Source organism: Microtus oregoni, unplaced genomic scaffold (genome assembly GCF_018167655.1).
Source record: "Microtus oregoni isolate MIOR12 unplaced genomic scaffold, Mior012 000031F_ref0000149, whole genome shotgun sequence".
Lineage (NCBI taxonomy): Eukaryota > Metazoa > Chordata > Mammalia > Rodentia > Cricetidae > Microtus > Microtus oregoni.
The window spans coordinates 3,839,466-3,983,644 of NW_024543090.1; the positions used below are offsets into that span (position 1 = coordinate 3,839,466).

The 144,179-nt window shown below is 45.4% G+C and overlaps 2 protein-coding genes across 2 annotated transcripts; one reads left to right on the forward strand and one right to left on the reverse strand.

The window, feature by feature from the left end:
- Nucleotides 1-44,087: 44,087 nt before the first annotated feature.
- Nucleotides 44,088-72,485, forward strand: Elf5 (E74 like ETS transcription factor 5). Its single transcript, XM_041679134.1, has 7 exons — nucleotides 44,088-44,180; nucleotides 50,228-50,352; nucleotides 59,693-59,926; nucleotides 62,261-62,311; nucleotides 68,967-69,029; nucleotides 70,556-70,751; nucleotides 71,202-72,485. The coding sequence occupies exons 2-7, from the start codon at nucleotides 50,232-50,234 to the stop codon at nucleotides 71,296-71,298; spliced, it is 762 nt and encodes a 253-aa protein (XP_041535068.1). The 5' UTR covers nucleotides 44,088-44,180; nucleotides 50,228-50,231; the 3' UTR covers nucleotides 71,299-72,485.
- A 5,642-nt stretch (nucleotides 72,486-78,127) lies between these two features.
- On the reverse strand, nucleotides 78,128-107,793 carry Cat (catalase). The gene is made up of 13 exons (XM_041678926.1): nucleotides 107,637-107,793; nucleotides 101,190-101,361; nucleotides 99,037-99,147; nucleotides 97,786-97,916; nucleotides 96,767-96,871; nucleotides 96,101-96,226; nucleotides 93,447-93,638; nucleotides 92,836-92,988; nucleotides 89,166-89,304; nucleotides 84,969-85,099; nucleotides 81,177-81,284; nucleotides 79,139-79,222; nucleotides 78,128-78,873 (listed from the first exon to the last, which is right to left on the reverse strand). Exons 1-13 carry the CDS (start codon nucleotides 107,700-107,702, stop codon nucleotides 78,808-78,810), a joined length of 1,584 nt encoding a protein of 527 aa, XP_041534860.1. The 5' UTR covers nucleotides 107,703-107,793; the 3' UTR covers nucleotides 78,128-78,807.
- Between the last annotated feature and the right edge of the window lie 36,386 nt (nucleotides 107,794-144,179).

A 144,179-nucleotide genomic window follows, 5' to 3' on the forward strand; every position in this document is an offset into this window, starting at 1 on the left:
TGAAAAGTTTTGTTTAAACAAAACAAGACATTAAGATGCTTGAGGATCACTGTACATCTGTAATAGCAAAGAAACAAATAAAAGGAGTGCTTGGTTGGAGAGTCGTGAAAATTTACTTGGGCCCTGTGTTTAAAAGTTGCATCTTGTCATGAATGGAGGATGACCCTCTGGATGAGAAGGTGTGGGGTGATATGGGTACTCATTTGTCATGTTTTATCCTGCCACAAGCTAACACTTGTGGACAGAGAGAAGGAGAGGGGGCATGGAAGGAAAAACCACCCATGTTCCGCCAGTCAGCTCACCCTACAATCAAAAGAGCCCATCATACAATGGAACTAAGACCAAACTAAGAGTGAGTCGGCTATGGAAAGATGTGTGTCAAAGCCTTCACCCCCATCAAAAATGTGTGCACCCTACAGCCCAGCAATCCCATTTTCTTGGGGGTTATCTTGAGATAATCACACAAGTAAACAAAAAATATCTACAAAGAAGTCTTGCAGAATTGTTTCAAGTAAAAATAACCAGAAATAATCTCCATGTCCTACCACAGGGTACAGATATGAGAAAAAGAAACTATGTTCTCACAGTGGAATATTATGTAACCATTAAATATTACTGGAGAACAATACTGAGATATCTGATTAAATGAAAAAGCAAGTTACTAACCAACAAAAGGGTAGAGTATGATCTTGTGTTGTTGCACACATACTATGTGTTTACATATATTATATTATAGTTTTTAAATATTATATATTATATAATTTATATTATATATTCTATGTGTTTACATATTGTCATACCACAGTATCTGTGGGACATTGGTCCCAAGCCCACTTACATAGCAACATTTATGGCTGCTCGAGTCTCTTATATAAAATAGCATATTTGCACACATCCTAGATTACCAACAATGCATAATATAATATAAATTTTATTTATATTTATATAATATAAATGCTATTAACACTTAATATAAATGTTAATTGAGTAGTTATAATATTGTATTGTTTACGGACTTATAACAAGGAAATTTTGCATGTATTTAGTATAGACTTTTCTTCTAATATTTTCTACTCATGATCAGTTAAATCCACAGAACCTTCGAGTAAAAAGCTGCCTATTGCGTAGTATTTAAACACATAGGTGGTATGTAAGTGTTGATGTGATTCCGCTATTCCAATATGGAACCCTAGCTGTTTGCTCTATATGTTCTACATTTTCTAGAAAATAATATACAGAGACTGCAGAAATGATTCAATAGTTTGTAGCATTTTCTGCAATCATGAGGAATGGATTTGGGATCTCATCGCCCACATAACAAGCCAGGCCTCCAAGGCCAGTTGCAACCCTAGCTCCAGAAGATCACTGGTGCTTGTCAGCTTCCAGCCTAGCCAAAAAAACAAGCCCCGGGTTCAAGGAAAGACCCTGCCTCAAAGGAAAAGAGGGGCGTGATAAAGAAAGACACTGGACACTCTCTCCTAGCCTCACACACACACACACGATCACTCCCCCCACCACCACCACACACACGATCACTCCCCCCACCACCACCACACACACATGAGTACAGGCACAAATAAATAAACACATAAATTTCTTAAAAAACAATTATCACTTTTGTGATTTTTTTTAAAGGTAATGATAAAAGTTTTGTGTGGTTTGACAAAAATAGAAGAAAAACATGTTTTAGACAGGACCCATGGGCCCTCCTCAGGGGACAACCCTTGTCAGCCCAGAGTGGCTGGGGATGAGTCAGCCTTCTTTGTAGCACACAGCCCTTTCAGCAGGACAGGAATGTGTTTTTTAAGGATTCAGGACTTTCATTTCTGGGAAGATGCTGATGTACTTCTTGTCCTCTGCCCCACCAAGAACCTCTAGACCCCACAGGCCCTGAACAGGAAGCAGTCACTAGAAGACTCCTGGAGAGCAGAGTAGAGAGGACAAGGACTGGGCCCCAGCAGGGCTGGTCCAGAGGTGGGGGCTGGGCCCTGCAGGGTTGGTCCAGAGGTGGGGGCTGGGCCCTGCAGGGCTGGTCCAGAGGTGGGGACTGGGCCCTGCAGGGCTGGTCCAGAGGTGGGGGCTGAGCCCCAGCAGGGCTGGCACAGGGTTTTGGCGTTCATTTCATATACTCCAGGCTAGTATGAAGATTGTTTTCAGGCTGAGAAGTACAAACGCACACAAGCAATGAGAATTGGCTCTCTCTGGCCCAGGATCAGGAAAGAGATTTGGTAGAAAGGAAAAAAATTAAACCACCACTGACTAACTCCAGGCAAACATCCCAGGGGAAAGAAAAAAAAAAAAAGCCTTTCTTCTCTTTCTTCTACAGCCACTCTACCAGGCTAGAGGAGGCTTCCAAACACCACCCTTGCCAGTTTGGCATCAGTGAGGACCAATCAACGAGCAGGTCCTTCAGTTTCCCTGAATGATAACAGTTCCACCCTCCCTCTCCCAACAGCATCAGGGTGCTGGTCACCCTCCATAGCAGAGATCAGAAGAGGCCTAGGGAAAGGCCGGGATGATGAGGCCACCTCCCTTTACATGTTACCGGTAGTCACAGGTACACCACCCTCCCAGCCAAGGCCATAGCATAGAAAGCCAAATGGGGAGTCAGCCCCTTTGCTTCTCCCCCAGACCCCACCCCCTCCAGGTGTCAGGAGGTACCAGTTAGAGAACTGGAACTCACATCCCAATCCTGGCGGTTGATAAGGCAACACCTGCCCCTTCCCCTTGTGAGGCCAGTGTCCAAATAAGCTAACTGACCCAGAGGGCTTAAAGAAGATCCAGAGTAAGTAGCCTGAACTGGCTGTCTCCTGTGACCAGATTGGTACCTGGCCTTATTGTCACCAGAGAGGTGTCTGTCACCCAGCAATGGATGAAGGGAGACGCAGACCCACAGCCAAACATTAGGTGGAGTTCAGGAATCCTGCAGAAAGCGGGGTGGGGGGTGGAGGGGAAGGAGTGTAGAAGCTGGGAGGGGGAGGGGTCAAAGACACCACAGGAAGATCAAACAGTCAACTCACCTGGGCTCATAGAGATTGCATGGACAACCAGGGAACCTGCAAGAGACAGTTGTGTAACTTGTCCTCTTATGGGACTTCTAACAGCAGGAACAGGGACTATCTCTGACCTTTTACTGTCTTTTGGGACCCTACTTCTCCTACTCGGTCACTTTGCCTTAATATTTAGGGAGGTGCTTAGTCTTACTGCATCTTGATAAGCCATGTTTTATTGATAGTCATGGGAGACCCACCTTGTCCTGGATGGAGATGGAGGATGCAGGGATTGGGGAGTGGGGGGGGGGGATTGGGGAGAGGGACTGAGAGGGGAGGATGCAAGGGAGATTGAGGCTGGGATATAAAATAAACAGATGAATTAAAAAATCCTTTGAAAAAAGAAGATACAGGGTGTCCTAACACAAGCAAGATGTGCAGTGTGTCAGTGTAAAATGACTAATCATGCCAAGAATCAAGGAAATTTAACTTCAGTGCCACAAATGTTACAATTATCTGCAGATTTTCAAAGCAGAGACACTAGAACACATTGGTATATATTTATGGATATACTTAAACAAGTGAAGAACAACAAAGTTTTAAGGAAATTCAATATCTCCACAAATTAGTAGAAAATACAAAGGAGATTCAAACGAAATTTTAGAAATAAAAAATACAATTGCCATTTTTTAAACTTAATAAATGAGCATAGGGAATGGAATCACTCATTGTGAAAACCTCCCAGCAGTGGAGAGAGAATGCCAGAGTCCTGACAGAGCCAGCAGTCAGATTAGCACTCCCTTCGGCCTCCATCAGAGAAGCTTCCTCAGGCAGCGAGCAGCCGCTAAGGCAGAAACTCACTTCTGGACAAAATGCTGAGACTGTTGAGTGCTCAGCCCTAACCAGGACATCTAGATCCTCCCCTCTAAGGTTCAGAGAGCACTGCAGAAGAGGAGACGGAACGAATGTAAGACCCAGGAGACGGAGGAGCACTGTGAAATAATGTCTTCTAGATGCAACATGACTGTTGCACACATGACCTCACATCAACAGTGGCTACCCACACAAGACCAGACCCACTGACATCCCATTATGAACGGGAAGAGTTCATACAGCCCCACTCCTACCTGAGGAGCAGTACATAGTTAAAGGTTGGTAAGGGAGAGGAATTCCTGGTCCTCGGTGGTAGAGCCACTAGTAAGTAACCTTGTTCAAGTAAATGTCTCCCCACCAGCCTCATGAAGACAGCACTAGCTAAATGCACGTGCGCACACACACTCACATACACAGGAAACAGACCTGAGGATCTGAGGAGACGGCTCAGTGGGCAAAGAGTTCTTGCTGGGAAAGCCAGAGGTTCTGATTTTAAACCTCCTGGACCTGCAGAATCCAGGCCTCCAGTAACACCGGAGTGTGGAGATGTGGAGACAGGCAATCCCGGAACTCTCTGTCCTGTCAACTGAAAGAACAGCTTCTAGCTCAGGAAGAGACTCTGGCTCAAAAATGAGCTGAAGAGTGGCTGAGGAAGATGCCCAGTGTCCCCATTTGGCCTCCACACGTGCAAACATGGACACACAGAACTCCCTAAATTCTTAAAACTTAATGAATGGCGACAACAGCTGAATAGAGAAAACAAGAGAGGAAGAAAAAAAAATGGCGAAGCTAGAAGTACAGAAATAACCCAGCCTGAATATCAGAGACACAATGGGCTGGATTATAAAAGGCAGCAGAAGGAGGTTGTTCCACTGTAAAGTGCTCACTGTGCAAACTCAAGAACCTGAGTCTGATCCCCAGACCCCATGTAACACCCTGGATATGATGGCATGTACTTACAATGCCTGCACTTGGTAAGCAGAAACAGGCAGGTCCTGAGGCCACTGGTCAGCCAGTTTAGTCTAATGTCAGAGCTCAGGTTCCATGAGAGAGCCCAACTTATACCAGTCTAACCTAATGTGAGTGCTTCAGGTCCCAAGGAGAGTCCCCATCTCAAAAATAAGGTGAACTGAACCTGGAAAACAACACTTGAGGTTGAACTATGGCCTCAACATGCATGTGCACACACAAGCACATGTGTACATATATGTACCTGTGTGTATGCTCACACAAATGCACTCACTCAAATCAATAGCACATGGAGGGCCTTACAACTATAACAAAAGAACCATCCATGGAATTGGGGTTCCAGAAGGAGAGGAGAAATAGCAAGAGCGTGAATAAGTATTTGAAGAAATAACAACAAAAAAGCTTCCCAGGGTCATGTAAACAGCCAAGTTCAAGATTTAAGAAGCTCTCATAGTTAGGGTTTCTGTTGTTGCAACAAAACATCATGGTGATACAAACTGGGGAGGAAAGGGTTTACTCAGTTTACACTTCCACGGCACTGTTCATCCTCAAAGGAATCATCACAGGAGCTCAAACAAGACAGGAACCTGGAGGCAGGAGCTGATGCAGAGGCCATGGAGGGGTGCTGCTTTCTGGCTTTCTCCCCCATAGATTGCTCAGCCTGCTTTCCTATAGGACCCAGGACCACCAGCTTAGAGACAACACCCACAATGGGCTGGGCCCTCCCCCATCAATCACTAATTAAGAAAATGTCCTACAGGCTTGCCTACAGCCTGATCGTATGGAAATATTTTCTTAATTGAGGTTCCCTCTTCTCAGAAGGCTTTAGCTTGTGTTAAATTGACATAAAACTAGTCAGCACAGAAGCTGAGCAAGATAAACCTGCAGAAATCAATTCCATGACAGAAGAATCTCTGTAAACTCGAGACAAGGATGTTGACCACACCTATCAAGCAGCAGCACCCCACCTGTGAGAGAAAAGCTATTCAGGCGGCAGAGGATTCCTCATGAGAAACTACAAAGTCAAAGGGAGTAGCATGAAGGCTGCTCAAACGCCGAGAGGAAACTATCATATCAGAACCCAGCCTTCAACAGGAACAGCCCTCAGGGATGGATACCACAGCAGGACACACTCACTGGAAAACTAAAAGCCTTCACCGGCAGACCCACCCTAAGAATGGGTAGAGTAAGGTTTGGGAGAAGCAATAAAATTGAAGATAAAAAGTCTTAGGACATAAACAAATTAAAAACAAAACTGTGAGAAAAACTGGTCATCTTTCCCACTTATCTTGAGGTTCCTAAATTACACTAGACAGTAGATACAAAATTATAGCACTTGTCACGTGACTCTAAATGTATTTAGAGGTTAATCTTAAAGAAATTTTACTGCAAATGAAGGAGGTATAAAAGAGAAGTAGGTTTCTATACTCCACTTGGACTAGTCATCATAAATATAAATAGACTGTGAAAAGTTAAGTATATATAAAATAAAATCTATGGCAACCATTAAAAGAGTTCTCAAACAGATTCAAATGGAACCGGATAAGCCAATGTTATTCTAAGCATATTCTGGTAGCTTACTGGAAGACAAATAAAATAAAGAACATTTAAAACTACAGAATAGGGTTGGGGTATGGCTCAGTTGATAGAGTACTTGCTTAGCAAACACAACACTCTGAGTTTGAGCTATAGTCATGCATAAGATAATGTATGGTAGTTTATGACCGGAAATTCAATACTTAATAAGTAGAGGCAGGAGGAATACAAGTTCAAGGTTGCCCTCAGTCACATAGCAGGTTCAAGACTATCCTGGGATACATGAGAACCTATATCAAAAATAAATAAATAAAATACAAAGATAAAATGACATGTTTAAGGCCTAACACACCATTGTTTACACTGCATATCAATGGTGTACATGCAGAGAGGAACAGAGACTCTCAGAGTAGATATAAGATTTAAGACCTATGACTCCACTATATGTCATTTTAGCACTAATATAATAATAGAATGATAGGCATAGATTATAAATACAAAAGAATGAGAAATATGTGCCACATACACTTTAGCCAAAAGAAAGCAGAGGATGATGTGAAGGCCTGATAAAGTATATTTCAGAACAAAGAAGCAGCTGCATGAAGAGCATGCACAATGGCCAAAGTATGACTCCACCAGGAAGATAGAGCAGCTTCGACCATCATGAGCCAAACAACTGAGTGTCAAGTACCAGAACTCAAAGCCGGTAGAACCTGGGAGAAGTAGGCAAATGTACATTTATGTGTACGGCAGCAAGTGTCAATAGCCTTCCCTTAACAGTTAACAGAACAACTGGAAGGAGTCTGAGTAAGACGATAGATACCAATATAACCTAGTCAGTATGTATAGGCTACTCTGCCCAGCCACAATCTTGATATTATGGAACAAATATCAAGATTGACTAGGTCAAGCAAAACTGAGAAGTCTCCAAGAGGCTCAGAAGTACACACATGACATTTTGCCCCTGCTCTGGTTCAGATGTGGTCTGCTCCTCCTGCTCTACCTCTACCTCCACCTCTGACTTCATGGGCAGGAAGCTTGGTCCTCAGAGTAGGTGGCCCTTTAAATAGTGGAGCCTAGTTTAAGGTGTCTTAGCCATTAAGGGTACTTCCTTCAAAAGATATCACTGTAGTTCTCATGGGACCCTGGTTATTTCTCTGGAGAGGGTCATTATTTAAAAGAATAGAATTGGTGGCCTCACTCTGACTTCCTGCCTTGGTGTGTGGATCCTCTCATGAGTGTTCCTGCCATGACTCTGTCTACTATGACGTCATACTGTCAATCAGAGAGGGGCCTGCATGACACTGAAGGCTTTATGTCTTCAAAACAGTGAGCTAGATAAACTTCTTTTCTTTAAGCCTCGGGCACTTCATTAAAACACTAGAAAACTGACCAAGGCAGTTCACTAAGAATAACATCCAGTCCTCATCTACTCTCTCAGAGATGTCACTGCCCCACTACTAGGCGTAGACACGACATTATGACTCTGCCTCCCAGATCCTCCCAGAATCCTGACATATGACATATGACTATGGAATCCCTCATAGTGTCAGTTCCTTCACGGACCCTCTTCAAAATCACCATATGCTTTGGGGAGGCCTCAGCTAAACAGCCTAAGTCTCTCTCACACCCCTCACTGATAAAGGGGCTAAGGATGTAAGGCCGTGTCTCCTATATTGAAAAATTGAGACTCAGAGTGTGGAAGCAACTCTCAAGGGAGCATCCTAAACAGCTAACCTTCTACCCACTAGAGAGCCTATACCAGCTCTCCACACACACAACTGACCCACGCTCTAACCTCCTAAACATTTTAGTGGGAAGCCTCAGCTATCCTTAAAAAACAGGCCTGGTTTTCTGTTAGAGAGCTGCGTGGAACCGCGCCTTAAAGATGGTGCTGGCTTCCGCCCTCCGCAATCCCGAAAGCGCGTGCGCTCAGTGAAAAACAACACCATATATGGCAGAGGCCGGACTCTTGCGATCATCACCTGATCACCTGATGATCGCAAGCCGCTTGCATATGCGTGGACCAATGGATGGTGCCCACGTAGCTATCCAGGGTTGGTTGCCCATGCCTACTTAAGGGCTGGGAGAGGCTTGCCTGGAGAGAGAGAGATATCTTCGATTGTCAGAAGTCCTGAATAAAACTGCAGTGAGAAGAGCTCCGGTGTCACGCGTCATCCTTGCGGGTCGAGGGTGGTCGTGACAGTTTTCCATCTTTCCCAGGGCACCACCCTAGCCTCACACGTGAGAACTCTGGAGTGGAATCAGTCACCAGTTAACGTGAACTCTGAGAGGTCCACATTATAGTACCCTCTGATCTTGCTGGAGTGAGTTCTTATCTTTAGGTCAGGTTGTTTTTCACTAGAAATGAATCAAAGTCGGGCACAGGACCAGCTATCTCCCAGGAGGAGCAGGTAAGGACAGGTGGAACACACACATACATGCCCTCACGTGACAGCTGTTCCCAGCAAGCGAGGATGGAAAGTATTTTCACAACAGCACAGGCTCCAGACTTGAGGAGCTTCAGACACACAGACATACCAACACACAAGTGGGCCAACACTAGGAGCTTCAGGATGAAGAAAGAGGGAAGGAAAACTGGGATGTCACGTGGGAAGGTGGCAGCCAGCTTCAATACCATGCTGACTTGGCTGGGATCCTAGCTCAGTCACTTCTCACTGTGAACCTTTGTGAGAGCTATTCTCTCCACATTCAGCTTGTTCGAACCGTGTGATGGGACAACAAAGCCAGAGTCAGAAGGGTTCTCCAGCCACCGGCTCCAGGATTTGAATGTGACTCTCAGAGTCAAAGTCTGAGGACACAGTATGAGAATTCACAGGTGGCTCACTGCAAAAGGAGACCCTTCCTTAAATGAGGACAGAAACACTGCCCTGGATTCTCAGCGGAGAGGAAGGGCGTTAGAACCCCAAGAATCCAGTTGGGCCAGCAGGTCAGAGTCAAATTTAACAAGGACAAAAGCCACAGTCATCTGAGGACGTAAAGTCAGTCTCATTTTAAAACCCAATCCACAGAGAACAAAAATAAAGGGGCAGGAGAATCATTCTCAGTGAGCCCTCTCTATGGGCTGCTCCACAGAGAAACTACCAGGTCGAGGGCATGACGACCATGGCACTAACTTCCCTCAGGATTGCCAGGTAACAGTGTAGTGCACAGCCGGGTTCTGCCGTAGCTAGCTATGTGACAGTAGGCAAGTTGCTTCACCGATCTGTGCCATAGTTACCTACCTGAGAAATGGGGAGAGTTTGAGCTTGACTGAATAGGACCATTGTAGGAATTATGTGATACTATCTCTGGAGTTCTTGCAACATTATTCAGAACACATGGGGCATAAGGACGCAGTGTTCACTGGGCATTAGCTACAATCACTGTTATTACAAATATTAACATTAGTGCCCTTCTCCTCCCAATATAGCTACCAAGGAAGCCAACTAAGGGACAGCTCTTTCTGATTATTGTGGGGTGCAAGGCATAAGGATGAAATCCTCAGGATGTGAAAAAAGTGAACTGAAACATAAAGGCCCCTGTATTCCTCAGGGTCACTAGGACACACGTGGTAACCTAAATCAGCACAGACAGATACAGTCTCGAAGGTCAGGGTCTACACTCATCCTTGATTTGTATTTTCATTTCCAACATGAACAATGAATCCTATATTTCAAATTTTTTCCCATGCACGTAAAAGATGCTCTCAATCCTAGCACATAATTGGCTCCTACAAACTATTGGGGTGGTGTCTTTCTCTTATGCTGCCTTCAAAACTTCAATATTGTAGTTCTGTGTGTTTCCAAAGTAACATATTTCTCCCCTAGTAAAAATAAGCACCTTTCCACTACTCCAGACTGAATTCTAAACAGCGTTCAATATGAGGTAACAGCTAATACAGTGTTGACCTCTCACTATGGGAAGCCTAAACCAGAGTCTGGCTCCTACCATGGCCATCTCTCTGGCCTTTCTTTCTTGGCTCTTCAGTTCTCTCATTTGTAAGGAACAACCATCTATAATATCTATTATTCTATTTTAGTTCTAAAGATTAAATTACAACAAAACCCAGCCTCAGTTTAGCGTGCAGCTTGCAGTGAATGGCCCACACATTGCAGTTGCTGTACCTTTGAAGGCTCACAGTGAACCTACATCCTAAGCATTTCAAGCCTGAAAGTGAAGCCCAGAGGAGTTACTCCACCAATTCGAAATCTTCCAGCAATACACACTGGAGCCTGCTGGAGAAGAAGCTTTGGCAGCCTCTTAGCGAGAGGAAGTCCAGCAAGCCTCAGCCCTGCCTGCAGCATTCCCTCCAAGGAGTGTGAGAAGTCTTAGGACTCTTAGGAAGCCCTACACACAATGAGGGGCCACTTATGCTGCAGGAGTCCGTACCCTGGTTCGCTTTCAGGTCCTGGACTGTGCCAGTTTCACAAGCAGATTGTTGGCAGTCCCTGTGGTCTCTGTTACTAGAGACTGAACGGCCAGTGAAAGGGACCCATTGTCTGGCCTCTAAATGAAGAATACCCCATTTAGAGAAAGAATTTGCCTGGTTTCTCACAGAGAAAAGACAGCAGCAGCGGAGAGAGAACAATGCTAACCATTCACCAGGTTTTTACTTAACATCAAAGCCCAATGACCAACCAGGTTAAGGGCCACACAGCACAGAGCAAGCCAAGGCCACACTGGTATGCAGAAAGAGACGCTTTGAAGGAAGAGCTGCAGTTCCAGCCCCAGCCCCGACCACAGTCCATCTCAGCCAATTTAACGTCGGGAGAAAATGAGAGCAGACAGGCTCAAGATTCTACCATCAGACTCAGTAGAACTCTGCCGGGTCCTCGGGTCTTCTGTAGCTAGCTGTCTCCCAAGATGCGCCTGCGCATGAATACAGACACCGGCGGTTTGGTTGCCAGGATTCTGATTTCATGGGAACAGCCCACAGTCCAGACACTGGGACCGTTTCAAAACTCATCAGGTGATTTTCGGTGCAGCCAAGGAAGAGAGGCCTGGAGCCCGGGGCAAGAACTGTTTTGTCCACAGCTGCATCCAGAACTGAGCGCTAAAACTGGCATATATTTGACACCGATAAATCCTGGAGTCCAGGAGTTTATGTACCGTTCCAAGAGATACCATTAGCTCCAACTTCCCCCGGGGCGACTGTTCGTCCTTTTATTAACGATTGAAACTGGGCAAAAGGGTCTCAAGGTTTTCGTTGTTGTTTTTAAGAGTTGTCTCCTTTAAACTCTTTTTCAAAAACCACCGAACCACGAGGCTTCTAAAATTCTTTCCAATTTAAAAGCACTGATTCCCAGATCATAAATCCCTTAAGGCTCTTTGAGAACCATGGCGTTTCTCTGATAGCTAATCAGGACCGGCAAGTTCTGGGAAGGGCCCTCTGAAGATTGCTCACAAGCCAACGGCTTTGCTCATACATTTAGCCTCTCCTTGGGTCGCAGGCTGAGGCCTCCGCTTAGCTATCCTTCGTGCTCCCAGATGCCACCCGTGGGCCTCTTTCCCTCTTCAGCTGCCCTCATTCGCTTTGCAAACCCAACTATTCCCTCCAAGTTCCTGTTGCTCTTTGCAAGCCAGTAGCTCCCAAGTCGGTTTGTCTAGTCTGCTCTGTAGTTGGCATCCATACTCTGCCTTCTAACTGCCTGCTGGATAGCTGCACCTCAACTTCCCTTAGGCACCTCAAATTCAAACTGCCCTAAAAATGAACTCACCACCTCTCCACACCCAAACCTGCTCCTCCTCCCTCCCCTCTTCCCTCCGCCCTTTCTGGGTGAGCAGCATCACAACCACCCTGTTGCCCAAGCTGGGAAGCTCCAGAAGCATCTTTGCCCTCTCCCTCGCCTCACGCCCCACCCTCCAGCAGCCGTGGGAGCAGCCTTGGTTTTGTCTTTCTCTTTTCCTATCTGGTTTCTCTACCAGGGAATCTAAAAATTAGGTCTAAAGATGTCACAGGGAAGCAAGTCTGTGTCCTTTAGTAAGACAATAAGATAGTTTACAAGGTGTCACACACATAGATCCACCCCTACCTCGTTATTCCCTGAACCTCCCTTCCATCTTCTTTCAGAGGACACTGGCAATGGAGCACATCCTATTTTGGACAGCTGACTCAATGCCTAAACATACAGGGTTTTTTTTTGCCTTTTGTGCCTTGGTATCCCACCTAAAATATTCTTCCTGTCTCTTTGTGGCTGCCATCTGCTTATTCTTCACATTCAGACACCCAAAGGCCTCACTCCTCATAGCACACGCTTGGCCACAGAGCTCCAGACACAGTGGATAGCATTTGTTAATGCTGGGCACTTTCCTAAGCATTTAGTATCTTGTCATTTACTGCCCCCCTAAAAGTTTGTATTTGGGTATCTTATCATCTTAAATAAGAACCTGGACCATATTTGTTAACTGAGGATTCTCCAAACAAAACCTTACCCCCAAACTGCTGTACCAAAAAGAGGATTCCGGTGGCTTGAGAGGTTGCGCAGTAGTTACATCTCTCCACACACACATTGGGGGTCTCACGAGTACCTCTAACTCCAGGTTCAGAGAATCGGACACCCTCTTCTGGCCTCTGCAGGCACTACACTCGTGTACACAAGCCTACACACTAACATACACACAAACACACACACACATATACATGATTAAAAATTTTACATTTTTGAAAAAAATAGAAACTGATGACGTAAGTTAGAGGAAACATTTTTTTTTTTTTTTGGTTTTTCGAGACAGGGTTTCTCTGTGGTTTTTGGAGCCTGTCCTGGAACCAGGCTGGTCTCGAACTCACAGAGATCTGCCTGCCTCTGCCTCCCGAGTGCTGGGATTAAAGGCATGCGCTACCATCGCCCAGCTGAGGAAACATTTCTTATGCTAGCCATTCTCCTTGTATAACCTTCAGGAGAAGTAGGGCTTCCTGGTACTGAAAAGAGAAGACATTACAAAGCAGTATCTAGATACATTTCCTTTATCATTTTGTTGCTGTTTGACTGGCAACAAGGTTTTCCTGCCCACTGCAGTTAGGAAAAGCCAGAACCATGTCCAACCCAGCAGATTTGGTGTAGCATCTTGGTGAACGAAGAGTGTCCTGTCTCTTCCAGATGGCTGAAGCTTATTCAGTGAAAATTTCAATGCCTTCTGTTCCTAGGGAGAGTTTGCACAGTGTCCTGTCACCTTCCAGAGACAGGGCTTTCCTCCGGTCCATCAGTATTAGACGGGGTGAGAATGGCCTTTGTTGACTGAAGTTGTTTTCCTTGCTCTAGCCAAAGTCACACTTGAGACCTCATCCTTTGCCTTATGACAGTTCCGTTCCCAGCACCATGAGAGGGTAGGGTGACATTTCTGCTACCAGGGTCCTCATTGCCACCACCTTCTCTCCCGCCTCATCTACTTGTTCTTTCAAATTAGCCATGGTTTAAACAGATGGAGGAACCTGCTAAATTGTACCTAAAGTTAAATGAATAAACTGGTCTGGTGTTGCAAGCCTATAATCCTAGCAACTTGGGAGGCTGAGGCAGGAAGATCAAACATAGAGACAATGTTTCAAAGTTCAAAAAACAAAAAACAAAAGCAGGAGATATTGTTCAATGGAAGATATTTTGCCTGGCATCCATGAAGCCTTAATAATGGGGGCAGGGAGGACTTTCTTCTTAATGAAATGACTATTCTTTATGTCATGGATGTTTGTGGTTCTTCTATAGGGCTCTCAGAAAGTCTCTTCATGTTTTCTTCATTTATTTAACATTTAATAACCTATTTTTATTTTCCAAAAAATCTGAGCTGACTGCTAAGACTAAACAGATAGAGAAAGAAGGTGCCATACTCAGGGTCCTGCAATTATAGATATAACTGAAAAGAAACAATGGCCCTCCTCTCACTTGATGACCCATGATGATGACGTCTACGGAGCACGCTGCTATGGTTTAACCCTTCGATGTCTCGCTAATGCCGTCTTCCTAACTTAATGGAAGAGATGCCTGCACTCACTCCTTCCCTGCCACACACTCCATCCCACTGTCTGGAACACGGAAGTGTCCTGGTTTCCCCTACACGTGTGAGGAGGGGATGAGTTAGAAGGGTTAAGTCCTGGGGAATGAACAGCTAAACCAGCAAACCAGCTGTTCGCGTTTTATCACAGCACTGGAAACATGACTAACGCACAAAGAATTCGACTCTGGCTTCAGGAGAAGTAATGGTCAGTGGGGGAAGTGGCATGGAAGCCAATTACCTAAGCATCTGTTAAAGAAGGTCCCTTGGCCCCATCACCATGACAAAGAAGGTAGACTGGAGAGTGCTGGCCAGGTGCAAAGGCAAGGTGACACAGGAACCCAGAGTATCTGCATCTTCTGAAAGGCGGCAGCATGTGTAGGTTTGTGAGAAAGAATGGAGATGGCAGCTGAATCCAAAAAGGAAGTTCAACACATAAATTACTGAAAACACTTATCTTAGTTTGCTTTCTATTGCTGAGATAAAACATCATGACCAAAGGCAACTTGGGGGAGGAAAAGACTTCCTCGGCTTACATATCCTGATCACCAACCACCATAAAGAGAAGTCAGGGCCAGAACTTAAGGCAGGAACCTGGAGGCAGAAACTGAAGCAGAGGCCATAGAGGAACACTGCTTAATGGCTTATTTCTCCTGGTTTGCTCGGCCTAATTTATATACACCCTAAGACCACCTGCAGAAGAATAGCATTACTCACAGTGGACTAGATCCTTCTCTATCCATCATCAATCAAGAAAATGCCCCCACGGGCTTTTTCTGGTAGGCCTGTCTGGTAGGGGTATTTTTAAATGGGATGGCAATGGGCTAGGGCCATAGCTCTTGGTAGTAGCGTGGATGTCTGACTTATTTGTTACTCTTTTCGTCGTCCTGACAAAATACACAGCAGAAGCAACTTAAGGACAGAAAGACTTGTTTCACCTCCAACTGTGTCTGTTAAGAGAATGAGGTCATAATAACAGGAACTTGAGGCAGCTGGTCACATGGGCTCCACAAAGAGAAAGCGGAGACAGGTGAGCCCTGGTGCCCAGCTCCCTTCCTCCTCTTCCTTCATTCTGGGACCCCAGACAGTAGAATCATGCCGCGGACATTCAGTGAAACGCCATTATAGACACATTCCGAGCTGTTACCATGCTTACTCTAAGTTTCAGGAAGTTGGAGATGAAGATTAACTATCACGCCTAGCTTGTGTGAAACTCTGGGGTTAAGCCCTAGTACCAAGAGGAAGGAACACCAGTGTCAGACTGCTCGATGCTCTTTGGTGTCCCCAGAATGGAAGACAGTGAGCTAGTTAAGGATCAGAGCTGAGGGTGTGAAGAATAGGAGATGGGAGGAAGACGGGAAGAGCGAGAGTCAGTGCAAAGAGAAAGAAGTCCAAGGTGGAAGTCAAGGGCGAAAGGCAGAGCCACTGCTTTGGTTCCTGTGAATGACATCCTATGCTGAAGTCCAAGGATGAAAGCCCCATCTCAAACAAACAAAAAATACTTCGACTGAAGTCATGAAGTCATAGGCAAGCGAACCAAGCCCAGGATTCCATGAGTGAGATGAGAACACACCAGCCAAGGACCAGAAGCTAAGCAGTAAGTAGGGATCAAAATCAAGACAAACATGCCCCCTCCATTAGCCAGAGATGACAGCAAGGAAACAGGACCAGAGAGCCCGAGGCAGGAAGAACCCTGATAGCAACCTGTGCTGACTGACCACTGGTTAACTGACTGATGCAGCTGGAGGAAGCTCCCTGAGCTTGGCAAAAAGTCAAGACGACCATTTTACCAGCGTGTCTTGAAACTTTCGGCATTCTAAAGCATAGTCACCCTCACATTCTGAAACACGTACGGCATTGTCTTACTGGCTGTTAACTTTTTGTTCACAATGGTCAGGGAGATGGCTCAGTAGGCCGAAGTATCTGCTGCCATACCTGATGATCTAGGTTCAATCCCCAGGACCCACACAGTCGGAGAGAATCCATTGATGTAATTAGTCTTTAGTCTACACTGGCACAGTGAGATGTATATGCCCCATACATAAAATTTTAAAAACTAGATTGTTGATAGACAGATGCTATCCCTCTGCTCCCTGACGCCCAACCCTGGAGCACCCTAGACTGCCCACAAGCCAGCAATTACAGGTTGATATTCAAGCAGGAAAAGTTCCTGAATCCCCAGGGTAAGCTCTGATTGCTCAATGTTACACAGGTAGTAGTTACTAAATATTTCGGATATTACCCCTGCTTGCAAAAATAATTCTGCAGTTGGGCTTGACATCATGTGAAATTAATGATATAATTACTATATTATCTTCCCATCCATTCAGTACAGTGAAAATGTCTATGGAGAGGCCACGAAGGCCACACTGTGTCCAGAACCAAAACAGAACAGAACAAAATCTTTAGTATGGGTCTTTGCAGAGTTCCCAATTTTAGCCTCATGGGGAAAGTTCCACGCTCTACAAAACACTAAATAACACAAAGACCTAGTGAAGCTATTGTGTTAAACCTGCCTGGGTTTTAGACAATGCTCAGAGTTAACCAGTTGGTCAGAATCTATCAAGGATCTAGGCAAAAGAGAGTTAGTTAATGAACAGTAAGTTTTACTTGTAGAATTCTACTTTGCTGTCCAAATGTAGCCCAAAAAACCAGGGCTCCTATCCCTGGAGCCTAGCGAATGCATTCTATATTTCAAATGCAGTTCCTCCAAGAGTCCCAAACTAAGCTCTGCCGTCATGGAAGGCAGATGCTGCAGACCATGGAGATTGAACTGGTATACAAAGAGTTAAGTGTGTGGCCTGGTCCTGTTTTGTTTTGTCAGTGTGCAATGTAGCTCCTAATCCTTGTGGTTTCAGTCCTCACCAGCCAGGAAGCATTGTCTGAACTCATACACTCCTCTCTTAAGCTTCCTTTACAGTCTCTCTGGTTCAGAAATAGCAGAGACGGGAGTATTATGTTCGCCCTCAGCATTCCCCTCAAGTGAAGCAAAGGATCACTTGTCCCTGACCACAGGGCTGGGAGCTGACGAAGAAAATTCACAGACCAGAATGCTAATCCATCATTTAGCCAAAACTAGAAAACATTTTCCCAGCATTAATCCTGATTCCCACAGTAGGACTGTGGGAGCTGGGGTGGCTTAAACCCTGTAGACGAACGGTAGATAGGAGCTGCCTCTCTGTTGAGGGAAAGAATAAGATGATGAAACAACATACGTCGGGTAAAGGTGATGTCTGGAGGCTGCCTCAAGTCACCGAGAGGTCAGATCCACATGGCACTCAGAGTCAGGAACCTCGCTCGGCAGTGTCTCCTTTTAAATGCTTAATTTTTACTGATTTATATAGAATAGCCACCACAGCCAACCGTCTCTGTGTTTTCCTTGTTCTAGCACCTGAGAGGTTTTCTTTATCTTCACAGAAGTGGGGTTTGTCATCGCCCTCACGGAGCAGATAAGGAAAGTGAGGTAATAATAGGAAGTTCCTCTGCAGCCCAAGACCACACTGCTAGAAAGTGATGGAACAGGTTTCCGGGCCTGACCTCTAGTCCACAGAGATTAGCTCTCTGCCCTCTGGGGAGGAGGACCGGGAATCCCTGACTTCCCGCTAGGCAAAGCCCAGGAGTCCATGGTGACCTGCTCCATGGTTTTTAGAGGCTGTTCCAGAGACATGGGGATTTAAATAGTTACTTCTAAATCGTGATGCATTGAACCCTTAAAGTTCAGTGTGCTCCCAAATCACTAAGTGAAGGATAAAGAGTTCCAGACTCTCAAAGGTGGGGAGAACTAACGTGAATGAAGGAGTGTGTCCTGGGGGAGGGGAGCACTGACAGCTGGGTAAGGAGAATGGATTCTGTAGAAAGGGAGACAAACAGGAAGAACACTGCAAATCAGAAATCGCATGCTCAAAAGCTTAACCTCTAAAATCGCCTGCTCACAGGCAGGAGAGGAAAGAACCAGTATCCTGCCTCCTTGTAGCTACTACTAAGACCTAAGGACCAGGTAGGTCTCAACATATAAGACTGACCAGCACAGTCCACCCCAATCTCCAGAGGAACTCTTATGTAGGCATGAGTACCCGGGATGATAGGAATAGAGCCTGGGACTGACCACCATGGTGGAAAGAATACAGCTCCTGCCAGGACGCCAAGGGACCAGGGTGAATGTGCACAGGTGCTCGGATCAAAAGAAGCGAGCCCTCTGTACCTTTGAATCTCAGTGTTATACAATAGGAACGGACATAACTCTCCAGGGTTCAGCTTTCACGGGATCCTTTAATCGCTCCAAGTTGGCACTCAGACCCAATCCACTTATTCATTTGAATTCTAGAATTTCTCCCACGAGAGAGCCACCTCGGAAATCTCTAGACAAACCCTAGGCTCTGTTCAAGATGAGTCACTGAGACTCTCCATGGAGCTCCTTTGGGTTGGGTCAGGCCTGTCCTCAGAAATGCTGGGAGCAGGTACTGGGTGACTAAAACAAGTGGGGGGGGGACTGAAGGGGTCAGAGAGAAGAGGGTGGAAGTACCTGCTGAGGGCGCCTGCCTGGAACATCAAAGGATGGGGCTTTAGGGGTGCTCATTAATAGTAATCAATCAACAAGACTCCTCAAGGATTTTCTTAAAGAGGTAGGATTAACAAGATTCCTGTTTCTTCACAGCCCTGAACAGTTTCAAACGCATTTATAGACATAAACTACCAAGATTGCTATCCATCATCTTGGTTGTGGCCCTTCTGACACAGTGACAGAGATCCGATTCGAATAAGATGCAGAAAAGTACTGTGAGTAGCGGGATTATTGGCTCAGCTCACTGAAGACTCACAGGGATTCGGGCACAGCCAGGCCAAGGATCTCAAACAATCAACAGGACTTGGTTTTTCTCATAAGCTTTGCTTTACTAAACGTGGCCTCACTTCTGAGCAGTCTTTGGCCACACGATGCATCCCCAGACACCCCACAAAGATCGTCCAACCTTTGACATGTGGCATGGCGTTGTCACCTATAAAGTTCATACTCAAGCATGCAGACGAGCTATCCTCCCCCACCCCCAAAACGTCACATCTTACATAAGTTTGCAACGTTTGGTTAGGCTGCGTTTAAAGTTCTCCTTGGGCACATGTAGCCTGTATGCTGGCGGCTGAACAAAACTGTACCTGCCCAGCTTCAAATCCAGAAGAAAGAGAAAATCTTCATGATTGTTCCAAGATTGTTCTCATAGTCTGGCAGCTGAATTTTAAACACCTCAAAAAGTCACTACTGTCATGATGCTAGCATGATTTCAGGAGAGGGGAGGCAGCCCCCAGATCTCAATGGGGCATCTGTCATATTACATTGTCAGGAGAGCATGTCCTGTGGATGACACATAATGTTTGCTGTGACTTGGGAGAAGTATAGCCTCCAGTGGACAGGCAACCACGTTCCAGTCTGAGAAGCCCTGCACTATACCACAGCTTTGGGCTTGCTGCTTATTTGATCGCTTGTTTTCCAAAGTCCCTGCTATGTACGGTGCCCAAAGACACATTGTTTATAGCACTTCCATTATGACTTCCCCCTCTGCCGGCCCATAGCTGGGAAGAAATCTAAGTGTCCTGTTTCATCCTCATGGCCCACCCAGTCTCTATTTGCAGGGTAGCAAAGGCATAGTCTCCGAGATGGGAGGAGAGAAACACAGCAAACGGTGGACTCATTTTGCCAAAGCTTTGCACAACAGGGTCGAACACATTCACGGAGTAATCGTACCTACGAGTGCAATCACAGAGGAAAGAAAGACGCTACAAGACCTGAAGCGGGGTCCATTGGCCAAGGCCGGGGACTCAGGGAAGTCCTGAAGATCTCTGTCACCTTCCAGTTAAAATGTGCAGGAGCAGACCCTGCCCACTCGCATAGCACACCTCACTCGCTGCCTTGTTTTTCCCCATGGTTCTTTTCTCTATAGCATAGTTTTCATATATATGCTTCCTCTTGTTGATTTGCCCCTGTCGGAATGTTAGTCCGTGAGAGCAGAAATGAGTAGCATTTGTTCACTTTATGTCCCATTACCTAGGCAAGTGTCGAACATAATTAGCACCTTAAAAATACTTGCTGGATGAGGAGAGGGTGTTCCAGGCAGGGGGACTAGCGTGAGCAAAGAAACTGAGGGGACAAAATGTGGAGAACCCAGGAACTAAAAGATCACAGAGGGAGAAAAGAATGGAACCATTCCTTTCCCAACACTGTGACAGGCACCTGTTCTGAGAACTCAAAGGTTAGAATGTATCAGTAATCTTCAATCAGTAACAACTTTGTATAAAAATGTAGTCAAAGCCAATTTGTAAAAGCATAATTATCCTAGTTATTTCTTTTTTTTTATTGGTAATATATGTTTTTTTTATTTAAATTTATTTATTTATTAAGGATTTCTGCCTCGTCCCCGCAACCGCTTCCCATTTCCCTCTCCCTCCCCCGATCAAGTCCCCCTCCCTCATCTGCTCGAAGAGCAATCAGGATTCCCTGACCTGTGGGAAGCCCAAGGACTGCCCACCTCCATCCAGGTCTCGTAAGGTGAGCATCCAAACTGCCTAGGCTCCCACAAAGCCAGTACGTGCAGTAGGATCAAAAACCCACTGCAATTGTTCTTGAATTCTCAGTATTCCTCATTGTCCGCTATGTTCAGCTAGTCCGGATTTATCCCATGCTTTTACAGACCTAGGCCAGCTGGCCTTGGTGAGATCCCAATAGAACATCCCCATTGTCTTAGTGTGTGGGTGCACCCCTCGTGGTCCTGAGTTCCTTGCTCGTGCTCCGTCTCCTTCTGCTCCTGATTTGGACCTTGAGATTTCTGTCCGGTGTTCCCATGTGTGTCTCTGTCTCTGTCTCCTTTCCTCGCCTAATGAAGGTTAATATTCATGAGGATGCCTATGTGTTTGTCTTTGGATTCACCTTCTTATTTAGCTTCTCTAGGAACATGAATTATAAGCTCAATGTCCTTTATTTATGGCTAGAAACCAAATATGAGTGAGTACATCCCATGTTCCTCTGTTTGGGTCTGGCTTACCTCACTCAGGATAGTGTTTTCTATTTCCATCCATTTGTATGCAAAATTCAAGAAGTCCTTGTTTTTTACTGCTGAGTAATACTCTAATATGTATATATTCCATACTTTCTTCATCCATTCTTCCGTTGAAGGGCATCTAGGTTGTTTCCAGGTTCTGGCTATTACAAACAATGCTGCCATGAACATAGTTGAGCATATACTTTTGTTGTATGATAGGGCCTCTCTTGGGTATATTCCCAAGAGTGATATTGCTGGATCCAAGGGTAGGTTGATCCCGAATTTCCTGAGAAACCGAAACACTGCTTTCCAGAGTGGTTGCACAAGTTTGCATTCCCACCAGCAATGGGTGAGTGTACCCCTTTCTCCACAACCTCTCCAGCAAAGGCTATCATTGGTGTTTTTTATTTTAGCCATTCTGACAGGTGTAAGGTGGTATCTTAAAGTTGTCTTGATTTGCATTTCCCTGATCGCTAAGGAAGTTGAGCATGACCTTAAGTGTCTTTTGGCCATTTGAAGTTCTTCTGTTGAGAATTCTCTGTTCAGATCAGTGCCCCATTTTATAATTGGGTTGATTAGCCTTTTGCGGTCTAGTTTCTTGAGTTCTTTATATATTTTGGAGTTCAAACCTTTGTCAGTTGCGGGGTTGGTGAAGATCTTCTCCCAGTCAGTGGGTTGCCTTTTTGTCTTAGTGACAGTGTCCTTTGCTTTACAGAAGCTTCTCAGCCTCAGGAAGTCCCATTTATTCAATGATGCCCTTAGTGTCTGTGCTGCTGGGGTTATACGTAGGAAGTGGTCTCCTGTGCCTATGTGCTGTAGAGTACTTCCCACTTTCTCTTCTATCAGGTTCAGTGTGTTCGGACTGATATTGAGGTCTTAATCCATTTGGACTTGAGTTTTGTGCATGGTGATAGATATGGATCTATTTTCATTCTTCTACAGATTGACATCCAGTTTTGCCAGCACAATTTGTTGAAGATGCTCTCTTTTTTTCCATTGTATACTTTTAGCTCCTTTATCGAAAATCAGGTGTTCATAGGTTTGTGGGTTAATGTCAGGGTCTTCTATTCGATTCCATTGAATATCCTAGTTATTTCTACAAGGTCACAGATAGTATGTTCCTGCTGTAAACTAAACTGCCTTCTCCCCACCCACCCCCACCCCCAGAAATTATGTTGAAGCCGTAACTTCCAGATATTTAGATAGAAGACTTGAGGTAATTATATTTATGTGACGTCATAAGCGAGGGGCCCTCACAATGGTATCAGTGCCTGTATAAACAGAGATCAGAAAATGTTCTCTGTCTCTACCTACATCCCTCGCTCGTCCGTCCATCCATCCATCCATCCATCCATCCATTCATCCATCCATCCACGTCAATGCTCTCCAGCTTACCTCTCTGCACATTAGCCTCCAACTTCCATCAAACAGATTGTTTCCTAAAGGAAAATATCCCCAAGAATCATCAGGGACAATTCAAAGAATAAATTCTCATCTCAGAATCCATGTCTATCCCCAGTGAAATCTTCATGGTCTCTTTTGGAGGTGCATACCCTTCCAGGACACCTCCAGTCTGGAAGGCTAGAGAACTCTGGTCCTTAGCCCAGAATAGGACAGAAAGATAACAGAAAGAGCAGGAAAGAGTATCTCTTTAATGTGTGTGTGTGTGTGTGTGTGTGTGTGTGTGTGTGTGTGTGCATGTGCGTGTGTGTGTCGTGTGTGTGCGTGTACTGTGGAGGTCAGCAGGTAGGTGGCAATCAGTGATAGTTCTCTCTTTCTACCCCGTGGATTCCAAGAATCAAACTGCAATTGTCAAGTGTGGACGCAAGTGGCTTTACCTACTGAGCCATCTTGCCTGCCCTAGTGGTGACTTTCATAAAGGTAAAATGAATGGTTCTTATTGGAAGAAGATGAAGGATGTGCTGGCCTCTTCTTACCAAGGACCACTTGTCTCTGGGTCAAAAGATAGTACTTAGGGGCAAAGCTCAAGCCCTTGCTTTTACAAATGATGATTCCACGGGCACATTTTCCTGTCCCCGATGAAACCCGCATGCTTCCCATCTTTGAGCTTGCTAAAGATCACATGCTACTGCCACTGTGAGACCTGTCTGAGTCCCCGAGGCAGAAGTGGGTGTACCACCCATCACTATTAAACACTGCAGATAAGAGCAAAGCAACGGGCCCTGCTTATTTCACCTCACCTCATCTCATCCTCACATCCTGGAGAAGTTAGTACTATGATTACCTCATCCACTAATCTGCTAAGGCAGCCGGAACCAAGAACCACAAGCCCCGTGTCTTAAATCATGGTAACTTATTCTTTCACAGTCTGAAGTCTAAGAGTCCAAGGTCACCGTGCCAGTGATTTGGTTCCTCCTGAGAGTTACAGTGAAGAGTCTGTGCGGCCCCAGTATCTGTTACTCATGAATGTCCATCTCCCTTGTCACCCATCATCTGTCCTTTGTAGTGCTGTTCTCTGTGTCTCTGTCTTATGAGGACAGCAGTCATTTTAGCTGGGACTGCTCCTTTAGTCTTAACTCGGTCATTGGCAAAGACCCTGTATTACTTTTCTTGTTACTACGATAAGGTAGCTGAAACAACTTAAAATGGTTTTTTTTTTCTGGCTTACAGTTCAAGGGGAAACCATCTATGTGGAGAGGAAGTCACAGCAGTAGCAGCATGAGACAGCTACTCACACTGTGCCCACAGTCAGAGAGCAGGGTAGGGACAGGAAGTGGACTATGGCAATTAGACGTCCAGGCTCATCCCCAGTGCCTCATTTCCTCCTGCAAGACTGCTCCTCCTAAAGGTTCCACAATATTCCAGGCCAGCACTGCCAAGTAGGAGCCAGAGGTTTAAATACATGAGCCTACTGGGTACATCTCACTTTCAAACCACAACAGACCCTATTTCTGAATAAAGTCACATTTATAGGCATTGAAGGCTAGAATTTCTACATCTTCTAGGTCAGTGATTCTCAATCTTCCTAATGCTGGGACCCTTTAACACAGTTCCTCATAACTGGTGACTCCCAAACATAAAATTATTTTCATTGCTACTCCATAACTGTAATTTTGCTACTGTTATTAATCATAATATAAATATCTGACATACAGGGTATCTGATATGTGACCCCTGTGAGGGGTCCTGAACCATAGGTTGAGAACGGCTATTCTAGGAGACATGCTCAACCTATAACATCTCCCTGTATTTTCTCACAAGAATAGACTGAATCTCAAGGAGTTCCCGTAACCTGTCAGAGTCTCACAGCCAACAAGCAGCCTCTAGGCTAAGGCCTGGGATCTTAACAATTTCTCTGCTTTTCTTACTGCCGTTTGGAAAGCTCAACTTTCTTTAGGACACTCAACAAGATTTTGCTTATGAAGTTTGAGTATAATCTTGCATCCTTGTTCTAAACCACTCCATCCTTAAGAATGGATGTAAATCACAGGTACTTCTGTTTCCATAGGCCACCCAGCAGGGGTTCAGAACATGCATAGTTCTCAGGTGGAGAGAGAGGAACCAAAGTCAGGTCAGAGTTAACCACTGTTCTCTATAGATATCGACTATCAAAACAGTTTATCCTGAAGGGTTAATAGGAACATTGTCTTTGCTTCTCTGGTTTATTCATACATTCTTTCTGTCTAGGTAAGGAGTCCCCTCCTAGGAGTGGAGCACAATGCTAAGCAGTAAGTATTCAGAGATAGCTCAGAGAGAGCCCGCACCCTCCCCTCTGAGTGCTTACAACCTGGTCGACAAGACAGATGAGTCAATAAATCGTTGCAATACAGTATCACAGGGAGCACCTATTTCTCAGGCAAACTTGTTCTGGTATCAAGAGTCCTCAGAAAAAGAGTGAAATGGGGGCCTTCTAGGACCCGCATGACCTCTTAAAGCAAAGAGATGCTACAGGGTATATCTTAAAACTACAGCTGTGTTGTATGATACTGCTACCATCAATCACTCCCTCCTGGTGCACGTGTGTGTGTGCGTGTAGTGTGTGTACAAGCGCGCGTGCATGTGCACCCATGCCACATTTAAGAAACTGTTCCTAGAGCTTAGATTAAGCCATAAAGTATTGATGGGCTTTAAATCCAGACGAACTTGGGTTGATACAGACAGTGCCTGTCACTCATTAGCTACATGAAGTTAGGTAAATGTCTTAGCTTGTGGATGGGATAGTGATCTGTTGAACCAGATGGTAAGTGGATCAGGTGCTACAAGAATGCAGAAAAAGCAGTGAAGCAGAAGGTGAACAGGAAATATCAGTAAAGGAGACCCTGGACAAGTCCAAGCCGGGTCTGAGTTCCAGCTCTATGTTAAGGCCGTCTCTAGAAGATCCTACATATCACTAAACCTCAGCTCTTTCCTTGTCCACTGGGGATGCAATCATTGAGACAGGACAGATTTTCAACCACCTCACCTCCATGATGAGTCGATGTTTATTACTCCTGTCTAGCAAGCCTTCGATTCTCCCAGTCACTCTATTCCCCCACCACCTTCTTGCCTAGAATTTCTGGGTTAGCTTTCACCATTTCTTTATCTTTTAACAGAGTAAAATGTGCACAAAATGAAATTTGCAAATGATAGGTGTGTAACTCCACGACATGAAGTCTAGTCACAATGCGATGCTTCAATCCATCGCCACCATCTGTGTCTAGAGCATCTCTAATGCTCCAAAATGAAAGTCTGTATCTACGAGATAACCCCCTCTGTCCCAGTCCAGCAATCAATTGCAATTCTGCCTGCTGTTTCTACCACTCTGTCCAGCCAGTGTCTCATGTCAGGGGAACTGAACATCTTTTGTCCTTTTGGCGTTTCTCACTTAACATAATGTCCGCAAGGTTATCCCTCTTAGAGCCGTCATCTTTGGAACTAACTCTCTGTCTTTTTAAACTCAAGTCCATTCTTCTCTCCTTCCTCCACTGCAGGTCACCTTCCCACAAATGAAAATATGAAGACACAGTAACAGAACAGCCAGTGACTGAATAGAAAAGGAACACAGACTGCCCTTCTCCTGGTTGCAAAACTCTATCCTATGGGGCATTTGGTAACATAGCAAAATCCATTGGAAGCCCCACACAATCACCCAAGGCTCCATGGGAAAAGATGCGGTTCACACAGGAAACGGGTCTGTTGGTGCTTCAGTCCGTGGGCAAGGGCAGGGTGAAACAATGCTCAGCTTCTAACCAACCAACGTGAACTCCCAGCAACACTGGCACTTCTTATCCATCAATCCGCATGGCCCATTGTCTTCTGTCTGCCTCTGGATCCAAAGCTGAAAACACCCTACTGCTCTCTCATTGGGACATAAATCTTTCCTTAATCCTATTCATTTAAAAAAGAAGAAGTGTTGTGGCTTTTAAAGCCACTCCCTCAAGCTTGTAAGCTTAGTCTGGCCTCCCTGCACCCATCAGAGACTCTTGCCCATCACTGGTGAGCTGGTTCAGCTTCTGAACTCACTCTGTACTCTGCACATTGATGGGTGCCCTACCCTGCTGTACCCAAGAACTATTAAAAGAAAGCACTCGAATGAATGGCAATACCTGCATAGATCAAATAGAATGGACGTTATTAAAATTAGTGTAAAAGACAAAAAGCATAGAAAGGTGTTCAGAATGCGTGAGTATGTATGTGTATGTGTGTGTGCATGGGAACACATACATGTGTGTGTATGTAGTGGTCAGAGGTTGGTGCCAAGTGTCTTCCTCAGTCTCTCCTTGCTTTATTTCCTCATTTATTTATTTTTTAACAGAACTCATTGTGTGACCCTGGCTGTCTGTCTTGGAACTAGCTATCAAGACAGAGGCTAACCTGAACTCACAGAGATCAGCCTGCCACTGCCTTCCTAGTGCTGGGATAAAAGATGTGCCACCACGGCTAGACTCTTTATTTCGAACTGAAGCTGGAGTTTACTAGTTCAGTGAGACTGGCTGGCCAGTAAGGGCAGCCTCCTTTCTGTTCCTCTCTAAGGCTGGGGTTATTGATGCACTTTGGGCTGAACTTGGTGGCAATGCCTTTAATTCCAGTGATTTGAGAGGCAGAGGCAGGCAGATCCGTGTGAGTTCAAGACCAGCCTGGTCTACAGAGTGAGTTCCAGGACAGCCAGTGCTATTTAGAGAGATCCTGTCTCAGAACACAAACAAACAAATAAACAAATAAAAACGAATGTCCGTTGGGACTGCAGATCTCAGTGACTTCCGCATTGTCTGCACTGAGTATTTATTTACGCATTTAGATTCCTAGCAGTGCCATAAAGTTATTACAGATTTGTTGGCTTACAATAGATATTCAGTGTCTCATAGTCTAGATGCCAGAGATTCTAAGTGAAGATCTCTGTGTGGCCATGCCCTCTCAGAGGACTTGAGGGAGATTCTAGTTATGGTCTCTTTTAATTGTTGGTTTTATACGGCCCTTCTCACTTCACCTTCTCTTTTTAGCATCTCTAAACTCCTTCTGCTGTCCCCACCACTACCATCACCACCACCACCACCACCACCACCACCACCACCACCTTTACCACCATCACCACCACCACCACCACCACACCACCACCACCACACCAACACCACCACCACGACCATCACCACCATCACCACCACCATCACCACCACCACCACCACCACCACCACCACCACCTTTACCACCATCACCACCACCACCACCACCACCACCACCACCACCTTTACCACCATCACCACCACCACCATCACCATCACCACCACCACCACCACCACCACCACCATCACCACCACCACCACCACCACCACCACCACCACGATCATCACCATCACCATCACCACCACCACACCACCACCACCACCACCACCACCACCACCACCACCTTTACCACCATCACCACCACCTTTACCACCATCACCACCATCACTACCATCCCTACCACTCTCCACCACCACCACTACCATCATCACCATCACCATCACCACTACCACTACCATCACCACCTCTATCATCACCACCACCATCACCATCATCACCACGGCCACCACCACCCCGGCCACCACCACCAGGTAACTCAGGATGAGCTCTGCCTTCTCAAGATCCTTTTGAAGGTATCACTCCTTGTGGACCATTCGATGATCACAGGCTTTGTAAAAATCAGACCTCTCTTTAGGGGAGTAGCTTTCAGCCTACTGCAGTAATCAACAAAAAAAGTCTATGTTTTCCTCATTACTCACAGCTTTGTGCATTATTTTAGCTGCAATGCCCAGTGCCTGGCTCCTGTCAGATCCAAAGTAAATATTTGTTGGAGAGATAAACAAGCTCCCCAGAACGTGCTCACGCAGGGAAATGATGGTGGCTTCTCTTCCTTTCTAATTTTAATTTTCTGGTTTTGTTGCTAATGTCAGACATTATTAAAAGACATTTTCTTCTTGTCTTCTTTTCTACCCCTGCTCAAATAACCATCCCCATAGAGCTAGGAAGCTAAAACCTTCCCACAGTGCGATGGTGTAGAGCGGAAACAGTTCCTGGTGGCCTGTGCCCACCCTGAGGCTGAATGGGGGAAGAATTCCCATGCCTGCTACTCTACTCTGTAGGCCCTATGCCCACCCCAAAAGAAATGTGAAGCCCGCGACTTTAAGAAGGGTTTTCTGTGTTGTTTCATCCTCTCTCTTCTGCCATGTGAAACATGGATAAGCCACACCCGGAGGCCGGGCACCCAAGAGTGAGCTGCGTTACCTGTACTTCTGCTTAAGAGTCCTTGCATGAAACACACCACTTAATCCCATTGGAATTCAGTCTCCCCAGTGGCCAGTGTCTACACCTTAGCCGATACATGCACACGCGTACAAATGCATGCATGGAAACATTGCTGGCTGTGGCCTCAGGACCCTTAGCACAGGCATGTGTGGTACTCAGTTCCATTAGACCTGTGAGAGAATACCCTTTTCCATTCTTCCTTTAGCCCAAGGCGGGGGCTATCAACCATCACGGAAATGCACTGAGCTCCTAATGTATGTAGCAGGTTACAATCCAGACATGGATTCAAGAAAGGTATAAAAAAGGCACAAGGCTAAGCCAGGCAGTCTGGGTAAGGTTTCCAAATAGTGATGCAGTTGGTATAATGACCGCTAAGCCAATTCCTGAAGCTCACCCTCTATGGAGTCTATGAAGCTATCCCACTGGGTACCTTAGACACAGGGTTTCTTGTGGGAGAGTATAACCCACTACCCACTAGTACAGAATTGGAAAAGTGAATGACTCCCTTGTGTACATTGAATAAAGGTGACATTTCGTGAGTTGTATTTGCCCTCCTAAGATACTCAGCTTGGAAGACAGAACTCAGGTTAGATTTTTGCCTCTACTCCTACGTGGGGCTAGAGATTTGCAGCCCAGGTATGGATCCAGGAATGAAGCAAACAGACAGGGGACCATGTCTGACATAGATCTTTCTAACATTGATGTGAATAGAACACACATCGATCCACTGATAGCCTGGAGATGATCGATATGCAGAGAAATATATAAATAGATAAGTATCCAGTTGTGAGAAACACTGCAAGGCCACTAAAGTCAAGTAAGAGCGAACATAAAGGAGACTGCCGTACTGTGTGACTCCCAGGAGTACCATAGCATGGGGCTGAGTAACATGGTCACCTTGACAGGAGGGTGACCAGGGAAGGCCACCCTGTGAAAGAAGAGAAAAGAAAACAGGAAAGGGAAATAGATATGAGGTATACATCACAATGAGAGAAGTCACCGCTGTGTGTGGCTGGCTTCACACAAGGGCTTTGGAAAACATACATGAAAGATAGCTTCTTAGCATCATGGTTGAGACACTAGGGGCAAGAGGATGTGAATTCTGCCCAGCATGCAAGCCCTCCACAAGTGGGTGGTGTGGGGAACAAACACACTGGTGAAAGAGGCACAGTCTGTGGTCCTGGTGGGGGTCCCTCTAGGGATTTCCCGGTATCGATCGATAAAGTCCTAGCTGAGTGGTCTATGCTCATTGATGACACCGGCTGATCGATAAAGTCCTAGCTGGGTGGTCTATGCTTGGGAAAAGCGAGAGATGCAGGAAGTCCTGTAGAACAAAATGAAACAGGTTCCTTCTCTGGAAGATCTCTCGGGAGTTTTAATAAGCAAATATGCTCTGTGAGTGCCAAGTAGAAAATATGAATGGCAGTTTATACTCACCCAGTTGCCCAAGGAAAGTTTTCTTTGCACAGTAGCTGGGGAGCATGAGTGATGAAGGTAAAAAACCCAAACAACCAGAACAGAACACAGAGTTAAATAAGGACGGGAAAGGGGCAAAGCTGGCCGAGAAAGAGAGCCTCGTGGAGCCTTCCACGGGAAAGCAGACCTCCACAGCTGCCCAAGCCCCAACTACCACAGAGCAGACCTGCCTATGGCTGTCCCCAAAGGCCTGGCTTCACCCAAGCTCCAGTGGTAGCCTATGAGTCAGCCTCCCCTAGGGCCAAGTTTAGCGCTGACTGTCTGGCTAAAGTGGTTGTCTGACCTCCCTAAGCCTCCACTTACCCTTCTATAAAATGGGGATGAAAATATTGCCCTCCCTCTCTAGGTGGCACGGGGCTGGATAATTACTGTTTGGCAGGGTGCTGAGGTGCTGACAAGCTCCATCTGACACATTTCTGCTCTGCTCCTCGGGACGCGGAGTCTCACCTCCCTAGGAGACCACAGGCCTCACAGGTAGCACGCTCAGGCCTCAGCAACGTGCACCAGGGAGCAGGCAGACGTCTAGGGCACTCTGTCTCTGCCTCTCGTATGAAGCTCCAGTGAGAGCCGGTCTTGCCTAACCCTCTTGCTGACAGCTGGTCATTGTGGAGGTGGAGGAGCCAGCTGCAGGCTGCCATTCCAGGCCCCTGCCACACCTGGGAGACTGCTTAGGGCCGGGACACCCAGAGGAGGTGCCACCTGCCTGGAAGCAGTCATGCAGTGTCCTTCTCGCTGAAGAGGAGGGGCCCGTGCCCAGCCAGCCAGGGCCTTCAGAGGGCAAAGAGATGACATCAGAGAACCTGAGTCCAGTCCAGCCTGGCGGGACAAATGAACTGAGGTAAGAGCTGTGCGTGTCTGAGTGTGCTGAGACCTTGAGAGACTGTCACTCAGTGAGCGCAGATAAATTTGTCCCGTTCCTGCTTTAGGGAGAAAAAGAAGGGTGCCCCCAGAAAACGCTGAGGAAATTCAGTGGCTCTTACATATACAACTGAGTCCATCAGTCCATGGCCACCCCTAAAGCTTTGACCCCTCCTCAGGCAGTATGTATGATAGTCTTTTCTGGGGACCTTTGTCCATCCCGCCTAACAGGGGAGTTCATTTTGACTGACCTCGCCAGGCTGGGGAGCAACACGGGGTTAGCAACGATGTCCACTACGGGGTGTGCTTGTGATTGGACTCGGGCACCTAGGAGACAGCTCTGCAAGTGGTCCAGAACTGGATGAATGGAAAAAGAATCTCTGTTGGGACTCATGTGACCTTGAAATGTGGAATGGGATTCAAGTGCTGCGCTCTGTCGTGGGCGCACGGTTGGCTTTTCACTGTGATCCAGTATTTCTGCGGATGCAGGATTTTGCACACATTATTTCCCTGCATGGATGTGCCTCCTGCTTGGCCCTAGAACGTCCGCTTAGAGAGTGAGCTGTGGTTTCCTTCCTCGGCTAAGTCAATACTGAAAAATGTGCATGATGGAGCTGAGAGCTAAAAGGATGTCAGTTCAAACATCCAGGCCCTTGCTATGCAGCTCATCTTAAAACCAAGATTCCTGGGAACTCAGGGACAGAGAATAGATTCGGAGAGAAGGGCACAGGCCTTGTATCAAACCAATGGCTGTCTTTGGCCCTAGCGTGCAACCAAGTGACTTGCCACTGTCAGAGGAACCATATGAAGAATCTCTGGCATGTCGTTAACCTCGTTCCAACATGTAATTAGCCCAAAAGGCCTCCTCACTGCCTCCATTCAGCGTTACATCATAAAGAATTAGATATTTTACTGTTCGGAGGACACCGTGAGGACTTGAAAGAGTTAATTATGGCTCACCGGAGTCTGTCCCCAAGATCCCAAGACCCAGACATTAAACTGTTTATTTTCAAATGTCGATTGTCAAATCAGCATGGGAGGCAGCTTCCTCCATGGACTATTTGAGGTTGTCACTGGCCTCTGGGAGTGGGCTGGAGGAAGTAACTTGGCTGTCCCTCCTTTTGGTGGGGGCTATGGCCTTTTCAGAGGCCATAAGGACAGCTCTGGAAAAGAAAGAAAGAAAGAAAGAAAGAAAGAAAGAAAGAAAGAAAGAAAGGAAGAAAGGAAGAAAGAAAGAAAATGGAATTATACTTGCCCTCTTGGTTCCACAGAGGGACTCCATCCACCTGGAGTCATTTGTAATCTCTGAGCTCGAGAGTTCAAAGTGAGTTCAGCTGTAATCTGGCTGTGACCATCTGAGCCGATCTAACCATGCAGGCTCTGAGGACATTATTATCACTCAGGTGTAATTACAGATAAAATAGTTTTATTAATCAGCTTCCTAAGGGGACCGCGTTTATCTGATGCTGTGTAGTGTAAGCACAGGGAGGGGCAGGAGTCTACGCTGGGATGGTTGCCTACCTGTAGAGGACGCAAGGTGTCTGGGATGACAGATACAGGAAAGAGCGTGGCTGGAGCTCTGTCTAGGCGCACATGGGTCTAGGGGAGAGGAATCAGTGGATACATGGCAGCAGAGAGGCGGTTGCATGTATTCATTCCGGCTGGAAGAGCTGGGCATGAGATCATGCCTGCTTTTCCATTATACCATGGTGGTCATGACACTTTCTCCCTCCCAACCAAAGAAGACATCCATACTGTATATAGCTAGAGTTACAGGGCCTTCAATTTGTAAATTGCACCTATGGGTGGCCTCTTTGGTCACAAATATAAGCCAACCTTTCAGATCTTATCTCCAGACCTATCTTGGCTTGTCTCAAGTGTCCCAACATCTTAAGCCCGTTTGTCAGTTCTGAAGGATCCTGCGAGGCTGGAGCTCCTCCCGAGAGCCACCTGCCCATTGTTCAACTTGACCTAAAGTCAACCTACCCCACTTGTTCTGAGCAGAAGGAGGGAAGATGTGAACCTCGTGGGTCCAGTTGTCTCGATAAGTCTACCAGTCTGCCTTAAAACTGTTTAAGCCTCATTGGTACAGCATGGGATAGGTAACACTTTCAGGCTAGGTTCTGCCAAAAGTGACCACAGGGCTGGGCAATTCTAGGGACTCTAGAATATGGGCAGAGCCGGTCTAATCAATTCTGCCTTTTTTTTTTCCCTGTCCACCCCAAACACTGTGTACCTGGACGAGCTTTCTCAACACATAGCCATTGCACATCGCATCACTCCATTTGGGTGGAATGCTCCCCACCAATTATACCCCCACCTAACTCTGAGGTCCTTGTGCAAAATCTGCCCTCTGGCTTGTACATTGCCCTAAGTGACAGCTGCGACCTGAGGTGGACACAGCCTGAGAACCAGAAAGCCAAATGACTATTTTCTGTAGAGACAGATGGCTTCCATGTTCCCATGGGCAGATGTAGAAAAGTGAGCTCTCAGAAGTCCCCCGGATGGGACTTCCAGAAAGATATAAGTGGTGACATCTGGGATTGGAGTGGTCAGAAGGCAAATCTTCTAGATACTCTGTAGTGACCTGTTGGCATTAATGGACTTTCCATGTTCCCCAAAGGGCACATTGGAGACCGGGGGGGGGGGGGGTGGAGGGGGAGGTATAGGTAAGGAAACAAACAATTTAGGAAATTCCTGCTCTGGTTAAATTAAATAAGAGCCACTGATCAATTTCTGTGACCTTCTCTTAGCAATGACTCAAGGAAGGTAGATGTCTACCCACATTCAAAATGCATATATGTGTGCTAGTCTACCCAATCTCGTGGACAACCAATAGTGTTCCCATTGTTGGTTACAAAATCCAGGGCTAGCTAAGCTTAAAAATAATCTGAATATGATAATAGTCTACTGAATATCTAGTATATGTCAGGCACTAGGCTACGTACTTCTTACACTACAAAATTTCATTTAGACTTTTTATCTATGTGAGTGTTATGCCCGCATGTATATACGCATACAACATGTGTGACTACTGCCACGGAGGTCAGAAGAGGGCATCAGATCCTTTGGCACTGGAGTTACAGACAGTTATGAGTCACTAAGTAGGTGCTGGGAACGGAACCCAGGTCCTCTGCAAGAGCAGCACGTGCTCTTAACTTCTGAGCTATGTCTCTAGTACCCATTTCATTCCATTGTCATCAAAACTCTATGAACTAATCATTTATTTTCAGATGATAAAACTGAGACTCAAAGAGATACAAATATCTAACTTCCAAAGCTGAGATCTGAACCCACGATTCCTCAAAGCCTAGGGTTCCTTCTAATCTTGCTCTTTCCTCAACCGCCTTCTCATCTGGCCTCTGCTCTTAGCAAGGCCATGGCTATCGGCCCTGCCTGTATCTCACTGGTTCCCAGGAGCCAGAGGGATAATTGTCACTCGGAGTGGAACCAAGGCCTACCCACTCGCTTTCACTCATTGAGAAGGAGTTAAAATGAGGTTCTTAAGAAGGGAGGCAGGTGAGAGAAATGTGCGGGGCTCTGGGGGCGTCTGTCTTCACTTGGACTCTAGTCTCTCAGAGACAACATCCAAAGATGTGGACCCTTACCTGGGGCTAGCCAAACTCCTAACAAGGACTCCTGGCTTTATGAGTTCAAAATACAAACATGTTAGTGTTGATGGGAACTTGTCTGGCGAAGCCAGTTGGCTCTCAGAGTTAAGGGCCTCCAGGTTATCAGCAGCAGGAACCCTCAGCCTCCACTTAGGATATAACGACAAACGATGATAACAGGATGCCAGAAAACTTCAGAAGAGCTTTGTAAAACAGCACAATGCCTGCTTTCTTGCACAAGACTTTGTCCCACACTCAGTCCCTAAACGGAACCAACCTTAGGAAAATTTCAGGGTATAATTCAGATTGTTGAACTTAGGTATTCATTCATTCCTTTGAGACAGGGTCTCACTACGTAGGCCAGGCTGACCTCAAGACTGGTGCACCTCTGGCCTTAGCCTCCTGAGTGCTGGGATTACAGGCTTGAGCCAGAGTATCTGACAAGACCTTTGAACATTTTAATGGCAAATATTTACAACTGTGAAAAACAATAAGAGATTCGAGGAGGAAAGATACTATTTCAAAATAGGTAAAAGAAACAATTGAATAAATAATCTCCAATGAGCACCAGCTGATGTGCAGAAAAACCACAGGATTCAGACCAGAACCCACAATGCACAAAATAATATGCAGTTTGAATGATTTCTTTATAAAAATAACTATCAAGATTGTGTCTATTATAATAATATTAGGAAACCCCAAAGATAGGCTTTTCTACAGCTGCTACCGTGCAGTACAGCTGATTGATAGCTCTCTGTGTGCACCAGAATTTCCAGTCCCATGGCAGAAGAGAGATAAACTAGGAAAACTTAATGCCCAAGTATCATTCTTCCTAGGGGGGAAAAAGCAGATAAAAGCGCCATCTGAACAGGATCTTCATCCTCAGCCTGACTATTCATGTTCTTTTCAGATGAGAAGCACCAAATGCCACACTCAAAACAATACTCTTTGAAAGTGGTGGCTCTCGTGGGAATTCCAACTTTTACTCCCAATATTTATAAAATGCAACTTGGTAGAACTCTCATTCTTCAAGTAAAATACACTTTGAAAAGAAAAAGAAAGAAAGAAAGAAAGAAAGGAAGGAAGGAAGAAAGAAAGAAAGAAAGAAAGAAAGAAAGAACCCAGTATCCTGGGACACTGTGAGCCACTGTCATGCTGCCTTGCAGGTGTTTACCCCTATAGAGTGACAAAATCTGAGGTTGTTTCATACTGAGGTCTTCCTGAACTGGAAATGCGCTCCCCGCTTTTGTTCACGAGGAGGTTACCTGGGACGGTGGACCAGAGCCAGCTCTCTGGGTCCAGGAAGTGCCAGGTCAGCCACACCCCCTCTCCTCCTCTGCTTTTCCCTCTGCCTCCCAGTGGCCTGGGCTCTGACTTCCTTTGGAGGAAACCCTGGTTCTGCTGCTTGAATCTGTGACCTTACACAAATCACAGGAAGTCCGTGAGCCTCAGTTTCCTCTCCTATAAAATCGGTATAATAACAGCTCCACTCCTACGATGGCTAAGTCTGGGTCATAATAACCATACATTTTTAGCAGGTCATTGCAGTCCTTCATTGTACAGTTGGGATATCAAATCCCACGGAGCCCCTCCCCTTCTCTTACATCCTACAAACCCCTCATTCAAAATTAACTGCAGTTAATTCCCTCAACTCTTTCCCCTGCGTGTTCGCAGACAACTTCTTTTCCCCTGAAGCTATAACCAGGTCTTAATCGTTCATTTTTTATAAATATATGTGGATTTATTTTATTTCTTGGGTTTTTGTAATTACTATAACTACCAAATTCATACACTATATCTGAAATCCAGATAAGCATTATAACTTAGCTGCACATTTAACACAGTGTTCAAATCCTAAGATTATTATTTAAATCGATAGGCATGATAAAACACATACTCAGTAACATCTTTTTAAAGTATTATTTTGTTTTTTTTTAATTAACATACAAGATTTATCAGGTTTCTTTTGGGCATTTTCATTCATACTCAGATTTGGCTGCTCCAGCCCTAACTCTGTTCCTCTCCCCCTTTCCCTGGTCCCCATGCCCGGATCCACCAGGGCACTCCCACTCCCAGCATTCCCTTGCAAACTTTCATATCAATCACCCCTCCCTACACCTTTCCCTTAAACCCTCTTTTTTTTCTCCTCTCACAGGCCCGTCTTTGTTCCCTGGCTTCTATCGATACTCATTCATGCATTCACACATACAGAAACTAAAAGCTAAGGGGCTGAAGAGATGCCTCAGCAGTTAAGAACACTGAATAGTCTCGCAAAGGACCCAGGATCAATTCCCAGCACCCACACTGTGACTCACAACCATCTGTAACTCCAATTCCAGGGGTTCCAACACCTTCTTTTAACCTCTGAGGGCACAAGGAAGGCATGCAGGCAAAATACCCATGCACATAAAATAAATAAATTAAAATCCTTTCCTGGACCACCCTGATTGCCTTTGAGAATGAGAGGTTCAGGGGCTGAAACAGCATCAGCTCTGCAGCCTCATTCTGTATTGTGAGTATATGTGGTAATTTGTACCTGTTTAATAAACATAACTTTATTGCAGAAAAAAAATCTTTTCATTAAAAGCTAAGATTCACGCACGAGAGTGAATATACATACAGTATTTGTCTTTCTAATCCTGGGCTACCTCAAAAGGATATTTTCTAATTTCATCCATTGTCCTCCAAATTCTTTTATATATATTTTTTATTATTATTGAAAAAATTTCCCCCTCCTCCCCCTCCCATTTCCCTCCCCCTGCTCCCACTCCTCTCCCCCTCCCTGTCCTGCAAATTTTATAATTCATTTTTCTTCACAGCTAAATAAAACTCCATCTATACAACTTTTCATTATCTATTCATCTGTTGATGGACAGCTAGGCTGTACCATTTTCTTCTCAGCAGTATCTTCAAAAAGGAATTAATTAATTCTAATTAATAAAGAGATCTACACAGATCCAGTTACTAATTTCCTGGAAGTCCCCTCCCCCCCGCTTCCACACCCTTCCTTGCTCTTGACCACGAATGCACCTTTGCATGAGGACTGCAGGAATGGGAAGTTCAGCATAGAACCTGAAGCCACTGTGCCCATACACGTCACCATACACATGTGTGGGCCTTCCCCCTTCACCAATGAGGAAACAGTGCCAGAAGATGAAGTTCTTGCTCAAGCCCAGGGTCAGGGCCCTGTGGAAAGAGAGATCTCAAATGAATGTGATTATCTATTGATAGCCTTTATTGGGATGCTTTCCAGATCAATTAAGCTCATGGGTTATGGCTAGAAGGACAGGCCCACTCATCACCAGGGATACCAATGGCAGCACCAGTAGTACCCACACTAAATTAGCAACAGCATGAACTGGCCACAGGATCACCTCTGATAGCATTGACAGAAAGCAAGCCTCATGCTTGCCAGTATGTTGATGTTTAATAAGAAAAGAACTAAGGAAAACCCTGTCTTCAAAAAATCCTTCCTTGGAAAGAAATTCCCTGACTAAACCTGTCATATCTATGCCTGTGCATATCATGGCTTCAGATTTACCATCCTGAGCCATAGCAAGAAGTCTGCAATGGGTCCCCTTTTAATGCCTCTACCGACAAAGGGAAAAGACAGCATAGCAGCCATTTCACAAACATCACTGTAATTAAGCCCTTGTAAATAGGAGATTGGTATTGCCACGCTTTTAACAGAATCCAGTTCTATTGTGGACGTAACCCAGTTGGTTGAGTGTTCATCTAGCATGCATGAAGCCTAAGTTTTCATCCTCAGCTCTTCATAAATAAATCAGAGAAGCATAACCCCATAATCCCAGCACTTGGAAGGTAGAGAATCATGTGTCCATGGTCGTCTTTGGCTACAGACTTAGTTCAAAACTGTCCTTGGTTGCATGAGAACCTTTTTTAAAAACAAAAAGAAAAAAATTAAATTCAAGTCAGGCATGGTGACACATACCTTTAATACCAATTCTTGGAAGGCAGATGCAGGTGGGTCTCTGTGAATTCAAAGCCAGCCTGGTCATAAAAACATAAAAAGTTTCAGGACAGTCAGGGCTATATAGCAAAACTCTGTCTCAAAACAAAACTCAAATTCTGTAATATTTATTACATACAGCATTATTCATCTTTATAACACTGTGACTAATTTGCCAGTGTTTAAGTTCCATAATGGTTCAGTGCTGGAAATATACAAAGACCGATCACTTCCAAAGCACAGCCCAGAAGGAGTATGTAGGAGACAGAGAGAGCCACCTCCTGATGCTCTCAACTGAACTGAGATCTCTAATCAGCAAGAAGGACACATGAGTGGCTAAAGATGGGAGAAGATGCCCAAAGAGGAATTAAAGGGAAAAGGAAACCTCAGACTACACAATCAATAGGCAGAGTGTTTTAACGCCTATGTACTTAAGTTCATGCTGTGAATTTTAGAGACCAGAGCATTTCCAGCCTTTATGCATTCAAACATCAAATCAGAAAGCTGGTACATCTCAATTCCCAGGACTACCCTGACATAAGTCAGGGAACTCTGGCCGCATGCTTTTCTGCACCCAAACCCCGAGAAGGGTTCTACCAGCTGTGCGGTATTAGGCAAGTTGTTTGAACTCTCTATACCTCTTTCCTCATCACTAAATTTTAGGTGATGATAATGACACACCCGTCGTAGGAATGGCGCAACAATCAAATGACTTAATACGCGCAGCATGCTTAGTCTGTTCCTAGCACCCAGGAAGTGCACCCAGTGACGGGCCGCTGTTAGCGCTGTTAGCGCCATCCACCTTGGCACGCAGACTCAAAGGTCAGGGGTCTCCATCAACAACTGTATTTCTCTCCATCCTAATGAAACCTACCATGTATCAGCAATCACAGTAAATGCCTCACGGATGAAGAAATGTACCCATGAAGTCCATACCTCATCAAATGGCTCCCAGGTGCCAGGTGCCGGGCGCCAGGTGCCAGGAATTTGTTATCAGATACATCCACTGACATCCTCCCCATCCACCAAAACACTTTCTGATATTAACTAGTTGAAACCACAGAGTACAGAGAAGTAAACAAAGCCGGAACAATGGAGACTGACTCCACAGCCCGAACTTTCACTAGTGAAGGTCTCTCCTGAGTCTATGATCTGCCCCAATGTTTTCTCTTCAGTTCACTTTTGTTTTTAGTCTGTGCTGCCTGGCTGGGGTTGGGGGGGGCAGTGAAGGGGGCAGTCTGTGGGGAGAAAGGATGGGGATATGACCTGGATAACAGCTCCAGGGTAAGCAGCAGACACAAGTCAGTGCCTGCTTGGAGGAGTCCGGCAAAGGCTTGCATGGGACCTTCCCACCCCATGTCAGATGGCATGTCCTTTAACTCACCTAATTTTGTGGTGTGTGTGTGTGTGTGTGTGTGTGTGTGTGTGTGTGTGTGTGTTAAACACGCTAGCTGTCTTCTTTACCCCCACCCCTACCCCCAGGGTTCCACATCCAGGGAAGTGCACCAGAGGGTTTCTACTCACTTAGAGAGAGGCTGCACTGGTAATGATCAGGAGATATGAAGACCCTGGGCCATAGAGAAGGAGACCTCCAAAGAGGTCAGTGCTGAGGCCAGAGCAAGAGAGGGAGGCCACAATGAGGTCGTGTTTCTCTACAGCGGTTTTCCTATTGGGTAGGCTGCAAGTCAACCAGAGCTGGCTCCAGCCCAGCTGGGTGACCCCCCAACAAGTGCCAGCACCTCTGTTTCCTTATCTTAAAAATAATATAATGGTAACCATCTCCTAGGGTTACTGTAAACAATAATCAACGTAAGATAGGTGAGGCACCCCAGTACAATACTTGGTTACAAAAGATGCTGTGTATGAATGTGATTCGCTCCTCCCCTACCCAAAAATCGACCCCAGGAGTACCCAGAACTGTCAGATCCTAAGAGGCTGGACTCCTGGGGCAAACAGCTGGGGCTGCACGGTGCTTGCTCTGCTACTGCTACTGAGAAATTTGTGCCCATAGGCTTCACATTCATCAGCTGAAAAAAGGAGTCGCTAAGTAGCTCCCTGGTTGAAGATCTGCAGAAAATTTAATTAAAAAAAATACAGCAGATGACATTCGCTGTAATGCAGTTGTTTGGGGGCCAGAGGAGGGGGGCTTCTCAGGCTCATCCAGTCAGAAGGTGGCGGAGCAGGGATTGCAGCCCAAGAGGTCTCTCTCCAGAGTCACCCTTCTTAGCCACTGTGAATGTCACTTTGAGGACCTGAAAGGAAGATAGCGAGAATTCTAAATAACTTCAGCCCTTGCTCTACCACCTGCCCCCCCTGGCTCTTTGCCCTTCCCACTTCCACATCCCATCTCCATCGACATTTATGATGCAGCTTTTAGAAGCTTAGTGTTTGAGGTCCCAAATATCCATTCTATTCAAGTTTAGACAAAACTTGATGCTGATACTTAATTGGAGTGCAGTTCCTCTGTTTTTGTTTGTATTAATCTCCCCGTTTATCTACTGGTTCAGAAACCTGTAATTTCCCACACTGTCACCTAGAGATGCTGCATTGTTCACCCAGGACCATGGGACAAACCAGGTTGATGTCACAGACATCGGCTGCTAAATTGCTTTCCACTCTTAAACAACGGAGGGCATAGAAAAAAATGCAAATTTCTCCAAAGGGTTCTTTTCTAAAAACAATAACAGAACAGCATATATTGCTTGGAAATTTTTCCTCGGGAAGACTGTATGTGTGTGGCTCAGAAACCAATAGCAAAATGGGACAGAACTCAGCAGGAGAGAAAATAGCATATAGGACTATAGGAGCCCCCAGAAACCAGGCTTCTCCAGAACAGTTCATAGATATTAACACTCAAAGCGTCCCAGAGAGCATCTGAACTCGGTTACTGCGAATTTTGTTCATGTTCAGATTCTTTTGTTCAGATGTCGTCTTACCCAAATTTAAAGAAAATCTTTGAGACTATTCTTGAATCCAAGAGGAAGTATGAGACTCACTTTCTCTTCCTGCTCCCACCCTGTTCAAACAGGACAGTTTCTAAACGACTGCCCTGGGGGCTATGGAGATAGCTCTATGGATAAAGTACTTGCCTACTGTGCTGGAGAACTTGAGTTAGAGAGATCCCAAATCCCATACTTTAAAAAAAGCCAGGTGCAACAGTACGTGCCTGCAATCCCAGCACTGGGAAAGTCGAGGCAGGTAGATCCTAGGAGCTTCGGACCAGCTAGTGTGGCTGAGTCTGTGAAGCCCAGGTTCAGTGATAGACCATCTCAAAAATAACCAAGGGGCTGGAGAGATGTCTCAAAGTCAGGAGGATCTGCTGCTCCCACAGAGACCTGGATTAGATCCCCAGCACCCACGAGGCAGCTCACGATATCTGTAACTCCAGTTCTGTTCCAAAAGATCTGACACCTTCTTCTGACTTCCACAAATACCAGACACACATACATACATGTAGGCAGGCAAAATGCTCATACACATAAAATAAAAATAAATTTAAAAATAATAAAACAAAATAAAATTGAGGGTGATTGAGAAAGATACCCCCAGTGCTGACCTCTGGCTTACACAAGCACGCAGACACAGAGACACACAAACGCACATATACACACAAACACAAAGAAATTAAAACACTTTTTGAGACAGGGTTTCACTGCTTGTATAGTCCTGGCTGACCTAAAACTCATAGATATCCGCCAGCTTCTGCCTCCTGAGTGCTGGGATTAAAAGCCCTGCCACACCCAGCAAAATGATTTTATAAATAACTTTCTTAATCCTCTTTTCTCCTATTACTGTTGGGACAATTGGAACTCCGAAAATCTGGCTGTCTTCTCTAAGGTCACACAGCTAAGCCGGTGTCCTCAACAGTCCATTTATCTTTCTCCGGCTATTTTTCCATGATGACACATGACTTCTCGATGAAACGCCTTTTGTTTCTTTGCACCATTCATGTGTTTGGGTTTGAGTGCTTGTGCTCATGCCCAGTGCTCCCAAGAAAACCTAACCAACCAGTCCCTGCTTTCTCCTTCAAGCTCCGAGTCTGCAGTTTGGGCATGTTGGTGTCTCAGCTCCCTAAGATAGAGGAAGCATGGCACACAAGATGGAGGGCTACAAACTCTCCTCCCAGAGAACCGCATATGTCACCAGTGAGATTAGAGAAAGGTCCTAAACAGTGGGAAGTTCTCAGTGAGACAACTGAGAGCTTGCGAACCAAGTCAGGGCCCCTGGTGTGTGGTTCTGGGCACAAGGTCCCTTCGTAGATGGTCTGTAAGGCAGAGGAGACTGGGAAAAGGAGAAAGTTGTCTCCTGGCTCCCATTTCAAACGCGATGCCCTCCGGGTGTTTAGAGTGAAAGAGCTAGCAAAGGCAGCTGCCCACGGGCTCTCCCCCTGCCCCTGGTTGGAAGGTTACCACCAGGATCAGTGGAAGGAAGGGAAATTCTGACTAACACGCCTTATAAAGGAAACTTGTAGCACCTAAGGACAGGTGATTAGCTGACATTCCCAAGTACCGTCTTCCCAGCAGCCCCAAGGAACGGGCTTCCATTATTGCGTTAATCTGATGAATCCCAGATACGCTCATTAGCTTATTCACAGTAACACAGCCGGAAAATGATGGGTGCAGAACTGGATCCCTGCAGCACCTTTCTTCTTTACCACGACCCGACTCTGCTCTTCTTTCCTCGCGCACCCAGAAAGGGGCCAACACCACACACAAAGGTTCGAGACTTGGCTAGCCAGGAGAAGGGTGCAATGGACAGACAGCAGGCTTGAATTCCCCTCCAGCTAGCTCAACGGAGAATGCACCTGTAAGCACTCCACGTATATCTCCCAGGGGCAGGAATTCTTTGCTTGTTTCCGGGGTCCCCTCACCGGGTGGTGGGCGGTGGGAGTGAGGCACAAAAGCAGGAGAAAGGGAAGCTTTCTGCATGTGAGAACCACCCCCCACACCGCCACCACCAAGAAGCCTTGTCACACACTGTATGTCACCGTCATCAAAGGGGCTGTGCATAAACCTGAAAAACCAAACGGACCTGTCTGTAGGTGTCACTTATATCACAAGGCTACAGGTGCCTTTATTTCTACCGTCTGCTGGTGCCGGGAGCACGCCTGCCTTCTCTTGCCTTGAAAGCCTTCTGTCTGGACCAAGCCGCCACTTGTCTTCACGTAAGCAGCTTTTCTTTTGCTCTTTTGAATGAATTAAAAGGGGTGTCCGGGCTCAGAGACACAGCTGGGGCCTGGGACTGAGTCTCTCTCTATATCTAGCTCCCTCACCCGCCCCTCCATGAGGCAGTCAGAGTGCCAACTCCGGGGGTGTTTGACTCAGCCTTGACTGCCTGCCGGAGAGATTTTTGTCTCCTCGGGCAAAGTGGCCACCCACCCTCTCCACCGGCTCCCACTTCCCCTGGATCCACTAAAGCTGAGCAGCTGAGGAGAATGTGTACAGGCAACTCAAATCTCTGCCCCTCCTTCAGCTGCCTTTAGGAGGGAAGCCGGATTCTGCACAGATAGCCAGCTCAAGGAAAATCCATCACCTTTCCCAACCCTGACCTCACTCCCAGACCCCCTCCCCCACCGGGGAGGGGGCCTGCTCACCGTGCTGTCCCTCTGGAAGGAGAGAATGGTATTATTACAGTTTGGGCCACTTTTCAGGAGTCTGTACAAAATAGTTTAAAAGAATCCCACTTGACTCTTCCATAGCCCCTTAGAACAGAATGACTCCAGAAAAACAGTGGCTAGGGTTTTTTTCCCACTGTATTCTCAAACCTTATCAGTCTCTGCGTGCGTGCTGGGTTCATGTGTATTCTCCCCCTACTGGCAGAAGCTGGAAACGCATGCTCTCCTGCATCTGCGTTAAGGTGCTGAGAATTTCCTAAGACAGAAATGGTATCCTAGAACATTAAGAACTTCGTCTCCATTTTACAGAAGGGACAACTGAGGCACGAGAAGGCCCGATAACTTATGGAGACAGCTTTGTGTTTAGTCCAAAGTCCCAGACCCAAGCCTCTGCCCATCCACATGAAAATTTAATTCTTCTGCTTTTTTGTTCTCTACAAGGTTTCTTTTCTATGATTCAACATATTTGGGACAGCAGCATTTTGCCTTCTCTACCTCTCCAGAGTGCTAGTTTTTCGCTACTCTATCTATGTTAACTGGTTTATTAAATCCTCGGGACATTAGGAGGATTGTGTAGGAAAATGTTCATTTTAAGGATGAGGAAGGGGGTTATCGGAGACGGTAGGCCAGAAAGAAAGAAAATCTAAACTTTTAGTATGCATGTAAGAAAGTCAGAAATTACAGCAGACAAGTAGTTAGGAATTGTGCCCCACATCGCTTGCTTGGTGTGTACCACAAGCAATATTCATTCCTTAGGTTTTTAACCTAAGACTTGTGATTCTTGCATCAAAACCCACAGCTTCCCTCCATGAGCCTCCAGAAAAACAGCTAAAAACAAACAAATGCAGTCCTAAGTAAGCTAAAGAAAAAAATGAAGAGTTACTCGATAAGCCACCAACAAGTTGGTTCCCACAATGCTGAGGTAGCTTCCAGAGCAAATACTCAAGTACCCAACCCACAAGCCTTCCTTTATTGCAAGTGTTGAAATACCCTCATTGGGTGCTCCGCATCCTGCCCTTCTTAAAGAGCCCCAGTGGATGGGAAACTGACATTCCTTGCCTGTGGGGCTCTGGACCCTGTGGACACTCAGGAGTCATGGAGCTTTAGAGGAAAAAAAAGCATTTCTCTACTCCACGGCACTGTCCAGATACTGGAATATTGGAAGCCCTTCTCAGTCTTTTTCCTTATTTTGCACTGGTGTGGCTTTGTTCAGAGATGTTTTGACAAGAAAATAGCCAATGCCTATACACGGGCATTCAGGAGGTAAGAGCAAGAGGACTGACTCAAGCGTGAGGCTAGCCTGATCTGCATGGCAAGTCCACACAGCGGAGATGGGGAGGGGAGAAAAGGAAGGGAATGGGAGGGAGAGAAATAGCCAAAGCGTACATGCTTAATTGGGTAGATTTTTGGTCACATGCCCAAAATGAACTTGATGATTCTGGTCAGGGTCAAGGAGGAATTTTCCTCTTCTGGCAAACTGGCCAAGGTTGGGTGGTTTGCGCCTTCACCTCTCTCTGGTGGTTCAGGCCATGGGCAATGTGCCTGTTCTTGCTGCCATTGGTTTGTAAGTAGGACGGAAGCCCATGAGCCTGGGCCTTTGGTTGGGTGGACCCTGTGTGTGTGCATGGTGTATGAGCTTGCTCCAAAAGGGGACAGGAAGTCTCTGGAAGCTCTCAGCTCCAGGCCAGCCCTGACTCACTCCAAAGGTACCTACGATCAGTCTTCTCGACAGTGAGAGAGAGCGCGCCTGACTCCACCACCCTGGGGTTGATCATACCAATCCTTTTCTACTTATGAGGCAGCCAGAGCGGTAACTAATGTAGGAGAAACTGCTTGCGTCTGCTGTTGGAAAGTCAGGGCGTGGGGGTCCAGGACATCTAAGGTATCTGGTTGCGTTGTCTAGCCGGGCATAAGAGGGAAGGAGGAAGAAGGGACCAGACGACTTTCTGGGGCTACGGGTTAATCTGTGTCGTACCAGTTGTGTTTTGCTTATTTGGTGACTTCACCTGACTGAAGTGCAAATGTTATCAATGTGGCTGTACATGTGGACGCGTGGGCAGGTTTGGAAGTGTCCGGCTGATCAGGTGGGAACCTGAAGAAAATCACAGAGCCGGGGCTGAGCTTGAGTCCGTCTCTTAGTATCCTATCGTAGGTGAAGAACTAAGGTCTACAGAGGAGCAAAAGGCAGGATCATGACTCAAGTCTGGGAATCTTTCCTAATTGGCAAGTCAGAGTGTGGGTTGACCAGCGGGCCCAGGAACCTGCTAGTGTCCTCTTTCCATCTCGGGCAGTGTGAAGTCTATCTAACCCGGGTCTTTTCTGCCTTATTTTCCTTATCACCCTCCCCTCGGAGCTTTTTGTCACCCCCATACCATGCTGAGAATGGCTGAGCAAAACCAGACCTGGTCTTACATATTCCTGGTCCAGAATCCTCACCGAGAAGAGGGTACCACACCTGTGATCCACTTACATTAAAGAAACAGTCAAAATGCCCAATTCCTGCAAGTACCTTCCAAGGCCTAAAGAAAAGATTCAGCTGAACACAAAGCAGCCTTTCTTCCTGAGCTCGCACACCTAGGGCATGCTGGCTAAGTAGCCATGGCCTTTTGTGGTGAGCTTAGACTTAATAATGCCTCTTCTTACGACAACAGCAAAACAAAAAGGAAAGAAGGAAAGAACTGTTCACTGCTTTTATAAAAGACCCCCCCCCAAAGAAGCAAGAACTAATTGTGGAAGGAAAACAGCATGGTATATACCAGCTAAGCCTTCTAAGCAAATCTAATGGGTATAATTTGCCATAAAAGGAATTATCAAAGGGAACCAAATCCGTCATTGTGTGCAGGGCTGAAGAGATTACAGATCAAGGGGGTGGGCTAGTATGCAGGGGGCGGAGAAACCCTCCAAAGGGGTAAACACTCTACTAATCAAAAACAGTCCTGAGCTTTATAAGATCCAGTTCAATTTACCAAATAGCCTTCTTGTTAAATATTAAATGTCTTCTATATGTCAGATGTAGGTGAAGAAGGGCAAAGCCAGTCCAGTTTAATCTTTGGAGGATGCCCCCATTGACTTTGAAGACCTGGAGACTGGGTTGTGGGGTCCACCTCTCGTTTCTCGAAATTCAGTGAAGGTCATGTCAGAGGTATCCTGAGAGTCCTGCCTAGAAAGGGTGAGGCTGTTTCTATCCTTTGCTCTGGATTTTTTAGAAGTTGAGTTCAGACTAAGTGCGGTGTTCAGCCTTAATCCTGCTTCCTGGCACCCCCACCCCCACCCTGAAAAGACTCAAGACAGAAAACTGGCCGATCCATGAGAAAATCAGAGCCCGAAGCTAGGAAGTCTTGGCTTCAGATTGTCGGCTCCCACGTGATATCCGTGGCTATAATAACTGCTGAGTCCACACTCCCTGTCCAGGTATCAAGAAAGTTTGGGACCTTTCTTAGGGACTACTATACAGGTGCTGGCCCAGAGATGCTAGCCAAGATGAAGAACTCTTGTTTTTACTTACCAGCCTACAATTCCTCTGCTCACTGGATGCTGATCACGATGGTAGATTTGTGAGCATCTCAAAGGACCACTGTGGCTCTTAGTAATGACTATATAAATGTACCTGGAAGAAACCATGTCTTTAGATGGGGAAACTAACAGACCACGTGGGAAAGTTAGGGCCTCCCTCAGACTTAACTCTGCTGGCCATTGACTGTGTGACCCTGAGCAAGTGACACAGATTCCCTGGATCTCCACTTCCTTTCCTAGCAAAAGGCAGAGTGTATTTTCCAGCCCTGGTTCTACAGCACAGGGGAAGCAGAAGGTAATTCTGCCCAGAGGTTGGCAAATCCCTCAAAGGGCCGGGTAGTAAATATTTTATGATTTGCTGGCCAAAAGACAAAAATCAAGAATGCTAAGTAAACAAGCATTTCAAAATCTAAAAGGATTTCTGGCTTCAGGATAAATAAAGAAAGGAGGCGTGGGCTGGACTAGCTTCAGGTTGTAGATAACTAACTCGTGGTTTAGTGGTATCTGAACGAGCCATTTTGATTTGCGTCTGGACACTCATTTTTATGCGCATTAAAGAATACTAGCTTTCCTGTTTGTGATGTTGACATAAAGTTTCCCTTCCAAGGTACTTTCACCTTAAAAAGAAAAAGAAAAAGATGGTTGTTCAGAATTTTTAATTTATTGTGTTCAGAGAAGCAGGTGGATTCAGTAGAATTACCATGGTGACAGGTAAAAGGATGCAGTTTGAGGGACCTGGATGAATACTGGAGAAGCATTCACACGTTCTGGCTCTGTCTTATGTTGTCCCTGGGTGTGGACTCTCGCTCTTGCCCTGGCCTTTGCCAGTGCTGTGATTTTGAGCTGGTGCGTCCTTCCTGTGAATAGAGTTTGAGCCAGTTTATGTCATCAATTTTATTTCAAGACTTAAAGAAAATGAAGTTAAGTGAACAATTTTTTAGAAAAAAAATCTTCCAAACATGAAATCTCCCAACACACACACACACATACACACACACACACACACACACACACACACACGATTGTGGAAATACAGAACGCAGCATTTGAGCCTATGGGAAGAAACAAAGGTGAGGTTGACTGGGCAAGAACACCTGTCGTCTGTCCGGTCTTGGCCAGACACCTTTGCATGAGATCCCCTCCAACCACCATAAAGAGGCGCTCAGGGAGCACAGAGTAACAGATAAAAGCAGGGACTTTCTAAGCAGGCCCACCTGAGTTGCCACTCAGATTCCATCTCCTGCCAGCTGTACTTGCTACCCGGAACCCCAGAGCCCCCATCCTTCATCAGTGAAAGAGAGCCTTTCCCAGCACCCATCACAGCGGTTGCAGGGAAGTACTAGAGCACAGCACTCTCCACACCTGAAGCAGAGGACTCTGGTGTCAGGAACGCCATGTGGTATTCATCTGTAGAAACAGAACTCCTGGGAAGGTCAAGGATTGCGCCGGCACATTAATATTGCTGCAGGGTATCGTGTAAATGTTCACTAACTGAAATAACATAGTGTGACATGTGTTCATATGCACATGTCTAATGCATAAAAAGTCACAACACCAGTTAGGCCTCTTTTTGCTGGGAAGTAAGATTGTGACTAACACTCGCACATGATAACACATAGAAGCTTTCAGAGCTGTCTGGTTCAGTATTCTGGATAGAATCACACAGGACAAGGCTTGACTATCTTCCAAAGTGCACTTTTATATATCATAAATGATATATATTATATATACCATATAATATATATAGTGAGAGAGGGGTTGGGCATGAGCAAAGAGAAAAGGTCAATAAAGAGGCAGTATTGCACAATGTGAACCTCCATCTGCAAATCCCAGTTCTGCAACTTTCTTGTGATGTTACTTGGGCAACTGTCTCAACTCCTCTGGATCAGTTTTCTCATAGGTGCAATGGGGATGGGCAGGATCTGGTGAGTACCAAAGAACACTATCTGTGGGAAATACTTAATGGGAGTCCCTGGCTGCTGTTCTTGTTAAAAATTAAGGGCCATTCTACTGGGAGCTTCTACGCCATGTGGCTTGTGGAAGCCCGTGTTCCACACATCCTCACAGCCTCTCTGATATTCCAGGGTGATGTTGGACTCCGTAACCCATAGCACCTTTCTACCCAACACATCCTTCTGCGACCCCCTGATGTCTTGGACTGATTTGTTCAGCAATGAAGAATATTACCCTGCCTTTGAACATCAGACAGGTATGGCCATCTGGGGGTCTCCACCCAAGGGCAGTGGGACTGGGTTCAGGCAGGATGTACTGGGGAGTCTAGAAATGCCAGTGCTCAGGACAGAGGCTGGTGGAGAGGGGCAGGGAAGGGGGTTCTGCCTTGTGGGGGAAGAAAAGACTAGAATCCTCACTCCTGCTTCTTCCTATTTCTGTGTAAACTGTGTAGCTTGCCTCAGAGCAATGCTCAGTAAACATGAGTCCCCTGCCAGTCCTAAAGCTTTCTCTCACTCTCCTTCTCCAGCCCAACCCCCAGCTCATTTTTCTGTACCTAAGTAGGAAGCTTGAGACCTTATGTAAATCTTACTGTAGAGGGAGGCCAGCTGAGCTTTGCCCCAGAAAGCCTCTGAGGCCTCCACGCCTGAGTAAGTGCTTGGGTGACTGCACATCCTAGCAAACCCAGCCGGCTGCCAGCATAGCAGGTACACACCCCACAGGTGACACAAGCACCCGTGAAGCCATCAGTCCTCCTAGAGACTTAACCCTGAGCGCACCAGCCTGAACAGGGCTGAGCCTAGAATCCAGAGGTAGGGAGTCATCAGGAAGTGTCCACACTGTCACCTAACCACAAAGAAGCCCCTGCTGCACTCCCAGAATAGAAGCGATCCCTAAATCACAGTAATATGCACACCCTTGCCCCCACTCCCTCCCCTGCATGCTTGCACACATGAAACCTCCCATTCTCAGCTGGAAGACCCTATCAGGTCTACCCAACCCATGGTCTGTAGTCCACATGCACTGAGCGATAGCTGTGAACGGGGCCCAACAAAAAAAAAAAATCACACTTTCCTAAAACATTATGGGGTGTTTCTTTTGCAATATTTTTTTGCAAGTCGGTAGAGCAGTTCTCAAGGTGACCCTTGTGAATGACAATTCCACGTCACCATGGCGAAAGACGGCTGCATTTGGACTTGACTCATTTGCACACAGAGTGCAGCTCTCCTTTGGTCCCGAGAAGTATCCCGATTCCCTGGAAAGGGTGAAAAATGCAGTTCACCTTCCCTCATAGGTTTTGACAAGAGGTTAACTTGAACAGAAGAAAGTGAAGGCTTTAGGGTATTTGTTCTTTCATGTTGTTGGTGCCTGTCCTTAAGGAAGATGGCTTCAACATCTTGTCCACATGATGCCCTGATAACAGGAGCAGGAACTTCTGTAGTTGACCAGAGTCTAGGCCAGGTTCCATGTGACCTTAGAGTGAAGACTGGCTTTGACCCTATCTGCTCCAATTCCCTCTATAATGGGTGATGGCCATGGCATAGGATAGCACTAACAAAGCTCGGGCTCTTTAACCTGGGGTAAAGAGAAAGTTCTAAAGATCATGGTTGTGCTAATGCTTGCATCAGTGTGCACATACTTCTTCTCTCCTAACTGTATATTTCAAAAAGGTTAAAATACCCAAACGGTGGTGGTGCACACTTTTAATCCCAGCACTCAGGAGGCAGAGGCTGGCGGATCTCTGAGTTCGAGACCAGCCTGGTCTACAGAGTGAGTTCCAGGACAGTCAGAGCTACACAGAGAAATCCTGTCTTGAAAAACAAACCAAAAAATCTGAAATAGTTTTATGTTTGGTATATTTGCCACAACAAAACAATATAATCCATTCACAGAAGGTATCACCAATGGAATTGAGCATGTAACTTAATTCTGTACACTCTTGGATTCTTGGGGGCAGCCCTCCACAGTCTGAGGCTTGGCGGTTCCATTAGTGTGAGGAACAGTGAGACAATGTAATTGCTAACACTCTTCCAGAAGTGTCTCTGAATCCCACGTCAGGACACAATCAGAAACACAAACTTCTCTCACCACCATTTTAAAAACTTGAAATCTCCATCCAGATATGAGACCAGTGAAAATAAAGTATCTTCTTTTCTCCTCCCAACAAGAACATCATCAGAGAAGTGACATGCGGCTCTGAATTTCTATAAAAACCTTCTCTACCAGGAATAGATCGGGGGCAGTCAGGATGCCCTGACCACTGCCTCCTAAAGCATGTCTCCTGGCTGCCCACAGATCTCCATCTTGAATCTAGACATTGCCACTTGCTGGCCATGTGACATCAAGCTTCTTGACACATTTTCCTTCACCAAAATACACCCACTCCCTAAAGCTAGGAGTGTAAAATGAGAATTAATCCTATTGTCAGGTGTTGAGACAAGTGCCTGAAACTTGTCGGGTGGTAATCTCATCCAGGACCACCTTGCAATTCCAAGACAGATGGCAAACGGCCCCCGACTGCCTCTCTCCTTTCTCCAGCCCAGATCTCAGTGTTAAGGTTCCCAGTCAGTGATTAAGACCAACAGCAAAGGAAGTGAGAAGGAAGTGATGCGCCCTGTGGACAAACCATGTCCAGAGGAGGGCGGGGTGTCCTGTTCGGCCTAATGAGGAAAGTCAGCTCTTTTCAAACGCTGACAATGACTTCAGCCGAGAGCTGCTGAGCCTGTGTCCTCAGTGTGCTTACTACAAAGGGTTTGTGCCCTGCTCTTTGAAGCAGAACTTTCGGTCGACCGCACTAAAGGCTCGAAAGGGCTCAGTCACAGATTGCAAAACACTCTTGAGCTTCATTAATTCATCCTTGGCTTCGGCTTTTTCAAAATAGAGAACTGTCAATATTAGACAGTTTATTCGGGTAGAAACTCTGTACTCCGTATTTCATATACATACGCATACATGTGGGTTTGATTGTTGTTATTGTTTGATTGGGTTTATTTTCATTTTTGTTTTTGGTCTTTCGAGAACAGAAACCACTCAGAATGTGTAACAGTCCTGGCTGTCCTGAACTCACTCTGTAGACCAGCCTGGGCTCCCACTCTCAGAGATCAGCCTGCCTCTGCCTCCTGAGTGCTGGGTTTAAAGGAGTGCACCACCAATGGCTGGCTGGGCCATATGGTTTTTGGAGACAGGGTCACAGTATGTAGTATAAGATGTCTTGGAACAGGACAGGTCAACTCCAACTGCCTGCCTCAGTAGTGGCATTAAAAGCACAGGCCACCATGACAGGTTTCAGATGCATCCATTTTTAAAAGGTTGCATATCCAAATAAGTTCCAATAGTTTACCTTCTGAAAAGTCCTTGCCTCACCCCTGCTTCCTGGAGCTGTACCCTCGATAGCCTTCTCCCCACACCCACCTTCCCTGGCCTTCAAAGTGGCCATGCCAACACGTGGCACCTTCTTCATTTTGGAATTTTGTTTATACTCTCTCCAGAGCAGAGCTTTCCAGCCCGGGAAAGTTCTAGGGAATAAATTCCAAGAAGTGCCTCAAGTCTACCATAGTACAGAGTCCGGGTGGCAGTGGAGAGGACTAGGTGCTGGCCCCCCTCTGCCTGCACACCCTCGGGCAGATTCCTCCCCTTTCCTTCAGCATAGCTGTTATCACAGTTCAGCTGCAGGACGAGAAACGAGACCTGTATCACCCAACTCTAGCTCCGTCCCTTACCCATCGTGTGACTTTCAAAAGGGCTGGCTCCTGGGGCCTTCCTTTCCCTGTTTGTAAAATGGGTGCTGTGATATAAGACCTCATAGAAAGTATTGCAGACAGCTTGAAAGTCACAGTGTTGACTAGTAAGTACATCAGAGCCCTCAAGGAGTGAAGGAGCTTTGGGCCAGGTGTGCTGGCCAGATGTGCTGGCCAGGTGTGTGGCGCACATGCCTTTAACCCCAGGGCTGGGGAGGAGAGACAGGTTGCTCTCTGAGAGTTCAAAACCAGCCTGGTCTGCATAGTGAGTTCCAGGACACCCAGAGCTACATAGTGAGACCCTGTCTCTAAGAAAGAAAAGAAATATAACAGCTCTGATTATCCAGTTTCAAGGAAAGCTTTGTAAAAGAACAGTACAAAAAAAATCTTAAGTATATATTCAAGGGGAAAGCATTTAAATCACACCTGGGCTTTTCTAAGACTCATGTGCTGGGTACAGAAAGGCAAGAGTACATCCATGGGCACAGGCCTAAGAATTTCTAAATCAAAATCAAAGAACACATGCAAAATCGTTCAGAAGTCTAGACTGAGTCCTGTAGCAGAAACTGCACCTCAGGGAAGTCACTACTGGCTCCCTCTGGTTTGGATAGGCCTTCTGAGAAGCCACACCCTGGCTACCCTGGCCTGGCTCTCTCAAGGGCTCCCTAACGCTCAAGGTCATGGTTCTTTGCAGACACCCAGCCAGCTCTCCAATCTTCTCCGTCCAGTTTCTAATACTGCTCACGGTCTAAGTCACCCAGTTTCTTTCAGTGCTTGTGGCTGAAGTTATTTCCAGGTGAGAATGAAAGCCAAGAGAGGTTATAGGATGGGGCCAGGGCAGCACTGAGAGGAAACCTGGAAGCGCCTTTTATCACCACAGGACTTCCCTTTTTTAGCCCTTCCTCTCTGTCACAAAAGCTGCAGTTGATGGTGCCCTAAACCACCCAGTTCACCCACCACCTCTCTTCATTGTTGCCTTGGGTGAAAAACTCTCCCAACTCCCCATGCTAATAAATCATGCTAATTACGGTCCCAAGTTGTCTAACTCGGGCCTTCTCTAAAGTAGACTGTCTGTCTCCCCCTCGCCTGGTACTGGGTTACCTTTTTTCTAGTTACCCATGCTCTGAGAATGAACAGGCCGGCTGGGCAGCTAATGTCCTCTATGGCATGAACTTTCTAATCTCCATATCCCTACCTGGGGCTACTTCAGGCCTGAGTGTCACCTCCCTATCGTGCGGACCCCAGAGCACATCAGCCAGCAGCGAAAGCTGAAGTCCCAATGAAGCTAAATAGTTCTCTTCATTCGAGAGAACTCCCCAGGAATTAAGGACGAATTAGGCTTCTCAGTTTGTCTTCCCAAGGCAACTGACCCTCAAGTGCCCTGACCCACTTCAGACTTCAAAGGCAGTGGCAAAGCCTGCTGCTTAATAGTGGCCTCTGGACTTCTGCATCCAGGTTTCTGGGCACAGAATGCTGGCTAGCTTCAACTAGGAACCTAGGCAAACAGGTCTCTTAGCACAGCTTCTCCAAAAAGTTCGGTGGGTTTGGTAAATGAGAGACACATTAAGAACACTCTACCTTCCCAGATGATATGAGTCAGCAAGATAATATAATTCTTATATAAACAGCCCCTTCTTTTATCTGCCCTGTGTTCATTTTTCATGTAATTTCCTAGGACCGGAGACACTGGTATCATCACCTCTCCATCTTCTTTCTGATTTTTCAGACCTAAGTTTGAGAGGGAGGGGGGGTGGGGAAAGAGACTTACTGACATAATTGTGTGGTGAATATGCGTACATCTGCCTGCCTTTAACCAAATCTTGGTTTGCACCAACTTGGTCCTTCAGGACCAGGAAATGTGGCATGAGGCAAGACATCTGCAGGGTTCCTAACTACCTCACTAATGGCCACTGTGGCCCTGGAGGGGGAACCAGTAACCTCCTAGAACCTGTTTCCTTACCTTAAGGTAAAGATCATAAACGTTGGTTGATCTGGCAATACTAACTGAATGCCTGTGGCCTAAGGGTGGGGGGAATTGGAAGGGACTCTTAGCACTCCTCATTCAGGGTGAAGAGAGCTCCAGATCTGAGGAGGGAGGTGCTGTGAATCCTTCTGGAACCTTCTGAGAAGGGCACCTGAGGGGAAGATTCTTTGTGAGAGAGAGTGAGAGAAGAGAAACCACTCAGAAGGGGAAAAGGCACCTTCAGGCTGAGAGCAGGGAGTGAAGGAGGGGCAGGTAATAAAGACCCTGGGGCGGGATTCCTCCCCTTCTCAATGACACCACTGAGGCCTCCGCCCTCATCCTAAAGCTGACCCCAGGGAATCACCCCTTCCCCAACCGTCTCTGCCTCCACATCACTGAGAACAGCCATTTCTTCCCAGCTCTGGACACTGTGGGAAGGGCTTTTGCAGAGAGAAAGGCCAACCACCATGTAGCTGGGCCCCAGGCCCCTGCTGCACACAAAGCCTGCTCTGTAAGTGAGCTCCCCAAAGGAGCGGAGAGAGCGAGGCTCCAGGCCAGCAACACCTCCCCGATGTCGGCACTGGCCGCCCACCTCTCATTTCTCTGGGTTCTGAAGGCTCTCTTGGCTTCCAGAAACAATGGAGTCTACCTTCAAATGCCAAACAAAATAACCGCGCGGTAGAAATGGAGAGGGGAAGGGAACAGAAACGCAGCGAAAGCTTTCCCTGAAGAGAAACGTGCTGTACGGTACACAGCAGTGCACGATAGCCATCTCAGTCAGGGCCCCCGTGCAGGACCGGCAGCCAAAGAATGTCAAGGACCATAAACATCTCGCATCAGAATACCAGGAAGGTCTAAAGGCCTCTTAGGTTTACTCAAGCCAGAAATCAGTAGATGAAAAGCACAGACAGAAGTCAGGAAGCGTCTGTTTTCTCAGGAGACCCTGCCCTCTGCCGGGAACCAGCCTTGAGCCTGATCAGCCAGCTCCAGCCAGCAGTGGGGGGACCAAGGAAAGGGGAGAAGGTTCAAGCCATCCCCTCTAAGTCTTCAACTACTGGGCAAAGGCTTTAGCACCAGCACTTACAAGTCTGGCAAAATCCAGGCTCTTTCATGTACGTGAATGTAAAATTCTGGTTAAGGGGCTGGTGATTTAAAATACATCGCTAGCTCCACAGGTGTGAGTCCCTGGGCTCCATTTCCAGCTCCAGGAGGAAAAAGGAAAGACAAAACTGATTAACATTTTAAAATGAAACAAGTGTAGGACTTGGGCTTTCCAAAAGGTTCAACAGTGGGTAGGTAAAGAGATTTCCAGAAGGATCCTGGGTGTTAGAGGGAAACTCAGCTTCTATCTTTATGAAATAGCCCCATCACCCCTATGTGATAGGATCACTGCAGGAATTTGAGACAGCAGATGATGCCAGCCAGGGCTTGGCACCTCAGAATTAGCCTCCAGCAGGGCAGAGCTGTCTCCTAGCCGGGCTCACACAGCAGCAGCGAGTGTGAGAATGTGGAGGCAGGGGGATAGCAACAATGCCAGCTGGTGTGGAGTGCCACTGCAGAATGTCACTTTCCATCATCCACACAGCCTGGGCCAGGGACCGCAGCCACTCTGCTGACCTTCACCTCCCTCTCTCTAGCTCTCTGCCCACCTCTCTCCTCACGTGCCATGTCTTTCTGTTGTTGATCCTCCGAGGATGAGCACCAGGGGTTGAGAAGAGCGAGGCGTGCGGGCCGCAGCTCACATCCCAGCTCTGTTAGCCGCTGTCAGTTGGATGTAAGGAAAATGTGTCCCCTCTGGTCCTCAAGTTCCCCATCTATCAAGGGCCAAGGGCTGAATGTGTCTGTCCGCCATGAATTCCTACTTTGCTATTTGTGGCAGCACACACACAGCAGGTGGACAGAGATAGCATTAATACCAGCACTAAAACATGTGTGAGCTCCTTTCGTCTGGAGAACAAGCTATGAGATAGGTGGTACAGAGTTGTCTCCAGTTCGTGAGGGAAGTTCTCAGTTATTGGCTGGAAGGACAGCAAGCAGGTGGGTGGGTGGATCGATGGATGGGTCGTGGATTGACAGGTGAGTAAATGGATAGATACTGTGGTAAATGCAAGAATCATCTTCATCAGGGCTGGGGCGTAGCCCAGTGGTAACTTTATCACTGTGCGTCCTGGCCTGTGCAGTTAGCTGCCTGCAACCAACAAAGAATCTAAGAGCCTAGTACCTCCCCTTGTCTTTTTTTTTTTTTTTTAGTTTACAGCTTTTTAAGGACCAGTGATGTCCTAGAGTTTTGTGACAAAATATATAGCTCAGTTATTTGCATGATAATTACTTGTAGATTTTAGCTGGGTGAGTTCAAGCATTTTTCTAGAACACTATCCAGTTCTGGTCTTAGTTCTCTGGGTGATAACTTTTTTAAAAAACGAAAAAAATCCAGGAACTAACAGAGAATTGTGCTAGAAAAGTCATTGTAGCAGCAATTCTCTTCGACACGCTTCTAAATCATGAGATTTCTCACCCCTTGTCTATCCCGAAGTCCGCCATTCTGTCTGCCTCTGCTGGAAACACTGAGAAAGGACTGTTGAGCACCTGGACAAGGTGCTACTGCATACATCCCGGTCTCCACGTCAGGGCGGCACGTATAACTGTGTGAATGTCTACACAGACCCTTTGCAGAAGCAAGTGCTCTGACCACAGGAAAGAATAAATCTAAAACCACCACCAGGAACACAGGGTCATCAGTACAGCTAACTCCTCCATGATCTCTTTCCTCCACAGACATCTGTTACAGTGGTCCAAGGTCTGCCATGCTACGGGCAATATCTAACTAGCCACAGACCCTTGGAAAAGATGGCCAGAGGCTAAGCACAAACAGCTATCCAGCATGGCTATCTGTCCATTAACACACAGAGACTCAAACCAGCTTCAAATAGAGTTTGGCACTCAGAGGCAGTTAATAACTATTAGATTGGTTGGTAATTCCCTAGGCACTGGCCTCCAAATTCTATAACTCCAAATTCCAAATTCTGTAACAACCCTGTAGGTCAAACAAATCCCCATTTCCCAGCTGTGGAATCAGAAGCCGAAATATCTATGGGACTTACCCAAAAGGCAAGCAGCCAGAGCAGAATTTGAACCAAGACTTCTTTTAGAACTCCTGAGTTCTTATTCTTGATACCATGTTGTCTGAGGAACATTTTTGTTTTCCTTCTCTATTGAGTACTGTAGTGATATTTCATTTGTATTTTAGTAAATAAAGATTGCTTAAAGTTTAAAGAGTAAAACAGTCACACTGATCAGCCTTACAGACCAGGCAGTACTGACACACACCTTTAATCCCAGTAGCCACAGGAGTTTTCCATAGAAACACCTCTAATCCCAGCACTAGAGAGGAATATAAAATGGGAGGAGACAGCTCTCACACACAGTCTCATTCTGAGATTCATGGAGGCAGGATCGCCATTTCTGGCTGAGGTAGAGGTAAGAGCCAGTGGCTGGTTGTTTTGCTTTTCTGACCTTCAGGTTAAACCCCAATTTCTGTCTCTGGGTTTTTATTAATCATGCTACAGAGTACCCTCCTCTTAAGTACCAGAAAAAGATAAAATAATTTCCCATCTGCCTCACACTCTCTCTGGCCCCAGCAACCACCTACAGAATCTTCCCTCTCCTCTCCTCTCCTCTTCTCTCTCTCTCTCTCTCTCTCTCTCTCTCTCTCTCTCTCTCTCTCTCTTTCTCTCCCTCGTCATCTCTGCAGAGAAGGTGACCTGGACCCTTGCAAGTGCATGCCAGATCTAAAGCCCTTTCCTCCCACTGGGTAAAGGGCAAAGATGCTAAGGTAACTGGAGTATTCTTTGGAGCCCCTTGAAGACTATCATCTCTTAATTCTCTGTGCTCTGGTGCAGCCTGTGACTCCTACTGGACATCGGTGCACCCTGAATACTGGACCAAGCGCCATGTCTGGGAATGGCTCCAGTTCTGCTGTGACCAGTACAAACTTGACGCCAACTGCATCTCCTTCTGCCACTTCAACGTCAGCGGCCTGCAGCTGTGCAGTATGACACAGGAGGAGTTCATCGAGGCGGCCGGCATCTGTGGGGAGTACCTGTACTTCATCCTGCAGAACATTCGCTCTCAAGGTCAGTGTCCGCAAAGCCTCGGGAGCGGGTGCTGAAACTAGGACCGGATCCCTGCGACCTGCTTCCCTTCCCATGAATCTCATAGCCAAACGTTACCAGCGCTCAGTCAAAAGTTCTCGGTAGCCAGAAATTCCGTTGTCCCCGTGTAGAGAGTTTAGTCGAAAGAAAAGCAAGAGCCGAGAAAGCAAGTTGGGTAGGGTTTTGTTTTAAAGAAAAATAAAACTCAAGCGCGAGTAAGGAAGTCCAAGGCCAGGCTGAAAGCCTCAAACGAGGATGTTGAAAACTAATTGAAAACCTGAAAGGTGAGCAAAACGAACTAAGCAGGAATTGCCTTTCTTAGTACGTTCCAGGATCCAATGCTCAGAAGGTGGCACCAGTAGCACGGGAACGCTATGAGCATGCGCTGTTTATCCCCTCGCGGTAGAGCAGTTGGAGTGAGAAGCTCTGTACCTCCGCTCTGGCCAGACCGTGTGCGGGGCCACTCCACAGGCAGTCAGGACAAAGTAAGAGCCAGGAAATCTGAAGGACACGTTGTGTCACTAATACAGTCCCAACTCTTACACACGGAAGTCATAGGGTTTGCCAGAAGCACCCCCTGTCCAAATCCCCTGACTTTGCTGTCCACTGGGAGAATGGACGACCCCCTTGCCCCGGGCTTCTTTGGAGGATTTGGTGAACAATTACTTGGCACAGCCCTATAAGGACACTAAGTAGCAGCCCCTTCCATATTAATACAACCAAGAGGCACAGGAGCTGGGAGGGGCACTAAAGCAGACACATCTACCTTTGATTTCAAGAAATCTGAAAAGTTGTCGGTTTTGTCCGTTACTCTTGGAAAGGCTCCTTCGGCGACACAAAAAGCAGGAAGTTTCCTGTCGCTGGGCAGCCAAGCTGTCTACCTTGACACTGTGTCCAAAGCAGAGATTCCCATTTGGGCAGAGAAACCTCAGAGCACCTTCCAGCTCTGGGAGTGGGGCCTCCAGTTGCTCCGCCCCATCAGGAAGTCCTGCCGGCAAGAAAGCAGAGCGTGGTAGCTAGAAGTAGCCACCCTGAGCTAGAAGTAAAAGCCTATCCTCAGGGACTGTTCTCCCTAAATGGCAACAAGTCTGAGTGTGTCATAGCCACCCTGGGAAGAGGATCCTGGAACTCCATTCAAAAACCTCCCAAGGGCCAGGTGTGGTTGCACACACCTTCAGTCCCACTACCTGCTCCATTCTGAAGTTCTTCCCTTAAGGTTCCTCAGGCAAGTCTGTGTGCACGTGCTTCCTGGCCAGAGTTTACTCTCCAGAGTTTTGCCCAGGACACAGTGGGCCCACTGCCCCTCTGGGCATAATCACCATTGGAACAATCATGAGGTTTTCTCCTTTTGGACAAAAGTTATATTCTGGGTAACTATCTGTGCCTCGGGTACCCCATAATCTAGGTGTCTGCAAGAACAGGACATGGAATAAGGAAGCTTCAACCAGGGGAGGCACTAGAGGGGCCTCCAGAGCCCAGAGAATCATCTGATCAGTAGATATTGCAGTAAGATTTGAAGGTCTAGAAGCAAGAGACCTGGTCACCGGAAGCAGAAGTCAGGAGAGAGCCTGGGGTCACAGAATGGCTTCTAGCGATAGAGAACAAGAAACATCTCCCATCAGTCCCTGACCCTGTTCTAGTTGGCCATTTGGCCAAAGAGTTCCATTGTGTCAGCAAAGAGAAAGCAGTCCTCATGCCAGACACCGAGTTAGGAAATAGGTGTTGACCTGACTTGCTTCCTGGAAACATGATCTTAAACTCCAGTCCAGGTCACCATTCTACAGAGTAAGGAACCAGCATGGTCTTCCAATGAATTAAACGTTCAAGTGGAGCCATGGGAGTTTCTTATCCTTCTCTTCCCTTTGGCTATCACATCTCAGTCATCCTGAACTCTGAGGATTACAGTCCCATGTCAGAAATCATAGGCCCAGGGCCAGAAGGGAGCAAGTGGGTGTTTCACCTCATATTCCACTGAGACTAAGCAACGAGCCCAGAGAGCCTGTGACAGGCAAAGCTGCACAGACAACAGTGGTCCAGTTCAGTTCAGAGCCCAGAGTTCCTGGATTCTAGACAAGCTCAACCCGCAGCTCCACAGAGCCTTGTGGACTCCTGGCATCAGCTGTTCTTCTCAAGCAAGCTTTGAAAAAGTAGGATGTTGTTGTTCTGTTTCAGGATGGCTTTATAAGGGCCTGATAGTCTCCAAGTGTCCCGAGGAGAGAATCACTTCCCTTCCTCCCAAGCCTCCCCTCCTCACCCGGCTAGCTTCCAGGATTGCACGGGATGGTTTGTGACTCTCTCTTCCCCTTCCTCTCCCAGGTTATTCCTTCTTCAATGATGCTGAAGAGACGAAGACCGCCATCAAAGACTGTAAGTATGACATTCAAACTGCCCAAAGCTGTGCCCAACTATTGCTGGCCTCTTGGGTTCCATGCTGCTTTAAGAGCTGCAATAGAAAGCTGATGAACCAAAAGAAGCCACGATGTAGAGAAACAGTGGGGAGACATGGGTTAAATCGTGTGATCGCGGAGACATGGGTTAAATCGTGTGATCGCGGAGACATGGGTTAAATCGTGTGATCGCGGGTGGAGGTGTACGGGACAATAGTTCATGTCCACAGAGCCCTTGCCCTCCTCAAGACTCCATCTCTCTGTCTATAAAATATCAGGACAGGACCCTTCTAGGTTGTGGTTAGTTTAAGAAGCAATGGCATTTGTGCCTGGTAAAAGACCTTTCTGGTGCCTGCAGCGTGGATACTATAAAGTCAGGGCCCATTATCCACGTTACCAATAACTTTCAGCCATTAGAGGCCTTATGGCTGCTGATATTTCAGAATAATCTGAGCCCACTCAGTAGGTCAAACTGACAATTGGAAAATGATGGGGAGGTCTCAAATGGCCGGTGATCGCAGTCATTTTCTCATTTCATTTCTGCAGACGCGGGCAGGGAAAGGAAACTTTGGAGCTCCCATTTTAAAAAATATTTTTATTTGTTCTTCAAGAATTTCATACAAATATGCAATATATTTTGATCATAATCACTCTCTACTCTTCCCAACATATCCTCTCTCAACTTCATGCCTTTTCTTCTTTTTAAAAAAAAATAACACTTGATCGTAGTTAGTACTGCCAATACATGTGCAAGGGTGTGGTGCCAACCCCTGGAGTACGGGCAGCCTACCAGCAGCTATAGCCAGTCACCCTGGAAAATGACTTCACCCCCCAGCAGCCAGCAGCTTCCTTTAGCTAGAGCTACCATTTTGTAAAAAATGATTATTATTGCTATTCATTATTGGGTTCTGTGCAAATACCCTGGCCCAAGGGCTGAAAGGAGATGCGGTTCTGGATAGGGCCCTTTCCCCATGGACTCTTGCTCAATCAAAGAGTAGGCAGGCCACATGGGGTTTTCCAAGGCCCTTCTGAAAGACAGCTGTGAAAGGATAGACAATGAGGGTTTGTTATATAATTGTCAGGATTTTTAAGCTCTATGTTAGTGTGTGTTCTCGTGTGTGCATTGCACAAGTATGTGTGTGTGTGTGTACAAGTATGTGCGTGCCACCGTGCAAATACTGAAGCCAGAGGATTACTTCTGGGAGACAGATTGTCCTTCTGTGGTGGGTTGACAAGGCTCACACAGCCAGCCCTTTTACCTACTGAGCCATCTTGTTGGCCCAGGATTTTTTTTCCCTCTCCCTAAATCTCCATCAACTGCGGATTTAAGTTCTTAAACTTCTGATCAATTAAAGTTTTGTGATTTTTGTTTGTTGGTTTAGGGACATTAGCACAAGAATAGCAACTTCCATTGTGAAATGGGTCACCCCTATCCAGCCCCAAGGGCCCTAGCTGGAGAGAAGGAAGTGAGGCTTCCAGGGGACAAAGGCAAATGCTGGGCCCAAGTCATCCTTGAAAAAGAGCTAGAAGGTGTGACATTGGGCTGTCCAAAGGAGGAGCCACTAGCCATATGTGAGCATTACAAAATTAAATAATGTTAAAATTCAAGTCCTCAGGAGCAGTAGTCATGTCTTAAATGCACTCCCAGGTGGTCAGGCGCCACCATATTGGATTGCTGGTATTCCCCACCACAGCAAGTTCTCCTGGACATTATCAGTGGAGGAACAGCAGCATCCACAGGAGGAATGGGAGCTGAGCCTGAGAGCTCAGCAAGGGCATGTTTATGAGCAGGGGAGTCTGGGTCTCATGCTGAGCAAGCTGAGCAGCCAGTGAAGGATTGTAAGCTTGGAAATGATAAAGGGCATAAGTAGATTAGAAGATCTCTTGGGCTGCTGTGTCTGGGTTGGGCAGGAGTCTAGGAGGGTGATGCTGGTGGTCCAATTCAGAAGAAGTGAGAAAAAGCTAGAAGTGGGGGCGGTGGAGGAAAGGCTTTGGGTAAGTGTGTTTAGGATTCACAGAGGTAACCCCTCCACCAGTGGCTGCTCCTTGAGGCTCTCTGCTCCATCTGCCCCAACAACAAAGAGGTACAACTTCTAGGCCGAGGCTAGACTTAAGACCTCTATTGAGACTACCCAGACAGCAGCCCCACAGCTCTTCCCCTCCCAGCCCCAGTTCCATGGCCAGGATACTACTGCCTTCTCCAGCCCCTCCTGGGGCCTGCTCTGACTTCTCTGCAGCCTTCAGGACCATGCTTCCCCAAGCAGAAACTGTAATGTAGAACTTGAACACAGAGGTAGGAACGAAGTCAACAACTTGTTGGCTAAACCGTAAGCCTGTCCTATGTCCTAGGACCATATGACCACAAAGTCTATGACCCAGCAATGGTTCATGGTCCCAGATATCCTGGAACAGGAAACCAGAGACCGACGACAGTATAGCCAAGGAGGGCAGGGTGGTGTCCTGGAGACTTCAGTAAAAGTTGCTAGCCGTCATTGTTTTTTAAGCACTTAACACTATGCTAGGTGTAGAGTCAGGAATCTAGACATACGAGCTCACATTTGTAGCTAAAGAACCTGGGGTGTAGCAACTTGAGAGTAAACACAACCCTGGGACTGATTCCAGCTTGGCCTCTCAGTGGCTCTGTGCTTATACATTCAGCTACACATACATACACACATGCATACACACAGCATACACACCTTCTATATCTATACACATGCATACACACAGCATGCACACCTCTATACACATACATACATGAATACACACATGCATACATACATGCACAAACACATAGGAATATACACTTGTTATACACATTACACACATGTGCATGCACATAGGAATACACAAGGTACATATATACATGAATATTCACATGCACACACATATGCATATACTCAGTAATACATGCACGTGTGCACGCATGCATACACACAAGAATACACACAATGCACTTACATAAACATGTACATGCACACATGTACATACACATGGGAATACACACATGAACACATGCATACACGTGTGCACATACACGCATGCATACACACATGCATATGCACATGCTTACACAATGCATACACACATTCACATATATACATAATATGCACATACATACATGAGTACATACATGATGCATATACACACGCGCATACACACAGAAGTACACACTTGGTATACACATGCATACACACATGCATAGCTGCTCCCAGGCTCTTCTGTTTGTTCTCTTGTCCATTTTGTGGAAACCCAAGGCTCCCGAGATGTGTCTAGCTCTGAGTCTAGTTTGACAAAGATCTGTAACAGGGTATCTTCAAGTTTGTTCCTGCCAAAAGTCCAGCAAGCCACGAAGCCATCAAAACTGTTCAAGGAGGAGCACTCCAGTCCTGATCACTTTTTCTCCTTCTCCACATGTTCCCACCCTCCTCCACTACAGCTATGTCAGTTGAGGCTACACCATACCCAAGAATAGAGTTTATGCCTTTGGGTTCATAGCTAGTAACTCCTGCTCTTGAACCTTGGAACATCTCTGTGTCATGCTAGTGTAGAGTGGGCTTTTTGGATGGACTGACAGTGTCATGGGCTGCAATGAGCTTGATTTTGAAACCCTATTCCCAGGCCTCCATCCTAACTTCTAGAAGACAAGCAACTATGATTTCAACCAACAAATGATAATAAACCCCTTGGCTCTATTTTAAGTTTCCACTCTCAAGTCCAACCAGGCTCACCTAAACCTCACAGACTATTCCTCCCCTCAGGCCACAACAGCCACCCCAGCTACCTGGACACACACACAAATACACATGCACACTACTATTTACAGATAAACAGAGTTCCTTCAGGGTACCACAGCAGATCAACAGCTCATCTTGGTCCAGAGTTTAATCAAGCAACTGCCTCGAGATTGGCTCGGCAGTGATGGCTCTACCTCCTCTGCCTCAGCCTCTATCTCAATCACTAGATTGAAAAAAGAGAGATCTGGAAGCTCCTCAACTCATGAGGGCCTGGGACAGTTAGGACAGTGCCCAGATGAACCATCTTCATGTCTCTTGTGATGCCTCCTGCTCTGTATTCCCCGATCACACCAAACGGACGACATCCCAAGCACAAGGGCCTATAGAACTGAAAAGCATGCTCTTACCTGGCTCTCCTTATGGTTCAGTGAAGGCTTCTTATCTGTTCATGGGCACTAACTCACCTTTGTTTATTATTATGGTTTCGCTTGCTTTTTCCCTAAAAGATTCAGCAACACAATGGAGAAGTCTAGAGATGGGGACAGACACACAGCACAAAAGAGCCCATAGGGGCTAAGTGCTCACTCGGTGCTTGCCAAGGGCTCCCGAGAGGACCTGACGGCGTCCTGATTGTGTTAGCTCCAGGGTGGGAACTCTGGACTCAAGGCCAAGCTTCACATCTGGACAAGTCTTAGACTCTCTGGGCTCTAAACTCCTCCTTAATAAAATGACAATCATGCCATCCAGAGCTTTTGCAGGGCTTTGATGTTGCAGATGAGGCCTCTCTCTAGGAAGCACTCAGCTTTAGTAGAGGAAAAGTGAGGTAGAATTTAAAGGAAGAAACACATTGTCATTCAAGAAACACATGGGTGCCGTTAGACCTCGGGTATGCAGGTAAGGGCTCTAGCCCAGGACGTGGCTTTAGGGTTCTCTCACAGAGTTTAGGGTTCTGTGAGAGTCAGCTGGGTAGAAGTGGTGGGTGGGAAACATGCCTAAAAATCCTGAGGCCCAGGATAGCCATACCCATTGAAACCAACTAACCTCAGATGAAAGTTGGGTCACAGAAAGAGATAAGGTTAGAGGGCTGGGTGTGGCCCAATTTATGAAAGACCTACCTAACATGATAACCTTCATCCTTGTGACAAAAGGGGACCACTTGGGGAATGATCTGACCCAATGGCCTAGAACACAGGAACTGGGCAGCAGTGTACACAGGACACCCTTCCCTCCAAAGATGACACGTCTGTTCCTTGTCCCACTAGTCCATGTCATAGACTATACCGTCAGTATGGTCAGTGTAGTGTAGTGTAGAATGTCACTTCAGACCTGCTGATACCCAGCACCGTGCTAGATGCTAAGGGAATACATAAGCAAGGCAAATCCTGCCCTCTAGTGGACACAGACTACAAACGTGTCAGGAAGGAGCTCGAAGGCAAACACAGAAAGAGGAAGTAGATGTGGGAAGCTAAGCAGAACCTAGAGGCACACGTGTGCAGTTACAATTTTCACAGCTGGAGGAGGCCACCCCTGGAAGGTGAATTTGACTCGAGACCGAGATGAGGCCGTGAATCCCCAGAGAGTAAAGGGAAGAGCAGTCTGGGCAGAGAGCGACTGTGGAGGCCCCAAGGTGGACGGTGCCTGCCTTGAGAGAGAGAGCCTGTGTAGCTGAAGCAAGGGGAGCAGAGAGCTGAGAACAGGCAGAGATTTAAGGCGGTAGGATGCAGGTCTGGTTCTGATAGTCTTTTAAAAAAATCATATTCCTTAGAATAATGCATGTGTGGGTATCTCAGATTATCTATTACAGCACTATAATATATAACTCGATTCAATATTGAGTTAACATCTTGCTTCCTACATGAGTTCTAATCTCTTTGTTTTTATTGAGTCCCTTCCAGTTGGTTCTCCACACAGTCACAAGAAGGGTCTTCTTAAAATGTGGGTCTTTGAGCTAGAGACGTAGCCCAGTTACGTAGTTTGTGTGGCACGCATGAAGCCTTGGATTCTGTGCCCAGCACGGCATAAATTGGAAATGGCAGTACATGCCTGTATCACCGGCACTCACTCGAGAGGTAGAGGCAGGAAAGCCAGGAGTTCAGGATCATCCAAAATACAGCGAGTCCAGTGCCACGTGAGCTAAGGAAGACTCTGTCTCAGGGGGAAAACAAGGCAGTCCACCAGCTTTGGGATGGGGATGGGGGGGGGGGCTATCTCTGCTTTCACTTTAATATAAAATCCCAAACCATCATCCAGCCTGCAAAAACATGACCTGCCACTGTCTGTCTATAGCCTCCATGGATGGCAGCAGCACTTCCTGCCCTCTCCAGCCACAGGGTACACATGCTTCCTAGGTACTCTGGGATGGGAAGAGCAGGGTGCACTTTGCTGCCTCCACCTAAAAACCTCCTCCTCTCCCTCCTCTTCCTGCTCTTCCTCCTCTCCCTCTTCTTTCTCCTTTTCCTGCTCTTCCCCTCTCTCTCCTTCCCCTCTTTCTTCTTCCCCTCTCTATCCTCTTCCTCCCTCTCTTCCCCCTCTCTCCTCCTCTCCCTCCTTTCTTTCTCCTCCCACTGGTTCATAATGTAACTGTCCCCTCTTGTGAGGTCCTCCCTCATAATGTAGCCACTTCTTTACGTCATTCTCTATCCAGTGTCATGCGCGGTGGTTTGTCTGTTTCTCCTGGAGCTCACCTGGTCACACGAACAGGGACTGTGCCTGTGCTCTCTCTTGTGTTCCAGCAGAAGCTCGGCATGCACTTACAGCAGGTCCCAGGATCAACTGAGGTCCCCGTCCCTCCATCTACTAAGCACCCTAAAATGTCTCCTACCACGCGGCTTGCCATTAACTTCTGTTCTGTGGGGTGCAGTCTGAGGCTCCTCCACTGCCATGGTCCTTCTGTTTCAGATGCTGATTCCAGTTGCTTGAAAACAAGTGGCATCAAGAGTCAGGACTGTCACAGCCGAACAAGTAAGAGCAGGGTCACCATTTTTCATCTGTATGCGCCTGAGATGGACCAGTCACTTCCCCAGGGAGGTAGCAGAGAAATCAGGGATGGCTTTCATACATGTGATCAAAATCCTTATTTTCACTTGGACAGCGCATTTTGGAATTAAAGAAGTGTTCTGACTAGGGTCTATTACTGAAGGAGAGTTCTCTGCTTCCTGGTCCACTGTGTGGCCATCTCACTGAGGTACACTGGGGAAGAGAACAAAGGCAATGTGGGGGACTGGCCAGGCCAGGAGTCTTTCTGAGCACCGAGATCTGCCTGGGGCAGAATCAAGCTCCACATCCGTTATGTGCCAAGCAGTCGTCCTGTGCTAGCCTGTGCTAGCCATTTGCTGTGCGTTAAACCATTACATCCTGAAGCCCGCAGTATGACATGGGCATCTGATTACCCCTTTGACATCGAGGGTAACTAAAGAGACTGCATTTCCAGACCCAACCCCTGGCAGTCATGGCCCAGATCAGTCTTAACCATGCCCTAAAGGCTCAAAAGAAATACCAGCTCTGGTGAGAAATGAAACTGCAGAATGGCTGTGGGTACCAGATCTTTTTTTTTTTAAGTAACTTTGTTTACTTACCTATTTATTTTTGCATCCTGGCTCCAGTTTCCCCTCCCTTCTCTCCTCCCTGTCCCTTCTCCCATCCGCCCCCTTGTTCCCACCCCCAATCCACTCCTCCTCCATTTCTGCTTAGGAAAGGGCCAGGCTCCCATTTTAATGCAGCCCTCCTGCCCATCAGAAAGGAGTGAGCTCTTGAAGAGCCACGGTGTTCTTTAGGTAAACCTCGTGTCTCTGCGTGGGGATTTTGCTTGTAGTTTATCAGTAGACAGACATTTTGCAGCTTGGTAAGACTCCAAGCAGCGCACTTAAAGGGAGCCTTGTCCAGCCCAGCAACAATTCTCCCAAGTTAATGAGAAGTTACACCTCTCTCTCTCTCCCTTCCTCTCTCTCCTTTTCTGCCTCCCACTTTCTTTTCTTTTAACATCTCTCGTATTTTTATTACCTGAGATTATAATTACATCATTTCCCCTTCCCGTTCCTCCCTCTAAGCCTTCCCGTGTACCCCTCACCACTCTCCTTCAAACTCATGATCTCTTTTTCACTGTTACCGCATGGATATGCGTATACACATATATATTCCTGAATAGAACCTGCTCAGTCCTTATCATGTTACCTGGATGTATGTTTTCAGGACCGACTGTTTGGCCCTGAACAACCGATCTGTGTGCTCTCCCTGAGAAGGGCCTGTTCTCCCACTCCCAGCATTCCTCGGTAGCCTGTAGCTCTCTGTGTAGGACTGAGGCCTCGTGGGCCTTTCCCCAAGTTTGCCATCTCCACTGGCGTCTTCCTTGTTCAATCCATGGCTGGGCGGTCATGTTGGTGAGACTTTATGGGTGTCGCTTAAGGTGTTACTAGGAGACACAGTCTCTCTTTGAAAAAAGCCAGTTTAGGAAGACAGGAAGCTGACTTTCTTGGGCTTCCTTCCCAAAGGCCTCCAAAGCTCTCACCTGTGGGAATTTGTCCGAGACTTGCTTCTGTCTCCTGAAGAAAACTGTGGCATCCTGGAATGGGAAGACAGGGAGCAGGGCATTTTCCGAGTGGTTAAATCAGAAGCCCTGGCCAAGATGTGGGGACAAAGGAAGAAGAATGACAGGATGACCTATGAAAAGCTGAGCAGAGCCCTGAGGTGAGTGAATGGTGGGGCCTGCAGAGACGAGTTATATAAAAGAGCAGCCGGAGAAAATCATACCATTTTCACAGCCTTTCTCCCCACCTCGTAAGAAAGGGTCGTGGGCTAAACCTCTCCTCAGTTTCAGGTGGGATTATGGCTTGTAAAGTGACCCACCATCCTTTCCAGTTGGCTGCATTCCCCGGGGGGATGAGGAGGGTGGTCACCCTGAACCCAAGCCATCGTGCACACACGCACACACACGCACACATGCTGGACTGACTGTGGAGAGGCTCAGTCTTCAAGGTGTCTGGGAAGGGTTTAAGTGTAAGTTAATAGCAGGGTGTGGAAATACCAGGGTTGGTAAAGCCCTGTCACCCGAGAGGAGCAAGGAATGTTTACATGCTGTTATTTTTCTTGGGGTGCAAAACCTTCCCTGGGTTTCTCTCTTCTGCTTGCCTTTCACAGATACTACTACAAAACGGGAATTTTGGAGCGAGTTGACAGGAGGTTAGTGTACAAATTTGGAAAAAACGCACACGGGTGGCAGGAAGACAAACTATGATCTGCGCACACCGAGCTTGCTTGACGGATTTCTGTTGTTTGAAACAATCAGATCGAAATAGACATTTGAAAGTCTTCTTTTTCCTCCTCCCTCTCCTCCTCTTCAAAACCTACAAACACGCTGATAAAAATCTCTGCACGTCTCAGCTCTCATTTGGATTCAGTTGTCGTCTATTGGGGTGACGGCAGAACCCCTTAAGCAAGTGTCTTCACCCCAAGGGGGAGGAAGGGATGGTCTTTTGTGGCAACTTGGTGAGACATTATTTCCCTAATGAAGTGTTTGGAGACAAGGTAGTCAATGTTATGGGTACTGCTTCCAAAGAGGGGCCCATTGCACCATTAAGGACACATTACCCTCCTAGTCCAGAGGTTCTGAGCGGTCAGCTGAGGCAGCTTACCTGGGATTAACTTTTAGGAGCGGATGAAATGTACGGACGGCGTGCTTACTTTAGATGTGAAATTATTCCATAGAAGAATTGCCTAGTAAAAAAAGCTAAGTCACTAAGCTGGGACCTAATTGGATGTAGCCTAAGTTAATGATAAGTTTCTTAACCAGATCATCATTTGTGACCACACAGCCACTTGATCCACAGCCAACCCCTCAGAACTTACGTACTCGTAATTAGCCACACTGGGAACTGTTACTGAGATCACGGCCCCATTTCTCCTCGCTGGTGGCTAGCGTCATTTCTACAGACTAGTCAACAGACATGTACATTAATTCCCAAATCACTGCTGTTTCTGTGATTCAAACTGTCAACCTGATCAAACCAGAACTCATTGATTCCCTCTGGGGCTAAGATGTTAAACCCTTGTAGAGCAGACAGTGTCCAACAGCCCACAACAGCCGGGCACGTCATCAGTCTCTCTTCCTTTCATACCTGATGAGTGCTCCAACTCTACCACAGAGTTTTATCTCTTGGTAAAAGTAAGAACAGTGAATTTACAACAATAAGCGTTCATGGGTTAGAGTCTCCACACCTGCCGTTGGCCTGCAACAAGGTGAACCGCCCCCCAACCTGGACTTCCCCAGAGCTGAGACTGCCAAGTGATGAGGCACTGAATAGCAATGCAGGCTGAAGACCTCTCTGTTTAGAGTTTAACCTCAAAAAGCAACTTGTTTTAAAAAAAAATGTGAATTACTGTAAAATAATCTATTTTTGGATTCGTGTGTTTTCCAGGTGGATATAGTTTATAAACAATGTGAATAAAATATTTAACATGTTCAATGTCTGCGTATTATCCAATTCAGCAACCTGAGAACCTCTGAAGGCCCAGTGTCTTGAAGCTGGAAATAGGGATTTTTTACAAAGCCCTCCATAATCTAAGAAATAGATGGAGAATTCTTGCCCAGGAACCATAAAAGTTTCCACTACCAGATGGAGCTCATGGAATAATGTGGCCAACAAAGGCATTTTTATCAGCTTTATGTCGTGTGTCTGAGTGCCTTACCTGCATGAATGTATGTGTATCAAGTGCCCACAGGGGAGAGGTCAGAAGGCACTGGCCCCCGGAACTAGTCTTATGCCTGGTGATGGATGGCTTTTAACTGCTGGTCTCTCCAGCCCCAACAGATAGAGTTTTGTGTGAAGCTCACGGTGTTCGCTTTAAATTTGCTTCTTTGGAGGTTGTAGTTTATTTCTTGCTGGGAATTATCTCTTATAGAAATCATACTTAAGAGGGCTGGTGAGGTGGCTCAGAGGTTAAAAGCATTGACTGCTCTTCCAGAGATCTAGAATTCAATTCCCAGCACCCACATGATGGCTCACAACCATCTATAGCGAGATCTGGCACCCTCTTCTGGCCTGTAGGCATACATGCAGGAGGAACACTGTAGGCATAATATATATATATATATATATATATATATATATATATATATATATAAAAATCAGACTTAAAAATAACAACAAAAAAACTTTAAAAAATAAATCTGAACTCTAGTTTCCAGTGCCTTTTGGTGTTGACTTCCTGAAACTGAGCCAAAGCTGGAAAGCACCCTGGAACAAACACTTGGTCACCTCCTCCTGCCTCTTGAGCACGAGGAGAGCAGCTACTATTCACGTCTGTTCTTAGTTTCGGCTTCTGGAGTTTTCCCACATTTTAAATTTTGGGCCTGTGCCCTGGAGCTAAGTAGTGAGTGAAAAGCCCAAGACGAAGCTCAAAACCAACGGAAAGAAGCGGCCATCCCAGAGGGTGTCATGCTGAAAACGTCCAGACTTTCTTCCCATTCACAGCAGAACCAAGACTGGAAAGAGAGCAGGGCCTGAGGTGGACAGAACAGGCCAGAGGAAGATCCGCATGGCTGAGGAAGGCTGCTCCGTCAGCACAAGCCAGCTCACCACACAACCCGGGGACCAAAACAACCCCTCTGCTGCCTGTAAAATTTTCATCTTACAGAACCATCAAAGCAGACATGCACTGTCAGCTCTCGGGCTGTGATAAACTGTCAAAGTCGGAGGCTTAGGACAAAAGCTGTGCTTCTTGACAATTCTGGGAACGAGAAGCCAGAAGTCAGGGCCCCTCCATAGACGCAGGAATCCGCAGTCTGCGCTAAGGGCAGAGCCACCATCGTTCTTGCAGTGTGCCTTGGCCAGAGGCTGCAGAGATCTAGGCCCTGCCCGTTCTGCAGAGCCTGCTCTTCCTCCTGCAGAGCCTGTTCTTCCTTCTGCCCCATGCCCTCCTCAGGATCACATGGGGTGCCCACCTGGATTATCAGGAGGTGCCCATTTTATGACCCTCAACCCAAAGATGTCTTCATCTTTTTTTTTTTTTTTTTTTTTGCCAAAAAAAGTCACAATCACAGTTTCCAGGAGGTTTGGGGGATTCAGCCTTCAACCTGCTACACTCCTCAAAGTATGAGTACGTGCAAACAGAGGCCCCAGAATAGAGTTCATCCAAGGACAGACAACACAAGGGTATTGCGGAATATCTGCTTAACTGTGCAAAGATGGGTTGCATTTGTTTATGTTGCGGAATATTTAACTATGTAAAGACGTGTTGCTGTTTCACCTTGCCTGATTAAGGCACCTGATTGGTCTAATAAAAAGCTGAACAGCCAATAGCCAAGGAAGAGATATAGATGGAATTTCTGGGGAAGGAGAGAAAGGAGGAGGAAGAATTTAGGGAGAAAGAAAAGGAGAAGCCAGGGAGACACCAAGGGCCAGTCAGTCAGACATGGAGGAAGCAGGAAAGCAAGACAAACAGAATGAAAGAAAGGTTCAGAAACCCCAAGGCAAAACAGGTTAAGTTAAATCAAAAGACCTAGTGGGCCAAGCCTAAGCTAAGGCTGAGCATTCATAACTAAGCTGGTTGATGACCCAAAGATAATTCCAGCTACACAAGGGGTCATTTAAAGCACTGCTCTAAGCAAACGATGCTAAGGAGAAATAAGAAGTCAGCAGACAATGCTGAATCCGCTCAATCAAAGAGGAGAACTTCCACTAACACAGATCTACAACAGCTTCCCACAGCAGGCAGTCTAATACGTGGTGCCTTAAATCCGCTAAAGTATAACTTCTCTTCTCTTTTCTTTTTCGGCTTTCAAGACAGGGTTTTTCTGTAGCTTTGGAGCCTGTCCTGGAGCTCACTCCGTAGACCACACAGGCCTCGAACTCACAGAGATCCGCCTGCCTTTGCCTCCCGAGTGCTGGGATTAAAGGTGTGCACCACCACCACCCAGCCAAAGTGTAACATTTTAAATTTGTTCATGTTAATCTCTCACATCTTTCAAAGCTCTGAAAGAGTTTTTCACCCTTCCTTCTGTCTCTCAATTTAAAGTAGAATTTGGTCTTTTGCCCTTGGATTATCCCATGAACTAAGAAGCCAGAAAACAGCTTGTGGCAAAAGTAGTTAATAAATACTCTTTCCTGGACCAGTGCAACAGCTCCGTGCACGGGTATAGACACAAGCCTGAGAACCTGAGAGCAAACTCGGAGTCCCACGTGGTGGAAAGAGGACCAGCTCCCAAAAGCTGTCCTCTGACCTCCACATGTGCACGCACACACACACACACACACACACACACACACACACTCTCACTCATACATAGATACATTCACACTCAAAATAAAATAAAATAAAAAACTATAGCAGAATGAAAGGGAAGGCAGGTGTGTGACGGGTGACAGTAAAAAGGTGGCTGGGTTCCAGGGGTGCACACTGGGGGGGTGGATCGATGATAGGAAGGTTCCAGGGGTGCACACTGGGGGGGTGGATCGATGATAGGAAGGTTCCAGGGGTGCACACTGGGGGGGGTGGATCGATGATAGGAAGGTTCCAGGGGTGCACAATGGGGGGGGTGGATCGATGGCTGGAAGGTTCCAGGGGTGCACAATGGGGGGGTGGATCGATGGCTGGAAGGTTCTGGGGGTGCACACTGGGGGGGGGTGGATCGATGGCTGGAAGGTTCTGGGGGTGCACAATGGGGGGGTGGATCGATGGCTGGAAGGTTCTGGGGGTGCACAATGGGGGGGTGGATCGATGATAGGAAGGTTCCAGGGGTGCACAATGGGGGGGTGGATCGATGGCTGGAAGGTTCTGGGGGTGCACAATGGGGGGATGGATCGATGGCTGGGAGGATCCAGGGGTGCACAATGGGGGGTGGATCGATGGCTGGAAGGTTCTCGGGGTGCACAATGTGGGGGGTGGATCGATGGCTGGAAGTTTCTTGGGGTGCACAATGGGGGGTGGATCGATAGTTGGAAGGTTCTGGGGGTGCACAATGGGGGGTGGATCGATGGCTGGAAGGTTCTGGGGGTGCACAATGCGGGGGTGGATCGATGGCTGGAAGGTTCTGGGGGTGCACAATGGGGGGGTGGATCGATGGCTGGAAGGTTCTGGGGGTGCACAATGCGGGGGTGGATCGATGGCTGGAAGGTTCTGGGGGTGCAAAATGGGGGGGGGGTGGATCGATGGCTGGAAGGTTCTGGGGGTGCACAATGGGGGGTGGATCGATGGCTGGAAGGTTCCAGGGGTGCACAATGTGGGGGGTGGATCGATGGCTTGAAGGTTCTGAAGGTGAACAATGGGGGGGGGTGGATCGATGGCTGGGAGGTTGTGGGGGTGCACAATGAGGCTGTGGATCGATGGCTGGAAGGTTCTGGGGGTGCACAATGGAGGGGGGTTAGATCAATGGCTGGAAGGTTCCAGGGGTGCACAATGTGGGGGGTGGATCGATGGATGGAAGGTTCTGGGGGTGCACAATGGGGGGGGGTGGATCGATGGCTGGGAGGTTCTGGTGTTGCACAGTGGGGGGGGGGTGGATCGATGGCTGGAAGGTTCCAGGGGTGCACAATGTGGGGGTTGGATCGATGGCTGGAAGGTTCTGGGGGTGCACAATGGGGTGGTGGATCAATGGCTGGAAGTTTCTTGGGGTGCACAATGGGGGAGTGGATCGATGGCTGGAAGGTTCTGGGGGTGCACAATGGGGGGTGGATCGATGGCTGGAAGGTTCTAGGGGTGCACAATGGGGGCAGAGGTCTACAGTAGGGTATTGTTCAGTGCATCTATTCACGTCCACACAGGCACGTCCCCTCTGTGTAGTAAATTCCCCCCACCCGATGCCTCTGCCCTTGGCCAGAGAAATACCAGCGGACGTGGCGCAAAGGCTTGAAAAGCTCTCCTTCAACTAAGATTGCATTCTTGACTTTGCCAGCACTGTGATTCCCGGGAGAGTAGGGACATGTGACACAGCTGATCCCAGCCTGGACTGGGCCAGCTGGACCCAGGGCTGACACATGACTGTTGTTGGAAACTACCGGACTTTAAAGTGGCCATGGCCAGGCCAAAGCCAACCGTGTGTCTAGGCACCGATGTCCGCACTTCCTCTCGGACCCTCCTGGACATTTAGCTCCGGAACTCTAAGGCAACAACCTTAGTGCCCCTTAAGTGGAACATAATTGGACAAGAAACGAAACCTAATGAGGGAAGTGAACCCCATCCATGTCTCCATCTTTGAAAGTCACCAGTGGCTTCCGGAGAAAAACTGAAGTTACTCCCAAGTAGTAGATGGAAAACATGCTAGAGCGTGTGGCTGTTAACTGCCAACTTATTTCAGGAAATAAAATTCGATAAAGCAGAACAGTGTGTCCTAAACTCCCTGACCCTACATGTATAGCCCATAAATAAGCAACCTCCTTCCCCATAGGTACATGGTATTTGTCTTTAGTTCATCCTACAGACTTGACAGACAATTGCAGTAGGTCTCTGCTCTGACAGGACTCAGCAGCAGCTGTAAACAGGTATACTTGCTGTGTGGGTTCACAGATAGACCAGTCTCTAATCTGCTCAGATAGAGGGGAAATTCAGGGTAACGAAGCTGGTGGTGAAAGGGACAAGGTTCATGTCTCTCAGCCAGGGGCCTCGGAGTTTTCTGAAACTCCAGGCGGTTGTGAGCCACCCAACGTGGGCACCGGGACCAAATTCATGTCCTCTGTGCAAGCTGTTAGCCCCCAAGGGCTTATTCTAAAGCCCCTGAAAAGTGAGCTAATGAGTGCCAGCTAGAGGAATCTGCAAAGTCCAGACACTGACTGTTTTCTCAGTGTGCCAGAGTCACTCAAAAACAAACAGAGATCTCTGGCTGCTGGCACTTGCGTTGTTCAGACCGACAATGCTTGTGTTATCTAGAGGCACATTCCACATTATACAGTCTCTCAGTTGACTTCCTGCTGCCAGCAAGCCATAGCACCACGTCTGCATGCACGATGCCAAGCTCCCCGTCATGATGATAACGGACGACACGTCTGAAACTGTGAGCCACCCCAATTAAATGTTCTTTCTAAGCGTTGCCGTGGTTATGGTGTCTCTTCACAGCAATAAAAACCCTAAGGCACACGTAGATCATTTTATTGTAAAAACGTAAGCAAGCACAAATCAACCTATGTGAAATCACTGTGTATTAGCATAAATACCATTTCAACTGGAAAAAAAAGAATCTGATAAGGAACAAACAGTAAGTTTCAACAGTGCTAAAGTTATGTTTGGTGGACACTGATGTATTAAGTATGGTTTTGCTTATAAGAACCTTAGAAAAATAAAATTTCTGTGTGGACCATCTTTATCTTCTTCATTCGTGTGTGTGTGTGTGTGTGTGTGTGTGTGGAGAGAGAGAGAGAGAAAGAAATGTATATATTTCAGGCCATGAGGTAACAAGAGAAAACATCAATCTCACCAAGATTTTTATCTTATCTAATCAAATTATGTTTCTGCCTAGAAAACCTTTCTTGTAATCATTTAAATGTAATCATTCTGAGTGCATGATCGAACAGAAGTCCTAAGCAGATCCATGTTTCTGTTAAGTGACTGCTAAGCCCTAACCTTTAGCTCCCCCTGGGAGACAGCATCAAAAGCATTGCTATTATTCACTCTAGAAGCCCAATTATCACTTTAAACACGTCAGCGTGAGCTTGCACGTCAGCGGGGGAGAGCAGTCCAGCGGTGGCTACAGGCGAGCCCTGCGCTCTGCCTCAGGAGAGATCTCGGTGGAGGGCGAGTCTGAGCACCTGGGGCCTCACAGGTTAGCCTTCTCCTTTGCAGAAAAGTGAGAGCCGGCCTGCACGTAGGTGTGAATGGCGTTCTGTGTGAAGGAAGAGAAGACCAGCAATGTTAGCTGACTCACGGGCACCGGGGCATCTCTCTCCCAACAACCCAGACGCGCATTCCCCGGGAACGATGTCCTATTGTGTGGAGACATGAAGCATACGTGTTGGCAGGCCAGTTCTTTACATCTCTGAGAAAATGCCTAGGAGCTGCTGCACTGACAAGAAAATGCCAGTGGAGACCAAGCTGTATCTGACCCAGCCCAGTGCACGCTCCTCTGCGGTCACACCACTCTGGCTCACCTTAGGCTTCTCGGCATTGTATTTATCCAGAAGAGCCTGGATGCGCGCCCCGTACTCAGGGTCGACGTCAGAGAAATTCTTGACCTGGAGTCAAAGGAAGACACATATAAAATGAGCAAGCTATACTTATGTGGTATCTATCACCAAAACATATATGATCTTTATCCTACGTTCCTGGCACATGGATCCTGAAGCCTTGGAATTTACCGCCTTCAGTGTGCCACTGAGGAGGTTTGTAGAAAGTCTGATGAGCTTCAGGGTGGAGCTGGTACCAAACACAACAAACAGAGGAACTGAAGGTTGAGAATTCCAATCCACCCTGAGCATCCAGAGAGGGCAGAGGGCCTAGAGATGGTGCCCAATCACCTCATAGAAGATGGCCTCACCAGCCATGCCCACGAAAGCCCTTGTATGAAAGGGTTTGTGGAGCTTCTGGTAGGTGCGAACATGTAGGTGTTGGGAGGGTGATGTAGCCGAGAGGTGTGGAAACTGCCAGCCCTTCCCACAAACCTAGCTTATGTCTCTTCCAGGTAAGGAGTGCGGCGATATCCTTTATGATGAACAGGTAACCCTAGATAACATGCCTTCCTGAGTTCTGTGAGCCTTCCTAGCCAATCACTAACCTTGGCAGATGATCCAGGGAACCCTGGGGCAGTACTCAGAACTTTTAAGATTTATTTATTTCTAATGTAGTGTTCTGCCTGCATATATGTCTTCATGCCAGTAGAGGGCACCAGATCTCATTCTAGCCGATTGTGAGCTACCAAGTGGTTGCTGGGAATTGAACTCAGAACTCCTGGAAGAGCAGCCTGTGCTCTTAACCTCTGAGCCATCTCTCCAGCCACAGCAGTCAGAACTTAGGGATGTGTCGGGTATCCTTGACATGTAAAGTGGAGGGGTCTCACAGGGTCGACCCCCTGGATCTAAGATTCTAACACTAACTCCAGGGACACAACCGAAATGAATCACAGGACAACTAAACACCACAATTCTAAGAACTGTTTGTTGTTGAGGGAGAAAGCATACAACCAACCTCATGGGCTATTAGGGGGGAACACACCTAGATGACTTGTACCAGCCGCCTGTAAACAGCTGACCTCCAATCTGGGTATTTCACAAGTCCATAATCTGTATGCAGGAACAGACTTGACACTGCCTAGATTCAGAAAGAAGCACAAGCCTGGTATCTGCCAGGCAACTCCATGAAGAAATGCCCAACCAGCACTTGTGCTCCGGCAAACAGTGAGAGGAGGCGGGACACCGGGGACAAACAGAGAGCCTTAGCAATTCAATGTGTGTGACAGGAGACTACCAAGGATGCGAGCCCAGTTCTGCCAGGCTGCGCTGCCTACTCTCATCAGGAACAAATAATAAAACCTGCCCTGCGTAACCGTCAGACTCTTTGCTGGTTCTTGACCTGGGTTCTAGAACATTCCAAAGAGTGGTCCTATGATCAGAGAAGCAGCAACCAACACGAGGAAACCAAAGGGCTACTATGTTTGCAATGAATGTACACCTGCAGCAAACCAAAAACCTAGAAGCCAGAGAGAGGGCTTCAGGTAGCTCAATGAGCAGCCAGCAGCTCTACTTCAGGCAAGCTTCTACTCTGCCTGAAGGACAGTCACAGACTCATGACACTGAGCCTTGACACAGGCTTCGAACCACAAGACTGGAAGCAATACCTCTCATGTTCTGAAAAGCTTAAATGAGACTAAGGCACAGCCACATCTGGCCATGACACACTATTGAGAGCAGAAGGGGCTGCAGGTGAATTAAACAGCGTACACAAGAATTTACTTTAAACTCAAACAAATTTCTACACGCTAGAGAAACAGGTAAGAATGAGAGTGTTATCACATCAGACAAAACATCAAGACAAGATAATCATAGTTTGACTCTGAATTGCCACACTGCTTAAAGGTCATCTTAGCTCAGGTAAACGGGAAAGTAGGCTTTTTCTTGTAAGGGTCTGCCACACGGCTGCACTATCTGTAGGAGCCAGCAGGTGGCACCCTTCAGCTATCAAAGCCGGACTCACCGCTTTCTTCTGAATGAAGAGCTGAGCATCTTTGAGGTGGCCGGCGATGTTCTCACACAAGCGTTTCCGCTCCTCCTCATTCAACACCTTCCTGTAGAATGTCCGCACCTGCTCAAGCAGTAACAAAAAATAGAATGGCCATTTTACCATGAACAAAATTCACCCAAGAGTCTACGTTTGAAATACACAATTTAGAAAAAAGATCACTGAAAATTTTTAACTAAAACTGCCATCTGTGTTGAACTAATTTCTGTTCTGCATCCATTTGTTGACAGTAGCTCATAACCAGTTCTCTTCTCTGTGTCTCTGTACAGATATGTACGTGTGTGTATATGTACAAGTATCTGTCTGTGTCTGTGTCTTTCTCAGGATTAAAAATTTCTCAGGATTCTCACACTTAGAGCTCGCATGCTTCCAAGAGGCATGCTCAGGCCGACGGGTAATATCTCCACAGTGGCGCTCTTCCCTGGTTTTCAGCAACGCTGAGACCAGTTCTAGCCTTCTGAAACCTACGAAACCTACAGTTCTATAACCCCTCGGAGACCTAACACCTTCACAAAGAGAAAAATCAGTCCCATCATACTGGGCGGGGTAGCACATGCCTATAATCCCAGCACTCAGAAGTCAGAGGCAGGTGGCTCTCTGAGTTCGAGTCCAGTCAGAGTGAGAGAGTGATTTCTAGGACAGTCAGGACTGCTGCATAGAGAAACCCTGTCTTGAACCCGCCCCCCCACAAAAGAATCCCACCACCACCAGATATATACTTCCAGCAAACCTCCAGTTACAACTGTGACTTACTCCCATTACAGGACCTTAAAGATAACGTGCAATAACTGAGCTGTCATACCTTTCAGAACATTTTATATAGTTTGTTTACGGAAGGAGGGAGGGAGTAAGAGAAAGGAAGGAGGGAGGGAGGGAGAGAGGGAGGGAGGGAGGGAGGGAGGGAGGGAGGATGGACGGAAGGACAGAAGGAAGGACGGAAGAACAGAAGGAAGGAGGGAGGGGAGGAAGGGAGGGAGGGAGGGAGGGAGGGAGGGAGGGAGGGAGGGAGGGAAGAAGGGGAAGGAAGGAAGGAAGGAAGGAAGACCATCTATATCTATCATCTTGAACCAAAAGGGAGTTTTTACATTTATTTGTTTGTTTGTCGTGCATAAGCTTACACACACGTGTGTGTAGATGCTAGAGGACAACTTGCAGGCATCAGCTCTTTCTTACACGTGGGTTCTAGAGATCAAACTCTGGTTGTCAGGCTTGGCTGCAAGCACCTTCACCCACTGAAGTCATCTCGCTGCCCCAGAAGGAATTTCTGGAAGCATTTCCAGCGGCTCACTACAGCCAGCTTGTCATGGGAGCTCACTGTCAATTGTCCAGGAATTCTGTAAACCAACTGTCTACACACACGCAACTGTTGTGGAGTATTAGTTTAAGATGTGTTGCATTTGTTTAATGATGCAAAGATGCATTGCATTCTTTTATGTTGCATTTGTTTAATTCCGTGAGGCTGTGTTACTTTGCCTAAAGTATCTAATTGTTCTAATAAAGAGCTGAACAGCCAATAGCAAGGCAGGAGACAGGACAGGCAGGCCTGGCAGGCAGAGACAATAAATAGAAAGAGCAAGAGAAAAGGGAGTGAGAAAAGAAGGGGGTAGTACACAGCCAGACACGGAATAAGAAGGAAAGAAAAGATACACAGAAGTAGAGAAAGGGAAAAGCCCAGAGGCAAAAGATAGATGGGTTAAGTTAAGAAAAGCTGGCAAGAAACAAGCCGAGCTAAGGCCAGGCGTTTATAAGAAATAATAATTTGAGAGCCCCCGCAAAAGACCAAAGAATAAAAACAACCGGCAACAGGCAACTTTTTATTCTGCAACTTTTCTGAGATCTTGGTCATTAAATCCCGTCTTTGTTAGTTCTCCAAAGTTTTTCTGTTTTTCTTTCTTTCCTTCTTTTTTTCTTTCTTCCTTTATTTCTTTCCTTCCTTCCTTCCTTTCTTTCTAAATTTATTTCATTTTATATGTTTAAACTGCATGTATTATACTGTGTACCACATTAGAACTGGAGTTTTGGACAGTTGTGAGCTACATGAGTGTGCTGAGAATTGAACCCTGTTTGTCTACAAGAACAGCAAGTGCTCTTAACCACTAAGCCATCTCTCCAGGCCCTCTCCCAAGCTTTTAATCTGTCCCTGCAATGTTCTTCATGAGAGGACAGATCTGATATTAACAAGTCCTCTGAGCTAGGTGGAGAAAGCCACATGAATCACTGAAGGAATCAACATGAAGCTTCTTAGGTACTTCTCAAGACTTTTACTAGTGCACCAGTATGCTTGAATCCAAAATGCCAGTATGATGGCTGGTTAAAAATAGGAGTCCTACGTAGTGATAAGAAAACTTCTCACTAAAATAAAAAGGGTCCTAAGAAAGCTCACACAGCAAGCCTTAGTGTGCAAATGGCAGTCTCGTTAACTAACTGGTTTCTATAGGAGTTGCATGGCTTGCTTTGTTCCTGTCTTAACCTCACAAAAGCAAATTCCGTGAGCAGCAGAGGCTACCCTGCAATACACCTGATGCTACCCATATCTCTAAAAATAATGCACTTACTATAAAAGCCTTTACAAGTTATTTCAGGCTCACCTAAATGTGCTTTATATCCCACAATAAAACAGCACGCACGCACACATACATACACACACAAAGACTCATTTACGTATTTATAAATATTTCGCTTGGAATCTACATTTTCAAACTGAGAAAATAAAAATAGTTCTAATTGAATGTAAATATCAATTTGCAGAATGCTCCCACACAGGACTGTGGAGCAACCATACTCTCATTCTTTGGCTGGGCGTGGTGGGTGTTGCCCTAGGCACATCCTAGCCCACACACAAGCTCCCACAGCTGCCACTGGAAAAGCCCACAAGGCAGCCACACATGACTGGAAACAGGGTGGGCACCTGACCGAGGGCAGCAGGCTGAGCCACGGCCAAGGACACACAACCTGGTGAGAGGATGACCAAGACCATCTGACTACTGAGAAACAGAGTGGAAGGCGCTCAAAAAGAGAAGAGAAAAGAAAACGGCCAGAAAGGAGTCAGCCACGGGCATGAGCAAGCAGCGGAAGTTGAGAGGGGAAAAGTAGGGGCCCACAGTGGGAGCAAAGCAGAAGTGAACATCTGGAGCACAACTGAGCCACGTGCCCAGGAGCCCGGCGTGGAACCCCACATACTCTTGTTCCTGATGGTGTCTGTGTTTTGTGACTCGGATTCAAACCCAAGGCCCTGCCCGTGCAAGGCAAGGCAAGCGCTGTACCGCATTCCCAGCCCGACAGCTGTCTGGGATCTCCAGGTCTAATGCCTGGAAACTGGGCTGTTCTGCTAGGATGCGCGTGTCTTACTTGACCATTTCTTAGATACTCAGGAAATCATTTTTCCTGAGCTTTTCCCAATTGCATCCCTTCAATAAAGGCTAGGGGAACTGAGACTGCATCCCCAAATCTTGAATAGAAAGGACAGTATGGTACTCTTTGGCTCTATACAACAGCCTGATTCACTGTTAGAGCTAAGTCTTCTCTGACTTCAATTCAGGATGCATTAGGCACCTTAAGCAGTGGACAATAAGTCACTGTGACAGCATATGTCTTTAGTCTCAGCACTTGAGAGACGGAAGTAGATACCTATGAGCTGGCCTGGTCTACACAGCAAGTTCTAGGCCAATGAGACTGATAGGGTTATATAATGAGGCACAGACAAGAAAACCAGCCAAGTGCCCACCACAGAGCCAAGGAAGCCGTTACCTGAGTGACATTGTCCTCGTTAGCACTGTTGAAGCGCTGCACATCTGTGGAGCAGTGGGAGTGGTGCTCCAAGGCAGAGCGCTGCTGCTCCGGTGCGCTGAAGCTGTTGGGGTAATAGTTCGGGGCACCACCTTTAAGGAGAAGCAGAGACCGACTCAGAGAAACAACAAATAACCCCACGCCATCAGTGTCGGAAGGAGCAGGTACCAGCGGTAAGCAGACACACATACATTAGCTGCCAATGTATTCACACCACACGCTGGGAAATGGTCCCTCACTTCCCAGGTCTAGCTTCAGGCTCAGCGGACAGATGCTGCCCTCCCTAAAAGCTCACGAGGGCTGCCTCACTCTAAGTCTGATCTCAAAGGCTGTGTCAGCACCTCAAAGGGTCTTGGCTTATCTGCACCAAGAAGAATCTTCAAAGCTGTGGTTGCCACTGAGATCGGTCCAGAGATCTGACAGTTTCATTCAGATGCAGGCGTCATCCAAACAGTGACTCTCAATTACGCAGAGCAACCTAACTCTATCCCTGTTCCCTCACCTCAGACCAAAAGTGGCGCTCTGAGATGTTCAGGGCTGCTGACCTAGGGGCTGGGCAGGGAGGCTGAGGTTAGAACCCGCTGACCTAGGGGCTGGGTAGGGGGGCTGAGGTTAGAACCCGCTGACCTAGGGGCTGGGTAGGGGGGATGAGGTTAGAACCCGCTGACCTAGGGGCTGGGTAGGGGGGCTGAGGTTAGAACCCGCTGACCTAGGGGCTGGGCAGGGGGGCTGAGGTTAGAACCCGCTGACCTAGGGGCTAGCTGTGCAGGGGGGCTGGGGTTAGAACCCGCTGACCTAGGGGCTGGGCAGGGGGGCTGAGGTTAGAACCCGCTGACCTAGGGGCTGGGTAGGGGGGCTGAGGTTAGAACCCGCTGACCTAGGGGCTGGGCAGGGGGGCTGGGGTTAGAACCCGCTGACCTAGGGGCTAGCTGGGCAGGGGGGCTGAGGTTAGAACCCGCTGACCTAGGGGCTGGGCAGGGGGGCTGAGGTTAGAACCCGCTGACCTAGGGGCTAGCTGGGTAGGGGGGCTGAGGTTAGAACCCGCTGACCTAGGGGCTGGGCAGGGGGGCTGAGGTTAGAACCCGCTGACCTAGGGGCTGGGTAGGGGGGCTGAGGTTAGAACCCGCTGACCTAGGGGCTGGGCAGGGGGGCTGGGGTTAGAACCCGCTGACCTAGGGGCTAGCTGGGCAGGGGGGCTGAGGTTAGAACCCGCTGACTAGGGGCTAGCTGGGAAGGGGGGCTGGGGTTAGAACCCGCTGACCTAGGGGCTGGGCAGGGGGGCTGGGGTTAGAACCCGCTGACCTAGGGGCTAGCTGGGCAGGGGGGCTGGGGTTAGAACCTACATTTCTGCCTCTGTCACCATGAGAAAACTTGATGACACTCTTTCTCACATGGATTTCAGAACTTTTCTCCTTAGCAGACTAATGCTCACCTCAATTCTACTTTTATATTCTCCCCTAAAGAAGAGTTTTTTAAAAGGGAAGGGCGTTTTTCTTTAATCTGTATTTACAATATGTTAGCATTCATTTATCCAGATTTATTGAACAGAATATTGACAGGTATATTTACACAACCTTTATGATCCTGAGATAAATGATAAAGCTCTTCTTTTTCTCATCTTGTCATTTTTTTAGTTAGTTTTTATTTACTGTGTGTGTGTGTGCTTGTACCACAGAACATGTGTGGATCAGAGGACAATTTGTGGGAGTCGACTCTCCCCCCACCACGTGGGTCCCAAGGATTGAACTTGGGTCTTCAGGCTGGCAGTAGGTGCCCTTACCCCCTGAGTCATCTCAATGGCCCCTTGTTTTGGTACACATACTTTCCAGACCACACCCTGCTTTAGCTGATATCAGCAGATAGCCTAGCAGAGTCTACACTGCCTGTACAGGAACACTGCCTGGGAACACAGGGAGCTTACAGGAAGAAGCCTGTGATTGGAAAACTTCACAGCTCTCCGCAGGGACAGATTATCCACTGTGGATAATTAGAAGACGCTTCCTGTCACAGTGATCAGGACACCGAGGGCATGTGGTGCTGGGGGAGGGTAGCTATTCTACTGGGTTTTTCATTTCAGAAAGTAGCCCTGGAGCTGCTGTGCTGGTACCAAAGGCAGAGGGCTCAACAGCCAGACACCACAGTATTCCTTCACTAAGAATTCACCCTTTGAGAATTTTTAAATTCTATTTCCAAATACATTCTGACCTTTACCCAAATGTGGGAGTTGTCTTGAAGGTATTGGCAACTGGGAACAATCAAGTTCTTTCATGAGAATTTCCAGAGCATAGCCCAAATGCGCTCTAAAATCAAGCTGAGGGCTTCAGCATCTACCCCAAAGCAGCTTTCTCGCAAGTGTATCAATGGGAAGCAAACATGAAACTATTCACTACAAATGAAGCTCAAGATAAACACAGATGTCTGTGCCAGGCACAGCTGCAATAACAAAAGGACCACAAAAGAAGTGTGTGTGTGGGGGGGGGGGGGACAAAGTCTTCGAGAATGAAAAGACACATACAGACTTTACAGACCATCCAGATGCAGAGACTATCTGTAACTTCAGGCCCCTGCCTCTAGAGCCCTAAGAGAACAGAAATACTATATCCACTCAGGGGAGTTTGGCAGAAAGGGTACAAGCTCAGTAAATACCAGAGAGGCCTGGGAGTGATCACGGGGGCGGGGGGGGGGGGGGGGGCGAACACTGAATGGCATGTATAAAAACAACTAAATGTGTAAAAGTCATCATTGTAAAGAACAGCAAGAAAAACATAAAAATGCAATCACCATGGCCTCTGGGTGTCAGAACTCTTAAGTCACTTTTTATCATCTATTTTTCAAGTCCCCTTTAAGATACATATTCTTTTTATTGGAGCTATACCCTATAATATTCAATATCTTTAATTTTCATTTAGACAGCTATGGCTACAAATAAATATCACTGGTCAAACTTCTATAGAGATCGATTTCTGCAGCCTATTGCTGAAAGATGGGCGCCCAGCAGGAAATTAAAAACCAAGTTATTCATTAGAAGGAATATTAAAAGAAAGCACAGCAACCAAGTGTTCAGTATGGCTAATCAGAATCAAAACCTGAGGCTGTCTGGGCAACAGCATCAAAAAGGATAATTAAATAGGAAAAGTCATGCTCTTGACAAATGAACCCCAAAATACCCAAATGCAGGAGAACGTCATCTCAGTTGACGATTTAGGTAAAGTCAACTTGGGAGAAGACCGAAAAATGCGAGCCCATTTCCACCGTGTCTGATAGAGAGTTGGAGGTTGTTCTAAGTGGATGAGGATGTAACTACTTGATTCTTTTGACATTAAAACAGCTCATACAAGCAGGTCCATACCATCCTGACAGGTGGTCAGGATTCTTCTGTAACTATGAGGTCACCTGGGGAGTGGCTGTGTCAGGATATGTGGTCTAGGGCAGCCCCACTGCCTAGACAACAGAATGCTAATGATTTAATGTCTCAGAGTGATAAAATGATTGATCATTGGAGTTGTCCTTTTTATCATGCTAATAAAATCTTTTGTTACATTTTCCCCTCATTTGTATTTGGGTATAAAAATGTAAGGGAAAATGCAGGTGATTTCAGTATTCACTGAACTGCCCCCCTGGTACTTTCTATGGTTGCTGTTATTATTTTCCATGCGTCTTCATATTCCTTACTAATATTTCAAAAACTCCATGCTCCTACCCTGGCAAGAAGTGTTTTTGTCGAGGCCGGTCCACAACAGAATATAGAAAAGGCTTTCTTGATTTTCTCTATCTCCCTCCTTCCCTTCCAAACTCCAGGCAGATCTAGGCCTCCAGCCTCACCAGAACCACAGGAAGAAGCATGGACTCTGTGCCTTAGCATTTTCAAGGTCTCAGTCCCAGTAAGAATGACTTGGGGAGCTGTGTAGTTTGTAACCTAGGTTGAGTACACACCGCTGAGGGGGGGAGGGAGACATCTCAAAAAATGTAAAAAACACAACCAGAAACAAGAAGAGACCACAGGCAGCTCAAAACTTCCCACTGAGCATCAGACCTGGTAGCCTGCAGCACCTGCAGAGCACGGTACAGCGCAGGAGGTCTCAAGGGGGCTAGTTTGGGAATCACTGGCCGGTATCCCAGCCCACCCACTTCCCACGCTCTCTGCCACATCAGGCCTACCCTGATTGTCGTGCATGCACATGGGGCCGTCGCGCTGGTAGTTGGCCACTCGAGCACGATAGGGACAGTTCACAGGAATCTGGAGATAGTTGGGCCCCAGGCGATGGCGGTGAGTGTCCGGATAGGCAAAGAGGCGACCCTATGACGGTACACATGGGGGACGTCAGGAACAGTTGCTTATGAAATAGGAAATGTGCTACAAACATCATTCTAGAAACCCAAGTACATGATTACTGCATAACCCTGCCTAGCTCTGCTCAGCAGATCCAAGCCTGTTCCCACTAGAGAGTGCATTCTCTCTTTTAAAAAAATCATTCCTAATGTCCCATAGCATCTGTCCTAGACAATGATGCCTGCCCATTCCCCAGAACGCCATAGTGCCTTGGTATGGTATTTCATATTCTGCCTCCCCAGAATCTTGAATTAATTCTCCATCTCCACACCCCTCTACTCCAGGGAAAGAACTGAACCTTTGCTCATAAAACACAGCATAATTCTACAAAGCCAGCTGTGCGGAAACTGTTCAAAGAAGCATTTCCCACGCTGCACGGGGAATTGGACACACTCTGTGTTCTGAGACCAACAAACACGGAGAGAAAGCTGTGGTTGGAGCTACTGGCCCTCCACAGCCGCAGTAACGACTGTGAGGCTAAAGTGAATACGCAAATTAGGCCTTGTATTTCCTCTCATCACTGAACTGTCTCACACCGTGCAAGGTGTTACTCCATAGCCATCCCTCCACAGCCTTGATCACTGCCTGACTCTCACAGTGTTCTTCTGTTCCTGACTGCATAAGGCAAAATCAACACCAAGGTTTAAAAAACTGGAAAGGAGATCATGAGAGGGGTGAAGAGATTTTAAGGGAGAAGGGAAGCCAGAAGGGATTACAGAATAAATGGGACATAAAGGTCGAAGAGATTGGCGAGGGAAAGCAGTATGGGGGAGGGAGAGAAGAGGAGGGAGGGCGGGGGAAGGGGAAATATAACAATATATATACAGATGTCTTAATGAAAACGCATTAATGTGTATGCTAATTTAAAGCTGATTTAAAATTTTAGAGTTGAGCTCCATTTTTAAAATGAGCGTTAAAAAATGAAAACTAAGCACCAAGATAAAGAAGGCAAACACAGCGGTTATTCTGTACCGAATCGCTCACGTCGCCATGCTTAACGCGGTCCCGCTGATGCTGCCAACACGGTGTCTAAATAAGCCTGCTTCCCATTATCACCCACATCATCCAGGTAACATTTGGATGGCTGGTCATGCAGGCGGCACTAGACCCCCGCCACAAAGAAGCTGGCTGCCTCCACTGACTCCAGAAGCCGTGCCCCAACTCCATCAACGGGCTAGAAGATAGAACGGAGCCATGGGCAGCTCCCGGAGGGAGCCTGCAGCACAACACTCTGGCTCGATCACCTTCTGTTTAGCAGGCAACCCTAACCTCACCTATGAGTGGGGACACTGCACACCGGCATGGTGCACAGGTGGAGCGATGGACACAGGAGCACACGCGCTGACACTGACATGCACGGGGACCTTACTCGAGGCTTTGTCCTTGACACCACTGCTCCACCTGGCCGAATAGTTGTCCCCCACTCATGCAACCAGCACAGCTTCTTCCCAGATCCCAGCTGTAAATGACCGAGCATGGGAGCAAAGAAAGGCCACACAGCTGCATAGCCAGACACTGGTACAGTCTCTGTTTCCTGCGTTACACGAGTCTGGCCGTTTCATGATGCTCTGGCTTACTGCTTTGGATTAAGTTTGAAGGTTTATTAACATGACCTTGGTTAAACCTCAGCGAAGACACTGGCCATCAACACAGCAAGCGCACTGCCCAGCTTCAGTATTCATTCTCTGCAGGGGTACCTGCAGCCCTCTGAACTTGCCCTCTGCCCCAATATTCCCAAAAAAGAATCTTCCCAAGTGGCCAAAGGAGCCCTACAGTCCTTCCCCAACTGTGTGTCTCCTCACATGCACCTAGAATTAGAACGAGTGGCTAAATAACGCCATGCCTGGCCTACACGTGTTTTCTTTCGTTGAACAGAATACACAGTTGCTGTGGGTGCTTCGCCCTGGGTCTAGTACTGCACCCCAATCTTCAGGGTTCTCGCTGAACTATGCGGCTGAGCCGCTATCTGACCCCAGGTGTCCTGTAGTCCCAAAGAACACCGGTGAACTGGGCTCCTGTGAAGACTCGGATCACCTTTCATTTTCTGTCTATTTTCTCAACACCAGGATTACGCGATCTGAGCTCTATCCATGACGATGGCCTGCCAGGAGCCCCCTTATAGCCCCTAATCAGACAGTTCAGTTCCTTTCCGCCCACCACGAAGGAAAGGCGGTGGCAGGGCCACACTTCCTCTACTCCCCAGTGCCAAGCAAGCCCCAGATACATCTGTTTACAGCAGCGCCCTGCTCCAATTCCCTTTCTGTCCCTAACCCCAGCTCATTCCTTTACTGCTCATCACTGAGAAGAGTTATTCTACTTGATAGCTACCGGGCATGCTTCTCAAAACTGAATAATCCTTCTGTCTTCCCAGAATGGACAGTTGTACAAATGTCCAACATTTAAAGACTCCTCTAACACAGACATGGTAAACGTGTGCACACTCGATTCCTCTCATTCAGGACACAGTGGGTCTGCAGTTCAATTACTACCAACACAGCACACATCTATGCCTATCCTCATGCCCTCTACTGTTTCCTGTCGTGTTAAAAATCAGGATCATACTCCGCCTTGAAACTCCATCTCAAACGCCATCTTGTTCCTAGACTGTGTTACTGACCCCATCTCATACATTTCAACCCACCATTGCACTCTGCCTTACACTACGGTTGCCCAGCCTTTCACAGCAACACGCCCAGCAGGGCAGTGTGCAGCTCGTATAATGGAAAAAGCCTAAGATATCCCCAGTGTCACAGCAAAGGTAACCCACAGACACATGAAAAAGCTCGGCTTGCTCTCCAAGCAACCTGATGCTTGCCTAAATCAGAACTGACGTCAGCAGCAACCTTCAGCCTCTGTGGTCTGATCTAAGGTCTAATCTTTAACATGCTCTGTGGTCAGAGTCTAAAATCACAAAAGATTGGTCTGCACGGCAATAATTATTTTCCTACTGATTCCTGGTCCAAAGTAGAATTTTCACTCTTTGAACTCTTGGCCAAGCACCCTAGAAAGCAGTTTAAAGGGTGCTGAAGGCCTGGTGAGATCACATGATTAAACTATTTCACTGCCATTAATCACAAAATCAAATAAAAATTAACTATGAATGATTTTTCACAGATAGAAAACAGGCAAGTATCACCTTGAAATAAGAAATGGATAAAATTATGTTGTCAGTGATTCTAATCATTTATTATATCTTACAGACTGAGCTAACCATGTTATTTTTTTTCTACTATATATATTTTTCGAGATCAAGTGTTCACATCTTCAAATATTAAGACACTTTATCATGGATGTGGTTTGCAATCAGTTTAACTAAAGAACAGCCACCTAAGGGCGTTTCATCCCAATCATCTCACAGGAACTAAGCACCTCAATTAAAATCCAAATGAAAATTCTAGCAATTCCTCATAGACCATGCCAAGTTATACACTGTGTGCACATGTAATGCATGCACACACACAGACACCTGCCTCAGAATGTCTCAGCTCAATGGCTTACCTGGAGCATTTTGTCGGGGCTGGGCTCAATGCCAGGGGGCATGTTGCTTGGGTCAAAAGCCATCTGCTCAACTTCAGCAAAATAATTAACTGGGTTTTTGTTTAAGACCAGTTTGCCAACTGGTATAAGAGGGTAGTCCTGGTGAGGCCAGATCTGAAAACAATGTCGTATTCATAATTACCAGATCATCTGCTGGCACATATTAAAGGTATTCATGAAAACACCAACTCGCAAATATAATCACACCAGTGAAAATAATTCTGAACCCAATAGAAACATGATAAGAATTTCAGGTGACTGCATTATCATATTGCAATAGGAAATGGCAAATATTGACAACTGTGCGGAACCAGAGTATATTAGCTTTTCAAACCTTGCCCCCTGCTAATAACACAGGAAGTGTCCAAAGTGACCTCAGTAAACTTCCCACACAGGAGCGGAAGTGAGGCATTGACAGGCACCCACTCACAGGCACAAGGACCCTGCAGAGTTACCCATCACTATGTTTAGCTGTGATTATTTATTATTATGTTAACTATAAAAATAAAATAATATTTTATTATTATAAACAGGAAGACACTTATAAAATGACACAGTTACTGCTGACTTACCTTGGTAAGATCAAATGGATTAAATGGGAAAGTTTCTGCCTCCTTAAAAGTCATGACCTGGATGTAAAAAGTCCAGGACGGATAGTTGCCTTGGGCAATGGCATTGAAAAGATCTCGGAGGCCGTAATCTGGATCTTCCTGGGTAAGCCTTGCTGCCACTTCCACCGGCAAGTTTTTGATGCCCTGGTCAGTCTGTAGAGAAAAAGAAGAAAGCGCAAACCAAGTTTAGAGAAGAGGTAACCGAAATGTAACCAGACGACACTTTCTTTACATCATGCTTCTGTTGTTCAGATCTGACTATTCTTATTTATCCCGTTTCTTTTCAACGTCAAGGGAATTTCTTCCACACTTTTCACACTTAAAATCATTGCTCTCTTTCCCTTTATGTATTCTACATCATTTATACTTTTATGCTTATATTACTTTATAACCAGAAAAATACTTTCTTAATAATAAAAACTCTCATCGCTACCCAACAAGAGAAAATAAAAACTAAAGGGTTTTTATATTTATTTTTAGCTGATGCATTAATTATGCATATTAATGGAGATTATTTAGCACTTAAAGTAAAACACTCAAATCATTTCTTCCAGGTTTTGAAGTTTGCAGCACAGTCTGCTGTGCAAAGGCACACGAGAACTTGGTCCTCCCAGCTGGGACACCTACCATCAGCCAGCCTTTCCCCTCCCTCCAGCCCCTACCCTCCCTGGCCTCTGATGACCAACATTCTAATTTCCTCCTCTAATTCCCAAATACCACCTCGGCGACACTGTGTGCCACATCATGTCAGTTAGCGCAGTGATCTGCAATTCCCCTTAACGTCACAATGACAGGGCCTCCCTCTGTGTCTCTGTCTCAGCCTCTGTGTGTGTGTGTGTGTGTGTGTGTGTGTGTGTGTGTGTGTGTGCGTGCATGTGTGTGTGTGCATGTGTGTGTGTGTGTGTGCAGACTAAACAGCAGTCCACTGTATCACACCTTCTTAAGCCATTCACCATCTGATGAACACCGCTTCAAAAAGCTTGAAAGTTGTAGATGCCTCTTGGTCGCATTTGCCTTAGATATACACCAAGGAAATCTGGAAAGAACCTAATGCCCACTTTAAAACAGCTCAGACAAATTCCTAAAATAGTGATCAGTATAACCCTCCATCTCGTTGTTTTCCTTTTGTTTTGCTAAGAAATTAAAGAATCCGAGTTCACGGAGCTACCAGAAATTTCACTGTAGCCACGCTAGACCAATTCTCTATGAGCTGGCAAGATCAACATTCTGCCTTTCCAAATAAAACAATCACACCCAAAAAGGCATTACGTCACTTTCCCCAGAACTCCTGTCAACTGGCTGACCATGTGCCTAAGAAGACTCTAGAAGCCACATGTCATGGAAACACTTAGCAAAATCAACTCTGAAAGGGGCCAAAGGAAAAGGCAACTTCAAGATTTAAAAACCACCTGCAGGTTACCCAATGAGCCAATATGTTCAATGTATCCTAACAATGCAATATTGTTCTTATTTTCACCAAATTCCTTGGGTTAAAAAGAGAGTCACGACAAATCAGAATAAGCTATACTAATGAGCAAATGAATGAATCCAAATACATCTCAATCTGTCTCAGGATCCTCTGTTGAGTGAACCTGTAAGCAAACTATTCAGGTCTGTGGATGCTGGAGAAGCATCCCAATTTTACAATGAAATGAACTTTCAACAATATGCCCAATGTTACAGCTACCTGGGATAGTGAAGATCCGAGTTAAGGTTGGCCTAACTCCAGAGCTACCGACTAGGCTCCGTATCCCCCACAGTCACTGAGTCTTGCTCTAAGTGACCTTACACAACACCTATAAAACCAGGGACCAACAGTCTTCTTAACATTGGTCCAAGATATAAAGGAAACAGATTTCCCACTTAATACATATAAATAGCTTGTTCAAATACGTATTAAAATATGACAGAAGACAGCAGGCCTGTGGTATGTTGTTAAAAAAGGACAGATGTGCTGAGCCTGGCCGTGTGGGCCTGAAAGCCCAGCTACTCGGGAGGCTGAGGTAGGAGGACTGCAAGTTCAAGGCTCAGCTGAGTTACCAAGTAAGTTCAAGGCTAACTGGGCAACCTAATGAGATCCTGTCTTAAAATACTAGAGGTACTGGGGATGCAGCAGTTCAGTGGTAGGGTACCTGCCTAGCGTGCACGGGGCTCTAGGTTCAGTTCAAGTACCACAGACACAAAAACGAGGGAGGCTTCATTTCTCATGAACCACTTCCTTCTACTTTACCAATAGTTTAGAAACAGAAGGTTTTAACCTCCTGAGGTGCTCAGAAAACAGTGCTAACCCTCTCGAGTTCACTGGTAAAATATCGTTCATTGTAACATAAGCCAAGATCATACCAAAGACAGAAGCCATACGCCACAACCTCTGACTACATATAAGGAAGAATCCATCGACCAACTGCACATAGTTCTAACTGAGCAGCAGCCTGAATTTGTCCTGGAAAATTTACAAAATAGTCACGGTGCTATTCAACTGTATCAATTCTTTATACCCTGAGGTGGAAGTCAGAGAAAGGTGGGAGAATTCTCAGTCTCTGCTCAGTCCTTATAGGAGAAGGAAAGAGTTCGGGAGGAGGAGGAGCCTGTACCCACCGCCCAGACAACAGTACCTTGTAATGGAACTTGCAATAGACGGCCTCTCCTTTGGCATTAACCAGTTTGAATGTGTGTGACCCGTAGCCATTCATGTGCCGATGTCCATCTGGAATCCCTCGGTCACTGAACAAGAAAGAAACCTAAGGAACAGAAATGGAAATCCTCTTGTTTAAATTGAAGTGTTTCAAGTTTTTACATCCACGAATTTCCAGAAGATTCTTCACGACATGGAACGCACTCACTAACTTCCCCTGGGAAGAGTTGCCATTATTTTGCCTACAAAAAAAATGACAAAAATTGTAGCGCATGATGAAGCATGAATCAATAATACCATAAAATTCTATGACGGAGTGCTAAAGTAAATCTGGAAACTGGAGGCACATGCTGTGTGAACTTAATTTTAATAGCAAAGACTTTAGCACACTTCCCTCTCCCTAGTGCACGGCTTCACCTCAGACTAGACTTTATTCCTAGTCTTCTAGATATTAATATATATTATAAACCATATAAGCACTGTGCCACTGTAAACTTTGCAATCAAGAAATCTGAAGAAGCACCCCAAAAAGCCAGAAGCCAATCCCAATAAGACAACTGCAGTGGGAAGAACACACTGCAAGGCCTGATCAACAACGCCATCCCAAGTGACGCATTTAACAGCATGAAAAAGACACGGTTCTCACCTGATGGAGGGACTCGGGACGGAGGCTCCAGAAGTCCCAGACCATGTCAGGGTCCTTCAAGTGAGTTTGTGGGTTTCTCTTCTGGCTATGGATGAAGGATGGAAACTAAATGGGAGCGGGGGAAGAGAAAGAGAAAATCAAAGTCCCAAGCCTAAGTTTATAAGAATCATTATAGTATCTAGTGTCTTATGATATATATCATAGTTATAATAACCTATAATTATTATAGTATCTAGTGTCACACACACACATATATATATAGTGTCATATATCATAGACATGATATCCTGTCTATGACTCCTTTATTGATTATAATTTCTGATCAACCTAATTCCAGAAGCTTAGATTGCTTAACTTTCAAATGAAATTCAATCAACATATACAACCAATTATTTGGATACTCTAAAATCAAATGCACTCAAAGCTAAGTATCTCTTTAACCACCACCACCACCACCAAACACATACACACACACACACACACACACACACACACACACACACAAACAAAAACGGCCTCTATCTGCTTATTGGACAAAGCCAGTGCTGACTAATCCTCCAGGCTCTATAATGGAAGCTGGACTACCTGCACTAGGCCAGTAAATCTTGACATGCCAAAACTAATGTCAATGAGAATTATCACTTGAACTTGTAGAGCAGCGGTTCTTCCTGATATTGCAACCCTTTAATATAGTTCCTCATGTGTGGAACTATATCATAAAGGCATTTCATTGCTACTTCATAACTGTAATTTTGCTACTGCTATGACTCGTAATGTAAATATCTGATATGCAGGATGTCTGATATGTGACCCCCAGAGGAGTCTTGAACTACAGATTGAGAACCACTGTTATAAAGATATACTAAATTCTGAAAGAAAAAAAATGTAAAAAGGCAACCCTGACAATCCACCCTCTCTTCTTTCTCCAGGACGTATCCTTAAATGTCAATCCCCAAAGAGAACTGAAAATCAATACAAATCAACAACACTTGCAGAGAGCAGAACAGTCCACTACCTACCAATATGGCATCCCTGATGAAGAAAATAGGGGTGTTGTTCCCCACCAGGTCCCAGTTACCATCTTCAGTGTAGAATTTCACGGCGAACCCACGCGGGTCACGAACTGTGTCGGCTGAGCCTGACTCTCCAGCTGAAGGATTGAAACAGAAGAATGAAGCAGAGCCAAGCTCCCTGCAGCCAAGAAGCCATAAGTCACAGAGAAACTTAGCATCAACCATCTCCAATCCACTTCCTGGAATCAGATTAGGTATTTAAATGGCTGTGGTGTTTTGGCTACAACCTACCTGCTAATTGGGTCTAGACAAAAGGATGAATTGAAAGCGATAAGAGATCATATTTATCCCAACACCTGACAGGATTATCCATTTAAACAGGTAATTAAAGTAAGAAAGTAATTATGCTGATCAGAGCAATAAACTTATGACTCAGCAGGTAACTGGCTGCTTTTAACCACGACTCAGATTCAATTCCTAGCACCCACATGGCAGCTCCCAACCATCTAACCCCAGTTCCTGCAGATAGGACCCCCTCTCCTGGCTTCTGAGCACACCAGGCACACACATCGTACACAGATATACCTGCAGGCAAACATCAATACACATAAAATAAAAATAATAAAAATTTTAAGACCGAGCAAGTTGTGGGGAAGCTAGTAATAAGAAAATTCGCTACGATACAGGTTTATTATTTATCTCATTCATTTTTGCATGCCTCGGTTTTTTTGTTTGTTTTTAAGCACAGAACCTAACAGAGAAGCCTAACTAATTAGGCACTGTGATGTGTTAGGATAAACATGATAATGTTAGCCATAAATACTAATTCTGAAATACAATAATAAAATTTCTTAACCATTCTGGAATAGATTAGTCCCATACGGCAAAGCAGACCTACAGATTACTGTAAGTAAATCACGCATACTATGGTTGCTCTAGACTTAATTCTCAGTAAGGGCAGTTGTTACAATGGTTATGAAAGAAGATCTCCACTCCAAACTTCCCTTAGAGGCAGCCCTTGAAGGAAGTCATTTCAAAATGTCATAGAATTGCAGTGGCAACGCCTTCACCGTTCAACAAACAGAACAGTAACTTCCTGGGTCTCCAGATACTTTGTATAAAGTAGAACAAGCTAAAATGTACAGAAATATTTGCTTCCTATTTCTTAGTATGTTTTTCTTGAGATTAAATTATTAATGCCCCCAAATAAGGTACAGGTTGGGACCAAAGGAGGCATGCAAAACAGACTTGACTTACCAACTGTGGAGAAGCGAACAGCAATGGGAGTACTCTTCCCAATATGCTCAAACACCTTAGCCTTACAGTACCTGGTAATATCATGAGTGACCTCAAAGTATCCAAAGGCACCTGACGAGAAAGACAGAAATTCTCAGCACAAGACTATTCCCCGGACTATCAATAGGCACTTGTGACAATCAACAACCAAACCCCCAACAGCAGAAGTCCAGGATCTTCCAATACGATGGGGGAGAAGAAGTAAGCGAACCCAGAATGTTAAGAGCCAAATGAAAAGCTATTGCCACTCAGGGCTCAAATGAGTGCCACACAGCTGGAGCCAGGAGGTGATGATGGGGGATATAAGTAGTGAGTTGGTCAAGGCTGACCAAAGGCAAAGGACTTCAGGGAGTCTTGAGGTAGAGGCAGGGCAAGGAAAGACAGAGGACCCATTTCCAGGGAAGGAGACGGGGAGAAAGAACAGCGGCCAAACAGCATATGGAAATGCAAGACAAAATGACAGGAGGGAACTTATCTAAAAGGAAGCGAGAAAACAACCAGGAAGGTCAACTGAGAGCACACAAAAGCAGGCTGAGAAGGGCAGAGCATCCTTCCTATGCTGCTCGCTCTCTCTTTCTTCTCTCTCTCTCTCTCTCTCTTTCTTTTTTTCCTTTTTGTTTTGGTTTGTTTTGGTTTTGTTTTGTTTTGTCTTCAAAACAGGGTTTCTCTGTGTATTCCTGGCTGTCCTGGAACTCAATCTGTAGATCAGGCTGGCCTCTAACGCCTCCCAAGTGCTAGGACTAAAGGTGTGCACCACCAGTACCTGGCTGCTCTCTTTTTCTTACTGGGCTTTTCTTTGAAACACTGTTATCACCTTTTACATCCACCATATAAAGATCAAAGGTCTACAGAAGTTAGACAAAAGGAAACAAAAAAAAAAATCAAACAAATTCACCATTTCCACACAACTATGTTCTACTTTGCAGCTCATTTTGGTATTCATCCCATAAAGAACAGTGTTGGTTTAACTAAGCTGCAGCTGTGCTGTGTTTCTCTGTCTGTGTCTCGTTCCTTCACTGAACTATATAACGGAAAAATAATGAAAGGTTGCCGTTTAGTATGTGTGGTACTGGAGACTGAACCCTAGGTTTGCTAGATAAGCACCCTAGTACTGAGCTACATCCCCAACCCTTGATTTCCTGAGACAGGATTTCACTGCTTGGTACCGGCTGGCCTTGAACTAGGGCTCTCTCTGCCCCTGCTTCCCATGTGCTGAAATTACAGGTACACGGCACATGATATACCTGGCTGGAAAGTTACTGTTTGTTTGTTTGTTTGTTTGTTTTGTATATGTGTGTGCGCACACCATATAAGCATGCAGGTGTAAGTGTGTGTGTGTGTGTGTGTGTGTGTGTGTGTGTGTGTGTATATATATATATATATATATATATATATATATATATTTATATGCATGAGTGTGGAGGTCAGAGGAGAAACTAGATACCCTTGATTGCTTTCCACCTTAGTTTTTTGAGACAGGTGTTTTACTGAACCTGAAGCTTATCAATTTGGCTATATTATCTGGCCTAAATTTCTGTCCACTCCCCCTCCTCCCACCGGCACTGAGGTTACAAATGCTCTGTAGCCTGCCAGCATTCTTTACACATGGACGCTGAAGTAAACTCGGGTCCTTACAGCTACGCAGTAGGCACATTACCAACTGAACTATCTCCCCAGCTCCCAAAAGTTACTATCTTAAAAACTGTTTGGGGGCTGGAGAGATGGCTCAGCAGTTAAGAGCATTGGCTGCTCTTCCAGAGGACCCAGGTTCAATATCCAATACCTGTACAACAGCTCAGAACTGCCTGTAACTCCAGTTCCAGAGATCCCATGTCTTCTTCTGGCCTCCTTGGAACTAATTATACTCATAATGCACAGGAAAAATACCCATACATATTAAATGAACAAATATTGTTAAATTGTTTTGCATATAATATATATATCTAACCTAGGCTACTCTTCTATTAATGAGACGGTTTCCTTTCTTCCAAGAATGGAGATTTGGGGTTTTACTGAAGAAAGCCTATGTGTGTCTGATAAGTACTTCAGGTTGTCAGGTGTTTTGGGAAACCTTTTGAGCCAGGTTAGGAGTGAAGAACACAGATAGCTCTCACCTGCTCCTTTGGCGTGTACCACTCTCTCAGGAATTCGCTCTCTGTCAAAATGTGCCATCTCGTCAGTGAAAACCACATCCTGAACAAGAAGGGGCCCTCGGGACCCAGCGGTCATGACATTAAGTTTATCTCCTATGGGGTTCCCGCCTCCAGTGGTCAGGACATCGGGTTTCTACGTGAACACGGAAGGAAAAGAAGTACAGCAGAGTCAGTGCAGCTGACCCCTGGGCTGACGCTGTCATCCCGTGCAATTTCCACACCTTCCTCCCCGTTCTTAAGTTCCCTGTGTGCTGAGCACAACATACTGAAACAGTCCGCTCTGGGAAATCCTTCTCACCCCTCAACATCAGTTCCTAAGACACTAGTCCTGGGAAGCAGAGGTGACTGATGCCTGCTACCCGCTCAGCTGCTACTACAGATGGGCGCTGGAGTCCACACATGAGCCCCCAGATCAGCACCCCCAAAATGGAATGTTGTGTGCTTGATACCCAGCGTAAGAACTAACAGTAAAAAGACAGTCTTTCAAAGGACCCATGCCAGCTGGTGCTTCTTTTAGGGCTGAACTTTGTTATGCAGTAGAATTTACAAACACAATCAGTGCTGGGGACGTTCAGAAGTAATGCTGCGGCTAGATGCTCATTTCTCTAAAGCTGTGTATACTAGCTATGTGTGGTATCACCTCTAGTGCCTCTCAATTAAAAAAAAAAAAAGCCTGTGCCTTTTGGCTAAAGCTAATTGTTTCTGATACAATGGATTCTATCACTAATGTTGTACAGAAGTCGCTGTCTCTGAAACAGGTCAGGATATTTTACTGTGCTTGTAGTACACACCATTCCCTGATCTAGTTACATCAGATGTATCGTGGCTGCCCCTCCACTGAGTGACCAGTGTCCGAGGTCCCGCATGATACTGTGCGCACCCTAGCTTTATTCTCCCCCATGGCCACTATGTTGGTTTGAAGGGAAATGGACCCCATACACCCCTAGGGAGTGGCCCTGCATAGTGAGCTATCTACAGAAGAACACTGAGGAAAAGTCACTTTGGAACTGTAAAACAAGGGCTCGACCACTTAACAAATTTCCTAAATCATTAACAGATTTCCTGATGTGGCCTTGTGTACATACAATTTACCTCCAAAACAAACATGACAGGAAAACCTTTAATAGGTAGCAGTTCAGAGACGAGCCCAGAGGGCAAAGACTGAGAAGGAAGATTGCCCAACTTCAGGGGACATTCAGGGCAGCACTGGCCAGAAAGCTGAGGCGGGATTCGTGAACAATGATATAGGTTCTTAGATGCAAACACTGCAGGGGAAGCAGGTCTCGCTTCACAGTCAAGCACTTTCTCATGTGTGTGAGGCTCTGGGTTGGATCCCCAGCCCTGAAAATATTCATCGTGAACCTAATACCACAGTGCAATAGAGCTTTACTAACTACAGTGAGCTGGTGGGGCTGGAGAACAGGCCACACAAGTTACTTCACCTAAGCATCCCAATAATCCTATGAGACCGATGTTAGGAAAACTGGTCTTCCAATTTTCTTTGAAGGAAAATGGTAATTGTCCGGTTCCACAGCCACCAAGTCGGCGCTCCAAGAACAGACTGAATATATCACTCAGTTACACACATGAGAAATGCTTTGTGAAGCAAGGCTACATGAGTAAACGGGTCACAGTAGTTGCACATACATCCTAAATATTCACTTTGCTGCTTCATGGCCAAAACACTGCTACTAAGTTTTCATAATTAAAAACCATTTAGAATAACCCTCTATAAAGATCAGATCTCCCAGGTACACGAAATAGCGACTGAAGTGGGGGTTTTCTCTGTCTTGAAACTAGATCTAAAATTTGTTAGCACCATGACTGGCCTAATCTACTTCAATTATTCAAAAGGCAGAGAACAGAAGGAGAATTTGGAGAGAAAATCCTAAGAATTGAAGGATAAGTCATCAACAGGTGAAAAATATGCCTTTTCTTTTTTTTATTAGATGTGACAGAGTTGAGGTACTTAAAAAAAGGGGGGAAGCTAATGACAAAATTAATAACTATGAATTAATATTTTCTGATTTATATTTACTATTTTCTGATTTATGCTTTGCAGTCAGCTCCTGCTCTCTAACCTGGAGAGAACACACGAACAGCCTAGACCTTGGCTAAGGTGAAGACTTCACAGAAAAGTGTGGTGGCTCTGCCATGCCTCCCCTGCTGACACACAGAAAGGCGGGATGGCCTCTGCCATGCCTCCCCTGCTGACACACCGTGACTTAGCAGTTCTGCTCCTCCTGCCTACATGAGACAGGCAAGCTCATTCACACCAGAGTTAACCTGGCTACTCCCGCTCCATTCCACTCCCATCCCTCATGTTGGCAGTGTGCCCTCAACACGCTTATTATCAGGGTTAACCTCAAAAACATGAATTCTCTTACAGAAAACTCACTGACAGGAAGGACAGGCTAAGATCCAGACTCTCCCCGGTAACAAGGGAACAGGACAGAGTCAGGACTCTGGTGTTTGGGTTCTCCAGGGGTCAGAGGTGACTTAGGAAGAACCCATGGGCCCTGAGCAGCGGGCGACAAAACTCCTCTATCAGTTCCCTGCAAATTTCTATGGATACCTGTAGAACCATCTCTTTACTGTATTCTGAGAAGAGAGTTTTTAGATGGGCCTAAATCATGCCTGTGAAACCCTGGATTCAACGTTGTTTTTAAAAATACTTATTTATATGTGTATGGATGTTTTGTCTGCACGTATGTATGTGCACTATGTTGGTACAGTGCCCATGGAGGCCAGAGAGTGTCAGGTCCCCAAGACTGGAGCTACAGGTCACTGTGAGCCACATGTGGGTGCTGGGAACCCAAGTCCTATGCCAGGAAAAGCAAATGCTCGTAACTATTAACCACCTCTCCAGCCCCCTGTTCGAGTATTTAGAACCCCGTGCCAATCAATAGGAAGCTTCCTTTAGTTGAGGCCTCAATCACTATGAGGGGAAAAAACACCCCTAAACTTTTCAACCTCCAACCACTCTGAACCATCATACAAGAAAGAAAGAAATTTCTGATGTGTTTATGCCATTATTACAGCACTTAGCCCACAAAGGACTGAACTTAAAATGAGGGCCACAAATCAACGGTGAGAGGACAAAAACATGGATTGGAAAAGGACAAGAGAGATACCAACAGATTCCACAGGACCTTATGCCACGGACAGCGGGCATCGGAAAAGATGCTCCCATCTCTAGTCCCTCAGAGCAAAGCAAATGAAAACCATGGACAGCAAAGACCAATTAAAAGTCTGACAACAACAAAAGCTGACAGGAAGTAAGACAGAACCGAAGTGCTTGTGTTGTTGACGGGAGTGCAGAATGGTGCAGCCAACCTAGAAGGTGACTGGGCAATTGGTTCCACTGGCCCTATATCCCAGGCAATTGACTCTTAGCAGTTTGGGGTTTTGTCTTACTTATTAGGACAGGGTTCTTGCCATGTAAGTTAGAAGCTGGTGATCCACCTGCCTCTACTTCCTTAGTACTGGATCACAGGTGTGTGCCACCACATCCAGCTAGGTATTTTCCAGGAAAAATCAAAGTGTGGGCACATAAAATGACTGGTTTAGGAGTTTTCATATCAATTTTATTCATAATAATCCAAGCCTGGAATCAACCCAGGTGTCCAGCAACAGTGTAAGCAAATAGTGGTCTGGTCACGTAGCAAAAGCACTACCTAACGGGGACAGGTCTAGCTCCTGATACACGGCACCCATGAAGAATGGGAAAGCATCTGTCTTTATTTCTGCCTTGACCCAGTGGTGACTCAGGAGAGCACTGTTCAGTTTCCATGTGCTTGTGGGCTTTCTGAAATTAGTGTTGCTGTTGAATTCTATCTTTATGCCATGGTGATCTGCTAAGATACATGGGGCTGTTCCAATTTTTTTCTATCTGTGGAGGTTTGCTTTATTACCTAGTATGTGGTCAATTTTTGAGAAGGTTCCATGAGGTGCTGAGAAGAAGGTATATTCTTTTATGTTTGGGTGGAATGTTCTATAGATGTCTGTTAAGTCCCTTTGAATCATAACATTTATTAGTTTCCTTGTTTCTCTGATAAGTTTCTGTCTGGTAGACCTGTCCAGTGGTGAGAGTGGGGTGTTGAAGTCTCCCACTATTGATATGTGGGGCTTAATGTGTGGTTTAAGCTTTAGTAGTGTTTCTTTTACATATGAGGGTGCCCTTGTATTTGGGGCATAGTTGTTCAGAATTGAGACCTCTTCTCAATGACAGCCCCTTTTTTTACTTGGTTTTTAAAATAATTTTTGTGTGTATAAACGTGCATGTGTTCACGTACGTGGGTGGAAGTCAGGACAACCTCAGGTGTCAGTGCTCGCCTCTCACTTGAACTTATGTTCTCCTGTGCACGCCAGGTTAGCTGACTGGGTTCTCCTATCTCTACCCCCCAACTCCACATAGAAATGCTGGGACTACAAGGGACACACTGCCATCGAGGTTTACATGCATTCTGGGGATTCGAACTCATATCCTTCCACTTGCAAGGAAACACTTTACCTAGTGAGGCATCACCTCAGTCCAGCCTTGACATCTTGCTCATGATGTAATGGTACATGTATACATTAAACCTTGCTGAAGAGAACACGTAAATCTACATGCATGCAAATATCACTGTAAGCCACATTCTCCATCACATCCCTGCATAAGTATACTGATAAAGTATACAGTATAAATTATACTGATGAGATATACTAAAAAAAAATCCTAATTTCATGAATGAATGAAGGGACAGGGAGGTGAATAATCTTATACAAAAACTAACTGTATAACCCAGAAGCTGGGCAGTTAGGCATGTTCTGCGGTTCTTTTCAGTTTTTCTGAATTCTCAACTTTTTTCATAATCAAGAACTTCAACTTATCCAAGCTATCCAGAACATGCTAATTTCCTTGCAGAAGGAGAGGGATCCTCCATAGAAATAAACACTTATTCAGAGTAGCACAAATTGAGAAAGAAAACATCAGTATCACCCTCAATGGGCAACACACAGAGCATGGAAATATCAAGGGAAGAGGAGAGAGCAACATCTCAACTGAGCCCCCCAGTTTCATCCTGTGTTTGTTGACCATCTGTGTTTCGCCTAAGAAATCAGCAGCAAAGACTTACTGATTACCCCCAAATGAGTAGCAGACAAATGGGTCTCAGAATAAACAGGAGACTTAAGGCCAAGTGTATTTTACTTTGACCTCACTGACCAAGTGTTTCTCAGTTCACCAAGTATCCGTGACAGTAAGAACCAGGCTGCAGCAAGCACTGGGTACCCACCAGGTCCTGGCTCTAAGGGGCCCCATTCTAATCTTCTCTCTACCAGTAATTAACTGCACGCCCTTGATTACGACTGTCTCTCTCGTTCACTTGAAGAACTCAGGAAAAAACTGAAGGGACCAAGAGCTTAGAGAAGAATATCTACGTTTCCCCAAACTTAGTCCAGGGGCACTTGTCACTGATTCCCCCAGTCCACCAACAAGACCATGGTTTTGAGAAAGAACAAGGAAGACAGGCTCCCCCACCCCCACCATACTAACCAGAAGCAATGGGACCATGCAATATCACTGCTTTGACCTCTCCGAGATGCCCAGGAGGCCAAGGATGCCCCTACCAAGTCTACTGAATCCCTGTTATCTGTGAAGACACGGCCACAGCGTCTTCTACAGTTGCCTTACAGCCAACTCCAGCACTCATTCCACACTCCACAGCTAGTCTGCAAGCCGAATTACATGGTAATTATCTGTTTACACATCTTGGTTCTCAGTCTTGACTCTAAACTTCTCCAGGGTGTGGTCTTACTGCACGAGAATGTGTACACCTTGCCCAGCATTGTGATGCTTAACTGGCAAATACAGGCACTCAAAGCTCTGTGAATCAAAGCAATGACCACCACTTAATGTTCTAAAATACCAAATCTGATGCTTCTAAGTGCCAATGAAACAATGGGTGTAAAAATTCTCTTTACTTAATCGTTGTGTGTTGCATCTGCTATATGTCACCAAAAATGCTGCTGGGGGCACTGGCCAGGGTATCCTCCAAACACCAATACATGCAGTTGTAAAATTTCACAAACATAAAGTCAGAGCTGGTTCCCATTTCCTGGTTCACAGCAACAGCTCTCTGCCTAAAGAGGCGGCTCCATGTCTCCCTCAAGCTGTGACCTCTGTCCCATCTGGCACAACTGCCAAACTCGGAGCCAACAACCTGGTCCTTGCTGCCAGCGACAAGTCCTGCAGGCCGGCAGCCCCAATCCTCTGCTCCTGGTAGTGGAAAGGTCCCTGGGACAGAAAGCAGGCACCCGCGCGTGGCCAGGGGTGCAGCCCCAGAGCAGGACACCCAGGGGGAGCCCCGCGCCGTTACTCGCCGCCGCCCACTCTCTCTTGGGGCTTCGGGGAACATAGGGTACCTGCGAGGACCGCTGTTCTTTCCACTGCTTCATCTGGTCGCTGGCTGGGTCCCGGCTGTCCGCCATGGTGTAGGATTACGGAGCTGCACAACTTGGAAGGCAGGACGGCTGGGCGCGCTCGAGGTCTCCACCCGGAGGAGGCAATCTGTCGGTCAGGTCCGCTGGAGAGGTGACTTCAGTCTCCACCAATCAGCACCACCCCCACCCGGATGGCCGCCTCCTGATTGGTCACAGGATTGGAAGAGGGTGGGGCAAGAAGCGGGGCCTCCTGGAGGTGGGCCCCGGGCCGGGAAGAGGGGATGGGACCAAAGGGCTATGCTGGGCTCTTGCAAGTGCTCTGTGAGCTCCGTGCTATTCGTTTGGTGTCTTTTACTGTATCTACAGTCACACTGTCCCTAGAATGTGAACCCCATAAAGTCAGTGACTATCACATCTAAACAGTTCAGTGGGAAAGTCACTTACTGCCAAGCCTAGAACCCAAAGTTCAATCCCCAAGACCCACAAGGTAGAAGGAAAGAACCAACTGCCACATGTCCTCTGACCCACCACACACACACACACACACACACACACACACACACACACACACTGGGGCTGGGGATATAGCTCAGTGGTAGACTACTTACCTAGCATATGTGAAGCCCTATCACAAAAATAAAAAATAATAAAAGTAAGAAAATACAGAGCCAGTAAGATAGCTCGGTGGGTAAAAGAACTCACAGCGGAGCCTGACCACCTGAACTTGATAGCCAGGCCCCACATGATAGAAGGCGAGAACTCCCAATGTTATCTCTTACTACTGCATTTGTGTGTGTGTGTGTGTGTGTGTGTGTGTATATATATATATAGAGAGAGAGAGAGAGAGAGAGTTATTCATTACTCAAATGTAACACAACACAATCAAAATTCCGGTCTTGTCCACTCATCTCCAGAGCTGGTGGCTTTGTTAGGTAAGTGAGTGTTGAGGGAAGAGCAACGTGGACCTTTTCTCTGTAGCTAGAGTACACCTGAACAAAGTAAGAGGCCTGAGTCATGAGTTCCCCCTCATTCTTGATTCGGACATGTCTTGTTTACTTTGGGGTTCTTTCTTTCTTCCTTTTTTTCTTTCCTCTCTGGTTTCTGGTTCTGTTGTATTAGATTCCTAAGGAGTTATTTCCAGAGAAAAAAGAATGGAGAAATGACGTAGACGCTGGTCTTGTCGTGTCTTGCATTTTAAAATAAAGTACATGCTTCCAACAGTAGCTGAATTCATGCTGGCTAGGCAAGCAGAAGCCCTACCCATCATTCTTAGGGTTACAATTCAATAATAGTTAGGTGGAGACACCGGTGAAAATTTCTGAGAGCTTCAAGCACTTGAGACCTGATCTCTCTGATTCCTCAAGGTAATTTCAAGCACCAAATTCAACCACCAACTTACTCTTGTTTTATTCATACAAACATGAGTATTTTGTTGGCATTTAATAAAGTTCCTATTTAATAGGAAATGCTGTTCTCTGATTGTTCAGAGCCCAGTGAAGTAGAATACACTGGCACACACCATAGTGTTGTTAATTCTGGTAGCAGGACTTCGAAAGCCCAGCCTAAATGGCAAGCAATGAGCTTGGACGCTCAATTAGAGTTCTCTGTGGGTAAAATCTCTCTCTCCAAGCGGAAGAAAGGAAAGGCTGTATGCCTTGGATGACGGGAGTGGCAAGCCCCAGAAACAGTCACACCAACCACTGTAGTTAATTATATAGACCTGGGAGTCACCCACTCTCCAAGAACAGAATCTTCTAAACATTTCGATTTAATTCTCTTCACTGTGGCTTTAAGTGGTAAGCACAGGTAAGTGGAGAAGAGGGGGAAAAGCACAATAAGAAAGAGAACTATTCCATTGTATAATAACTTTGGCTGTAAGGGGAGGGCAGAGATGTCCCCACTCCTTCCCAACCCCATCCTCAGTCCACCATGGATCTGCCATAAGCAGCAAGAGAAGACAAAATTCTAGTTCTAAAGAGGCTAGTTTTTGCGGGGCAGTGGTGGTGCACACCTTTAGTCCCAGCACTCAAGAGGCAGAGGCAGAAGAGTCTCTGTGAGTTCGAGGCCAGCCTGGTATACAAGAGCTAGTTCCAGGACAGCCAGGGTTATTCCACAGAGAAACCCTGAAAAAAGAAACTACTTTTCTGTATGGCCGTGGTATGTAGCCCCAACTGTTTCACCCCATCCTCCCCTGCTTTAATAATTCTAAAAGAGACAGTCCAGGCTTTCCTTGGTGTCTGCTGATGGCCATAGATGTGGAAAAAGCAAAGAATCCATGCACCTTTACTCTTCACACCTCGTGAATCATGCATGCTACAAACCTAGTGCTGGAGAAAAGGGAAACACAGACTCCAGAAGGGCACTTGTTTTGACTTTTGCTGCTTTTTTAAAAACATGTAATGCATACATGTAAGACAATAAATACACCAAACAATCTTTCACAGAATGCATAAATGTCCGTTTTTCAAGGTTTTCTCTCTTATGAATACATGAAGGTAAGAGAGAGGGGCTTAAAATGAACGCTGTAGAATATGTAACTGTCTCATGCTTTTCCTAATTTGTATTTATCCATTTACTTACTTGTTTTTGAAACAAGTTCCCTCGTATTCTGAGCTGACCTCCAATTCTCTATGTAGCTGAAAATGACATTGAGCCTCTGATCTTCATTCCTCCCATCTTACTTTTTTCCCTATTGCTATGAGAAAACACCATGATCAAAAGCAACTTAGGGAAGAAATCGTTTATCTTAACTTATGGTTCCAGAAGGATAGGAGTCCCTAATGGAGGGGGCGGGGTGCTGACAAGCAGCAGGCATTTTGTGAAAGGAGCAGAAAGCTGCAAGATCACAACAGGAAGCAGAGAGAGGGAACTGAAAGTAGGAGGACGAGGCAACATATTCTTTTTTTTCATTTCTTTAATTGATTTTTATTGAGCTCTACATTTTTCTCATCTCCCCTTCCTGTCTCTCCCTCTCTTTCAACCCTCTCCCAAGGTCCCCAAGCTCCCAATTTACTCAGGAGATCTTGTCTCTTTCTACTTCCCATGTAGATGAGATCTATGTATGTCTCTCTTAGTGTCTGCATTGTTGTCTGAGTTCTCTGGGATTGTGGTTTGTAGACTGGTTTTCTTTGCTTTATGTTTAAAAACCACTTATGAGTGAGTACATATGATATTTGTCTTCCTGGGTCAGGTTTACCTCACTCAAAATGATTTTTTTTAGCTCCATCCATTTGCCTGCAAAATTCAAGATGTTTATATTTTTTCTGCTTTATAGTTCTCCAGTGTGTAAATGTACCACATTTTCCTTATCCATTCCTCAGTCAAGGGGCATTTAGGTTGTTTCCAGGTTCTGGCTATGACAAACAATGCTGCTATGAACATAGTTGAGCACATGTCCTTGTGGCACGATTGAGCATCCTTTGGATATATACCCAAAAGTGGTATTGCTCAGTCTTAAGGAAGGTTGTTTCCTGATTATCTGAGGAATCACCACACTGACATCCAAAGTGGCTGTACCAGGTTGCACTCCCACCAGCAATGCAGGAGTGTTCCCTTTACCCCATAACCTCTCCAGCATAAGTTGTCATCAGTGTTTTTGATCTTGGCCATTCTTACAGGTGTAAGATAGAATCTCAGACTTGTTTTGATTTGCATTTCTCTGATGACTAAAGATGTTGAGCATTTCCTTAAGTGTCTTTCAGCCATTTTAGATTCCTCTGTTGGGAGTTCTCTGTTTAGGTCTGCACTCCATTATTTTTATTGGATTATTTGGGTTTTTTTGATGACCAATTTCTTGAGTTCTTTGTATATTTTGGAGATCAGACCTTTGTGTGATGTTGGGTTAGTGAAGATCTTTTCCCATTCTGTAGGCTGTTGTTTTGTCTTGTTGACCTTATACTTTGCTTTACAGAAGCTTTTCAGTTTTGGGAGGTCCCATTTATTAATTGTTTCTCCCAGTGTCTGTGCTACCAGGATTATGTTTAGTGGTGTCTTGTGCCAAAGCATTCAAGTGTACTTCCTACTTTCTCTCCACTCCCAGTGACACACTTCCTCCAGCAAGGCCGAACCTCCTAGGCCCTCCCCAAACAGCACCACCAAATGGGGACAAAGTAGTCAAATAAATGGGCCTATGGAGGGTATTTCTTATCTAAACCACCACACTCCACCTCCTCTATGCTGGGGATTACAGGTGTATGCCACAGACATTTGGTTTATGTGGTGCTGGGGATGGCTTTGTGTGTGCTAGGCGAGCATTCTGCCCACTGAGCCCTGTCCTCAGCCCCATGGCCTGCTTTTCTCACTTAGTATTCTAGGATGAAGTTTTTCCCAACCCATTTCTATACCTCCCTCCCCCCAAAAAAATGGTTTATTTTTTCCCTCCTGGTAGCTGAACAATTTGCAAAGCAGATTTGTTTCTTTGTTTACTCACTCCCTTACTCTCAATGTTAATTTTTCCTACTGCAGTAGAGTAGTTACTTCCTTTCTCTGTATTTGCATTCTGTTCTATGAGGTTCATTTGCAGAAGTTAACTTTGGTTCAAATCATGTGTGTAGTGACATTTCATTTGTATTTTAATAAATAAAGCTTGCCTGAAGATCAGAGAGTAAAACAGCCCCCACTGGTTAGCCTTACAGACCAGGCAATGGTGACATACACCTTTAATTCCAGTAGCCACACTCACTAGTTGCCATGGAAACGGGTGGTGCTTGCCTTTAATCCCAGTGATGCACACCTTTAATCCCAGCACACAGTCTCAGTCTCATTCTGAGATTCCTGGAGGCAGGATCATCATTTTCAGACTGGGGTCGAGGTAAGAGCCAGTGGCTGGCTGCTTTGCTTTTTGGGTCTTCAGGCTGAACCCCAATATCTGTCTCTAAGTTTTTATTCCTCATGCTTCACCTGTATGTATGATAAAACTCCTGCGACATTTTATCTGATGGTCTCTGTAACACTAAGCCATCTTACACTCACTGACTCTCAGAATGGGGTTTGGTAATAAGATTTAAAGGTGAGTGGGTGTACTCTAGTTATTTATAATCTACACATTTTATTAGACACTTCAGAATCTAACCGTGTGTGGCACGTGATGGAGGTCCTATCGCTGAGGAGGTAGAGGTAGGAGGAGCTGGAGCTCAAAGCTATGTAAATTCTGGGTCAGCCTGAGCAGCTGCTTGAGACCCTGTTTCAACAGAACAGCCTGATTCTTAATACAGCTGTATATTTTACTGGGTTCTTCAGAACAGAAATCTGGCTTTCACATCACGTTCAGTCACCACCATAACAGTACAGAGTTCACACACCCTGCCTGCCACCATGCCCTGGATTTTTGTCTGAGGTACAGACGGCTAGTTTATCTATAGAGGGCTGACAGAGATAAAGTGGGCACAGGGCAAGGCAGTGACAGCGGGGTGGATACCGAGAAAGGGGAGCAGAGCAGCTGGAGGAGTACTTAGGAAGGCCCTAGCCTGAGCATGAGAGGCAACAGGAAGAAGCAAGGCAGTTCAATCATAAAGAATAATCAGGTGTCCAGTACAGCACCAAGAATAGGGACTGTGATCCACCCATCATGGCAGGGATTGAAAGCCTGACTTCATTATTGTGGTATTGTAGTGTCTCATGGCCTAGGGGAGCAAGCAAACATCTGTAACCAGGGTTCTACCTGATCAGGCTTGCCAGAACACTGAACTCTGTGTTTAAAAGTGGAGTCCCCGTGCTTGGCCCTGGGCTGAAACCAGACAAGCCAGACAAAAGCTCACTGGCAAGTCAACACATTTGAGAGGCTTGCCTAGCATCTATGTACTGGATTCAAACCCCAGTACTGGGTGAGGTCGAGTGTTTGACAAGACTGAGGTTATCTTTGGACACATAAAAATGTTATAAAAACACAGATACTGAGGGAAACCATTGGTCATGGCTGGCATGGCCGTCTGTGGGAGACCAGATGTCTCTGTCCTTTACTTCCATCCATTCAGACCAGCAAAGCTTTGAGAACACACTGTTAAGGCACCTGGCTAAGCAACCCCCATGAGCACTGGAGCACTTGATGTGGGATCTGACCATGACTATTTACAATGTTCATGATCTCAGACAAGTCACTTAGCCTTATGTGCATGTGTGCATGTGTGTGCACATATGTGTGCGGATGTGCACGCACATGTAGGTGTGCATGTGCAGGCAAGAGGCAACTTTTTTGTTTTGTTTTGTGTACGATGTGTGTGCGTATGTGCATCTATGTGTATGTGTGTGTGTTGTGTATATTGGGGTGTGGGTTCATATATCCATGCCTGTGCATGTGGAGTTGGAGGAGGATATTCCACCCTATCCATTGTTCTTCCCTTTATTCCTTTCTAAACACAGTCGTTCACAGACCCCGAAACTCACCATTTTCCCAGGGTGGTTGACCAGCAAGCTCCCAGAATCCTCCTGGCTCTGCCTCCCAAGGCTGGTATTACAGGAAAAGCATCCATGCCTTACTTTTTACATTTAGATGCTGGGGTTTTGAACTTAGGTCCTTATGCTTGAGCAAGCCTTCTTACATGCTGAGCCAACTCCCCAGCTTAGATTTTCAAGATGAGGTCTCTCACTGGCCTGAAACTCTATGCCCAGCCATCTATCCATCTCTGCCTCCCCAGTACTGGGATTAAGCACATGTGCGACCAAACATGACTTTTTAAAACATGGGTTCTGGGGATTGAACTCAGGTCCTCATGTTTCCAAGGCTTTACCGACTAAGATATATTGCCTCAGCCAAGGTTCATAATGTAATTTTTCATCTCTCTTTTCCAAAGTGGAGCTCAAACACTTCTATGGTAGTTGTAACTTAAATTACTATAACAAAAATAACAACAAAATAAAGTTGCTTAAACAATTGTTAACGTTTATTTCTCTCACACAAAATGCCTCAGACCCAGAAGGTTCCAGAGTAGTTATACAACCCTGCCATCCTTAACTCAAGACTTCCATCTCTGAGTACAAGGTCCAGACTGCATACCACCTGCTGGGAGCAGGCTCAAAGGTACAAGTTGCCCGGTCATTTGCAGAGCCCAGCCTGGAAAGGGCACACTTAATGTCTGCCCACATCTCCTCCCACTCACCAGAATTTAGTCACACGGTCATGCTCAGCTCTACGGGAAACTGGGACATGTACTCACTGGCTGATCATGTGTCCACCAACACTGAAGCATTTAATTGTGAAAGAAGTAGTTAACCGGCAACATCAGCCACACTGACCGGCTGGACTGATGATGAGCATGGATGGGGAAGATACTTAGAAAATCAGCTGTGATCTCTCAATTGCAAGAATTTCCACTGCTCTTCTTCCCCTGTGGGTCTTTTATAAACTGTTTCTACTCTTTAGAAACTCTAGCCAATTTTATGTTAGGAGATTACATTGTATTTATCCCTATAGGGTGCCCTCTAGTTAAGAGACTGCCTTTGACCATAGCGTGTATGGCTACAAAGTCACATTGTAATGAATGTGACTATGTGCCAACCCAGGCCTTCCCATAGCGCACATTATCCTTTCAAAGCAGTTTGTAACAAACATTTATATTGCTCCTACTATGACCAGCCTCCAGTGGATTTCCAGTATTAACCTACTTAATTATGAATCTGATGATCTTCACCTCCTAAAGTCACGTAGCTCATTAGTGGTGAGGTCAGAATTCAGACAAGGCAGAGGCTCCGGAGATAAAATCTAAACTCCTACATTTCTCCGCCTGCAACAGAGTAGACGGGCAGACCTAGGGCCAGTGCACATGCTCTTACTATACCTAATGCTTTGTGCCACCTCCTGCACACCTCGGACCTGGCTTTGTAGCATGCCATGTTTTGTATTCACATAATTAAGGAAGATCGTAGGATAATAGCAGTGACAGAAAGCATGGGAAGTGGTAGTGCATTTGTGAGAGTCACAGACTGAGGAACAGTCCAATGGGGACGGACGTAAGAGGAGCCAGAAAAGGCAGCTAGAACTGGGGAGCCTCAGCCGACTTTCTTTCCCTACAGCAAAGGGTAGGTGGTGACTTGGACTTCTAAAGTAGTATAACGACTTTTCCCTGAGAAAACATGTCCACTAAAAGACTCCATTTCCAAGTCAGGCGGTAGTGGTGCACACCTTTAATCCCAGTACTCTGTAGGCAGAGGCAGGTGGACCTCTGTGAGTTTGAAGCCAGCCTTGTCTACCAGAGCTAGTTTCAGGACAGGTTCCAAAGCTACAGAGAAACTCTGTCTCAAAAAAAAAAAAAAATTCCACTAGGCAAGAGGATCCACTGCCCACTGGCCTACTTCTCTGATGCTCCTGTTGCAGTATAAGTAGACATAAACAAATTCAATTCTGAGGCTTTATGACATAAAGCCATCAACTCTTTTTTTTTTTTTGATTTTTCGAGATTTGTGTCAAATGTCAAAAGCGATTACCTAATGAAAACAAAGGTTAATTATGGTGATTAAAAAAGGGCATGATGTCTGCACACTCAGATGGGAGAAAGATAATATGTATGTGTATGACATACAAAGGCAGCAAGCCAACATTTATCCAAAAATCTAGGTCACAGGTGTCAGAAGTTTACAGTTTTTGTACTGCTTTTGTTACTTTTTGCAATTTTAGCATTATACCGAAGTCAAAGATGTAACAGGGCAGTGGTGGTGCATGCCTTTAATCCCAGCACTCTGGAGGCAGAAATAGGCAGATCTCTGTGAGTTTGAGGCCAGCCTCATCTACAAGAGCGAGTTCCAGGACAGGCTCTAAAGCTACAGAGAAATTCTGTCTTGAAAAACCAGAAAAAAAATGTAACCCTCCAAATGTAAATATCTATTCCTTGAAGAGTTCACGGGGCAGCCTTTTTCTCAGACAATACCTTAGCAATAAAGCACTTGGCAATGGACTGAGAGGTAAATGGGCATCAAGAAAACTGGGTGCAGAGTTTCTAGATGGAGAGAGAGAGGAAGTGAGAAAAGTAAAACTCCAACTCCACCTACATCACTCTGACCTTGGGCCTAAAATGTTTTCACAGAAATAAAGTTGAGACACAGAGAGAGAGAACCAGAAAAAGCAAGAAGTAGTCAGGTGAGCTATACTGAGAAACAGTTGTAGGATCCCCTAAAATGATCTATGTATCATGAGATGTTATGTTCCCTGGCAATAAACACTCTAAGCTCTAAGCTCATCCCATATCATTGTCCTGAGGAAAGAAATTACTTGACAGTGAATATATGCTTCTGGCTTTTTTTTTGTTACTGTGTAACCAATCATGTGATTAGTAAATATCAGCTATTATCATCCTGACAGGGTCTAAACATATAGCCACCTTTGTTGGCGTTTAGAACACACCACTGTCTTGCTGTAGACTCACAGTGTTAGGCTTAGAGGTTACTCTGTATCTGGTTCTGTGGACAGAAACCCTGAGATTGCAAGTCTTGACACCTAGAGTTGATTATGTCCAGGAAGGTGTTCTGCCTTGTCCCAGCATGAATTGTCAAACATGCTCCAGCTAGCCAAGTGTCTAGACCTGTGGTTCTCAACCTTCCTAATGCTGTGACCCTTTAATACTGTTCCTCATGCTATGGTGACCCCCAACCATAAAACTATTTTTGTTGCTACTTCATAACTGCAATTTTGTTACAGTTATGAATCATAATGGAAATCTCTATGTTTTCCAGTGGTCTTAGGGGTCACAACCCACAGGTTGAGAGTCATGGAATAAAACTTGAACAAAGAATCATGATGTTCTGGGGCTACTGATGACCACATCAAAGAGAAGGTGCCCAAAATACCGGTCACCAAGGCTCCTACTGCCTCACTGAATCCCCTAGAGAGCATCAAGGTTGGAAGCATGACTCAGCAGTGTGGATCGCAGGAAACAGGAACTGGGGAGTCAACAAGATGCAAGGTCAAAAGCTTTGCATTGGGCAGGCAAGGGGAAGGTGTGTCCTTGGTAGCAGCAAAAGCAAATGCTTTCCTTCTGCTATATTCCTTGTGTTGTTTCCTTGCCTCTCCCCCAACACACCAGCATGAGATTTCCATGACCTAAGGATTAAAAAATACGTTATGTTTAACCATCAGAAATGTTATATACCATGAAAAAACAATAGTCTGTCAGCCCATAAATTGAAAATAAATTGCCAAGATATTCTTTGTTTCTCTTTCAAGATGCTTATTTTAAAATATAGAAACAGAAAAAAGAAGAAGAGGAGAGAAAATTAAAAGTAAAGTATATTGGAGAGCCCTGTCCGCACCACGCGAGACGGCCCAAACCCTCTACACCCCGCCTTTTTAGCCACACTTTGCACTTGTGAACGGCTCCACCTAGAAAATGAGAGGCAGAAACAGTTTCGCTGAAGTCAAATTTTGTACACACACTCCTTTCCTCCTGAACATTAGAATAAAAGTAGAACCTCTTTCCCAAAGTAACATATCTCTCGGCTTCCATTTGGAATCAAGACATTCTAAAACTATATAGGCCGGTTTAATCCAGCAGCATTTATAATCAAATGTCTCTTAGCAGCTATTGCTCCTTCCACAGCAGTCAAAAAACTTCACAGACAACACAATAACATGCAGTATCCAGACTCTGTGTGTTTTCCATCTTTACATGGCTTATTTTTATATTTTGCCCCCCTTTTAAGGACTTTATTATTTTAAAGCTGTATTTGTTATGACTTAACTGTATATACTCTTTGTCTTCTCTATCCCAAGCCTCTGTATATGTTTAAATATGCTATAACCCATTTAAAGTTTTTTACTGTCCCAAAAAAAAAAAAAATCCATAAAAAAAAAGGAGTGTGTGACCCAAAGCCAGGCAGACCGAATCATAACTAAATGCATACTTTAGAGAAAACAGAAACATTGGTAGACAGTAGATCTCAGCTCTGTGATGCTGAGGCAAGACTGGAGTCAGGATACTAGGCAGAACATGATGTGTAGGAGCAAAGCCCAGGAAACAGAAGAGAAAACAGGGCTTGAGATGGCTTTGGGAGGCGCACAGCTCGCCAGGGGAGGAGGACGGCCTGGCTTCAAGAGCCCACACTGTTCCACTGGAAAGTGGCTTTTGTCCGTGAAGAGGCAAGGGGACAAGACCCTCTTAGAGTAACAGTGGCCTAGGAAATAGCACAAGTGAACACCATATGGCATTTCACCATGACCACTTCTAAGGAGTTTCAGCTGGTTGGAACCACGGACTTGGAATGACCCCTGTTTGCCAAAACCTCAACTCTAACTGATACTTGTTTCCTGGCCAAAGAACCATGATACCTGTTTTGACTAACACACAGCCCCGTGGCTGCCTCCCTTTCTATGAGCGGTGCTAGGGTTTTATTTTATTTTGCTTTGTCTTGAGGTACTGAGGATAGAACCCAAGGTCTTGTGAATCTAAGTGACTACTCTGTCATTAAGTTGCATCCCAAGCCCTCACAGTGCTGGTTTTAAATCCTTAATTTGTGGCTGTTAAACCTTGATTCTTCTCCTTCAACAAAATCCTTGAGTTTTTTCAAGTGTTAAGGCTCCTTCATGCATAGTAAAAGGTAAGGGATAACATGGATAGGACTAAAGGTCACTCCAGCCTGAAAGCCTTATGAAACCAAGAGTCTGGAGGGATCAGCTAGAGCTTCCTGATGTCAAGACAACTGCAGGGAGGCAAATGTGCAGCGAGGGCAATATCCGAATCACAGCTGCTACTCCTGGGATGCCTTGCACCCCAGCACCTTGGAATTGCTTGTGGCAACAGCAGTGAGAAGATAGGAAAACAAACCCTGCTTACTAAAGCCATCAGCATGGCTCTTCCCAGGGAGCATTGGCCAGTTGTCAGCATGGCTCCTCCCAGGGAACACAGGTCAGTTGTCAGCATGGCTCCTCCCAGGGAGCACAGGTCAGTTGTCAGCATGGCTCCTCCCAGGGAGCACGGGCCATCGTCAGCATGGCTTCTTCCAGGGAGCACAGGTCTATAGTCAGCATGGTTCTTCCCATGGAGCACGGGCCCATCATCAGCATGGGTCTTTCCAGGGACACAGACCAGTTGTCAGCATGGCTCCTCCCAGGGAGCATGGGCTCATTGTCAGCATGGCTCCTCCCAGGGAGCACAGATCCATCATCAGCATGGCTCCTTCCAGGGAGCACAGGTTCATTGTCGGCATGGCTCCTCCCAGGGAGCACAGGTCAATGGTCAGCATGGCTCCTCCCAGAAAGCATGGGTCAGTTGTCAGCATGGCTCCTCCCAGGGAGCATGGGTTCATCATCAGCATGGCTCTTCCCATGGAGTACGGGCCAATCTGCCAGTGGCATTGCTGGACTCTGCCATCTTTTCTAACAGACTGTAAGACCTCATTTCATTGAGTTGCCATTGTATCCACTATCTTTTGTGCCCCACCTGGAGTTCATCTCCTGGTCACTGCTGATATGTCCACCATTTAGAAAACCAAGCATCCTGGGGACACGGGACTTTCACCACTAAAACTGGAAGGTTCCAAGGAAACTGGGATATTTGGTTATTCTTACACCATAGTCTGCCTCACCTGACCGCCACTAGCTTGTGTCTTAGAATTCAAGATGGGAACAGACCTGGAGTGGTGGCTTATGCCTGTGATCACAGCATTCAGAGGGCAGAGCTGTAGGTGGGTTCTTCTACCCCACCAGCCCGCTCCCATATAACCACACAGAGACTTGTTGCGAATTATTAATGTTCAGCTGATAGCTTAGGCTTGTTACTAACTAGCTCTTTCAATTTAAATTAACCTATATTTTTATCTACACTCTGCTATTTGTAGCACTTTGCTATATATCTTTTTATTTTTATTTATACCTACTTTTTTACTAGCTATAGGAGGCTTCAACTAAATTGAGACCATATATAAGTATTATGGACATGCATATTTTAATAATAACCTGCTCTTTTAATTTCTTCATTTATCATGAATATCTTCCCACTGTGATAAATAATCTACATGATCGTGTTTAGTGGTGGACTGATATCCCATGATTCTATAGTCCTTGAATCCTTAAGCCTAATAGACAACCAAATAAATTCCCCACAGAGAATCTGCTAAGGAAGCATTTTTTTTTTTCTGGAAGGCTACCTTCTCTTCATTGTGTTGATACCTCCTCCCATCTTCTGTCATTCTAACTTTCCACGATGCTTTAGAGTATTCCATAAAAATATCTAGATATGGGCCTTAATTAAAACCATCCAAAAGAAGATACAGAACACCCAGAAGCACTCTGGTTCAATTGGCAGTGATTCATGTGCTGTAGACAGGAAACCATTCCGGAAAGCAGGAACGAGGAGGAGAAAATCAGTCCACTGCCAAATACTGGCCGTGCCATCCAAACCAAAGAAAATCAAATTCACAAGGGCTGAATAAAGAAACCAGCAGTCAGGAAGTTGCAAGAGAAAAGCTCCTTTTAAGATAAGAATAAGAAGGCAGATATGAAAAAGGCTCTCTGGAATTTCATGGTTACAAGAGACACTAGAACAGAAAGACATGAAAGTTATAAGAAATTTACACATCTTATGCCACATGGAATGTAGAAATAAAACTAACACCGGGGGGAGGAGGAATATAAGATGAAATCAAGACATGAGAAGGACTCAAGACATGCCAATAATCTGTGTTCATTCCTGTGCCTCATCCCGTCAGGTCTACCTGGGTATCCCCTCTTTCATGTATGATTTGTATAGTCAATACCTTTTCTTTGCATAAATCAATTTGAGTTAATTTTTTTGATCATTTGTACTGCACAAATATTAGCCAAAAAAAGAAATATCCCAGAGCTGGGCACTTTACATAACAGATATGAAATTTCAAAATGTGGAATTAGTTGATGTAAAGTAATTAGTTGATGTATTATGCTTACCTGAAACTCAACAAGAGTGCTCTTGATAGAAACATAACAAGATATTAGAACCTCCAAACCTTCTGTAAAATTTCTCTAGGAAGTAGAAATTGACCTGTGTGGCTATAAAGACTGAAGAAGACATTGCTGTGACATGGGAAGTCCTTCAACTCATTCGGCACTTAGCAGAACACAGTAAGGCCAACTGAGAGCTGGGTACAAACAAAGCTTCATTCTATTTTTAAGAGAGAAAAATTCTTAGGCTAGATCATAGGTTTTCTAGACATTAGTTACTTGACCTTGAGGTTAAGGATAGATTGAAACATTTTTTAAAGTTAGGTTATTTCCAGAGAAACTCATGTTTGATAAATAGTAAAAGCCCATAATTACATATAATCCCCAAATTATAATGTTGTGATTTATGATTGTTGACTTTATGCTGATGTACATTTGGTTGAAACAATACTTTGAATTTTGATCTTTCCCCGGGCTGGTGATGGGTTGTGATAGTCTGTCACAGTGCAGGTCAGCTACAGCTAGTAGCAGTTCCCTGTGAACCATGACATCACAATATAAACAATCAACATTTGACACTGTTCTAAACTGCTAAGCTAGAATGTTCGGTAGGCTACATGGGTGAAATAAACTTTGGACTTTGATGTTTTCAACTTACAGTGGGTTCAATAGGATAGAACCCCATCAAAAATTAAGAAGCATCTACACTTGGACGCTAAGGACACCCAAATAAAACTATGGAATAAAGAATGGACTTATAATTGATAAAACTCTCACAATATCTTTCTCTCCAAAGCCCTTTTTAGATATGCCATATTTTCTGATGGCTAAAGGGCACCCTCCAGAAAATACATTAGAAGTTACAAGAGTAACCAAATAAAGACATCACATTTCTGGTGAGGAGGATTCCTTTTACCCCTGCCCTCCAAGATACATGAGCTCTGGTATGGTGGCTACTGTGTCAGATTCTCATGTTCCTCTTTCTCAAAGAAGTTTAAATTGTTCTTGTTACATTTGCTTTGCTCTCTATGATGGGGTCATGGAGTGAGCAAACATCATTTAGCTGAGGCAGGTATGATGTGCACGATAGCCCCAGCATAGAGAAGGAAACGGGAGGGTCGCTGTAAGTTTCAGGCAGACCCTGTCTAGAAAACAGAAAAGAAACGAGCAACCATCATCATTTAGCAGCATTCATCTACCATATAGAGTGATGGCCAGATCCTACCGAGAGGACTGAACACCACAGAGGACGTCTTTGTCAAAGTCAGATGGTGCTTGCTAATGCTTAGGGTAATAGAAGTGAAAGTACCCCATGCAAAGCAAAGAATCACATCTAATTTTACACTGGGAAAGAGAAGCTATAGGGCAGAGCTAGCTCACAATAAAAGGTGGCATTGTAAACCATGCGTGTATGGGGGTAGAGGAGACAGAACATGGCATGTGGACAAAAGCTGGCATTCTAGACTGAATGACTGGATCTGTTGTTTTCAGTAGGGACTGCAGGACAGGAACTCTGAGCTTCTAGTGCACACCCAGTAGGTTGCAAGTCCTGACAGTCGTGGAGGCAACTGCAAAAGTGCCCACTAGGAGAGAATCAGCATTGAGGAAAGGAGAGAAGAAACTTCCACACCAGATAAATGTGCAAAGAAAACGTCAGAACAAGGATGGGTTTGGTGACTCATATATGTAATCCCAGCACTCGGGAGTGAATCTAAAGCCAGCCCGGGCTATATAGAGCAAGCCAATCTAATAAAAAAAAAAATTAGAGCATGAAGAATAGCGAGGTCTAGGGAACAAACTCAACAACAGAAAATTAATTAAATGTGTTTAAAAGATAGTTGTAAATTGCTCTTGAAAATTATTTTAAAATGAGTATATTTAAGAACCTCAAGAAAGTAATGAAGCAATAACATACTTTTTAGAAAGATAGAAAAGTCAGATTAAATTAAGAATCAATGGGTAAGAAAAATAAGCAACTAGACATCCTATAAATAAAAAAATACAGTCACAAAAGGTGAAAAGAACATTTGATGGACTGGATATACAAGCCTTCCTCCTTCATGGCACTGTAAGGAAACTTAGCAGAACCATGTCCTAACTTTGTTTGATCCTATGACAAATGAACACAATTCTGCTGTGCACAAGTTCAGTCAACATGGCAATTGCACACCAGACAAGACAGAATTAATTTCGTAAGTTGGTGCAGACATTTTCTGATATTAAAGCATAGAGCAATAAGGATATTAAAATATGAGGGCTGAAGAGATGGCTCATCAGTTAAGAGAGTGTACTGCTCTTCCAGAGGATCCAAGTTCAATTCTCAGCACCTATGCTGGGCAGCTCATAACCACCTTTTGCTCCAGATCCAAGAGATCCAATGCTCTCTTCTGGCCTCCCTGGACACTCACACTCATGTTTATACACACAGAGATACACACACATAAAATATTAAAACAAAAATGAATGAGAAGTTAGGAGAAATGAAGATTGGATTAGTGGTGAGGGTATAATAGGTGTATGTGGGGCTTGAGAAGACAGAGAGAGCGTCTATATTATAACACATATATTAGGTATAGAGAAGGATATCCAAAAATAAGATCAACTTTGACATAGTATAGCAAAGTTGTAGAAAAATAGATATATCATTTTTAAAAAGAAAAGTGAAAAAGCTAACAAAATCCAAAGAGAATAGTGATAACAATTTTAGAAGCATCCTAATGACAGACTCTCCTCAATGGTATATGCTCCGAGACCATAGGGGAGTATCTTTTAGGGCTAAAGGGGAGAAAATATGAATTTTTATAGCCAGCAAAAAACACTGCCATCATAAAAACACTTAAAACCTGATGGATGCTTAATGAGACAACAATTTGCAGATGTAATTTAGCAAAAGAAGGGATGGAGGAAAGAACCAATGAAGAGGAATGCAATAAACAGCAAATTTAGTCCATGAGAAAGACTTCAACAGACTACTCACACAGTTCAGTTTGACATGTGTCCCCTAACAACCAGAAACACAGAGCAATAGATGTCTGACTCTCTGGAGAACATTAATGTAGCTTAGGGTGTTGTAATATGAGCGGTGGGACGCCCCGGCCACCTGCTAACTTATGCCCTGAAATAATTACACAGACACTGTATTCTTTTAAACACTGCTTGGCCCATTAGCTCTAGCCCTTACTAGCTAATTCTGATATTCCCTATCAACCCATCTCTAATAAACTGTGTAGCACCGGTCTTACCGGGAAAGATTCAACATGTCTGACCTGGCGGGGCTTGCTTCATCGCGTGCGTATGCCCGGGAGAAGGGAGCATGGCGTCTCTGAGCTCACTTCCTCTTCCTCCCAGCATTCTGTTCTGTTTACTCCACCCACCTATGTTCTAACCTATCAGGGCAAGCAGTTTCTTTATTTAATTAACCAATGACCTTCCTCCATCATTAGGGCAGCATAATAGAGGCCATGTCTGGGACACAAGGCACTCACCTTCCTCACAGAACCAAAGAGCATTGGCCCGAGCAATTCTAGACTAAACAGAAGTGATAGCAAAGGGAGCAGGATCACAGGAACCCAGCAGGGATTCTCTACTGACCTCATGAGAGGTCATGAGAGGGTTACTGAGAAAAAGATGTGTGCAGAGAATCTGCAACAGTCTTACTATATCTCTGGTCAAGTAAGAACTTTTCTATCCCCATTTTATTTCCTTCCTCTCTTGCTTCAGAGCAGAAGGGTTCAGTAAGAGTAACTGCTGAGTAGAAAAAGGATGTCGGCAGAAAGAAGTATGTATTCCCTCCCTGGAATACACATTAGCATACAGCAGGTCCTACATGGAAGAGATAGAAAACACAACACCACAGGGACAGAACTTAGAATTTCATGTGACCATTGTTTATTTTATTATCTGTCATCATTGGTTGCCTGAGTTCTCATCCAAAAGTAGGAAAAGGGCCATCTCCATTAAGGAAATCTAATGAGAGATAAAAGCAAAGTTGTTTCTGATAGACCAGCTACAAGAAATTCAAACCATGCCAGAAGTCGTGACCAGAGATCTAAAATATACCAGTAGGCCCACCCTTGTTTATGAGCACCATCCATGTGGCTATGAACCTTGCTCAACCTACACCAGTCTTTTCTCTCTTCCCCTTCATGTGTCAGCTCTCCCATAGTCCACACCCAGCTTTCTTCTCTAGGATGAATAATGATGGTCAAATCCACCTCCACCTCCCCACTGGGAGTATAATCTGCCCAATGAGTAAGCAAGCAAGTGATACTCACAAAGAATTTCCTCAATTGGCTAATGAGGCCTTTGGCCTTCATGGAGAACATCTTTGAGTCTGTCCAGATTGAGTTTGAAAGAACTACCAGAACTTTCCACAGTCTTTTCTCCAATAGAAACAATCTCATGACAATCCTTCCTCCTCATATGACTTCTGGGTTTTGCTTAATCTTTTGTCAGTTTAGACAAGGAGTTACTAGCATCTTCTGAAAGCAAGCACTTTTAGACATACAATATTCACATTTAAGATTTAGGGCAAATAGTGTGTCTACAAGAGGCACATTATACTCAGGATATAAAATAACACCTCAAGGTATTTCTCTCTCACACTCTTCTGACACCAGTTGTGTGAGAAGTGTTCCCACAAACCAGGAAGTCCTTCAGCTGACATTAGCTTAGACGCCTTACAATCTAAGTCACTTCTGGCACCATGCACCTGCAGATGCAATCAGGCACCATGGGGTAGGAGCTCCATCCTTCAATGGTACCCTCTATTGGCACCATGTACCTGCAGATGCAATCAGGCACCATGGGGTAGGAGCTCCATCCTTCAACAGTACCCTCTATTGGCACCATGTACCTGCAGATGCAATCAGGCACCATGGGGTAGGAGCTCCATCCTTCAATGGTACCCACTCTTCATACACCACTCTGTCACAGGTTGCTTTAACCTGTGCTTCTGACCAACTGGATAGTTGATGCTACCTTCTCAGGTCTGGCTCTTCAGGTCTTATTTGCTTACATAACTCAAGGAAACCCTTATAAATTTGACTGGTTAAAAGGATTATAGAAAAGACAGGTGAAGAACCAGATGGAGGAGTTGAAAACATCGACTTTTGTTCCTCCACTTGAGTAAAAGCTGCGGGAGACAAAGCAAAGGAACAGAATTCAATCACAAAGGACAATTCCCATTATTAAATGGTTCTTCATGATGTCAAGCTGGATGGATGGTGAGTCACTGCTTTCCCACCATCTAAGTGCAGACCATTTGTGAAAACATGACTCTCCCATGACTGCTCCTAATCGTCATCTCCTGTTCTCTTGACCTTTCTCTGCCTTCCCTTCGAGTCTCCTTCTTAATTCTCCTTTCTCTATGGTTTCTTGAATGCTTTTCAGCTTTTGAACATAGCCAGAAGTCGAGGAGTCTCCATCCTTTCCCAGCTGACAGAATAAGAAGTGCTCCAAGATCAAACAGAAGAGAACTAACTGAGCTGGTAGGGCTTTCAGGTATTTTTGCATAGTAATGGTGACACCGCACCTGAGTCACGAGCTCTCCCATTGTCTCTCAAATGTTCCTTGCTCAGCGTCTTAATGACTGATTGTAGAGTAGGTAGGAAACACTAACTCTTTCTCTTCGCACTCCTGGTCTCCGGTACTGAGGAAGATCACAACTGAAACGTAGATGTAAACTGTGCATTGCAGCTGGGCCTGGTGAGCCATGGTAACGTGGAATACTCCTACAGGCTGAGGCAGGACCGCAGTGAGTTTGAGGCCAGCCTGGGCTACATACAGCCCTTGTTTCTAACAAAACAAGCAGCATGACAGAGCAGAGACTGCCCATGACAGGAACCAGAGGCACTGGGCTTCAGAGGCCAAACTTCTGATCAAGAGCATGTCCTTGGACTCTTGAGTACAAGGTGACTCACCAACCTTGAGACTGAGATATGACACTCACAAAATTATATCCCAGGACCGGCCATGACTTTAAAGCCAATGAACTACCCCATCACCTACCTGCCTGAGTCTGAGACAACACGCTTCCCAAAGATGCTGTACAAACTCTCAGGGTCACGGGCAAAATGGAGCTTGCTGAGAGCCGTACCACCTAGTCTCAGATCAACATTTGACTACCTCTCCAATGGGGTTTCCTCCAGGCAAGGCACCCATGGAAATGGATTCTCACTTGGCAAGGACCAGTAGACCATAGGACAGTGTAGGAAGTTGCAAAATTCTAGCAGCTTGCAGACCCTTTTCTCTCTCGTTATATGATTGATTGTTTGGGCAATTTTTAGTTTTACTTTGTCAGTCACACCTGGAACAACTGTAATTTTTCCTGGAAATTCTGTTCTTTCTAGACTATTTCCCCCCTAAGATTCAGCAGGGGGGCTAACGCTTCTCAAATCTCTTATTTGGAATTACTAACTACAATGCCTAAACCTGGGAGCTTTTCTGACTCAATAAAGATAGGTACTTATGAGAACACAACTCTTGGAATCATGTAAGGTATGCATACAGAGAATAGGAAAAAGGCTCAGGAATACACACAGCACCAACTGTTGAGAGTAAGTTCCCTGGAGACCAAGCATGTAGAATCAATGATAGAATCTAGTATGATCCAATGGAAAAATGCAAGTAAAATATGAGATGGAGAGATCCATCTTTACCATACACAGGAGCTTATGTAGATAGAAGTATGGTCTTGTGAGAAGAGAAAAGAGCGCCTTATCAAAGTCTGCCTTTTACAGAGAGATTGAGACATGCGGCCCTCTTGCAGAAAAGGGAACTGGATAAAAGTATGTTTGGGTTTGAATATTGTTGTCCTGAAAGCACCGTACCCATGTATGTTACTTTTGAACTTTGTAACCATAAGTCTCTGCCAGCTGACATCAGTGCTGCGAGAGAAGGATGTGTCTGGCTGGATATTTAGTTAAACCTGCAAAATACTGAGCTCTGTGTTAGAATAAGGCTACTTAGGGGGTGGGAAAGTGTATTTGGGGAAGCATAAAGGGGAACAATGGAGGTTTTCATAATGATTACAATGTATTTCTTAAAACATGCATTTCTTAAAAGTAAAAAATAGGAGCCAATGATAAAGCTGTTCATGTAACCGTGGTAAGAAAACCTGTTAAGGTACAAATAAAGATGGCTCAAGCTATTCGGGGTCACTTGAGTGCAATCCCCCTGGTGGTCAGAATTTCCCCTTCCTAGTTTCCGCAAGTGAACCTGAGCCAAGCCTGGCAGGAGCTGGTGTTTATCCTCCAAACCGAGACTTGTTTTCTAAAGGCAATGGTTAGTTTTAATTTAATTAAATTTAACTCAACTAGGTACAATCCAGACTCACCTGATAAGGGAACCTCAGTAAGGAATTGTCTGGATCAGCTTGGCCTGTGGGCGTGTCTGTGGGAGATTATCTTGATTACATTAAATGGTTGGGGGGGGGGGCAGTTCCACCCATTTTGAGTGACCCCATTTCCTAGGCTAGGGATCCCGGATTGTGTAAGACTGAAGAAAGCAGAAATGAGTGCATTTATTTTCTCTCTGCTTTTGACTGTGGGTGTGACCAGCTGCCTCAAGTCCCAAACACCTGTCTTCCCAGAAATGATGAGCTATTGCCTGGAACTGTGAACCAAATGAGTCCTTTCTCCCTTGTGTTGCCTTTGTCAGTGTGCAGTCTGTGTATGGCTAGAGTAAGTTGCACCCCAGCCCCAGGTCAGAGCTTAGTTTATGTTGTACATATCAGCTAGATGTTTTCTGCTTGCTTGCTCTTCCTGATCCAATCCAATCTCGACGTTTCTCCGTGCTAAAACGGGTTCTGAGAGTCTCTTTTGAAATTATACATTCATAGCAAAAACATAATGTTTTGAAATTTAAGTTACCAAATGGCTAGATCAAACTAGTACATGCAGAACCTTGTGTTTCAGTTGCTTTCCTCGCTGCTGGATTAGGATGCTTAGAACGCACATTCTTAACTGAACTGGAAAATGGCAGAAGGCTTTTCATCTCGGAGCCCACCTCCAGAGACATACTTCTTCTGGCAAGCCCATGCAGGGGTTTCTGGAGACACCAAGACTGGCAGAGTAAGGATTCATGTGAGGCAAGAAGGAAGTCAGCATGACTCAGTAGCCAGTGCTGGTTCAGACTTCTAGAGTCTGACACTGGGCAGTTTATGTAGGCACATTAACGTACAGCTCAATTGTGGGAAAAGTTTCATAATAAAAATTATCTTAATCCTGAATGGGGAAAATGAAATAAAAGGAGGAGGACAGGACTACTCCTAAAGTATAGGGTAGATTGTTATTGCAGCTATAAGGAAGAAAGTAGGCAGATGGAAGAGTCCAGGCTGCACATGGCTGGCAGACTAAACAGGACCATGGTGGAGGGGGAAGCAAGAGAAAAACCACCACCAAGGCAGCCGAGTCAAGAGGCCAAGAGCCAAAATGGCTTATTTAGGGATCAGATTGGGGGAAGCCCAGTCCCTGAGAGGGAGGGAGAGAGGTTTAGGGTAGGGGTTGGGGTGAGAAGTGCTGGGTGGAGCCACAGACACTGAGTGATGCTGGGAGGACAGGGAGGAGCCAGGAGGAGCCAGGAGGAGCCAGGGCACTGAGTGAAGCTGGGAGAGCTGGCCAGGGTCTGCTTTGATTTATTAAGGCACCTCGGTTAGTCATTTATCCGGGGTTTCTGAGACCTAACAAATCCCACGTTCACTATAAAGCTTAAGGCGTGACAACATTGAAAAGAGTGGCAAAGTCCATGTAACCTCTTCTATAAAGATTGGTTTCGTAGCTTAGGGTCCTGGGGGAGGCTCTGGTGTGGTCTCGGTCATACAGATAGCACAGAGGTCACTAAGCTCTAAAGCATATACGGCATCTCCCCTAAGGATGGGTTTTCCTGACTGAGAAGCAGAGTTAAAGACAAAGGTCTAGGGAGGAAGAATCTAGAGTAAGCACAGTCGCAGGTGGGGGATTCCAGTGTGGCCTGCCCCTATAGATAGTGTAGATCACCAGGCTATGAACTGCATCCACTCCCAGCCTTCTGGGTGGAAAACAGGTATACATCTCCTCCGTGTATTTAATATTCCTGTTTCCCTAGTGCATATCTGTGAGCACAGGGACCTCATGCCCTCTACAGACCATACCTGCTAAACCTCCCTAGACAGCACTAGCAAATGGGAACCAACTGTGGGGGATATTTTCATTCCAATCACCACAGCCCCTTACCTCTCTCTGCTCATACAGTATACATTATTCCTTCATGATAACTCTCACAATGGTCTCCTTAATACTGTCTTGTCAAGATCCTGATTGGTATAAATTGTATAAAGCAAAATAATGAGGCACATTTTTGATGGGAAGTTCCTGTCTCACACAATTCTATGGCTAGGGTAGCAATTCCCAAACTTTATACCTTAGAACTTCTTTAGAGTTTTTCTTAAAATTATGGAAGTCACAAAGGGCTTTCTTTGGTTAATGTTTGATGTTGAATATCTCTCTATCCATCCATCCATTTAATATGTGTATATGCATATGTGTATAATTAGAAATGACAACTGAGAAATTTTATGTATGTAATTATTTGTTTTGTAGGAAGACAACAAGCTTGTTGGTAATATAAATAACACATTGTTATGGAAAAACGACTTTCTTTTTTAAGGTTACAGAAAATAAGGGCGTTGCTTTACATTTTTGCAAGGGCCTCCATTATCTGATAGAACAGAAGGCAATTAGAGTCTCGTATCAGCCTATACATGCGCCAACATGTCATGTGACTTTGGAAAACTCCACACATGGGTGAGAGGGTGAAAATTATGAGGCAAATAGCAGCTTGCTAGTGAGATAGTTTCAACCTTGTTGAGCTTTAAAGGAGCCTCAGGAACCAACAGTATTTTCCAAATCATACACACAGAAGATCAAATTTCTGTATCAGACTAATAAGCACTGGCTTAGATGTTATGATTTTTGGATTTTAACTAACTCTGCTGCCTCCTAGTAATGCAATCTTGTAGAAGTTATTAAAAAAAATAATGGTTTCCATGTTACTCAGTGAACGGTCTGAACAGAAGAACCGAAGCACTGAGGAATATTGCTCCCTGTAAGCTGGTGCTAAGAGAAGTGGTCGCTGCCTTTGAGTCACTATGGAAGTTCGTGCAAAGGTGGGTATTAGAAAAATTCAAGGAGAAAAATGCCATGTCATTAACGATGACTCATGTTCTTGAGAAGTTAACATCATTTTGGACCGCTCAACCTCTCCACTGCCAAACACTGTCCAAAGATTGGATGTGGTCTTATGAGGCATTTCAAGGTTTCCAAAGGCAATTACAGCAGTGATTCCCAACTTTCATTAGCTAGGAATGTGAGTACATGGCCAACCTGGAGGATACTGGGTGTAATGTTTTGAGCTCAAGACACGAAAAGAAAGGGTAGACAAAACAATCTTATTAAATACTGAGTGAATTTCACGTATTGTAAGAACCAAGTTCAGTCAAAAAACACTCCATTCTTGCTTACTGTCTGGTTTGGATGAAGGCAAGAACAGCTTTTGAAACTCTCCCCACCCTTCCTGGGATGGGTCCAGCCCATTTGAGCAGCATTGTTCCAGAACATCCAGTTAAACTGGATCTCTGAGGGTGAATTTTGCCAACCTGAGAGCAGTTTGTATCTACTACACAAGCCTTTCTTTGTCTTTCTTGGGGTGGGGGTCTGATCTTGTATCTGGACCTACCAAAAACTGTTCCTGGCATATTGTGATGGTAATGGTGGGAGATAATAAGGGAGATGAGAGCTCGGGATGCCCTAGGAAAGCTAACCACACAATAGACATGTGCTCCACTTCAGAAAGTCTCCGTCTAGTTTAACAGGGTTCGCAGAGGGTACACAGCATATTACACAGTGACCTAACTGATAGACAGGAAGCTGGAGCGTCAGTCTTCCCCCATTTCCACCACTGACTGAAGCCGTCATTGCAGCCTTTATCCCCCTTTCTTCCTTCCCCAAATACATAGTGGTCGTTAACTTTCAGGTTTACAGCTTAAGATTTCTAGGCAGAGATAGCTCTGAATGGGGAGGAATCAAATTCTGCCCATCCCTAGTTGTCCTACATTCCACAAAGTTTCACTGGATAGCCACACAAATAGGCATCTGATATCCAATGAAACAGTCATGATCCCTGCTCCATGGACCATGGGCTTTCATCTTCCTCCAGTTTGTAGTTTGACAGTTCCAGGAATTAGTCAATCAACTGTTCCCAAGGGTAACTTACTTGCCTAGAGGGAACCATCCAGTTCCCCTCCCCCACGTTATCAATTTTAAAATAATTGTGGGCTGGGGTCTAGCTCTGTGGTAGAACACGGGATTTGTTTTTATGAAGTTCCAGGTTCAATCCCCAGTACCAAAAATAAAAATAACTCTGGGGACTCTGTGTGTCTGGGTTCAGAGCTGTTTGGAGAGCCAGGTCTTGAACTCTGCTCTTCACCCTCTCAAATCTTCGCTCTTTGATTACACTCTGGTCTTCTACTATTTCCTCCCCCACAAAACCCAATTTCACCTTTAGGGTGCTTGTATCTGCTAACACGCGCAGGAATAATGATGATTGGCCCTAAAAATGAAATACTTTGTTTTTCTGGAATTCCAGCCAACTGCTGGAATAGAATTGTGACATAAATCTGTTTTTCATAAAACTTTATTTTTAAAACCAAAATCCAGCAGAAAGCTGAACACATGGGGAGTAGCTCGCATATAATTTTGATGGATGGATAAGTTTAAAAGGTAAATATTAAATAGTGATATCAGTCAACAGAGGAAGACTGACATGAAAGGTTACCTTTCATAATTATAAAATATTATTTCCTATTAGCTTTATTGAGTTAATAAAGGAACTTCATATGACCTTTGGACTAGAGATTTAAAAAACATTCTAGGCTGATGAAATTGTGAAATATATTTGGAAGTCCAAAGAGAAATTGAACTTGGCTGAGTTCTCTATTCCCTTCAGGGACCCAGTGGATTTAATAGCCTTTAACCTATTGTACCAAGCAGAGTGTATCGATTTATAAGAGAATTATATAACACCCACCATACCAGTTGTCTCAGAAAGATTTCTTTTTCATTTATTTTTATTATTTATTATTTTTATTATTTATTCATTTACTTTTTTTCAGGTCTTACTGTATGGCTCTAGCTGTCCTGGAACTCACTCTGTAGACCAGGCTGGCCTCAGCCTCACAGAGACCCACCTGCCTCTGCATCCTGAGTGCTGGGATTAAAGGCGTGTGCCACCATACCCGACACAAGATTTCTCTTTTTAAAAGACTCAGGAAAAGATTCAGCACAATGTTTGCATGATCAGGAGGAATTCAGGCAACACTAGGAAAAGGGTCCCCCCACTACCACCCCAGTGGTGAGGAGGAAGGAGGAGAAATGGAAAAGAAGGTGAGGGGAAAGAAAAGAAAGGCCTGTCATGTGAGGGACATTGAAATTCACTCCCCCGTTTCCTCTCAGCCCTGTGTGGAGGACCCTGGCACCATTCCTATATTATAGGTGAAGAAACTCAAGTTCAGAGTTGTGGCTTGTCCAAGATCGTAGGGCCAGGATTGTAAAGCCTGCTCTAGCTCTTGGTTCATAATATCACATGCTTTCTGCTCCCTGGGCATGATGACTCCACAGATTGTACCAGGTGTGGCATACGAAGCACTTTGTCTAATTCTCACAACAACCATGATAGAAATGCAAGTCCCAACTTCAAAGTTAAAAAGCTACCCCAAAGCTGGGCATGGTGGCACATGCCCATAATTCCAGCATTCAGCGGGGAGGCTAAAGCAGAGCAGGGGTTCAGGGCTGGTTTAGGCTGCAAAATCAGTTCCAAGTCAATCCACTTGGACTATGTGAGACTCTACCTAAAAGAAGGAAGGAAGGAAGAGAAAAAGGAGTGGAAGCAGGGAGAGAGGGAAGGAAGACAGGAAGCCAGCAAAGAAGGAAAGGGGGAAGGAAGGAGGAGAATGGGAACAGGAAAGGGTTGAAAGAGGGAGAAGGGGGGAAAGAAGGAGAAAAAAGGAGAGAGAGAAGAGTGGGGAGCTGATGCAGAGAAGTGAGGTCATTTTGCCCGGAGCTGTATCCAGCATTTCAGTGAGGACACAGCCCTGCTCTTTCCATCAACCCCACCATCTCAGAGTGGCTCAGGTCAAGCTCTGAGGGTCTATAAACCTGCTCTTAGAGGCTTGCACATCCTCTCAAGGACTTCTGAATTTCTACTTTTATTATTTTCAAGATAATAGCTAGAAATCTATAGAAAACATACTGGATCACCAAGCAATGCCATGGTGCTTCAGTGCAGGCATTTGTGTTTCTATCTCTATGCATGGTAACAATGTTTATTTGGCCTATGATGTATTGGCAATTTGGCTACCATGGGGTTGGCTTGCCCTCTCATCAATATGACAGTCACTTTGCCACATTTGTACCCAGAGAATTTTTTGTTTGTTTGGGTTTGGTTATTATTACTGTTTGTTCATTGCTATTCCTAACACCATACCCCCTGTGGAAGTGATCATAACCAAAAGACTATCAGAATATTAAACACGTTAAGACACCAGTAACTGTGGAACATCTACATTAAAGAGACTTAATGGCTTTCTTGGCTTGGAAGGAGGACTTTTCTTGACTCTTCGTTAACAGGACAGATGAAAAGGGGAACATAACCACAGACACAGAGGAAATTCAGAGAATCATTATTTCTTACTACAAAAGCCTATATGCCACAAAACTGGAAAATGTAAAGGAAATGGACACTTTTTTAGATAAATACCATATACCAAAGTTAAACCAGGACCAGGTGAACAATCTAAATAGACCTGTTAGTCGCGAAGAATTAGAAGAGGTTATCAAAAACCTCCCTACCAAAAAAAGCCCAGGACCAGATGGTTTCAATGCGGAATTCTATCAGAACTTCCAAGAAGACCTAATACCTATACTCCTTAATGTATTTCACAATATAGAAACAGAAGAGGCATTGCCAAATTCCTTTTATGAAGCTACAGTTACTCTGATACCAAAACCGCACAAAGACTCAACCAAGAAAGAGAATTATAGACCAGTCTCACTCATGAACATCGATGCAAAAATCCTCAACAAAATACTGGCAAACTGAATCCAAGAACACATCAGAAAAATTATCCATTATGATCAAGTAGGCTTCATCCCAGGGATGCAGGGCTGGTTCAACATACGAAAATCTATCAATGTAATCCATCATATAAATAAACTGAAAGAAAAAAATCATATGATCATTTCATTAGATGCTGAAAAAGCATTTGACAAAATTCAACATCCCTTTATGATAAAAGTATTGGAGAGATTAGGGATACAAGGGTCCTACCTAAATATAATAAAAGCTATATACAACCCTTTTTTTAAGAATTATTTATTTATTATGTATACAGCCTTCTGTCTGCATGTATGCCTACAGCCAGAAGATAGTGCAAGATATCATTACAGATGGTTGTGATCCACCATGTGGTTGCCGGACATTGAACTCAGGACCTCTGGACGAATGGCCAGTGCTTTGAACCTCTGAGCCATCTCTCCAACCCCCGTGGATTAATTCTTAAAATAATCTAGTAGAGCATCTGCATTGGCCATTGTTTGCAGACAGTGTTCTCTTTGCAGTTCCAAAGCTCCTATAGAGAACTTGGGTTCTCACAGACAATAGCCAGCTTTGAAAAATCATTAGTATTTTAATGAAATGATCATTGTTTAATTATTACTTAATCTCTCCCACTCTTTAAAAAAAAAGTTACAGGCTTGTTTAAAATAAACTGGCCATTGTGTAATCTCTCCGCTCTGACTTTGAGCCTTTCCTGGTTGCTCAACAGGAATACAGAAAACTCTAGACATACTTAACTGGAGGATAAGACTGTGGCTGTGATCAAACTCCTGCCCTCAGGAGTTACATAGGGTTGAATTTGGATTGCCAAATGGATTGGGAGGATTAGAGACTTTAATGGTTAACGTTACAGTGTTCTATTCTAGAGCTTCTGAGTCTAGAGTTACAGCAACAGCTTAACTGTCTTCTCTCTCATATCCCCACAAGGTTGAGGAGAGATAGTCAATGCATTTGAAATGAATGCTTACACACCTAACCAGCACTCTTGCCCTGGCCAAGAGTCGGGGGAAAAGATCATGTTCAGCCTACTATGGCTCAACAGAAACAGATAAGTCCTCAGCTAAGCAAAGGGGTGATGGTGAGAGGCACTTGGGGTGGAGTTTGGGGTACAGTGAAGGAAGCTTCACAGTAAATAAAGGGCAGTAATGACTTGTTGGGGTCCAGGGGTACAGGGAGGGGAAGGGGGAGTCACTGGCTTCATGATTCCATCTTGTTACATGCTGAATAGAACCACAGCACAGATGTATACATCTAGAAGTTGCATATTTGAAAAGCAACAGCAGAGAATGGTAGAACCCTTGAACTTGGCCAGAGAAGCCCAACTCCAGACTCTTAACCTTGATCTAAGGCAGTTACAGTCATGCTGCAGTATAGATGGGATCACTTAACCCTGGGGGTGGGGTGGGGTTACAAGGCAAGTTTGATTTAGTGGGTCAGCACTGAGGCCCGAGATCCTGTCATTCTTAGCAGCTTCCGGATGTTGACGGTAGGAAGACTAACCCTCCACCTTGTAGATATCTCACGCACTTTGCCCAAATGGCCCCAGTTCATGTCCAAGATGACATGAATTCTGGCCCTTTGTCCATCTTCCCAGTGATAGTTTATATTGCCCATACCATTAGGGTTGTGGTTTTCCCAAGGGATGGCTACCTAAGAGCACTCGACAAAACTTAGGTGTGCCCAAACGTCTAGGAATGTATGTGAAGACCCATTGTGATGTGACATTGTTCAGGACATGGGAAACAAAGAAGAGGTATGCTAGAGGTGGAGGGAGTCGCTTCTGGGAAAGGTCCCTCGCTCCAGACTCTGTTGAGTTCCAGTGAACAACCATGTGCCCCCTAGTTTTATGTCAACTTGACACAAGCTAGAGTCATCAAAGAGAAAAAAGCCTCAGTTGACGAAACACTTCCATAAATTTGGACTATAGGCAAGTCTGTATTTGCGATTGATGTAGGAGGGCCCAGCCCACTGTGGGTGGTGCTGAGCTCTGTAAGACAGCATGCTGAGCAGCTCTCCATCATGGCCTCCATCAGCCCCTGCCTCTAGATTCCTGCCCTGTTGTGAGTTCCTGTCCTGACTTCCCTCTATAAAGAACAGCAATGTGGAAGTGTAAGCCCAGTAAACCCTTTCCTCCATAAGTTGCTTTGGTCATGGTGTTTCACCACAGCAGTCTTAACCCTAACTAGGGTAGTAGACCAGGAGTTCAAGAACTGTCCATTTCAGCCTGGCCTTTCTGGTGCTGATAAAGATAATTTGTCAAGGCCTGAGAAAAGCACATATTCTCTTTAGTGGATGGTTATATTCTTAGCAAGTTTGTAAGGCTCCTTTCTCACACCTGACAGCAGAACAAGAGCCCTGTGGGAGCTGGAACCTGCCAGAACAAACCTCACTAGGGATGTGTGGAAATCCAGGGGAGGGTGTCAATGGAAGGCCTGAGTGACAGCGAGTTACACTTAAGCGTTCCGAAGGTTTCAAAACATGAAAAGACTATACGCAATAAGGTGATGGCCTTGTTCCCAGAAAACTTACAATCCAAATAGAGGAAATGGAAACAATTAAAAAGACATTCACCTCTGCTTGTTTCATATTTTGAATAATGAAATCTATTAAAGCCTCAAAAATACAGTATATGAAACATTAAAAATATTTTAATAGTATAAAAATTGATCTCACTTCAGTTTTTCAGCCAAGAGAGATAGGAGAAAGACTAGAGAAGGTTGCCAGATATTTTTAACTTCGAGTTTTAACTTGAAGGGCCCTTTAAGATGACAAAGCAAGCCGCACCTCTGTGTACCCAGAAAACCACTTTACTGAGTGTTTTCTTCACAAAGAATTTGGTAAGGAAGTCCTGACCGGTCAGGTCTGGAACATATTTGCTTTAAATACCTATTTTCTTCCTTTTTGTTTCTTATTGTTTCAGTTTAAGCTAACCCTGGAGTGTAATAGCATAACAATGACCCTGGGAGTCTATTGTCTAGAGTGGAAAATCTAAATAGTCAAGAGAGAGTGTTGAGAGCATTGGAGAAGCAGAAGCAGAATCTATAGATTATGTAGTTTTACACATAGTAAATTTAAAAATCTGCCTATATATAAGAGTAAAAAGATATCTTAGGAATGCTGTTGGATATAAAAGCAATATACAGACATTAATAGCCTTGAAGCATTAAAAACAAATATTAAATGAAGAATTTAAAGTAAACTACAAACAACGGCATCAGTAATGTTATGTACCAATAAATACATTTTGTTAAGAGATTGAATCTAGTCAGGCATGATGTCACTCACCTTTAATCCCAACACTCAGGAGGCAGAGGCAGGTGGATCTCTCTGGGTTTGAAGCCAGCCTGGTCTACAGAGAGTTCTAAGATAGCCAGGGCTACATTTGTTTTAAGAGCCTGTCTCTGAATGAATGAATGAATGAATGAATGAATATATTTTAAGTGAGATTGAAGTTTTCTATAGAGAATATTATATAGCTAAGATTGTTTAAAAAATATCAAATGGGGCAACATGCCAAATTCATTGACTAAAAGATTCAATAGGATTTATATTCAATATGATTTTGTCTTGTCTTGTTGTAGAACTTGCCAAGCTAATTTTAAAATACATATGGTGAAGCAAAGAGTTAAAATGTCCAACACAATATTTTTGTTTACTTGGTTATTTGTTTCTGTTTGGGGTTTTGTTTGTTTTGAGACACAGGTTTACACAGTAGTCCAGGGTAGCCTGGAACTCACCCATTTACCCCAGGTGTACTCAAACTCATGGCAATCCTTCTGTGTTGGGATTGCAGGTACACAACACAATGCCCAGCTCAAGATAATCTTGAAGGATTTGTTCTAGAAGAGTTCAAGATATGTAAGTATCAGAGCTACAGTAGCTAATGCTATGGGGTTAATACAAAGAAATAAATATGTACCAGAGAGAGACTAAAAATCCCCCCAAAATGTGTGGGCCATGAGGGAAGGACAATATTTTTAATAAAGATGCTGAGACAGTTGATAGCAGAAATTGGACTTGAAAAGGTAATAACTTTATTGGTAAGTAGCAAAGTACAATTTTAAAAATCACAATGAGCTACCACCACACGATCCCCAGGATAACACAAAAGTCCGAAACATCAACTGTTGTTGAAGCAATGTACAGTATTCTCAACACCACTGAGAGGAGTGACCTTAAGTGCTGACAATGGGTGACCTTGTGTGTTGGCAATGTAAATCAGCCCCCGTCACTTCAGAAGACCAATTAGGTAACTTATTAAAGAGGAAGAAATGTCTGTGAGCCAGCAACTGAGTTCCACTCCAGGTACTTTCCCTACAGGAATGTCTGCCTGTGTACACAAGAACACACAAAGCAGCAGACACAATCCAAACATCTAGCAGCAGTAGAGCTGGTTTGTGTGTGAATGTTATCGGTAAAACACCACATCAGCAATGGCTATATAAAGTGAGATCCTGTCTCAACTAAACAAAACTACATTTTAGAGTTGAAGATGGGGGAAAAAAAACTTAGTGTATTCACTAGGATATTTCCCCAGGTTGTAAAATGATAAAGAAAAGCAAGGATGTCATTGGTTACTGTAAGGAAAGCAGCTGGGTGTGGTTACTCCAGCTATTGGGAAGGCTGAGGCAGGAAGATTGTGAGTTCGAGGCTAGCCTGCAGTATATCTCAAGACCCCATTTTAGGTGGGGAAAAGTAAGAAAGACAAAGCCCAAAGAGAAAAAGGTGACAAGGTGTTGGGGATTGTCGTCTTGGCAGTATAATTCCAACAGCACTTTCCAGGGGAACTAGCTATGGTGATGGAGACACCTTAGATCTAGCTTGTCACTTATCCCACATGACAATTGAGCACTTGGAATGTAACCAATAAGACTGAATTTTAATTGTTTTTCATTTCAGGTCATTGGAGTTTAAATTTAAGTAGCCACACTGGACCCGTGGCTACTGTTTCTGCACAGTGCAGTATTAATTTATATCAATCAAGAGTCCAACAAAAAGTACCTCACTCCAACAATAATTTGAGAAAGAATGATGAACAAGACAGCCAATCACCACAGTGTAAGGTAGCCAGGGGTAGGAGGCACCCTGAAGCTAATGAATATCAGCTGCACTTTTTCCAGCCCCACACCTGAAGAGATGAGGGGAAGATGTGGTCCCTGGGACTGGAAAAAGAGAGAATGAATGAGATTCTCCTGTGTTAGGAGGTGTAGCCAGTTTGAAAAGCCTTCTAATAGGAACCACTAAAATAGTCACATAATGTGACTTTCTTTCCCATCTGGTTTCTCATCAGGGGCCCCCATAGCCACGCCCAAGAGTGGGTAGACAGGGTGGTTCACAGATCCACACAGGCTGGGCTTCCTGAGGAAAGGCCGGAGGGAGTAAATCTGGCGGGGGGGGGGGGGGGGGGGGGGGGGGGGGGGTGTCATCGGCATGCTGCTCTCACCTTAGGTCTCGGCAATTTTCATTTTTAATTACTCTGACTGTGGTGGTTTGAATGAAAATGGCCCCCATAGGCTCACAGCCACTGGCACTATAGGAAGGTGTGGCCTTGTGGGAGGAAGTGTGTCACTGGGGGCAGGCTTTGAAGTCTCAGAAGCTCAAGCCAGGCCTGGTGTGTCTCATTCTCTTCCTGCTGCCTGCAGATCCATGTAGAACTCCCAGCTACCTCGCCAGCACCATGTCCACCTGCAGGCCACCACGCTTCCTGCTTTGATAATGGACTAAACCTCTGAACTATAAGCCAGTCCCAATTAAATGTTTTCCTTTATAAGAGTTGCCATGGTCACGGTGTCTTGTCACAGCAGTACAAACCCTGAGACAGTGACCATTTATTTTTGTATAAAATTTTAGTTTATACTTTCAGAAACAAGGGGGTGGGAATATGTCTCGGAAGTTGAGCATTTAGCGTGTACAGCTCTGGGTTGCCTCCCTGCTGTAGCTGGAACCCTGAAATGGCCCCACAAGTCATATGTTTGAATATCTGGTTCCTAACTGGTGCTGCTACATGCGGAGGCTGCAGAATCTTTGGAATATGGGGTGCTATAGGCACTGGGGGCTTGTCTTTGAAGGTTATACCCTTGGTGCTGGCCACCTATGCTCTGCTTCCTGCCTGCCACAAACGTGAACAACCCACCATGCCATCCCTGCTGCTGTGACTAGAGCTGTTCCAGCTGCCGTGCCTGTCCTCCTTGACAGGAACAGAGGCAAAGCAAACCTCTCCTCCACGTTATCCTGTCAGCTATCTTATCACAGTGCTGATAATCTCCAACGGGGACACACGCGTGTGCACGTACACACACCACAACAGAAGTAGAGACATAAAGGGGAGGAGGGAGAGAGTCCAAATGGAAAAAAGACATAAAGGAAGAGAGTAGGAAATGGAAAAATATATATCTGACTAGGGTGGTCCTGCATGAAATGCTGCTTTAAAAAAAATCTGATAAATTTATCAAAACTACAAAATAGTCACCAAAAATCTCCATATATAGTTGTTAATACATGTTTTTGGAAAGTCAATAAAACGAAAATTTAAGTGTTCATGTGTATATACACAGCATTTATTTACCCAAGACAAGCTTTGGTGGTCTCTTTTTTACATTTTTCCTTTTAAAGCAGTAAGAAACACAGTGCTCAGAAATGATAGAACCAAACAGCCGTGTGGGCTTTGGATTTAGTTTGCCTTCTTGGGTGTGAGAACCACAATTCAGCCTCTGGGTAGAACCAGATCCAGGAATATGAACTGTGGTTTGTTTTGAAAAGTGTGTATATTGGTTAGGAATGCTTTCGCCGAGAGTGTAAGACGATCTAACTCAACACAGAGATTATTTCTCATGTTATAAAGGAAGAATCTAGAGACTGCTGGTCTTAATTTAATGACCACAACTTAAGGGCTGGCATCTCCGTGATTCTTCTGGTCAAATTCTCACAAACGACCAAGACAGAACCAGGGTGTCACGTTGAAGTCACCTAAATGAGGGAAGGGGACGGACTAGCAAAGGCTTTTTTCCCACAGCAGCAGACCGGGCTGGAACTGTACCACATGGCCTCCCCTAGCTGCCAGGGGCCTGCGTGTGTCAATGTGCAGCTTTCTCAGCCTTCGTAAGTCAGCACAGGATGAGAAAATTGGACACTCTTGTTAGCTAAGCCAGCTGAGCTTTTACTAACACGTAAACTACTTCTTCAGTGTCCGAGATCTCTACCACAAAGGGTGAATTCTTCGGCTTTAGAAACCATTTTCTAGAAGGCCTCTATTTATATGTGCATGCCGCCCAGAAGGGTGGCACACCACCACCCTTACATGTTAACTTGTTGCTGAGGTTTTTCTGAACTGCTGCCTGGAACATGTTAAGGGGGCATGTTTCATCATAGGAGAAATATGTCAGGGAAACTCCAGACACTGACAGGGAACCTTCGGTATCAGCAAGCAGTGAAGGGCCCAAGTTACCAAGTAGGCAGGGAAGAAGGTCCTCGGAGATAACTCTCACCCAGTGCCCTTTACCTGGGTCAACTCTAACACGTGGCAGATTTCCTCTCTGTGCCATTAAAACTGACCTGATCACCCTATCCCCCGGCATACCCAGGGCCAAGAGGCTGCAGGCGTCAGAGAGACCGTGACAGGCAGATGCAGCCTTAGACAGTTACTGACTCTTAGGGTCCAAATCCAGGCTCTACCAGCTTGTGCTCCGACTCCATTTTGGAACTTCCTTGTGCTCCAGTTCCTTACCAATGGCAAAGATCCTTGAGATAGTAATGAGCCTAGAACAAGTTAACAAATGGAGCTTACTTAAAACCATGTCTACTGTGTGCATAGTAGCTGGCTTCAAGGACAAAGACTTTCTCCCATGATTATATTAGTTTTACCGTGTGTGTGTGTGTGTGTGTGTGTGTGTGTGTGTGGTGTGTTAGAAACTCTTCCTTTTCTGTTTTAATTATTTTTATTCTAATAGGAAAAAAACTTGTCAACTGCTTAGCTGAGTAACAGTTAACATACAAAATACATAACAGTTCAAAAGATTTAACAACAACAAAAAAAAACCATTTCCAGGTTACATGAATAATCTACTTTAGCTTTGCCAATTTTCGACTACTGCATGGTGATACTGTATTGTGATGTTTTGTTTGCTCTTTTGCTTGTTTTTGGTACAAGAGGCAACATTGTGATAAACATTCTTGGAGCTAATTTCCTCTGCACTTCCATGATTCCCTTAGTATAAATTCTCAGTGTAAAATTGCTAGGTCAACCATGCATGGTTGGCTCAATAGTTAAGAGCAGCTGCGGCTCTTTCAGAGGACCTGGGTTCTATTCCCAGCACCCACAGGGCAGCTCGCATCCCTCTGTTACTCCAATCCCTGGAGATCTGACACCCTCTCTTCTTGGCTTCCATGGGCACCAGGCACTCAGGAGGTGCACAGGTGCACATATATACATAGAGGCAAACATTCATACACAGAAATAACAGTAAATAAATCTTTAAAAAATAGAAAAGCATGCATAAAAATGAATAAAACCAACCAGAAAGACACAGGAGTGTAGCAGG

Coding starts and splice junctions, on each gene's coding strand:
- Elf5 (XM_041679134.1), top strand. CDS start 50,232: ATGTTGGACTCCGTAACCCATAGCACCTTTCTACCCAACACATCCTTC. Junction 50,353..59,692: donor TGCCTTTGAACATCAGACAG/GTATGGCCATCT, acceptor GCTCTGGTGCAG/CCTGTGACTCCTACTGGACA. Junction 59,927..62,260: donor GCAGAACATTCGCTCTCAAG/GTCAGTGTCCGC, acceptor TTCCTCTCCCAG/GTTATTCCTTCTTCAATGAT.
- Cat (XM_041678926.1), bottom strand. CDS start 107,702: ATGGCGGACAGCCGGGACCCAGCCAGCGACCAGATGAAGCAGTGGAAA. Junction 85,100..89,165: donor GTGCATGCACGACAATCAGG/GTAGGCCTGATG, acceptor TTCTCCTTAAAG/GTGGTGCCCCGAACTATTAC. Junction 78,874..79,138: donor ACAATGCCGAGAAGCCTAAG/GTGAGCCAGAGT, acceptor TCCTTCACACAG/AACGCCATTCACACCTACGT.